Source organism: Strix uralensis, chromosome 2 (genome assembly GCF_047716275.1).
Source record: "Strix uralensis isolate ZFMK-TIS-50842 chromosome 2, bStrUra1, whole genome shotgun sequence".
Taxonomy (NCBI): Eukaryota; Metazoa; Chordata; class Aves; order Strigiformes; family Strigidae; genus Strix; species Strix uralensis.
This window is the reverse complement of record NC_133973.1, coordinates 134,800,515-134,937,489: the sequence shown is the minus strand read 5'-3', so window position 1 is coordinate 134,937,489 and position 136,975 is coordinate 134,800,515. Positions and strand designations below refer to the sequence as shown.

Here is a 136,975-nt window from a genome sequence, read left to right as displayed (position 1 = left end):
CTTGTTTGACAAGATATTTCACCAAATACATTCATTCAACCACTCGCAGAATGGCTGCGTAAGGTAATTGCAGTGGTTGATCTAAGGCCTGGTCTGTACTCAGCAGGTGTATTGCTCTAACAGCCCCTGCTATAGCTCTATTTGTATCCGTATAAAGGTACTTAAAGCAGCATGAAACAACCAGGGCTTTAATTATAGGTGCTTTTAAAGCCACTTGAAGCTGAGAAAAGACTATCTATATATAGAGGGGTTAACTCAGTTCAGAAATTGTTTCAATTAAATCCTTGCATATTCACTGCCAAGGGATCTCACCCAAACATTCAGAACTGTATTCTTACTTTTGGTTATTATCCTACTCTGTAGTAATGCGGAATCCTAAAGAGATACCCTGAAGGGATATCCTGGTATTACAATACTTAGAGTTTTCTAAATTTACCCAAATTTCAAGACTCCTTTGTCTGAAACAATTCCTGGATATTTGAGAGGAGGTTCCCAAACAAAAGGAGGGGGAGGCATTTCAGTTGTCCATGAACATCATCAGAATGGGATATAGAGCTACTGCTGCAAACCAGAATTTGGTACTTGAGAAGGGAATCGGTGAAATGTAGATCATTTTACTTATGTTCTAAGCACTCAGAGCAGACAAAGTGCTCAGGGGGTTTTCAGGGAAAGGATCCATCTTGCCTTGTAGTTAGGATAAAGTCAGATGGCCCCTTCCCAGTATGGGGGGAGAGGAGGATTTCTTACACCTCAGAAGGGTCTCTTTTGTTCTGTGGGAAGAAGCCTGGCACCAGGCCCCAGCCTCAACGACCAACTCTGTTGAACAATTGATTTTACAGTGAGCAGGTAAGAACCGCATTTTCCTCCCCCTCAGCTGTACAGCAGAAGGAGCAGTCCAGTTGCCGTAGGGCATAGCCTGATGATTTCTTTTTTGTCAGCAGTACCAGTATCAATAGTTCTTACCCTGCTGTGCAACTCTGCTCCTGAGCTACTCCCTGCACTGTGCCAGCACAGCTATTTGTGTGGCTACGTAACAGATCAAAGAACTGGCCCACCTAAGATTTTTCATGGGTGTTTTTCAGCCAGATCAAACCCCCAACTACCTTGGCTGACACAATGCAGGGGGAACACAAGAGCATGTGAAATCACAGACGTTAAAGCTCAGCTGAGGGACAGTAACTTGTTATGATGTACCAACTTAGTCACCTGCAATCATCTGTCCACTCCTTTAATCTGCTCTAGCAATTAGAGACAAATTGGCCTCAGCCTACAAGGAAGAAACCAGAGTTCATGAATGACTTGAAAACTAATTACAAGTCTCTAAGTCTTAGTAGTCAGGCAAGGATTGAAAAAAGACAAAAAGAAAAAAGGAGTCCTGTAGTCATACAATACACAATTGCAAAATTCCTCAGCCAAAGATCTCACTGCGAAGATGCAGAAACAGCAAGCGCTGGCAAGCAAAACTGAAGGTGATGGTGGGTCAGCATATTACTGCCTGGAGGTTTCTCACCCAGTAAATCAGAAGTCAATCCAGCAAAATAATGTCGTTACACTGGTGTGAAGCGATGAAGAAGACAGACTATGATTCATCACTGCCCTACATATCACATAAGCTTGTACAGTGCTGCAAAATGTACGTAAAACACTTCCAAATCCGAACTATCTCCTTTTCATTCTACTTCGTCCAGATAACACAACAGACTAAAGCAGTGAGGAATGTTTCTGGACATAAATCTGTGATGCACAAGAGTAAATGTTTTCTTTAAACAAACACAAAAACACATCAGCAACAATCTTTCATTTCCTCAGTAAGTTTGGGGTGTTCTAGTGCCAGAAGAGCGAAGTGGCAAAATAACAAAAGGGCCAGAACACCTGACTGGTGATGAGCAGCACCTGGTTCCTATCTTACACATCCTGATGTTAGATGGCGTGTAATACCCATCACACAGGAAGCTGGAATCAGTTCCAAAAATGTATGCAAGTAGCACGTTACATCTGGTGCTTATTTAACATGGACATTTCCTACCATCCTGGATAAAGGTTTGCTAAGATTTCTCTGCCTAGAATGAGTTCAAATACAGGGGTAAGAACCAGGGCTGCCATTTTAGCAAAGCTGGCTCTGCATTACCCTTGTTTGATCTTAGCACTGTCTACAGTTTTATCAACTGAAGTCAAAAATCCAGCTTATGCACTACCATTTCTCAGTATTTAGCTATGTCCAGTCATTTCATTCTGGATAAATGGTTGCAGCACCATACTGGACGTGTTCCCACTTGCCTGCTACTTGGGCCCTCCATTCCTGTATCGTGAGGCTCACAGTAAAGAGTCAGGATCTGTCTGGTATAGGTATAACAGTAACTACAACCTGGTACATTGTTTTGATGCTTAAATCCCAAATCATTCAGGTTCTCCTTAAGGGTTACTTTCTTGTTGGTTAAGTTACCCTATAGTTGATTGAAAACTCAAGGGAATCTTCATGCTATTCCAATTTTAAATCATCTCTTACCGCTTCACTGAAGTCCTGGAATCTGGCTAAACCTCTGGTGATGAATACACTTTTACATTCCAGATCTCCTTTCGCCAGGAAATTGCACCGAGACAGCTAAGAGCACTCAGTGCTTTGGTGAGCAGTCAGCAAGTCAGGGAAGCCACAAGTGACTATTTGATTCTGGAAGCCTTGTGCATCTCTGGAAGTCATAAAATACAGATGGGTAATGGCTTAACAACGAGTTCAGTCTTTGATCCATTAGCTAACAGCTGAATCTAAGCACATATATCCCAGTTTTGAGGCATGCTGCTAATTCAAGCTTAAAAAGATGGGGGGAGTTTTACCTTGCACTGTAAGTTTCTGTGGAGCAGTACTGGATCCTGGTTTTGACCTAGATTTTGTATGTTTTCTCAAAGATCTGAAGAGTTTTGTTGCTTGAAAAAAGATGACTAGCCACTGGTAATCTCAGGTAAAAAACATATTCAAATGCCATAAGCTTTTCTTTTGGGGTGGGGTGGGGCATAAGCTTCAAATACATTGGGTCAGCCACTGAAGCTATGCAAATTCATGCCAGGATCTGAATGCTTGCATTTTAATCCTACATTGTGCAAGAATCTGTGGAGATGGGTGCCATAACAGAAGAGCCCGCTTTTGGGTATTAAAACCAGTATTGATGTGCTCCAAAAGCAGGCATGAAACTAGATCAGAATTTCCTCTTTTAATTTCCCAACCACAGCTGTAGCTGTACTTCCCTGCATCAGCACTCCCCTCTGCCTGCAGTCCAAAAAGCCCCTATCCATCCCTGCCCCTATTCTTCCCCAACTGATTCTTGAAACCTCTAGTCCTACTTCCTCCCATTTCCCCTTCCCTCCATCCCCCCAGCCTTACTGAATCATTCACCTCATTTCCAAAAGTCCCTTCCCTGCCTGATCCACCAGCCAACCTAAGGTGAGGATAGGGATACAGTCTAGACGCTCCTTTAGTGATCAGTGTTCCATCTTGACTGGAAATCAGGACAGCAACTCTGCTTTGTAAAATACAGGCAGTATTTTATGGCAGTGCTGCAGACAAGGAACAAGGCACCCAGGGAGAGCTCGAGGGGCACAAGTGAGAGGTGAAGGGGGGAAAGGGGGAGGTTGTAAATACTGCTTATTCACTTGGGCCTTTGGAGCATGAAGGAACTTGCTGACAGTGCAGGAAGTGTGGAAAGTAGCGTGGTAAAGGCAGACAAACATCTGAAGCACATGAGAGCATGTCTCCAGACTGGCAAAATACCTGCAGAAATCACAGAATGAGGTATAGTTGCTGGCTCTTGCTCAGCTGCCAGTACAAGCAAGGGGTCCTGGCCTGGGACGTTGCATGGCAGAGCCTTCTCAGAACCGTTTGGGGGACTGTCCTGGCCTCAGGTGTGAACAGGTTCTCTGGACTGTAACTCTAATCTCTCCTCAATACAAAGAATTCAGAAAAAAACTCCTCAGTGTTGCCCAAAATGTAAACTTGCTGCCCAGAACAGACAAGTCTGTGACAGGTTTTCCCTCCAGGATCCAGATTACAGAGTTGTAATGGTTTTATAACACACACTTAGAATCACTTTTCATTTTTTTCTATTTTACTACAGACCTATGATGAGATAAATCCTTGTCTGTGAGCATGTGGAAGAACACAGCAGAAATGGATTTACACACAACTTGAGCTCAACAACTGCTGAACCAGTAAGAACTGCAGAATAACACTTCTGAAAGTGAAATTAATCCAAATTATCCTGAACTATGTTATTTTTTAAAATGTCCTTTAACCTATAGGTGGGGGAGAAATAAAAAAGAAAGCGGTAACATCAAGGCAACAAGGGAAATGATTCTGAAAGTGTGGTAAACCAGACTGCAGTAAACTTACCTTTCATTAGGGACTGCCCAAGTTTAATGGGCTATCTTATAAAGAAAATAATAATAAAAATAATTTAAAAATCAATTAGCTTTTCCTCTCTTTATTGATTATTTAAAGTATGCCTCTGGAGAGCTTCCACTTCCAGTATCAGGGTTTAAAAAACACTAGGTAATGCAAGAGACAGTCTGAATGAGACATCAGACAGGGACTACTAATCCAGGGCTATTTATTACTCAAAACCTAACAAAAGCAGCTCATTTTTCTACACAGAAAGTCTTGGCTGCATTGGAGGACACTGTAAACAGAGGAGGATGAACCCAAAAAAGATTGTAACAGAGTTAACGGTACAACAAAATTAGATTCTTTGGCTGCTTTTGCTGAGCTTATTCAAACTGAATGACTCCGAAGACCCAGTCCTGTTCTGACTGAAGCCAGTGAGAGATTTGCCACACATTTCAGAGAGAACAAAACCAGCTCTTCAGTCATAGCACCTCTGCCAGATTTTGTTTCACACCCTGCCAAAATGTCATAGCTTGAATCACTTCAGTAGCTTGAGCCATTTAAAACTGGACTGAACAAAACCCTGGAGAATAAACTGCAGAGAGAAATCTTCCCCTGTTCTTTTCCCTTACCTCTGCTCTTCTGCCTCACTGGGTTACATGAATAGCAACCAAAAACTGCAGAGCACTGACAGACATGGAGTCTCGGGGTGTTTCAGATGTTTCACAAGCAAGCTGTGAAAATATGAAACCACCATCCTTCATGTCTGCCCATTTGCGTTGTGTCCAAGATGGACTAAGTGGATCATAACACAAAGATTATAGAGCAGCTAACTTCAAATGTTTTGGAAAAACCACACTGAATTTGAGATATTTCATGGCAGCTTCAAACATCAGTGCAGTTAAATTCTATTAAAGTGCAAAGTAAAGGTCTTCAGCAACATGATCTGTACTGACCTGGAGCACGCAAAGTATCATAAAAACAGCAAGATAATGCAAATTATTAACTCATCAAAAAGCTGGAGAGATGGAGCACCCATTTTGCCAGGTAAAGAGCAGCTTTGATAGTCAATCCAATAGAGGGACCTATAAAAGGTCAGAGGCAATTTGGCTGAGGACAGTGTCACTGGTAATTTAATTATACTGGTTGGTCACACTAAAACCAAAGTTACACTGGAGATATAGATCACGTCAAGCCTGCCAAGAGAGCTGGCCCTGCAGAATTCCTTTGATATGATGTACATCTCGGTGCTGTCCAAATCGCTGATGAGTCACAGATTGTTCTGCAGGACACAGGAAATCTTAATAAATTAATTTTATTGCATAATCCCTTCCGATTGCTTCCTTGTATATACCTGCAGGAACTGCAAAATAACAACGTACAACCCCCTGGACTTTTTCAGTGGCTGCCTTAGCATACTGCATAGATCTTCCAAAACTGCCAGGATAAAACTGAGATTTCAGGAACATGCCATCCTCTAACTCTGTATTCCTGTCACGTTGCCTCTGGCATCAGAGGAACGTCAAGTTGCACTGGTTGTAACTGGCAATTATATCTGATGAGGTTTTGATCCTGAACCTCACCATCTTGTCTGCATTTGTAATTAACAGTTTTAGGGCTGGCTATATTGAGTTTGGTTTTGCCACATTTTCTGGGATATGTAGAGATTCTTATCAAATTATTCAATTCTTACCAAATAATTAACTTCATCCTATGAGCAGTATTGCAGATGGGGAAAATGAGGTAAGAGCTCAACCAGTAGCCTCAGGCCGTGAAGCAAAACTACTGCAATTACACTTCTTGAATTCAGACGTTCCTGTCTCCCAGTTCTGTTCTCAGACTAGATCAGTCATTTAAACTGCCTCTGAATGCTTCCAGTCACCGTAAATATAAACCTAGTGGAGCAGACCTGACTCAGTGCAGTCATACAGAGAACTAATCTTCAGCAGGCAAGCAAACTATAGGGAAGAAACATTTAATATTGCTGTTTGCATCAGACTGGCAGCCTCCTTCCAAAGGCTGTGTGTTAGCAGACAGCAGCCTTGCAGAAAAACATGATACTGAAACTTATTTTCTGTTGACGGTGGCCTTTATCCCACCCAGACAGGAAGATGTAAATGGTTGTATAGAGAAAAAGGGCCTAGAGGCGCAAGGTAAATAATTTTCAAAGAACAGTGCAGCAAGTGAGCCAAGTGCTGATGTATGCGGACTGTGTTTGAAACAGTGTGGGAAAGCTACTTGCTCACGGGGATCCAGGGTTGGGAACATTTAAGTTCCATGATGGACAATGCTCTGTTGTGAAATGTGTGACGGCAGATTTCTTATTTTTTGCACGTATGCCTAGATTTCTGGGAAGAGCACATTTAATAAAACTATAGTCAAGAGGACCATGCTGAAGTAGTTGTTTTTCCCCTTTAATTTTTTAAGTGGTTACAAAACAATGAAGCTCTCAGTTCTTTACACTTCACAGGGGAGAATGTACAAAGAGCTGCTTAATCTCTTTCAGTTCAGCTCTTTTATTCTCATGGGTATCCAGTTGCAAGGTATCCGTATCAGTCTCTGAATTCTCAGCCGAACCCCAAAGCAAAGTGTATCCAACTGTAAGCTCTTGTTTTAACATGCTGTTCAGGAGCGACGAGGTTTCAGCATGAGCACGTGAGGGTTGCTATGCCTAAATCCATTTGACATTGGCAGAGGAGCAGTATCACAAAATCCAGCAGTACTCATGCTGCTGATGAAATGCCGAGTAAGCACTTTCACAATGCTAGGCTAATCTTAACACTGATGTTTGCGATCTAGAAGGAAGCAAGCTATACAGCTAAAGTAGGCATGTCACCAAGGAAGACTTGAATGCTTCCTGATTGCTTTTCCAAATAATTATTTCATTTGCTTCTAACAGAAACTGGCTTACAATTCAAGTATTATATGGTTTTCTTCATTGCAAACTGCAATTGAGGAATCAGATGGCAAGATATAAATCATAGCACAGATTCAGCTAGGAAAGAATGGTGAAACCAGACAATATTAGAGATTTAGATTAATTTTCTCCCATTATTGCCAGGTAGTCTCAAATGTAAAGAGGAAAAGAGGAACATAAATATATTTATAGTTAAGGTAATAAATTAGCACCTGCATGCTAAATTAATTTGTTAAATTTGCTAAATTAAAATGCTAAATTTGGCTCAGTCACTTAGCAACAGCTGCATCAGTTTAAGACGTTTCCAATCTGCAGCTGTTAGTTGTCACCTCAGGCTGGAGCTCCCATCCCTCTGGCAAAGCCAGCAGAAGGAACTGTGTGCCTACATTTTGCCTGCTCCTCACCAAAATCCAGTGGCTCAACTCAGATGCATTTTGATCAACTATCTACAAGCTTGGCTTTGTCATTGGGTAGAAGCCCCAGCACACATTCATTCTGACCAGCTCCGATGTGAAGCAGTAACCCACACCAGAGGGACAGAACAAGCAGTCACATCTTAAACTGCCATAGCAATACTCACCAGAGTGTATCCATCAATGCCTGAAGTCAAGACGAAAGTAGAATTGCAAATAAGCATGAATGTCCAAGGAAATAAGGACAAGAAAACTTCTACTGGATTTTTGTCACAGTGCAACAAACAATTTAGGAATTACTAGGCCAAAAAGAAGGAGCCTAAGGGTTAGAGCACACCCCAGGGGAAAGGGAGATCTCATCTTGGTCCAAGCTCTCTTGACTACTTAACTGCAATGCTGCTGCACCCTTGGTTAGTTCCTTGTTTCCTGATGAGACTGTGTGTGCTGTGATGTGTGTTCAGTTCAGCGCGGGTGTGCTTGGAGCACAGCTTCCAGACCACGACCCTCGGTGGATGCAGACAAAGGACTGCCTGCTCTGTAGGGTTAAGAGCAATGCAGGGGCTGAACTGCCTGCCAAGGCAGCATCCAGCCCCATGCGCAGAAGAAAAATTCAGAGTGTGACAAACTTTGCCAGCCAGAAAGAAATCACTTTGGCTGGTGATTTTGGAGGACTATGCTTACGAACCTACACACCTAAACTCCAACAGGACAATGCTCAAAATTTAATATTTTAAATATATATCCTTAGATATTCCTGACAGAGAACACCACTGGAACAAACAAATGACAGAAGTTACAGTCGCAGGAAGAGAATCTCTGTGGGCCGGCACTCACATTTTCTTGTTCAAGTGGATCAAAGAAATTGCTCTCTAGGAGCTGCAGCATCTTCACCTTCACTGAATGCCCTTGGGCAGGGCATAACGTATATCTAGCAGGAGAAGCAGGGGAAGACAGTCTGCCAGGTATCACCCACCGTTCACTATTCATCAGGCTGGAACTGCCTCCAACACCGTGATGTTTTCTCCCATGCTGTCCTTCAACAGGAAGAACTTAACAAAACCTGTAAGAATAAAACTGCAGCCTCCTTTCCAGCATAATAAAATTTAGGCTAAGGATGATGTCTTCATACTGTTCAGCCACAAGGAAGTAGTTGGTGTGCTGGAAATTCTGCTTATTTTACTAATCATCCTCATTTTTCATTTTGTTGTCTCTCTTCATGAACAGAAAGAGAGAGGAATCAGCCTTTCTGCTCTTACCCTGTGTATGTATACACTGCATAGTCACAAGGGATGCCACCACCTCTGGCTGATGCATTTCAAAACTTTAAATTTAAATTTAAAAACTAAGCAAACCATGCACCTAGCCTGTTAAATGCACATACATGAAACCCATACCTGAACCACATGTATTATACAGACCAAGATCAAGGTTCCTGTCTGATGTTTTTATCAGCAGCTCCAATGGCACAGCCATGGCTTGTAGGCATCATCATATCACTAATTATGAGCAATAATTTCCAACCTAAATGATTCCGTAATAGTTTGCCAAGCCCAAACACACAGCTCCAGCATCACACATCCACTTCCCAACTGCCCACTAGTACTGAAGAGAGCAGGAGTTATTTTGGCTTTATTTCCACTGGGAGCAGCACATCCTTGTGTACAAATGGAGGAAAACCAACACTGCAAATATATGACTAATCTCTGTAACAAACAGGCATCATAAATATACCCAGGAAAAAGACCTAATAAGCTAAGTGGGCCTGTTTCTCCTCTGCTTTGTATCCTTCATAGTCATTTATGTTATGACAGGAAGTAAGATACCAAAAGTTCATCACCTCTTTTTCTAACCTCTATTTTGTTCTGCGCCTTATGTACATATATAAATTAGAGCTATTAAAAAAATCACCTTCAAGAGTATATGCTACTATATTCACACCACTAGTAAATCCACTTAAGCTTCCGTTAGCCATGTAGGAACTGCATGTGGCTCCTTCCTACTACAAGAGCTAAGTTTCCTTCAGCAGACAGTGCTCATGCATAATAAGTAAATGTGGAACAAAGTATTCGTGGGGAAACATGAAGCAGAAATAAACAGGATGCTATTATTAAACAAATTCAAATCAGAAATTGCCAGTGGCTATATCTTTTCCTTGTTTTCTTCCCAAAACCCTGTAAGATAATGTGATGACTAAGATCACAAAAACAGCAGCAGATTATAAGGCCCACTTAGTAAGGGAGAAGAAATTTAAACACATAAACTTAAGCCCTTAGAAAAACAAATCAGCTCAGCAAGCAACCCCAGTCCTCAAAAACTGTATAGGAAGTTCTCTGTTTCCAAAGTGTTCCTCCCACTTTAGCCTTCCAGGTGTTTGGTTTGTTGGGGGTTTTTTTGGGTTTTTTTTGTTTTTTTTTTTTTTACACACAGTTATTTGCAGGTGTTCAGGGCGAGTAGAAATGCAGCTGAAATTACTGCTTTGGGTGGTGTGAGGAATGCTTCTGGCAGATTCCAACTACAGAACAAGTCTCTTGTCTGGCCAGTCACTGTCAAATGAAAGGCTCTGCTGTTTTGTCTGACAAACCGTGTTGGACTCCTGCCAAAACTTACTTCTTTCCAGACTGACCCTTTCCCTTCTGACCGTCCCAGCCTACCTTCACCCACTCCAAAGGCTGGGAGGGTGCCCAGACAGTCCAAACAAGGAACTCGGATTTTCTGCCGCCTTCTCAGAGCATGTTTTCGAGCACATCTAGATACTGGTATACAAATCAGAGAGATAAAACCAAGACTCAAGAGAGATTTCCCTTTTAGGTCCACTCTGCAAACCAGTTCCCAAACAGGCTAATTAAGTCTTGGTCTACTTCATGTAATAATAGAAAATTGCCCTTTTGTAGACTTACAGACACTACATACAGTAGAATTTGCACTCGCCCAGGACTTACCAGCACTACATCCAATCATTGACGATTTAGCACATCCAAATCACACAGGCCTCAAAAAATGTGCACAACCTGCACAAACACGGTGACCCCGACATCTGCTAGTTGTCAACCCAGATGGAGCTTGGCAAACCCAGGATATGGTTTTCCCCCTTTGCTGTTTACCTTCATTTTTTCCATGAGTCTTTCCTTCACAACCTGTTAGTTTGATGTAGATAAATTGGCAGAAAACAACCAGTTTAATGGGCTCACAAGACACAATCATGAAAAATCCCGAATAAGTAGGGAATTTTGAACTCACCTGTTTATGTCACCATTCTTGCCATCATCCTCACTTTTGCCTGTTGGATTCAGTTTTCTTTGTGGCAACACACCGACTACTTCACTGAAGTTCCCAGAGATCCCATTTTCCTTCTAAAAAAATCAGTTTACAAAATAAATGTATACTCTTGTTTTGATACTATCTATTTTGGTTAACTCCTTTTACTTTTTACCTGATCTCCACTTGCCTCTAAGTTCTCCAGACTTCTTGTAAAGCCTCCAGTTCCATTAAGGCCAGATTAGTGGGTCTGAGAGGCTTACTGGCTAAGCTGCAGTTTGCTGGTTGCTCTGCAGGATGGCCAACAAAAAACTAGCACGCTTGAGACCTCTGCTCCACAGAGATTTGGGTTTTCTTTAAAGTAATTTGCCTTTTTGCTTGCAATGCAACCCCAAAGAAAGCATTATATAGCAGCAAAGTCGCAATGTCAAAGTGTTACTTACACTTTGATTGCAAGGGAACAGTTTTGCTAGCTGTGCCCACTATTTTTGTTCGCTGTGGTGTCACCTTCTGTGGCGGGGGGAACGTCATTAGGAACATCTACACTGGCACTTTTCCCTTATATAACAAAGTAATGATTTGAAGTGTGATCACTGGTACTTACTGCAGATCAAAAGAAAGCAGCTGATGAAACCAAAGTTTGTCTGAGCATGTGAGATGACTTTTCTTGCTATTTCAATTGGAACGGGAAGTTTTGATCCTGCAGTTCATCCACACATCTGCAAACTGAGCCAAATTCTCCTGTCAGTCATAAGTTGGCCACACATATTAGACCAGTCATTCCAGGTGTGACTCTACAGGTTTTCACGTAATTAGACCACAACAAATTTAGCCTACTGTTACCTTTTTTTTTTTTCTTTTAACTAAATCTTTTATCCAGGCTTCTAGGATGCGGTAGAAACTTAAATGGCTATCACAATCTCCCTGTATTAAACAAGCAAATAAGTTTAAAGAAGAAGGGGGAGACAGCTGCCAAAAAACGAACTGACTTTGAAGAGCTGCACCCGGAGACCTGAAGACAGCTGGAGCAGAACGATGGCTGGCATCCGCAGGGAGCGAGCTCCTCAGACAAGCTTCCTGACCTGAGAAAGCCCTATTCTCCCAGCTCAGTCAGAGGGGACTGCAGGATGAAGAACAAGACAGCCAGACTGTCCTTGACCGCCTGCCTGCCTGAGGAGATGAGAGATGGTCACTGAAGCGTTTTCAGGGAACACATTCTAGCTGTTTCATGTGTTACAAAACCAAGCAGCTTATCTAATACTACAAGAAATGTATAGAAGCCAGAAACTTTCATGGTCACTATTGCACGCCCAAATCACTCTGAGCAATGTGGGAAGGAGAAGAATGGATGTCTCCGAACCCACAGGCATTTACAACAACAAAAAAATTACAATCTCTATTGTCTGTTAACAGCATTCAGCCTGCAACATCCAGCTAGGGAGTTCTGACATGCACCAGCAATGCTTAAGGATTTTAAAAGGTTTTATATTACAAATTATTACTAACCATCGTTATCACCACAGGAGTTAAAGTCCTAAGGTGGTAACAAAGGATAGTAGAAATGATACAAAGATAACATGTCTCCTGTTCTAAAAAGCACACAGTCTAAATAGACAAGTCAGGGACTACACACTGCTATTCATGTTCCCAAAACAAAGTTCAGGCAACTCATTTTTTTTTCCAAATGTAGTCCAAGTCGGTAGTAAGTGAAAATCTGGGCTTCTGACAGCTATTCTGTGTTGTGACTGCAAAGCCTTACAATGCTTGCCTAGGGCATCCAGGATCTACCTCTATACAAACAATACACAACATTAATTAAACACACAAAAAGGATGCTAAAAGAACACTAACGAAATTTGCAAATCTAAGCATTTGAAGGCCTCGAAATGCCAAAGCGAATGTCAGCTGCACCACCTTAATAATGCCCTTTGCATATATATCTTATAATGGATTTTAATTATCTGAGCTGGTGCTGGTTTTCCATAGATCCCTGTGTCCTCATTTGGTTCACAAAAAGAACAACAGTCACCCATGGGGAGACCGGTGTCATTTGTCTTTATGCACCAAATTTAGGTAGTCTGAGTCTTAGGTAAACTGAATCTCCTTTCAAAATACAGATCTTACCATGATGAATGTACAAACCCCATAATTTAGGTATCTCAGGGATGTGGCAGTAATCCACCTTTTAAAGCAGCAGCAGCTCAATTCCTTTTTTCCTCCTTATTTCATGCATGTTCCAGTGTAAGCTGGCCAAACCTGAGGAGAGAAAACAGTAGTTTATTCTACAGTTTTCTATGATTTTCATCATAATAGAGGCTCAGCATGTCTTTCTTATTTTTATAATACCCTAGAAGGGGGAGAAGTAATCTCCTCCAGTCCTATAGGGAACTGCTCTTGCTCAATCTTAGTTTCTCAATTCCCATACATCCTGTCATTTCTGTTTTGTTTGTCCAATATATTTATCCCCAAACACACCAGGCTGTTTAGGTAAATCTGTCTCTACTCCCCTTCAGCCAATCCAACACCTTCACACAGCCAGTCCTAGTTTCCTGGTCATGTCCCCTCTCTCCCACCATCTTCTATCCAGTGTCTGTCAGACATTCTCCCACCTACTGTTTTATTTTACCGTTGAAGTTCAGCACATCTCCTCAGAACATGAGAAGTGAGATTTTTTTTTTTCAAAGGCTTCTGACTTGGCCAAATTTAGGTCGATTTTCACAGGCACAAGAGGCACAGTCCTGACGCACAGTCCATCCTCTTGCCAAACTGAAAAAAAACACAAAAGCATCCAAGATTCTAAAATGTTTTAAAACTGAAAACCAACCTCTTCTTCTCTTTTCATACTGGGAAACAACAGCTCTGGCTGAAATTTCAGGAGGAAGTGGGGAGGAGTCAGCCCAAGACAGACCCTTGGCTGAAAAACATTAGAGTTAATTAAAACTAAATAGGTAGGCTCAAACAGAGGCCCCATTACAACTGGTTACAGGAAATAATTATTTTTATTGCAAATTATGTTTTTGCATTGTCTCCATATGAGTTCTGATAATGCTGATAAGATGTCGGTCACATTTCTGAAGAAATTTTCAAAGTTATGGTCTACTGACTCTTGACATCAGTTCATTAGACTCATTTCAGATTGTAAATGCTGAGAGAGGGAATTAGGTTTTCACGTGCACTTGCTGAATACCTCACCCAAGGGGATCCATGCAGCTAATTATTATGTTTTGAATATGTTTTAAATATGTTTTGAATACATTGCATCCCTAGCATACAAAAACTACCTTTTTTTATTTTTTTTTTTCTCCACACTCTCTTTTCATCAGAACCAGCAGGATTCAATTTCCATGTAAGTATTACCAAGTCGAGTTCCTTGGTTCATTATAAGTCTGTGTCTTGGAATCTTAAGCATTTATTATCCTTGTTATTGGTGGTTTACCAGTTTGAGATTGTGGAATTGGACTGGAGCAAGCACTTTCGTAAACACTGACACAGAATCCTACACAATCAAGATTTAAGTCCTAGCTCATAAAAAAAAAACCCAACCCCAAAAAAACAAAACACCTCAGCCTGTCTGTTTAAGGTATATTTAATTATGAAGGAAAACATGCATCTTCCTCCCTTTGCTGACCTTCAGTTTCAGGTTTGCTCTAACGTGCAGGACAGTTTTCCTGTATCCTAGCTGGGTCTGATTTACTTCTGGGGGGTTGGGCTGAAGATTCTGCGAAGTGCAGACTAGGACAGACATTGCATTTCTGAGATCCTGTTTGATCCTCAGCTTAATTAAAATCCACTCTTTCCATTTATATTTATTATTTAGACAAATTATGCAGGGTCAGTTTGCTCTGGCACAGCCTAATGAACCCTGATAAAATTGGTAACTTGACTTCGGCTTTTTTTGAAGATTGCTTCCCAGGTTTCTTGGAGGTTGTTACATTTTAGCAGGGAAAAGTATTACTGACAGTAAATGAGCCCGCACATGTTTTAGCTGTGATTCTAGGAACGTAAGTGATAACATGACTGGAAAGGAAGTCTTGAATCATGAATTCGTGTTCTCTGCTACTAGAAGCATGGGAATCAAAGCTTAAAATAAATGTGTTTGGGTTTTGCTTAGAAATCTTCTCCTACTTTGCATTTTACACTTACGTCTTTCCATTTGTCCTTGTGTCAACATTGTCTTTTATTAAACAGGTCGTCTCTCTGAGCATTAGCTTGTTCCATGTATTCTGAAACAGCAACAAGAGACATTTTAAGGTTTCATTTGCCTTCATCTGGGCACATCTTACTGCTGGTCCACAATACACTAGCAGCTGGCAACTGCATCCACGTGTTTTACCCCTAACTCTTTTTGCAAATCTTCTATCAGGATTTTTTTCCTTAGTCCCTAGTACATGACTTTATGAGTCGTACTATCAAACTTCCCTTGATTTCTATTACTCCAGTCCTCATGGTTATGCGGTGCTTCCTATATGATGTTCCAGTTCTCCTTTGTTTTCATATTGTCTTCCAATTTTATGTCATCAGTAAATTTAATTAGCAGGTTCTGTCTTGCCTGAAAATTAGCCCTGAAAATACGGTTCATTTATTTTTTCATGTTTTGTTTGTACTGTATTACTGCTCTCTGACTTCATCATAAACACTTGAGGAGCTTATAACCACATAGATTTAATAAAAAAAAGTGTTTATCTAAGCAGCCCAGCTGTTATTGCTCCTGTCACTTTTTCCATCAAAGATTTTCTATCAACTTTAAAACTGTCATTGTTCAGACTTACTTGGCCACTAGGCAGACCAGGAAATTGTGATTGCACTTTAGTCCAATTCGTGAATGATATTCCAACTAAAATGAAATGATCTCATTTGTTAAGTTCAGAAATGTTACCCACTGAGAAGAAAGGCATCTGTTCATGTTTCTCAGAACTATTTTTCCCCAAGATTTCTGAAAAATCATTTCAGTCACATACTGAATTGTTTTCTGAAATCCTGAGGGCTAGAAATCGGAGAAGGTGGGAGAAAATGGGTGTTTATAACAAGAGCTTCAATTCTGAGAAACTAATGGCATCACAGAAAATTAGCAATTGTCTGTAGCTATGCACCAGCTGAATCTGACCCCAAACTAATTTTTGTTTAAAAGTGACATGGAAGTTCAGGCTTCAGAGACTTTAACATGGCACCTCTCAACAGGCTAAAACTCATACAAAGGTAGAAACAGAATAATTGAGAAGTGGCAGGCTTGACACAGTTGTTTCAAAGACCTGGTGTCTCAAAGTTGTCCTTCAAGTTACCTCTTATTATCTGTCTTGAAGGATTAAGCCTAACATCTTACTGAGGAAAGAAAGTCTCTTGATGCTCAGTGCCCTCATTTTACCCTCATGAAAACTTTCAAAGCTCCAGTTGATGCAACTTGGGCCCAGCATGTCCATGGCAAATAGCAAAGCCATTGCTCACTTTTCAGGCCAAGAATACCCAACCAGCAGCAGCTGAAGGTAAAAACCAACCAACCAACTCATACCCAGTCACCTGAGCACAGACTGTGTTCTCTCCGTACATGAGCTGGGTTACGCCTTCTGATCTCACATTTCTCAGGTTTACCAATAACTTGAAGTGGCTGGAGGGAGCATCTAGGGGGGTGTCCCATACTGTCCTTGGATCATGGTACAAACTTGGGAGTCAAGAGGCCTAGATGCTGCTTAATTCCTCCACATAATCCACAGCCTTCCTGTCAACAAGGCATTTAACTATCTGTTGCTTTACTACACAGTAAAAGGAGTAATTTTCTACTGTATCTTGTAACAGTGCTCTGAAACATACTTTTAATGTTCATGTAATATTCTGAGATCATTGTTATTACTAATTCTTTGTATTACATTAGGGTTGGAGATCCCATCTGAGATCTGATTGCATGCCACACTGCAACGATGATCCATACACCCAAGTGTTTATGCTGTAAATTGACAAGTAGAAGGATGCAGACAAGCAGAACAGGAATCAAATCAAGACCATAACACAAATTATTATGCAAAAAGGATTAGACTGCACCTCTCTTGACTAACATACTGATGCTTTGCTACCAGATTACCTCATCTCTCGCCACTGAATTATGACTACTTCTATATAAGTAGTCCACTCAACACCTCTTCTTACACTGCAAAAATAAAATACATTAAAGTATAAAATATAAGCAAACAAAAAATGTGGTAATCTCCCATAGAAAAGATTACTGCATCTGCTTGAGTGAAATGGAAGAAACATGGTTGTCTTAATAAAGCTTTAATCTTATTAAACTTTCAAAGCAATTATGTGAATGCAAAGATAAACAGGCATGAGATGTCTCCTGGCGCTAGAAGCAACAACTTCACTAACATAAACTTCTGCCACAGGGAGCCACTCACTCAAATTGATCCTCCTGTCTAACGCTGAAGTTTTACTTCGCTTCAGCTTCACAGCAGCAGAAGCCGACAATGAACAAATGCACCTTATCAACAGGGACTCCAGCAAAGATGAGCTTACAAAATGCTCTCTCTGAAGGAAACCACAAAAGACACAGGCATGGTACCGCTCAAAGGGAACATGTAAATGTAAAACCAGGCATAAAATCAGTTGTGTTCCTTTTCCTCAGTTCCACAATTTTTCCTTTGGCATCAGAATCAGACAACACCAGAGCCAACTACAAGTTGGGATCGTTCCCTTTGTATCTGTTTCTTCACTCACCTTTGGTCAAGCTTGCTGCTGCAGCTGTCTGATTCAAACCCTTCTAAGATGGGTTGCCTCCTTTTTTTCTCTCACAGTCTTTCATCACCTGTTCATAAAGAAAAGCAGAGTTCCTATTTGCTTTCTGAACTACTGCTATGTGTTTCTGAGGCTATAAGCAACACATGAGTCATTATCACTAACAATTGAGAGAGAGAGAACAAAAGAACTCACTCCTTTCCCACAAAGAAATTTCTGGCACACTTGCTAACATACATTTTTGATAAATGCTTTCATACTTGTCAAGTGAACGTGATGTCTGATAGCAGGTTCAGAAGGGCACTTGGCAGGTGTATGCCGACATCAATGAGATTATTTATACACGAATATACAGTTTACCTACAGTGAAACTTTAATTCAAGGACTGCTTTGCCTGGGCCAAAACACTGCTTTGGTAGCAAGCATGAAAGGAAACGCTGCTAGCACAAGCCCTCCTGCTCACACAGTACGGCAAATACCACTCACAACCCAGATCTGCGAAGGGCAAAGTCAAAAATGGGTATGGACCAGGTTAAAAAGTTTTCACAGAGTTTAAATGTTTTGCTAAAAGCAAGACAGTGTGCTAAAAGACTGCTGAACTGCAAGACTCTATCTCAGCCCAGCAAAAGACAAATGTATATTTAAATATACTTTAGTGCTACATGAGACAATACAGTCCCTCTTAACCTTCTTTCTGGCTTGGAAACCAGATTTATAAAAAACAAAATAATTTGAGCTGCTGTAAATTGCAGTGGCACTTTATCTGTTGGTTTTGTTCCATGGTACTTGACAAAGTCAGAGAAAGCTAATTATCAGTGACAGCAACTGCAATTCAGTGCTCTATCTTTCTTTACAAGTTCAGCAAATATTTTGTTTTGCTCTTACATAATTATTTTTCTCAGAAACACCCACAAGTAAAAAGATAACACAACAATGATAATTTTTGTTGATCTATGGCACTATGCATAATAAACAGAAGCAGAGAACTCTGTTGTTTTGGGGACTGTTGTTCTAAATACACTTGAAAACTAGTCATTTCACCTCAGAGTCTTCTACTGTTTTTTCAGCATTTACAATTCTTAGTTATTTTACATAATTAAGTAAGGTATGTTTATAAGCAACTAAAAAAAAATTGCACACCAATCTCCTTCAGGACATCTTTACACTTCTGTCAGGTATAACTTATTGTTTAATATTAAAATTATTTTATTTTCATTCAAACATTCAAAGTGATGGTGCCCTTGCAGGAGTAGCAAGCTATTCACAAGGAAAGAGAAGAGGGGATGCACAAAGCACTGTAGAATTACTACAAACATGCCTGAAGAAATATCATTAGCAAATAGACTTTTGAGGCCACGTGAGTAGGCATGCTACCTACTTTTAAATGCACATATAGCTTAATATAGGTATAAAATAGCAATCGCAAGAGCATGATGAGTTAGGGCAGATGATCCTGAAGAAAGCAGTTGGGCTTTAGGAGGTGTATCACCCGTGAGGAGACACACTACCCTAAAGGCCTGGCTCATTTTTGGAGACCTGGAATTTGGAAAAATATTTTGCAAGTTGGGTGCAACAGATACACTGAGATCATTAAACATGCACTTCATGGGTTCTCTGTTCAACATAGGACCACGTTTTAAAACAAGCAGTTTGATTCTGGAACAAGCTTCAAACAGATGGAAAGCAACATGATGGGAACAAAAGATGAAGGACTGCACACTGTGCAATTTTTGTTAGCAAGTGTCACTTTACTGTCATGAATGGGGCTGTGGCAGCTAACAGCAACACTTGAGAAAGGCAAAGCTAAGGATGATTTTGTATTACATAACCCAGGGAGGGGGAAACCCACCCAGAAATGGGCTTAAAAACCAAGAGTCCTTAAAAAACGGGAAGCTTTTTTCTCTGCCTTCAGCTTTTTGTTTCAGTTTTTAGCCTTTTGGATTATGTGAGCTTGTCTTCAAAACGAGGAAAGTTAGATCCTTCTGGTTTTAAATCAAAACTGACAGATATAATCACCTGAATCCAGGATCTTGGTCTTTAGGGGGAAAAGAGAAATACTGTAAGAAAATCGAGAGCTTTGGTAGCATCAGTTAATGCAAGGGTCTTTGCCAACAGGGTGTGCCTTCAAATCATTATATACTTAAAACTAATCTATTTTTGCTCCAGTCGTATTAAAATTTTTCTTCAAAATCCTAAGTCTACGCACACTAATGCAGTAATAACAGGCAAGTTCCTACAGCAAAATACCTGGTTTTGTATAATGTTGAAAGATGTGTCTATTACTATGGAATAGTGATTTTATGTATATTAATTTGTATACGTCCTGTTGCATCAAAGATTACGAACACCAGGTGGTTTAGAGGCTTCCTTTCTCCATGTTTCACCTCATCAATTAAGATTGCTTGTTATATTTTTTGGAAAAAATTGCTTCCCATCAAAGCTAACAGCAAGATCAGAAAACAAAAATCAGTGGTAGAACTCATTTACTGTGCAGGGTGGCCAGTCATGCCTCAAGAGCAAATAAACCTTCTGGTCCTTTTGCACTTTGGTAGCAGAGCGGGGGAACAGATGGGGGTAACCCCGCTTCAGTTCCTGCTGCCTAAACACAACAGGGCTTGCAAATCCAAATTTTCAGTCTAGTGGCTGGTCCTGGTCACTGTGATTACATCCACATTAGTAAATTAAACAAGTCTGGGACCAGTCTCTGCCCCTGAGGCCAACTGGCACAGGACATCCAACATCCCTTCTATTAAAGCCTCAAGAAGACAGTGAAAGCACAAAATCTGCCGATTGGGAATGGCAGGATGTATCCCCTAAACCATACCCTGGAGTATTTTGTGAAACTGCTCATTGGCCCAGGCTAAAACCGTGGAAGGATTAACGAGAATCAGTAGAAACAACCGAGCTCCAGTGCTCAGGAACATCCCTGATGCTGTTTAATTTGCTGGTATCGGCAGAGCTTTTTTAAAGAACCTGGCCATTTTTTGCACTTTGATCAGTGCTAATACGTTCACCAGGTCCTTACAGCAATAGCCTGCATGCACAGCAGCATTTCTTGCCCTGATAGCCAGCACTCTTGGATATACTGGCTAAAAGTTCACACTCGTCTACTGAGCAATTCCCTGAACATCGTTCCAGGCTCTTTCCTATCGCCCATGCACCAGGATTGTTACTGTCTGCACAGCAGTGTAGGTACAGCAGAGCTTCTGAGTGCCCTCTGGTGCAAAGTCTGGCACTGGCCTTCAACTGCTGTGAAAAGCAGCCGGAAAGGGGTAAAGTCCTAAACCTCCACAGCCGCTTGTTAAAAGCTGTGCTGAAGCTGTGCTTGAGCTTGCCAGGGCCTGCGCTCAACAAGGTTTTTCTGTTTGGAGGCACTATGACTACTTATAGTTTCTGTATCTAATCCATTTCCAGTGAAGTTTTAAATGTCAGTGGAAAGCTACTGATTTGGGAGTAAACCAACTAAACCACAACAGAGAAAATAGAGGCACATGAATTCCCTGGTATATAGTTAGCTGAACTACAGATTCAACTCCTCTGCAATTGTTCATTAACATAAAAATGGTTGGAAGCATTTGCCAGCATCCTCCAGCATGATAATGCCCAATTTCACCCCGGCAAAACCCATCCAAGAATTTTTGGCATGTTGCTACCCTCCAAATGACTCAGCCTCCCATAGGAAAAGGAAGTAGATCAGGGAATTTTAGGAAGGAAGGGCGCTGAAACCATACACAGAGGTACGAACAGTTAACTGCAGAACTGCTACAGAAAAACCAGGAAATATGAAGGCTTGGGCAGAGAAAGAAAGTAGGAATACACACAAATAGGAAAGAAAATACAAGCACCAATATGCATGGAAGGGAAAATAGGAGTAAAGGATGTGGAAGGACTCTGAAACGAGGAGAAAAAGAAAGTGAGAAGTATCAGAGAAAAGGGAAACCATGTATATATCCTGGTATAGAGCAGGCAGGAGCATGAAGGAATCTGGTACACAGAGGAGAGGAGAGAGCAGACACCAGGACATCCTGGAATGAGACACTGAGCCAGCAGTGCCACAAGAAGCAGTTGATGAGCCCAACTCATGCAGTTTCAAGAAACGGTATGCTGTAAAATATTTTTTTAAATACATTCCGGGCTTGAACATTCGTTTTTGCAAATGACAAAATTAAGGGCTTGCGCTTGTATGTAGAAGATCTATATTCTCGCCTATCAGTGGCAAAACACAGAGCTGCTATAGGAGCACACCAAAAGCAATTGTTTGGAATGACACTACCCTCTGGTGGTCAAAAAATACAGTATATGCACACCAGGAAGGTAAAATATTTGGAGCTGGTCACACAGGTAACTACGGTTGGTTTGACCCCTTATTCATGTCATTGGCACCAACTATACTTAAAAATAAACGCAATCGATTCCAATCCACACTTCAGTAATCCACCTTGAGACCATGCTGTTAAATGACACATTCACCTTATTAGTCTGTTTTTAAATGACACATTCATGACTGGTTGTAAGCACAAGTAACCGTCTGAGGCTCAGAAACAGGCTGGCAATAATTTTTATGTTCTCTGGCAACCGGCAAGAATAGGAACAACACACATGGCTGTGCTTAGCTATGTAAGTAAAGGAAGTAACATAATACTAAATTCCCAAATTATTCCCAAATAAAACATAAAGCTATTACTGGCAATTTTCTGCTTTATCTCTTTGGAAAATAAGCTCTTCAGAACTGACGTTCACTTTTAGTGCATACAAGAGAGCTCCAAGACAAACAGACTCCAGTCTCTAGCTGTCACTTTAATACAAGTATTTAATAAAAACTACAAGACTGCTTGTAGGAAAGAAAAATGGAAGATAATTTTTCCAGTGCTGACCACATCCATAATGGTGTACATTGTCACCAGTGGATTCAAAACAGAGTGCATGAAGCTGTGGTCAGAGGAAAATGATAAAACAGAGGAACCTATATATATGTATTAAAAGCCACCTTTCTTATTCTGATTCTTACTTCTAACAGGACATTCCTTAATTTCATCCAAAATCTTAACTACGTAAAGGGTATAACTGCTTGCTTTCTTCCATATTACAGTTACAGAACATCATTGCTGAGAAAAGCAATTGCTTCAATTCAGGGTTTTCATAAAGGTGCTTTGGGGCTTAGGGAATGACTTAACACAGTCATGCCTCCTGCCTTGCCCCACTCATATTTCTTGACATCTAATCTTGTACAAACAATAAAAGCCAAATATTAACCACTCTGCCATTTTCTCCTTTCCTCTCTTTACATTATCACTGTTGAATTGCTGGTTTTTTCCCCTGCTGTTACAAACATCCCCGTTTCTCATAGCCAAATGATCCCCTTGGAAGCTGAGCCTTCTAAACACTCTTTTATCTCCAAACTGATTCAGACCAGATATCTCGATGATCCTACATTTCTGGAAATGAGGAAGAGCTTGTCACATCACTCCCACCTGGAGAAACAATTCTGTGTTTTGCAACTTCAATCTTTATGGTAGGCTGACCTTCAACTAAAAGTAAGGGTTTGCTTTTGTTGCTTGGAAGCAATGTCTTTGTGTATTGCCTCCTTGCAAGAAACACACTGTGCAGACCTTGATCGGGCAAAAGTCCTTCCTGCAAAGTCTGATAAACTGTCATCTTTGATGCCACCTTGTGGCAAAAATACTGGATCCTAGAAATATTCAGCATTTTTTCCTCCTTGCAGGTGCATTTAACTGCAGCACAGTGGTAACCGCTGCCAGCAACGCTTCAGTTTTACAGTTCATAAACCCAGGATTTTGGCACTCCTAAAAATGCGGCACCAGTCAGCGATGGAAGAGGATGAAAAGCAGGAAAAAGCACCACAGAACACATTTATTCCTTCCACGGAGTGAAAACTGGAGCAGTACATCAAAGGACGCATGGCACAACCATTTCCACGCACAGAGCCCACGCATTTATTTCTCGCCCCACCAGAAAAACACTCATAGCAAGAGGTGCAACTTGTTACGAACAGGTTAACTGCAAAACAGCACTGCAGGTAGAAACTGGAGAAAAACTCAGCCCCAACTTAATAGGGCAGGAAGCATTTATGTCAGTTACCTCACACTGGACTCACCCTTCTCGGTTACTAGGCTCAAAAAATTATCCTAAGGGAGGCCATGCTAATTTTTCAGGGCCGTCCCGAGGCTATTTGGGGCCTGCTATAAAAGCCATCCTTCTGCACCATGAGGACGATGCCTATTTTTAGCGTTACTTCCACTAGAGAAGCCCAAGAATCACCACCTGCCTCCTCCTGGCGCTCCGTCAAACGCCTTTCTCCCAGCAAGCGAGTGGGAGGAAAAGACTGAATTAACCCACACACCGGCGAGGTGCCCGACAACGAGGGAAACGGCTCTAAAAGCCTTCAGCCAGGCTGGGGCTGGGGGCAGCGGCCGGCACCACCGCGGTTCTGCCTCACGGCTGGCGGGCAGGGACCGCCCGCCCGCCCCTTCACCTCAGCACCAGGGGTCGCCGCCCGCGCGCGGGAAGCGCCCCGCGCCACCTCGCGCCCCAGCCCGCCGGGCTCGCGCACCCCCCCCGCACCCTTCCCGCGGGGAGCCGGGCGCATGCGCGGTCCCGCAGCCCCTCGCGCGCGCTGCCGGCGGAGGAGGAGGAGGCGTCACCTCGCCTCGCCTCACCCTGCCGAGAGGACGGAGCTTATTCTTGAACTGCTTTCGCCAGCCCGCGGAGAGGTCCCGCTACCGACCCCACCGAGAATTGGCTCGTCTCCTGTTACCCCGTGGGCGGGAGCGGGGGACGGCGCCCTGCCCGCCCCCCCCCCCCCCCCCCGTGGTCTGAGGGGAGCTCTGTCCGCCCCACCGCGGAGAGGCTGAGGGAAAGCAGAGCCCCCTTCTCCCCCCACCCCCCGTGCCTTCCTTCTCCTAACCCCTTCCCGGACGGGGAGAGAGGGATCCCCCTGCCCTCACCCCTCTCACGCCGGGCTTCCCCGCCCTTTGCTCCCCGCAAAGCGAAGGGTGAGTCAGACAACTCGCAGGCTGCAAGCAGGTGGGGACAGAAGCTGGCTCCTACCTCGAAGGGAAAGGGTGGTCATTTTCCCTCCCTTTCCCGCTCTCTTTGTCCCCGTAGGTGGTGAGGCTGGACCAGGGCGAACCCCTCCTTCGAGTCCTTCGGCCTGTGAAACTCCGGCCATGGCTGTCGGTGGGGTCGGGACCTCGCTCCTGCTGATGGCCGGCATCATGGTAACGGTGGGGCTGTGCAGGAGGTTGACCCGCCGCCGGCTGCGCGCCCACCAGCGCCTTTGCACTTTCCTTTTGGAGATGTTCAGCACCTTCCAGATTTGCGCCTGCACTAACGAGCTCTGCCTGCTCGGCAACGTGGAGCCGAAGCCGCATACTGCCCTCACACTCACCTACGGCTTCACCGTCCTGCACGGCTTGACTCTGACCGGCAGCACCTGCAACCCCTGTGGTACCTTGCAGCCGATGTGGGGCGGTGGGATATCGGTCAAGATGGGTGGACTCAAGATCACCGCTCAGTTCGTGGCTGCAGTGCTTGCCCGGGGTTTTATGCACTTTATCTGGAGCCTGGAGATGGCAGAGCCACATTTTGGAGCGCTCTCGCAGGGCTGCAGCAACCCCATGCAGACTACAGAGACGCAGGCGTTCTGCATAGAACTGCTCTTTTCTGTCGTTTTCCAGCTGACCATCCTGCGAGTGGAAAGTGTTAATCCCAAATACAGAGTCCATTTGATTGCTCTTCTCATCACCATGCTCGTGTATGCAGGTTAGTTGGGTTTTTTTCTCTGTTCCTGAAATAAAATTGTAACGGGAGGATTTTATTTATTTTCTGAAAAGTGTTAAGGTGCAAAATTATTTTTCTTAGATTACAAAAAATGCATCAAGGAAAATCTTTGGTCATGCATATGCGAAGTTCATTTGGAGTTTATGTAAAGTTTGCCTGGTTAGAGTCCAGGCAGGTGTGGGATTAAGAACGAAATGAGTTATGAGTTTCAAATTGTGTCAAATCTACAAGTAAATATGGTTAAGAGTTTCATAGAACACTGATAAAATCTTGCAGTGAAGGATTGTTTCATAATCTGACTTTATATAGTGTGAGAGATTTCATACAATGTGCTCTGATTTCTAAGTGGCATTGCAAGAGCACCACTGCATCAGGAAAAAAATGCAGATTGTGCAACGGCAGGCTACAGACCGGTAATACAAAGTTCTGCATTTAAATAATGCATAATTCCTATCAGTGCAGTTTATTTAACAGCGTTAAATCCTTAAATCAGAAGCAGGAATGGTTATTGATAGAATGCATGCAAAAATGATAAAATAATACCTCAGGAAACCAAGTGTTAAAGAAAAATGTTAGGTGCCTGTTGTATCATGGCATTCAGAAGAGTCTCATGTCTCTGTAAAGCCCTGTGTGCCCGTGTCCTTGCCCCTGACTGTCACCTCATGCTTCCCAGAGCCGGGACACTGTCACCTGCGCAGCCTCTCTGGGCTGGCGGGGAGGAAGAGGTGAGGGGAGTAAGCGTGAACTTCTTTCTGCTGACTGTTGATGCTCCCTCTTCTCCACGGTGAAGTGCCAGAGTTAGGTCACTTGTGACTTGAGGGCTGCCCTGCAGGGAGTAGGTTGTACTGGGGAGGAGATTCTGTAGTTTGAGGTACTGGGAGGTGAGAGAGAGATGGTTACGGAGTTCCTTGCTTGTGCTACAGCCCCCACCACGGAGGAAGTCATCCAGGAAATTATCAAATCTGTTTATGAGAGAGGGAGATCGCTCTCTTATCTGCAAATATCTGGAATGTCATTAGCATCTTGTCCAAAAGATTTAACTGTATTATGCTATCTGACATAATGGCATGTAGTACAATAAAGTACAGTCAAATTCTCAGATGTATTAATGAAAAAAACTTTACTCATTATGTTTAGCTGAAATTAACCAACACCTGAAAGATTGAAAGAAGTCCATGGAGAATTTTGAGAATTAACTTAGCAATTTGAACTGCTTTCTAAAATTAATTTTTGAAGGCAGAGGCAAGGTGTCATTGCATTTTAGCACATTAAATGCATTTCTGAATTGCTCAGTAGAAGTGCAGCCACAGATCATCCTCCCTCTTCTACAAGCATACAAAGATGGATTCCTGATTCTTAACATTCTTTTCCTGCTTAGCAAATAGACATGTAAAATAATACGTCTCACGTTGCCTTTGTCTTCGCTAGTTCATACAGAAAATTCATGCTCAGTGTCTTGGCCAGGCTGGCCTTATATCTTCTTCTAGCAGGAGAAGGCTGTGTACCAAGTCCCCTTCCTTGTCGTAAACTTGGACTTGGTACAACTATCCAGTGCAATCGATCTGCACGTACTTCTAGGAAACATCAGACCTACTGCACCTCTCTCACATGCAGTTTGTCTGTATTGTGTGCAGAACACCCTGTGCTACCTGGACATTTTTCTTTCCATTTCTTTTAATCTAGAATCAAGCAGATGTTATTTTTACAGCAGACATTCTGGGGAGCAGATCCTGAACCTAGTTTTACCTCCTACTTAGTGGAAGTTCTAATTCTTTCTTGTTCGCTCTGCTCCAAGCTTCCTAAGGTTTGCACTTTGCTGTACGCTCAGTTTCGAAACGAAAGGTGAGGAGTGCTGTCCTCCCCCTGCAGTAGTCATGAGCCGGGTGTTTACTGTGCACTCCTGAGAAGTGGATTGAAGCCTTTTGAAGCAGAAGGTGGCGTAAAACCCAAGATTCCTATCTCTGAGCTGTTATACAACAAGTGTGGGAGCAGGCTGCTGCTATTAATTTCTTTCTGTGATGATGTCACAGGCTTGTGCTGTAACAGATCTCTTTTTCAGCAGAAGGTAGGTAGGTACATGTAGGACACCTCAGAGGTTCTCAGACCTTTGCTGCCTCCTTCCCTTTGCCCACATCTACACACAAGCCGTTCCCCGGGATATCCTCCATCCTCCTGCCCCCTCCATTTTGAGGGGTGCTGCTCAGGACCCCCTTCCCACAGCCACTCAGCACAGCCTCCTGTCAGTGTGCCAAGTCACCGTAGCAATAGCGAAGGGCCTGGTAGGCAGCCACGACCTTTGTCTGGTCCATGTATACGACCCACAGTTCATCCTGTGGGTCTCGTGGTGTAGCCTTAGCCATGTCTGTTCCACCTCCAGTTTGAGAAACGGTACTTCGTACACGCAGTAGGAAGAGTGACTTCCAAACTGGGTCTTAGAGATACTGGCCTCCAGCAGACTAAGTTCTCGTCTACCAGCTTTGAAGACAGGCAGATGCTTAACTTAGCTGGATCATTCTCAGGAAATCTTCTGCGCCTCTTCGTTAACTGTTTATTAAGGAACTTGAACGCTTCTTTAAGAGGAGAGGATCTTTCTTCCTCACCTAGCACTGAAGGGCTAGGAGACCAGCACAAATTTAGGCAAAGCAATGCTAATTGAGGCAAACTGGTAACATTCTTCCTTTTTCCTACAAAAATATAAAATAGTTGAGAATATTGTATGATCAACGATTTTTCAAATTTTAATTTGGCAGATACAGTGTTCTAGCTAGGAAATCAGAAAAGTGCATTAAATTTACAAAATTCAAGCTAAATGATTCCTTTTTACACCCTGATTTTAAAAAACAAATCAATTGTGCCTTCAGGACCTCTGTTTATCAATAGTTATGAATGAATCAGAGATGTTAGAAAATACATCTCATACACAGTGTATCGTATTTCAAGCAATGAATTATGTTCTACTATGAGTTTGAAAGCTGTATCCTGTGAGAGGAATGATGGCTGTCTAAAGAGGGACTGTAAGAAGGAGTATCTCTTATTCCAGTTTGGTAAAATTTTGAAGGATAGCCATATCCCTATGACTTACACCTGCCTAAATGTATTGATACACATACAGGGCTCAAACTGTTATATTTATACAATGGACTAAGGGAAGTTGTTGGAAAAAATAAATGTTGATAGGTCACTGTTGTGTGTACCCCTTAAAAGGAATTTGCTCCAACTTGCTCTGATTTACTCCAACAAATAACATGAGATTATATAGTATTTTCAAAATTACAAGCTGTTCATTTAGTTTTTCTCCTACTCTTTCATAATTAAAAATATTTGGATATTCTTTTTACATTTAGTCTTACATAGACCAAATTTTTATAGTAGTACATACTGTACACAAAAGCTTCAATACTACGTTCACTCTGTTTCTTCTACTAAATAGAAGGAAAAAAAAATGTGTATTAAGGGAATGATTCAGAAGCTAAGGATGCAGACCATATACATGTAGGTAAAGAGTATTTCTGGGTATTTCCTTTGGGAAAATACTTAATTAGGGGAAGAAGAAAATACATCTTTTGAAAGCTTTTTCATTTAAAGACAATATTACAATGAAGTCAGAATTGTATGAAATTGGTTAGAACTTTCTGAGCCTATCGTATCAAGGTAAAAATGACATACATATTTTTAATTCTGAGTTTCTTCCTAATTTTGGTTTTGCCTTTAGTAATTTAAAAAGTTAAAATTATTTTCTCACACATTGTGTGAAGCACACATTTCTTCAACTGTTTACGTTTTTATGTGTACGACAGCAAAGATGTTACACTTCTTTTGCCATAAAATCATTTATTTTTTCTGGTACACAGACTGAGATGTTTAATAAATATTTTTGAATAATTATAATAGTGGCTCTGGCCTATGGTTGATATTCCAGTAGTTATTAGTAATGAATATTGAAGAAATACAGCACTTAAAACTCTGTCTAATGTTTAATGTTCAGAAACAGCAACTGCAGCTTGAGAGTTAAATTCTATTCTTAAATGTATGTTTGTGGATATAAAAGCAGAAGCAGTGAATTCATAAACAGATTAAAGCAAAGTAAATTATTGTAGATGGCCTTCCTGGCAACAGTGGAAGCTGTTAATGTGTCAGCGTGCATAATAACAGACTGCACAGGAAATCAGAGTTGCTCTTGAGAACAAGTGTAAAACCAGAGTAAACTGAGTAGGTCAACAAAGATTAAAACCTTCCTGAACTGTAATAACGGTAAAAGAAATAATACAGAGAATATAGGAGAAATACAGAGAAGAATGACAAAGGCGTTACTAAAATTTTGGGTAAATGATTGCATGTTCGTAACAGATGAGGATTACAGCAGCATGGTATTTGTACAAAGGGTGAGAAAATCAAGAATAATCTTTTAGCAGCTAAATAGACACAACTATATGATAGTTTATAACAATAGTTTAATAGATAAACAGATGTGAGACAATTAGTAACTAATAGTACAGAAATACAGATAATTTTGCTGAGTAATGCTTTTTCTGCAGGATTGCAATGAGAAGAGCAACATGGGTCAGAATTAAAAACACTTACCTTCAGATTCATCCGCGGGTGCAATTACGGTTTAGTCCCCATGATGCAATATGTTTGGATCTAGTTTTTTAGAGAATGTTTAAGCAACTTCATTTACATCTAAAGTCAGAGGCAAGGAAAGATGCTTGGCTTCTTTAAGCTTCCTTTTTCAAGTGGGGCGAGTGGGGTTTGCTTTTATTTTCTTCAAATAACATATAGAATAACTATGAAGGCTTTTCCCCAGGTTATTACCATATGATAATCTTAGTGTTCTTAAATTGATATGGTAATATTAGTGCCCAAATAAGAAAGTATAGAGGCCAGTTTAGTAAGAGTAGTGCTTGACAGTTTTTACCATTATTTTGCATATGTGTTACACGTGACATGGAGATGTAATGAAGGCTCAGTATTTGTTTACTAATATTTGTGTAATTTCTGGCATGATACAGACTATTAGCAAAGCAGCTTATAGTTTTATCGACAGACACATTCAACATTAGCCAAACCCATCTCTTCAAACAGTACTTGCTAGAAAGAGATAAAGGAAGTTATGGCCTATGCTTTGGATATTTTAAAACGTTTTAGAAAACAGTTAAACATGTATCATCTGGTAAATAACTTCAGAAGAGGTTGCCTGTTCAAACAGTTTCTGCTAATGCATTTTATTGCAGAGTGCATGTTTCTTGTAGTATCGTGTACCTGCATTTCAATATTCATTTAAAATAAACATTAAGAAAGATGGTTTGATTTTATACTGTTTACATTTTATTGCAGGTGGAAATCTCACAGGAGCAGTATTTAACCCAGCACTGGCTTTTTCATTACATGCAAATTGTTTCTATGACAAATTTTTGAGTTACTCGCTAGTATATTGGATAGCACCATCCTTAGGTAAGTTCTTAATACTTTATGTATTTGAGAAAGTGTTATTTAGTACATAGTTCAAAAATCAGGAAATAGGTATTCCTTATTTTATACTCTGCTTGTTTTCTGCTTTAAATAAGATCCAGAAAATAGTCAATTGTAATGTATGCGTAGAAGTTATTCAGAATCATGGTTTTGTTTTGCAAATGTAGGCTGTGTGGTTTAAACTTGTTTAATGCTCTGTGTAGAGCACCTGTAGCATTCTGGTTTGTGAATCGAGCATCTAATACTGAGTTTTAAACACCAGTTTTATTCACAAAATAGTATCTACTGTTTCGATCAGTTTCTTTTAAGAAACAACCATATTAGGTTATGTAATTGTTTAGTTTACATGTCATGTTCAAAGGCTAAGTACTTTTGGGATGCTTTGAGCAAGATAATGTACCTACCAAAAAAACCACAACAGCACAATTCTAAATGGAAAAAGGTTAGTGTTTAGGTTAGGGTTAACTAGTTAGTTATAAACCAACACCTGTTTACTCTGGAGTGTGATCCTTTTGAAGCTGCCTGTTTTTGGGACTTTATGCCTTAATATTAAAATCCAGCCTGTTTGAGCTCTGCTGCATATTCTCACACTGACCAAAGGCCCACTTGTAGAGTCTAGCAGAATATTAAAAAGGAGAAGAGGCTACCTGAAAGTGAACATCAGCCCGATTAAGTTCAAAAAGAGAAACATACTGGCTAGCATGCAGCTCCTGACTTGCTTTATGACAGTATGCAAGAACATGGGGATGATAAAAAACCCAAACCACAAGTATTAGGACAAGTGCTTAAAATATGTTTTCTCAATTATTACTATTATAATCTAAAATCTTTATCTCCATAGTGTGTAAACTTTGCAGTTCCTATTCTAAGTTTTTGCCCCAATCACTGTTGGAAACAATCTGTTCTTAGTTTAAGAATAGGGAATTTTTGTAATGTAAATGATGGTTTTAATTTGGAAGCTATTGATTTTTAACTTCTAGTTGTGTGCAGATGAAAATGCTCCATGTGATACTTCATGCTGTTTATTGTTTACAGTTAGTCCCTACAAATCTTGAGCTTTCTGCTGAGAGGGTATATAAAGAAACAGTCAATTAATCCCGAGTTCTTTCATGTCTGTTAATCCTATTAGAAGGTACAACAGTGGCATGGGAAAGGTGAGCAGTGAAACACACTGAGGAAACATCTCAAAAATCTACAGTTGTAACAAATTACTTCTTTTTCTTTACATCCATGTCTGTGCATGTTCTATTTAGGTCAGTTAGTCAAAAATGGAGACAGAATTTTTAATCAAACTAAAATTCATTTTAGTATAATTTTGTTAAATTAAATGTCCAAACAGGGTGACTGAACAGTAGAATAAAACCCCATGTACTGCTCCAGTTAGTAGCTAATAAAATGTCTTCAGCAAAGCTGGGTCCTAGCAGAACATAGGATATTCCTTAGATTTCATGTTTAGCTTTCTAGTATATTAACTGATTTCATCCTTATATCCACGTTGAGATTGTCTGGGTTGTAAGTACTTGGGCTTGTTGTTAATTTTGACGAGTGATCTGAAGAAACAGGAGGCAGAACATGTTTTAGAAGAAACACCACATTCTACTTATTTAGCAAGATGCATCCTGCAGAACTGCTCTGCAGAAAAAGCCTTCAGGTGATTTTGTATTGAGTAAGAAAATCAACAGGTGTTAACACGGGTGGAACCATGACTTGAGGAATTTAGAATGCAGTTAGGGAGTAATGTTACCTTTCTGTGAAAATTCATAACCAGCAGTTTATTGTTAGTTAGCATCTAGAAAATACATACAGAATGTATTGAATGCTGTCTCTTAATTTATGAGGGAAAGGAACTCCAGACCAAGCAGTTGTAAAGATGTGAAAATCAGGACACATCACTTTTTGTGCTACTGTAGCAAAACACTTCCTTACAGATCTGGGGTTTATGGATCACCTGAAGGGTGAACAGTATTGATTATATAAATATCTCATTGCAAAACAGGGGAGCTTCATGGATACGTATAGACTTTGTCTGATAAACAAGGAGTTGTAAATAAATGTAAGGTGTCTGAGGTGGAAGTATAGAGGAGATAGTTATATTTGGAAACTGAATTGATGAATACAAGAGCGCAGATCTACAAACCTAACAGGAAATTAAATTTTTCTGACACTTTTTGAAAATAAGAAAATAATAGGAATAGAATTTTTTCTTTCAAAATTGAACCAAAGGATGAGGCGTCTAGGAAAATGACCTGTTATGATGGTGATAAAATGATTGTGAAAAGAACCTCTAAGCAGAATCATAAAATTAGATGATGAGGGAAGGGATATTTTAGATTTAGTTGTAAAAATTACTTTCAGAATCCAGGTGTCAGCAGAAATACTGTTTCAGACTTCCTAGAAACTGGCAGACTCATAGTGATATGCTGATTTGATGTCTTCACTTTTCCCAGCATCAGCATCTTAGATGCTTAAATTACTTTATTCTTATTTTGGGGAATTCTTTTAGGAGTCTGTTAGGGTTTTTTGTGATTTGCTGTAATAACTACCATATGCAGAACCATGGACTGGCATACCATGACACTTCAAATTGCCTGTGCAAAGTGCGATATGATCACATTTATGGCCATAGCAAATACCCCTGAGGACAAGGAGACAGACCATTCAATATATAAGATACCCTGGTAAGACACAAGCAAGTTCTTAAGCATCAACTTTAAAACAATTTTCTTAGAAAGGACACTTAGAACAAGAGGAAGATTGATTATCACTCTCAGAAGAGGAGGAGGAAGTGGAAATTTTCTTTCAGGATAAACAAATCTACTAGTGGTTTATGGTCTTTCATGAATATAATCTTGGAACTGTAGTTAAGAACTTGTTTTTCAAAATGGCTTCACTGATGTTTTGGTGAAGGTGATTCTCCAGCAGCATTAAAACAGCTAATTCCTGTAGTAAATATAGAAGTCAGCAAGTGTTTATGGCTTAGCAGAGGCAGGCCTAAATTCTGCACTGTGAATATGGAAACAGTAAGTACCAGTGGAACAAAGATAGTTTCTGTTTTACTGCCAGAGGAATTCATGTTAGTTGTCCAGGCATGATTAAACCATTAGTAATGATGGGGAGCAAGCTAATGCTGCTCTTTCAGTACCAGGGAGATGGCAGCTGTGAATGGAAGAGTTGGTGACAAGATAGTGAGAGCAATAAAATCAGATGCTCTTTCCTGGACAGGTGCCAGCTTAGCACCCTGCTAGCTTTCTAACACTATAAATAGAATCAATGCCCACTTCTTTCGATCAGTTTTACCAGAAAGATTAATAATGTTCCTTAGAAGAAAAAGGTTTTTCACCATCAGGATAGAAAATAAATGCCACAAAAGTTGCTTAGCAGTAGACAGAAACAGAGGAGGTAAGCAAGGAAGAAGGCTATAGGTGAAACTTTCACCTTTCTGCTCAGAGGAGGGTATTCAGAGGTTTCCATCAAGTTTAGTACATGCAGCTTAGCAAAGAAACAAGAATTGCAAGTCCATTTGCAGTGAAGTGATCAGCATCTCAGGGACTTGGTAGCAAAGGAGGGTTTCGACAAACAGCTAGCAGAAGTCTCGTACTCCCAGACCCTGGTCCTCCTAGGGGTTTTCAACTATGCAGACATCACCTGACAGAGCAAAACTCTTATGCAGTGAGTGAATGCCATCCAAGAAGTTCCTAGAAAGCTGTCACTGATCAAGTCTAATTCAAATTCTAAAGGGCCAGTGAGTGGTAATCCTGTACTTGAGCTGCTTACAAACAGAGAAGAACAGGTGGTAAATGTGGCCACTTGTAGTCCTCACGAGAGTTCAGGGTTCAGAGGAAGACTGGGAAGGTAAATAGCAGAGCTGTTCAGCCTTTGGACTTCAAGAGAACAAAATTCTGCTTACTTAGGGAATTGCTAGGTCAGTAGTAATTCCCTTGGACACTGCCAGAAATGGGAGAAGTATCCCATGGAAAGATTTTTCAAAAAAGCTTACTGAGAGCTCAGTAACACATTTTGATGTGCAGGAACATCTGTCGTGTAGTTAGACTGGGAATTTTGACACAGAGCCTTTCCCTGCTGGCTAGATAAGCTTCCCTATGAACAAAGGAGAGCACGTAAGAAGTAGAAACAGAGACAGGCAGCAGAGGAGGAGGATAAAAGCTCTGCACATGTACTTAGGAACAAAATCAGGAATGGCAGAGCTCATCTGGAACTAAGACTAGGGACATACACAAAATCACCAAAAAAGTCCAGAGAAAATGCAGATCCACTGGTGGATGGGGGAGACAACCTAGTGATTGGTGACATGGAAAAGGCTGAGGTACTCTTCCCCCCGACCCTTCCCAGTGTTCCCAAGCAAAACTTTCTCCCAAACCTGTGTAAAACAGTAAGGTTTTGGAAAAGAGGCAATAGTGAGGGAGAAACAGGGTAGGAATGAGAGAGAAACTGGATGAATACAAATCCATTGGCTAATGCAATGGATGAATGCAAATCCATCACCTCAAAATGCAGGTAGAGTTGGCCAGTGTTCTTGTTATCCATCATTTACAGGAAGTTACAGCAGTTGGAGGAGCTTCCCGACACTTGGAAAGGTGCTAATACTATGCCTGCTTTTAAAGAGGAGGAGGAGAAAGGGAAGTGAGGGAACTGTAAATTAGTTGGTCTCACCTCAGGCCCTGGGAATATGGTGGAGTATCTAGTCTTGGAATCCATCTCCAACCATGTGAAAATCACGGAGGTAATCAGGAGCAGTCAGCACAGATTCAGCGAGAGCAATCCACGCTCAGCCAGCTTGACCTTCTGTGATGAAATTAATGTCTATGGGAACGAGCAGGGAGCAGTGGATGTAGATACCTTCACTTTAGTAAGGCTTTTGACTCCATCTCCCACAGCATTCTTGGTCCAAAGAAGTAGGGGTCACACAAAGAGACTGTGAGATGGAATAGAAATTGGCCAAATCACTGACCTCAAAATGTAATAATCAATGGGTTGATGCAGAGTATGCTGGTGTCGGTATTGGAGTTGATATTCCTCAATATGTGTGTTCAACAGCGACCTGAATGTGGGTTTGTTCTCTCTGCAAGTAAGACAAACCACATGATTCAAATAATTGTGGCCAGCAGACTATGGGACATTATTGGCCCCCTCTACTCAATGCTCGTGAGGTGGTATCTGGAACATGTCCTGGAGTCCCTCAGTCCAAGAGCAATGTGGAGAAAACAGAATCCAGTCAGTGGAGGACTACCAAGATAGTGAAGGCCCTGGAGTACTTGATCTGCGAGGGGAGGTTGAGGGAACTGGACTTATTTAGGCTGACAAAAATGAGGTGAAAGGGTGTTTTACGAGCAGTCAGCTGTTATTTGAAGAGTAGTTACAGGGGTGACAAAACTGTTCTCATTGTCAGACAATGTAACAGCAAGGCCACAAGTTGTGGGGTGGGAGGTTCAGATTAAACTCCAGGAAAACCTTTGGGAGAAAGGTGCAGCAACAGTGGGATAAGTTACCTGTAGAAGTGCTACAGTCTGTCCATGGAGGTTTTTGGGGCTCAGCTAGACAAAGCCACACTGACCACGGGCAGTAGTCCTGCACTGAGTGGGAGACTGCACTAGGGAGAATCCCTTCTAATAAGCATTTTTTTGTGATCTAGATTTCATAAAATATAAGCTATGGGTGAGGAACACTATCAACCTCTGCATTTCTGAAGCAGAATATACTGATTTTTTTCCCAGAAGAAAATAAAGTGGTCTTAATAAGCTGTGTTTAGGTGCCCTTTGGACTTGATGATCCTTATGGGTCCCTTCCAACTTGAGATATTCTGTAATTGTCATGAAGAACCTACAACCTCTAACTTTACCATTTATCAGCTTCAGAATAAATCCTAAACTAGAATGATCTTAAAAAAAAAAAAACCAAACCCGCACTATCCTATACCCATTTGCAGCACCTAAAACTGATGTGGTTATCAAAACAGGCACTGCTAGCAAACTCTGCCTTATCCTCTTGGCTGAGGAATGGAGGTTTTAGCTGCTGGTTCAGTCATTTATAGGTCCTGCTACAAAGAAGGGAGGCCTGATGCAGCGACAGGAAAGTGCACGTGTTGGACTTCCCTGGTCAAACTGCTCTGCCTTTGCCTTGGCTCATACAGATCAGAATTAAAACATTAAATATACAAGGAGACAAAAGATTAGTAACTTGTAAGGATCACTTGCATGGTCTGGTGAAGCTTTCTTTGTGAAAAAGATTGTGTTTGCAAAAAGTACTGGCTGCCTCTAGCCCTTTCAAAAGAAAATTTCATTTTTCTGCAATCCCTGCTGGATCACATATTGGACACTCAAATACTTGAACATAATGTTTATTTTCAATACCAGTACTGTGTCCTTCTCAAATACCTTAAAATAAAGGTCCTTTCTGTAATTTCTCTTTTCAGGTACACTACTTGTGGCTTTTATATGGGATGAAATCCTTCCTCGGATATCCTGAGACATCAAATTCTGAAATCTAGCAGTAATACATTAGAAAATACAACATCTGCAGACATGAAGCTTTCAGAAGACTGTTGATATCGACTTCCATGGCACCTTTCAGTTGTATTTTCAGATTTCATGTTTGAAATATTTGACTTAAAATTTTGTATTCAAATACTTATTTTGTAATAGCATATTGGGATTTTGAGAATATCTGCCAACATTTTCAGTTAAGCCATACAAAGGACTGTTAAAACATTGAAACTGTCACTTTAGCCATAAGTGCCATTTGCTGACCTTTATTACAACAGCATGCAAAACTAATTTTAGATAAATACCCAGTCCTTTCAAGGTTTGATTTTTATTGGATTTCTTCCCATAGAAGGCACCTGCAAAAAAGGAGCTGAAGATTTCATTCTTACATTGACCTCATCATATTCCTACTTGCAATATACATACTTCAGAGGAAGAAAGGCTACACTACTCCCTAGAAGAGTCTCCACAGCTCTATTCTAGAGGTACCCTACACCAAAATTAAAAGTCTGTAGGACCAGCATTGTTTTAATAAAACCTGAGTGCAGGTAAGTAACCCCTCGCTTCCTTTCCAGAAGGCTCTGCCCCATCCTGTCCCACTATAGTCTGTTGAATGTTAATTTTGGTTGGAAAGAGCGGTAATAAAGTACCATAAAATTCTGTAGCCACACACATAAAGGGCATTTTAGGCAAAAAAGCCCTGCTACTTTATCTGAGATTACTGCTGCCTCTTCACGTAGTAAAATAGACACAGGGATGAATCCTGTGGAGCTTGATTTGTCCTTGATTTTGTGTAACACTTATCAGTATTTTACTTGAAATAAATTTAAATAAATGTATTTCACAGAATCATCTTGGTTGGAAAAGCCCTTGAAGCTCCTCCAGTCCAACCATGAACCTCACCCTGACTGTTCCCAACTCCACCAGATCCCTCAGCGCTGGGTCAGCCCGACTCTTCAACCCCTCCAGGGATGGGGACTCCCCCCCTGCCCTGGGCAGCCCATTCCAACGCCCAACAACCCCTTCTGCAAAGAAATACTTCCTGAGAGCCAGTCTGACCCTGCCCTGGTGCAACTTGAGGCCATTCCCTCTTGTCCTATCACTTATTACTTGGTTAAAGAGACTCATCCCCAGCTCTCTGCAACCTCCTTTCAGGAAGCTGTAGAGGGCGATGAGGTCTCCCCTCAGCCTCCTCTTCTCCAGACTAACCCCCCCACCAGTTCCCTCAGCTGCTCCTCACAAGACCTGTGCTCCAGACCCTGCACCAGCTTCGTTGCCCTTCTCTGAAATTTGTAATATAGGAGAATAAATAAAAGAGCTAAAACCGCAGGAAAGCTGCATACACAAACTGGTACAAACATGCCCTTTATAGCCTCTGCTGAGGAGAGCACCACTGATAGGTACCATCTTCTGAAGTTCTGTTTCTAGCATAAGGTTTCTTCTGGATGCATCCTAATTTTTATTTATGCCAAAATACATTTTTCAATTTTAAGACTAAATTCAGTTTTTCACTTTACAGTTACTAGGTTTGAAAGGAGAGATGGTTAACAAGTTCTACAAAGATCTCACTAGTATGCCCCCCGACTCATTACCAAAGTCACTTTGCAGACTGTATTCTAAGAGAAAGGAAGGGAATCAGATGGGTTTTTTCCACAGTAAAATGATGAACCAAGTCTTAAACAGCTACTGTTGTCAGCTATCTTTTTTGCAAGAGTTCGGGAAGGAAATATTTTCATGTAATTTCTTACTTGTTGCAATAAAATCTTTTCTCATTTTAATTTTCCAAGGTACTTTCAAGACTATATTGCAAAATGAAATCAGCTGAACATGATTTTTGTAGAAAAGAGTCTTATCCAAGACCCTGTATTCAGTCATTAAAATAAAAAAAGAAGTAGCCTGCTCATATGCTGAAGAGAACTAGAACTGCTGGGTTATCATTCAGCAGCATTTGATACTAGTGTGAGGCCTGCTAAAGCAAACTTCTCCTGGGTGAAACTCTTCACAAGCAAGGACTACACACCACCACGCTGTGAGCCCCACAGGATGGGATCCTTTAGCTGGTTTTACAATTCAACCGCTTACTTATAACTCAGCCACGGAAGGCTGCTAGAACAGAAACCCTCTGAAAAACATGTACTGTTATGCCATGTGCTGCTGCTAAAAAAGATGCTTTGGGAGTCTTCTACCTGTCACCTTCTTGCTTTACTGCTTTGTATCCCTTTTACCTATTTTTACAGTGATCCGTATCTTTGAGATTTTTTTTTTTTTTTCTCCATGGGACTTTGCCTTTACTGGTGTACTCACACCCAGTTTTTCGCCACATTTCTTACAGAAATAAGCCTTACATGATGAACTGATTTGCATGTCTCCTTTGAGCCCATGAGGCTCACAGGGTAAAGGTCTCAAAAATAAACTTCAAAGAGCATAAAAAGAGGTGGCCAGGGAAAAGAGAAAGCAGAGATACAAACCAACAGGCAGCCAAGATTTATTGGCTCAGAGGCCCTACTTCCACCTCATTTCTGACAGCCTGCAAAAGCAAAGTCCATAAAGCAAAAAGGTCAGATCTGACTTCTGTATGTCGACATTGTTTATTTTGGCATAATGTAGTTTAAAAAAAAATGGTACAAATCTGGCTGATTAACAAGTAGTTGCTCTATTTATAGGCATTAGAATATAAAATAAAGATCACTAAAAAATAGACAAGCCTTAAATTGACTAAATTAAGGCAAAACAAAAGCAAAAAACAAGAAGTATTAGAATGGAATTCTAAGTTAGGAACTGAAGAATTTAACTGGTTTTGGTAGTACAAAAATTAATATTTTACATTCCAAGTAATGAAATTGAATTATGTGTGTTCCCAGAACACTTGCACATAGCTTCAATACAAAGTTTTATTAAAAATAAAACTTGTTGATCCACACAAGACACTTCCCAAAGTTATTAAACATAAAACAATTACTAAAAACCAAAGTTTTATTAAAAATAAAACTTGTCAATCCACATAAGACACTGCCTGTGGGGCTCATCCAGGTTTATTTCTGCCTGACCAAAATTAATCTTCCTCCAATGATTTGACTGGAAGCATCATAAGATGTCTGCTCCCGGAGCTCTGCACCAACACAACACAAATTCTCCTTTCTGGAGCTTCCTACTGCTCAGACTGAGCATGAGAGTACTGAGATTTGCTGTGTATAGGCCAGCTGCCCTGGAGGTTAACTGTGCCCATCTCCCAGGATATTTAACCAGTAGTTTGCGGTTTAATATGAAAAACAATAGAAAAACCAGACTCCAACAACTAAGATATACAACAGAAAAAAAAAAAAAATCCAAAGGCTGTTTTAACTATGAACAGTGATTTGGAATTGTATGTGCTTTCTTTCCTAAACTATGATACAGCGTTTCAGTACTCCTTAGCTGTCCCGAAATCTCACCATGCAAAGATTCTCCAAACCCCAGTGCAAAAATTAGAGCATCACTCTGTACCCTCCTTTGTTACTCTCTATCCCTAACAAAAACATGCATACATTTACATAAATATTTATACATATGTACATAAAGGGGCTAGGAAGGACATCCTTGTAGAATGCCTTGTTGCGTATCATGCTAAATTCCTAGTTTATTCAGCAGCGTCAATAGTTCACAACACTATTAAATCATCACTAATTAGACAGGCATTCCTAATGAATATTCAACGAAGAGGGGTTATAATTTTTGCGTACCTTGAAACCAAACCATATCCCAGTGTGCTAAGCAGGGCAGGACCACTCAAAACCATTCCAAGAGTATAGGGCTGGTAAAGAAAACTGTTCATATACACAATTATATATTAAAAAAAAAAAATAAATCACAAGTCAACTTCAAATCAAATGAAAGTGGAAAAAGTTTAGTACTAGACTTTCATTTTAATATTGGGGCAGGGGAACCCAAATGTAATTTGTTGCTGTTGCCTCATGGCAAAACCACGACCACGCAGAGAGATGAAACGGAAAAGCCGCAGCAGGACTAAGCTCTTGGCAATCTAAAGCTGGGTTCCTAAATTTAGGATGTGTCAGACTAATTCTGTCTTACACACACACTCTGCAAATATTCTGCCTTTTTATTCTTAGATCCAGGTAAATGATGAAAATGGCTTCACTGGACTTTTTTTTTTGTTATAGAAGAGAGTGCTAAAAACTCAAGGGATGTCTGCTGAGAGTTGCCAGCCGCTTGCTGAAGTAAAGGACTGAGAACTGCAACACAGACTTGGATGTGAGATACAAAAATCTTAAGTTTATTTAACAATGTTGTTAACATTTAATACAAAGACACAAAACAGTCCTCTTTTTCAGGACTTTACAAACTGTATTCCATCTCTTCTACCACCCAAACTCTGCTCTCAGAGAAATGAAAGAGAGAACACTGAACTGATAAAGCCAGTTACTTGAGGGGCATTAAATTTAGCTTTGCTTTTAATCCTTGGCCAATCCTATTTCCTTTTAGTTGAGCTTTGCAACATTTCTGTTTCCACTCTACTCCACCCACTCAATGAACAGGTACAAAAATATGAAAAATTCTAGGACAATCTAAAATTCTGTTCTACTTACAGTTTTATTTCTGAAGTCCTAGAATTCCTACAAAGGCTTCTTTGAGATGACCTCTGATCAGCCCCATTCAAGTGTTAGATGCAAGAGGTTTTATTGTTTTTTGTTTGTTTTGTTTTTTTAAATAACTCCATAGTGGTCACAAATGTCAAACCCTGTTTTAAACATCTATAAAAGCATTTTATAGACCTAGATGTCTAAGCTTAGGTCATTAAAAGAAAGGTTAACTCCCGATAGTCACTGCAATGCCTTCAGTTTTACAGCTTATTCTGGAAGTGCCACAAGAGGAATCTGAAAAATACAAAGACACCAAGTTTAACTGATTGGCATTAAAATAAGAGCTTATTAATCTTTACAGAGTAGTAGCTATCCACTGTTTGCAGTGACAGAGGACAGCACTCTACTGCAAGCCCACGAATTTTCAGAAGGGCTGAGCATCTTTGCCTTTGGCAGCAGCTCTAAACTCAGGTCAGCTAAGGACAGCACGCGCTTACAATCGGCAGTTGTGATCCTGGAAGACCCCGCTGCACCCTCCACACACAGACACACCAGTTGCTTCAGAACAATTACTGCAACTTTGTGAAACAACAGACAAAACACCGCTTATGACGTGACCAGTGGAAATGTCCCACAATCAACTGTTGGCAAGTCTTCCAGGAGCTTCAGCAGGCAACTGTCGCATCTCGTTTGGGTAACGAGCAGTAACATGCAACACAAGGGCATCGCTTTAGAGGCAGGGCAGCGCGTTGCTCTCTAAAGGATCACCAACAAGATGTTCTCGTAGATTGTGCTTGCAGTTCAGAAGGTTAAAAGGGCCGAGCTGCTCCACAGAGTACCAAGATCACAGCGTGCTCCCTCCTCTGCCCCTATTTTCAGTGTAGAACCAAGCCACCCTTGTGCTTAAAATTGTTAGCAGGGTGATTAGCACAGACCTGCAAGAGCTGTTGGTGCCACTTCACGCCTTTGGTTGTTTCTTGCTGCCCTACATCCTGTATTTTGAACTTACTTAAATTACATCACTGCAGTCAGGCTGGTGGTTACTCTAAAAAGACTCATCGCACCCACAGCTCCCAAACTACTACCTGGAGCAACGTCATTGCAACACTTGATGCTGCACGTGCAGATCACGTGATCTGCCCTGACGGGTCAGCTCCTCAGCTCTGATCAGCACAAGCAGAAGGACAGGAGGACTCCCTACTCAGTCGCCTCTCGCAGCATTCATCTCCCACTGCCACTTGCCACACCATGGAAGGCACGGAGTAAGCAGCAGGAAGAATTTCACTGACCAAAACTACTTCTTACAGGGTGTATTTTGCGCTTTGCTAGAAGATCCATCAACACTACTTCCACCAGCACTTCCAGGCTCCTTAGAGATCTGCTACCAGCCACTAACTCTCCTTAATCCAGCTCAAGTTTAAACCAGGACAATAACCATTCAATTTTCAATAGCATGATTTTTATTTTAAACCACGGACTGAAATAATCTTGGAGATGGAGTCATCAGAGCCAAGCTTTCCATTCACAAAGAGGCACTTCATCTACAGCTGAAGAGTTTTCCCTAATTTTAAAATGTATCCTTTATCAAATAAGATAACCATCCACTGGTGGGGCAACCAGTATCTTGTCTTTTTTTGGAAGAACTTCTCTCCGTACTGCACAGTCTTTCCCAGGGTAGGAAGAGCAACTGAAGAAAAGTTTGAGCTCTTACACCAAACAATAAATATTCATTCAGGATCAGTTGAGATCAGAAATCTCAGAAAAACAGAACTGCAGAAATTCAGAAACAATGAAAAATGACAGACGAGGAAAGCAGATGCACATCACCCCTCTGCAACAGCCTTTCTCGGGGACTGCAGCCTCTTTCTCAGTGACACTGTAATCCCCAACCAACTGCTTCTGACCCATTTCCATCAACTTTTTTCAGCCTGTCATCTTATTTGTGGCCCTTTCCTCCCCTGCCCCTTTTCCTTTTTTCTCCCACAGCTTTTGGCTGTCTGTCCCATAACAGTTTTCTCTGGCATTTTGAGCGGGATACTTCTGTGCTCACTTTAAGGCAAAAGCTGGCAGTCTCACTTGTGAGAGAGGCAGAAAAACTGGGATAACTGGCACATCTTGTAATGCCACTAACATGAAAAAAGCAGTACAGGTGATGTAGGCAAGAGGGCACACTGGCACAACCACCTAAGCAGGGTGTTGTCGTGAAGCTGTGCACTTCTGACAACAATCCCATCCAGACAGCTCAGTAACTTTACCAGGAACTGTTCCTGCTCCACTTACAGCGAAGGAAGAGATGAACTTGCAGCGCTATGAAATGTTCTGCCCCCTTGAAAGGCCTAGGAAATCTTGCACGCTAAGGGTGAAATAACAGATACTAAGGACAGTAGCTTCCCAGTTCATGTATCAGCATCTACAAGCCTTTGAGATTGCACAATTCTTAAATCTACTAAAGGGCTGACCTGTCTTCCAGACTGGCACATCCACACAGGTTACCCACACAGCGGGGTGGTTTACACCGACAGAAAATTTTGGACAGATCATTAAACATCTTTCCATACTTGTGCTAACTACAGCTACCTTCCCCTTCTCTAAATCACCACCATCCTGACATGACACGATACTTCCTGTAGGAGATCTGGGATCGTTTGCGTTCACAAATTACAGAGACAAAAGGCTCTGCAGGACTGAAAAGCATTGGTGTTGGGAGACAAGAACTTACAGCAGCATACGTCCTCCTCAGTGATCGACTTCTGCGTCTTCAAACTGCCCCGCAACCACTGGTGCTATGTCCACCTCCATCCCATCTGAAAAAAAACAGCCAACGATGCTGTCACATGAAAGACAGCGAGTGCCCTCTGTTGACAAGAGATGGCCAGGACAGAAAACTCCTTTGCTGAACTTGGGAAAGTGGCTGAGAAAACTGATGTGCTCACAAGTTTGTGGTTTTGTTCCAGCTCTCAGTTGGACTTAACAACGTCACCGCTTCCTATAACCTCATCTCACCCTATCTTATTAAAAGACTTAAATACTGGATTTAGAACGTTTAATTTTTTTAATGATGTTTCAGTGTAACAAATGGTGTGATTCCTTTTAATAGCTTTAATTATGCTCTAACAGAAAGAGGCTGGATCCTGTTCTGAAACCGCTCCCAGCAATCATCAAGTTGAGAAAAGGAACAATCGCTCTGTACTATAATGTCAAAAATTAACAAAATGCTGTAACTGAGCAGCCCTGGGGATATTAATAATTGTAGCAAACCAAGAAGCAGTACCGTAGCAAATCAGATTAGGAAGGCAAATAAAACTGACGAAGATGGCTTTAAGACATGTGACATACTTGCTGCTCAATTAACTTCAACCTTCAAAATTTTGAGGTTCAGAAACCTGACAAAAATTTCAAACGAAGGGCACCACTAACACACAAGTATATCACCTAAGGTTATCTTTATAGAATTTTATTCAAAGTTGCGGAATAAATAGAACCTGTAAACAACTGACAAAATAAATACATTAAAAAATCATCCATGTGGATGAGAACAATTTATTATTATTCTACTGACTATTCTAGGCAAGCTGATAGCTAGAAATTCACAACAGCTCTATCATTTTTCATCCTTCAAAAACATCAGGCCTTACCAAAACCCTGCAATTTATGTCAAACAAAGAAGCAATACTACTAAACTACTTTCCTGTTCTCCCAGGTAATATATTGCTCCAATGAAAACAGCATGCAGAAAAGGCAAAATTTGAGAGACTGAGCTTTTTTCTGACAAAAAGAAACCCTACTCGTTAAATATATGTTTGAACAATGAGTAGCCTTAAGAGACAGCATCCTTCAGAAAAGCAAATTATTTTGTGTGTTCCAGTGTATTTCAATGTTTCTGAATTCACACAGAGAGGATTATTAACTTATTAACTTAGAGTGTTGGGTAATTAAAACAAACAAAAAAACCCCTATTACCTGTTTAGAGTGGAAATTGCTTCCTAGTCCCAGTGTAGACTGACAATTTTTTTTAATCCTCAGTCAACTTCACCCTACCACTATTCCCGGAAATCATACCAGTTAAGAATCAAGAATTCTTAACACAGTGGTCCTCGTTCTTTCACGCAGCAGCCCTCAATCCACAGCAGGCAACATGCTGTCAGTAGGGCACCACAGACATTTTTATACCCTGAGGTTGTGAACAAAGATAAAATCGCTGTTGATGCACACAGCGTGGTAAGGCATCACCCGCAGCATGACACTTGCTCAGTCCTGGTGTCTGGGGATTAGCCAGGCTGGAGAACCACTGCTTTCATATATTCCTCAGTAAAAGAAAAGCGTTTCTTACCTTCAAACTCCCTTATCGAGTCTTCTGTTCTCACTCCAGCCATGTTGTACTGGCTGCTGACAGACTGGGCTAACATGCCCTCTAGCCTCTCCAGAGTGGCCTGACCTTCTGCAGTTAAATGCGACAATCCTTCTTCGTAAGTGTAAAAGGTCGGGATGTCACCTTGTTCTAGCTCTGCAAAACCAAGTTCATGTTTATCAGACCCAAGTTTAAGAGCCTGTATCAAGCAGGGGTGGAGGAATAGGACAACAGCTAGGCAAATTATGCTCAGATTAACTGACTGAGATTAAAAGGCTGCTTACATCGGTCACAGAATATACACAGTGATGTGAATTGAGTGCTGAACTTGTGTGAGCTCTTCCACTGGGAACAGAAAAAGGCTGACATTTGTGTCTTGGGGCTTCTGACAATGAGAACAACGTTTTTGCTGAATTCTAGTGATTAGTGACAGCTAAACTACAGATTTTCTGCAGATTTCCGAGTATTTATACTGTGCCTGTGGCAAGAAGAATGTTTCGATGAGTAATAAACAAGGAACTTCTAAACAGACCAAACCATTTTTATGACAGATACTGCAGGAGAAGTTCCAGATACCCAAGTGCTGGCAGATATTTCAAAAGAAACGACTGTTACAAACCGTGGGCCTCAACATCGTACTCCTCCCCTTCGTAATCGTTGTCCGAGTCTTCATCGTCTGGGTCTGGGTGCAGAGCTTGGCATTCACACATGGCTGTAAACATGGCTTCCACTGCAGGAGCACAAACGAACACAAACCTCCCTCGTTTCTCCACCAATACCCCACAACAACAGGCAAGAAATCCTGGACTAGGTGACGAACGAGACTGAGAATATTCCTTTATCAGACCCACCACCGAATTCGTACTTGAAAGCATCATCCCACAAGCCAGCAGCCATGCAAGAAACAAACCAGGTTTCTTAGATCCAGCCTGGTGCTTTATCCTCTTACAACACTTTTCCATTATTTCACTGATGATAAAGGCTTATCTCTGGACAGTTCAGTCTGTGGTTTCCCACTACAGGATTCCTTACAGCATCTAACACATAAGATTCTTGGATCCAACTGTAAGCTCCACACCGGACAGGATTTCCAGTGGTGGTGTCTGGGCATTAGCATGTCCCTAATGAAACTGTCACTGACTCAGACATCACCGAATTTGGAATTAAAAGATGTTTCTCATACAAGCTCTCTGCAAATATATATAGATGAGATTATCTGTGTCATATATTTAAAGTCTCTATTCCAAAGCACTGGAATTCTCCTTGCGAAGCAGCTGCTTGAAACATTCCAGCTTCAAGCAAGATAATTTCTGTGTGCTTTGTTCTTTTCAGCACACAGAAATCAAGTAATTAGAGGAGGACACTAAAGGATTGCATCGTTTACATCTCTATACCCCAGTGTCTTCCACATTTAGCCAGGACTTTAAGCTAAAACGCCATTTCCCTCTTCACTTACAGGCTGATTTGTCGCTAGGTACAAATCTGAATTCCGCAATTGGTTCAACATCATCGTCGCTGTCTTCCTCCTCCTCCCCTTCAGTCATGGGAGCCTCTTTTGTCTCCTCTTGTTTAGGAAATTGAAAGATTTAAGAGAAACATGTTTATTTTGTCCAAAAAAAAAAAAAAAAAGTAACATTTGTTTATTCTTTCAGGAACACACCTAATCAAACCAGAAGCCTGGACACAACCTGAGAGAGGCACAAAGCAACCCTTTCCCATCCACATTACAGATACACGAGATCCTCTCACAGCACCGCAACACTTGCGACACACACAAAAACTTCCCTATTTGTGATTTTAGGATTTTAGATTTCTGTAATAGTCACCTGACGTATTTACATACTTCAGGAAAACTGCCCGATTCTTATTAAAAAGAACTGTATTCAGAAGAGCCCCACAGTTCACAGACATTATCATTTACGTGCACAACGCTATATATGTATTTTTTAAATCACATTAATTTTACAGATCCTTAACATTACTGTCATGAAATCAATTCGCTTCCAGTGTAGCCTCTTACAGAGGACTCTGAGATTTACAGAAGATCTCTACTCGATTTCTGACATTCTTGGCCAGCCAGCAAATGGCAGAGGTAGAAAGTGCACCCAGAGCCAATGACAACTGTGAGCAAAACCATCCTTCCCAACTTCTGTGCACTACAGACATGAATAAGTAAGCAACAACGTGACGTTTTTCTTTCCATAAATATAAAAACCCCAAAGAAGATGGTTACAGGTCATCACGTTGTGGCTGGGGACACCGCACTGACAGCCTCAAAAGTGCATAATTATTTTCTTCAGAAAAAGAAGAATACGCTCCACTGAGAGTGGCTTTTATCACATACAAAACTGGCACCACCAAGAATATGAAGAAGCCAAGAAGCTGCCAGCCAGCGGCCCCAAAAAATGAAGTGTCCAAGGAAGCTACCCAATCCTTTTCCAACTGACACCCGCAGGCACAGCTTGTTACTGCTGAGCCCAGCTCTTTGTTTTCAATGAAGTCAACCTCTCACTGGCTTCTAAAAAAGGGGTGAGGATAAGGCACAAACACACAGAGAGCCCGACAAAAACTTTCAGAGGAAGAACAAAATGTACCCTGCCCAACTAAGAATGAAGACTCCAGCAGCCAAAAAAGTGGAGAGGTTTGGGTTTAACACTACGGAGTAGTTAAGTGTGCAGGCCAGGGCTAGACTTGAAAACTAAACAAATCTACTTGCTGTAGAAGATTTACTGTAGCCAGCGTTCATATATGAAAAAAAAACCAAACACAAAAATCAGTCTATTAAGGATTTACAGATAAAAACTATCACAGCATATCTGTATTTTCAAACACAAAATGAATTAAAAGCTAGAAACAGTGTCTTTCTTCAGAATAGGCTCAGTTTACTTCAGAGTAAACACCGTTAAAAGAAAATGAGGGAAAAGAACCAAGAGGTGTACGTACACGTCCTCTTATTATTTGTAGTGATAGACTGTCAGAGAACATTAGTAACATGAGAGAAGGAAATAACGAAGAGTGTTAATAGCTTAAAAATGCCTCTGCCTCCTCAGAGTCTTGTCAGTACTTTCAGTATATCGACTATTTAAAGAAAAATTAGATGCCAGATTTTAACCTTTAACTACAACAGCTAGTAGGCATGAAGAGGAAGGGAGATCTGCTCAAGGCTTAACACCCGTTACTCTTCAATTGAGAGCAGTTTATGACATGCTTAAAATATTAAAAGCTCTGCCAGCAGAAAAAACTGATACATCAAAAACATAGAAAATCTGCATATAAACAATGAAACAGAAAGCTTTTCTCTAGGTCAAAGCAAAAATGGGCAAATGTTGGTTTTGTGGGAAAACTACAAAGATCCATTAAGCCTGGTAACATGAGCTATTGTCTTTTTTTTTTTTTTTTTTAAGCAAGCTGTGGGAGAAAATGAATGAAAGCTTGCAGGCTAATGTGAAACAGCAGGAATTCATAAAGCCTGGAGAGGGTAGCAACATTAACATAAATTCAATAAAGCAAAAACGATACCTAAGATGGCATCACACAGAGACTGCAGAGGAGCGAAATTGTTTAAAGTGAGTATAAGAGCAGAGAACCAATTTTCAGTGGTTCCAGCTGTACATAGTCACATGCTGAGAGCAGAACAGTATAGAAATGACTCTAAACAAGGGCAAAGCTATACTTCTAAGATAACTATCCTCAGGGAAATGAGAATACAAGCTATTACGTGGATGAAGCACATAATCTTTAAAACCAAAATTTTTCTTCTTTTTGAAGAAGAAATCGTGCCGCTCAGGACTGTGTGGGAACACTAAGCAACACTCCAGGCATACCTTCGAATTTGGCATTCACCATGACATACAAGTGCTCCCACGGGTAGGCATTCAGGTCCCTGGAGACGGCGTGTAAACTTATAGTGGGATAATCCAGGGAGAAGCCAACTCCGGAGTTTTCCAGCCAAGACAGGCGGCTAACAAGGAGGGGGAAAAACAAAAAAAATAGAGACAAGTTAGGTACCATAGATTCCTCTGTTCGTTTCTGACTCACACCTGCAGAAAAAGCAAACCAACCCCAAAAAAGTGAGTAACACTGGACAGGGCACTTACCCCACTCTCAGGTAATACACGGTCCTGGACCTGCCCTAACAGGACCTTGCAGTAGCATTAACTGATGGCTGATGTAAAAGAAACCTTTTATTAAAGAACGTGAAGATGAGCGCCCTAAACACATTTCAGCTTTAGCACATTTGCACTAAACACTGAATTTCCCTCCCTACCTCTTCATTTTCTCCTCCCTGTAGATATCTGTAATCCTAAAGATAACTAGAGAGGTTCCAGAGTGTGATTTATAACTCAAACTATTAAATGTTCTGTGGTTTTTCAAGATAAAGAGAACAGTGAAAGGAAAATCACTCGTAATTTCTGGAATATTACAGATCTGATGCGGGTATAGTCTGTATGTAGAAAAGCACCCAATTCTGTGATCAGCAAAGGTAACAAAGTCAGGTTATTTTTCTTCCCTCCCTCACAACTTATGTGCTATAACCTCTGCTTCCCCTCATTTTCACTCTCGTCCCTAACCACAGAGACAGCACAGGTTGTCACCACTGGGCTGCTACTTCCTTCGTAGCAGAAGGATCAAGTGTCTTTCTAGCAGCCAAGAAATCAAACTCAAGCTAGTTTTGGGTGTCTGTGATCAATGAGGTCACACAGCGGACAGAAATGCTGAGGGGCAGAAAGCCAGACCTCCACCACACGCAACACTCGGCGTTCAGAAGTTTTTGTGGAGGGACAAAACCAACAAAAAGGTCACAGGAGGCTCCTCGCCTTGGGAAATCAAGCTGAGAGCAAGAGCTAGTGAAGTGGGAGTGAGGAATTTCTTTCCTAGCCTCGATCGGCCAGTTCTGAATGTTTACAGCGGTTGACGTGGGGTCAGCACACAGATCCAAAGCCACATTGTGCTCCCGGGTGCCCGGTTCTCCCACAGCACGGCACTCCTGCAAACTCTGGCGTTTTCTATTCATTACCAGCAAGTGACTCTGGTAAAAGCTCTGCGACGCACTGGAAACGTGTGGGGAGGAAGCTGGCAGGCTTGTGTGTGCCTCTCACAAAAATCTATTGAAAGCAAGTTACAAGGAAACTCAATGTCATACGTGTTGAGAGCAGATGCTGCGCGAACAGAAACCCTTGTATCTGCAATGAAACAACTTCAGAAAACAGTAACTGAAATTCCAGAGAGATTCCTCTCCAAGAGGAAGACAACACCACTAACACGTTCAGGTAGGACTAAAACCCTTCAAATAATATCACCCATTTTATAAACGCTTCATAGTCTAAAGGTTTTAAAAGACAATTCACTCCTCAGTGCATGTTTCAGATGGCACTTTTGTTCTAACAACAGTGTTCTGCTGCAGAAACACACCGTATTTAGAGTACTTCTCCACAGTTAAAGAAAATTACATTGCCTTAATCAACAAGCTGTCTTCCTGAACTGTACAATAGAGAGAGGATTTAAAGGAAACTATAAAGAGTTCAGATAACATCTTGCAGAATAACCAAACCGATTGCTGCCTAGTAAGAACACACAGTACCCACGTGATTAATGCCACATGAGAGACTTCGCAGGACCACAGTAGTTAATAACAACAGAAAACCACAGCTCCGTCCTCCCCCGTCTGTCAATGGAAGAGAGGTGCCGCGTTTTTAATGCACCGGCCAGCTGGGCTCCCTTGTTGTGCTGTTCTCTCTTGCATTGCTTAAAACACCATTTAGAGCAGGAATAGCGGGGACTCCCCTCAGAGCTTGCCTCTCACAGCCCTCTTTGACGGCCTCCCCCACATGACGGCCCCCTTCATCCAAGTCCCCCACATCCCCCTTCGGGCAGGTCCCCTCAAGGGACACCCCCACAATCACCTCAGGGGCAGAGCCCCTCAGGTGAGGCCCCACACTCCCCCCCCAGGCAAAAGGACCCCTCGGGAGTGAGGCCCACACCCACGCTCCCAGCCTGGTCTCCACCAGAGAAGGTTCCCCCCCAGGTTCACCCTCACCGGGTAACCCACAAAGTCCCCTTAGGGAGGGCCCTCAAGGCAGTCCCTCACACGACGGTCCCCGAGCCCCCTCAGGGCAGCCCCCGCACCCCGAGGCCTACGGGGGTGGTGCCCCGAGAACCGTAACACACATCCCACACCCCCCCCTCACCTCTCGGCAATGTAGAGGGTGCCGGCGCCCAGGCTGCGCCCCGCCAGCACCGCCTCCGTGTCAGGCTGCTGGTGGCGAACGCCCTCGGCCGGCGGCGGGAACCGCTTGAGGAAACTCATGGCGCCGCCGCCGCTTCCCCCCTCCTCCACCATCGCCGCCGCCGCCTCCTCCTCCTCCTCCGCGGCCGCCGGAAGCGGAACCGCCGCAGCAGCCACCGGAAGCGGAAGTCCTCGCACTGCCGGGCCTCTCTAGGCGCGTCTCGATGGTGCGGGCGGGTGGCGCGGGCGCGCGCCGCCGCCATGTTGGAGCCGTTCCCGCCTTTGGGGGTGGACGACGGCCGCCCCTGATACAGAAAAAGGACCCCTGTCCTTGCAAATTATTTACTTATAGCAACATATGATGATTTCTGAACGTTGCCTAAGAATCCTGCTTGCCCAGACTGTTTTGTGGATTCAGTGTAGCTCACCAGTTTGGGGATTGGCTATGATAAGAAAGTAGCAGGTAGCCCTGGGGTGTGAATTAAAAAAATAACTCACTGATAGCAGACTCAAAGCCCTCAGTGGGCACTTAGGCAAACTTAATCTTGAACAAGACTCAGAGATGCTATCTAGGGAGGATGATCTCGCCGATTTAGGAAGAAGACACCTGGTCTTTGCTTCACAGCGCGTGCCCTGGAAAGAGCAGGCACCATGAAGAAGACCTCGTGCTTCTCCCCTTGACCACCAAAGACCCTCACCCTATTTCTACTACGCATGCTCAGACTATGCAAATGAGTTCTGAGAAATGATTATAATAATCATGCCTATTCCCTGAACTAATTGTAATAACCTGGCCTTTCCTAATGAATTTAGTCTGGAGAAGAGGAGGCTGAGGGGAGACCTCATCGCCCTCTACAACTCCCTGAAAGGAGGGTGCAGAGAGCTGGGGATGAGCCTCTTTAACCAAGTAACAAGCGATAGGACAAGAGGGAATGGCCTCAAGTTGCGCCAGGGAAGATTTAGACTAGATATTAGGAAGTATTTCTTTACATTACGGGTAGTTAGGTGTTGGAATGGGCTGCCCAGGGAGGTGGCGGAGTCCCCATCCCTGGAGGTGTTTAAGAGGCGGGTTGACATAGCGCTGAGGGATATGGTGTAGTTGGGAACCATCAGTGCTAGGTTAACGGTTGGACTAGATGATCTTCAAGGTCCTTTCCAACCAAGATGATTCTGTGATTCTGTGAATATGTATGCTTTGGTGTAATAAATACTTGGCTACTTGCCAGAGACGGTGTGCAAGCTTTGTGGAGAAATCCCCTTGCACCCCAGCCGGAATAAACATACCTGCTTTATAACTCTCTCCGAGTTGTAGAGTTTGTTTCTGCTGGTCACCCCGCACGGCCTGAGGAACGTTGGACAGGTGTCAAAAAGAACCAACCTGTTGGACAGGTGACAAAAAGAAAAAAAAACCAAACCAGCAGCTTTTCGGTAACTGTTATCAGATGGTGGAAAGGGAATTTTAGGTGGATGACCAGCACCCAGTGCCTAACAGATACACATGGAGAAGAAACTGAAAGTCGCAAGTACCTGAATTGCTTAAAGAATATCCAGTGGATTTCCCTCAGCAGTGATGAATTTGGGATTAGGAGCCTGATGCTACTGCAGCGTGTACCTGGTGAGCTGCCATCAGGGAGCTTTTGGGACAGTGGATTGCAGCGGCGGGAAGGCTGCCATTCCCCTCACGAACCCTGGCCCTGCTGCCTCACCTGGATTTATACCATTTCTGGAAGTTTCTTTTGTGACAGATACTAAAGCAGTGAGAAACAGTGATTATACCAGAACAGAGTGAGTAAATAAATGGTAGCATTCAGTCTGCACCAGTGAAGTACACCTCTGCCAGGGGATGCTCCTGTTAACTCCATCAGGGAGGCAGCATCGCTGCAAACATCTCTTCTCCATGACTTTCCAGGCTGGCAAATGCTTCTGCCATAGCAACATACTCACCAAGAGCCCATGCAGCGGTTAATTTGTTACCATGGTTTTTAATCTTCCCTTTCATCAGTGAGAGTTTACTTTTAAGCAGTCATTTACCTACCTGTGTGCAAACCCGGGTTCTCACAAACACGAACTGATTATTAACAGAATTAGGTCTCCATCTTTCCCTTCTCTGGACTTTTCTAGGTCTTGGATAGCGAAGAGTCAAGGCAGCACAAACCAGAAAAAAACATGAAGAAACCAGAGGGAACAAGAACATAATGGGGTTCTTTTAAGCTGAGCTTTCTAAAATGCTTTGGAAAGCTCCTCAACCACACCTACCCATTTTGGATTCTAATTACGCAAATAATTATTGTTTATACAAATAAGCACCTTGACTGAAATCAAAGCAACTTCCACAATGAAGTGATATTTAAACACTGCTGGAATAGCTAGGAAAAAATGACAGGCAATAGGAGATGAGGAAAAGGAAATTTCTCGACCACCTTCAAGTTTTTCACGCCAAGACAAGTGCTCATCTGGAAACAAAAATTTACGATTCATCCATGAATACAGATCAGACTGCAGCAGCTGGTGGGAAGAGATGCAAATATATGGAAACACCCGTTCACCACACTTAGCAGTTCTAAATCAATATTCCTGCTCGTGTCCCCAGTTATCTAACGTGGCTGTCTGTATCAGCCGTGGAGAGCCCTCACCACCTCTGTGGTTAACTGGAAATCACACAACAACTCTTTTAGATTGTTTTAAATTAAAATTTCTGAGTGACAAGTTGAATTAGGCCACTGCAGCGAAGCAATATAGAGCTTATTTCTGCTCCTGCACGCAAATGTGAGTCTTTCTTGTGTCACATACCGCTTTTCCAAAAGAAGACGGGAAAAAGGATGGTTTAAGCCCAAGCTGAGAGGTTGGTTTTGAGGCTGAGGCGTTAGGGAGGAGGAGAAATCTGCGTCTTCCTCATTTACAAGATCCGGATACTTCATGCCCCAGCACTGAGTGTTGCCTCTAACGCAAGTTTAGAGTGGGTAGGCAGACATTTCCTTTATGTTCAATGAACAAACCAGAATGGCACTATTTGAAAGCTCCCTTCCAGAGCTGTAAGAGCTTTAAGAAGTGAGTTAGGATCCACCCCCACACCGATGCCTGAACATTGGATGTCCAAGAGCGATTTAGTCAACCAGAGCTGTGTTTAGAGGCAACAGATACCTTCACAGGGTTAAGAGTCACCTTAGGACCGAAGGTAGGACTCCCCACCCAAGGGAGCTTGTTTCTCTCCACTGACTGCACAGCACTGCCTTGCTGTAATGTGGCCAGTTCAGACATAAACACCCAGAATCCGTTAAAAATGCAAATGCAGAATTTTGGCATTGCATTTGGAGCAAGAGGGTGGATTTCACAGCAATTTCTCATCACTACAGGAACACACAGTAGCTTGATTATAACCACAGACACATTCAAAGAAAAAAAAAAGATTGACATGCTTCAGCAATTCACACGGAGAGAAACCACCCTTTTTTTTTTTTCTTTGATTCACTTCTTTCCTCCTGACTTTTTCCTGTTAAAGTCCTAAAACGTCATCGATGTCCATTGCCATGGCCACGTGTCAGAACGTCTACATCTTCAGTGCTTCTCTGCAGGCTTCCATTTAGTGGTTTTACAGGTCTCAGCCTAAATAAATGAACTTAGCTCCTCTCCGACTGGCACCAAGAGGAAACCTCACGGATCTATGGCTGGAACAGCCTAGCTGGGTACAGTGCCGGCTGCAAGTATGACCCTTGAGAACAAATACTGGTAACAACCAGGCAGATTTTCTCCCAATCTGTCAGAATTCACCACTAATTCAGCAATTACACAATTCCACAGCAAACGAAATGGATGTCATAGCGTAAGGCAAGCACGGAACCCCGTTCAAGCTTTGTCAAGTGACTGCAACATCACTATGAAAGTAGATATAAAAATTACATAGAAGATGGAACACGCGCAGAAAATCATCACAACTGCAAAAATCAATCCATCAGGTCTTCCCCACTGTCAGCCAGAGCTGGTCAAAGAAAGAAATACCCTGTCAGTTGAGCTGTCATAACAAAAGCAACATAAAAGAGGAGTTCTCCATTCCCATGGCAGGCAGCGGCACCGTCACGGGCTGGAAGGAGGCGCAGCTCGTTTTAAAAGTAAAAAAGAAACATATGTGCACGTGTGATGACCATTAAAAAGCACTTGTTGCTTCAATACACATTATACTTTGTACATCAAGTTATTTCAATTTTTTTTTATTATGACAATTTACATGTCATATTTATATGAAAGAAATGACAGTAGATATTATAACAAAAACATTATGAAAGAAAAGTTACACAATTAGGCCTACAAGCTATAAAATGGCTTCAGGCCCAGCTTATACACAAAGAGTTCTGACCAGACTGTAGTGAGAGACAACGCTGAACAATTCATTAACAAAAATATTGGCACCAGCCTTAACATTTTTTTTTTTTACTTCATTTACAAGGAATACAGTATTTAAACAGTTGTGTACTGCAAATCTAAAAACATTAGCTGTTAATAAACTGCAGTTAACCCTCTGAGCACTGAGGCCACCATGACTTCCATTTAAAAAAGTTGTAATGCATCATGTTTTACATGCACGTGATATTACTGGTGTGTGGGGGGGAAAGACAGTGAAAGCACCACCCAGTTTATGTGCAACAAGAATAACACTTCCAGTTTTTTCAACATATGCCCCCCCCCTCCACACACACACAGTGTGTGTCCCCTCAGTCCTTTCCCTTTGATATTGTAGCAAGTCATGACTGAAGAGAGACTGAAAACCCGAGGTTCAGGACTCAAGAAACGCAAGGGTTAAACTCTCCATAAAGAGCTCAGCTTGTGGAACTTTGCCATGTTAACTCTTTAGAGAAAGAAAACAAAAAAAAAAAAAAAAATGAGGCCAACTGTGAATGAGACCACTTTTAAGGAACTCAAGGTTTCTTTGCAAACATATAAACAGCACACAGGAGTAAGACAAAACTGTATTTCATGTAAGCGTATTTTAAATTTTAAGAGACCTATCTGGCAGGTTTGATCTAATCCTTACAGAATATTGGAGGATAACCATTCTGCTAGCAAGTAACCCATTCTTTGTTACCTGGGACACTGAATATACCCCATGTTTGTCTAACGTACAGGACCTGTGCCTAGGTGAGAACCGTCGTGCTTACCGAGAACGGCTACGTTATGCTTTTATCTCCTGGCTGCTGCAGGAGGGCTGTGAGACACCGGTAGGAACCAGCAACTGCATTGGCATTACAACAAATCATTTCAATGCGAGTTAGGGGCAGGAGTACCATTTTAATGAATATAGTATAGGAGTAAGATACTGTACAAGATTTTAGAGTCCATATAGCAAGTATGAAATGGAAAACTAAACAAGGCTTATAGCTTTATGATTTGATTTCCTTTTCTACCACTAACTCGAGTAGCAGATTAGTATCTATTAAGGACTTTTAACTGCTCTAACTAACAAATGGTGCACTGGTAACTAGGCCTATCATATGTTTTAGTAGAAGGATTTTATCCCCATAGAATCATTTAAGTCAAGTTCTGACAGACTAATCTAAGTTTACTTGTGTGGGACACAGGAACAAACAACAAAGCGAACTGTGCGGACTCCGATCAACATCCCCAGAGGCAAACACTGTCATAACACTCTATGGACTGATCCTAATTTTCTCCACATCCACATTGCGCTGCTGGAACATTACCGATTCCCTCGAGGAAGGAGACCTCACGTAGATTTTCCTGTTACTTTGGGGGTCAGGATGAGAAAAGGAGGGTATTGGGATGATTCTCGTAAATGGAGACCTTCCATCGGAAATACAGTCTTCAAAGGGCGAGTCAGAAGTCGTTTTTAGGCCTGTCCAAGACCTGTCTTGCAAATGGCATGGGTTTGCATACACATTTTTCCATTCCACTTCCCTCCATCCATTCCCCATCCCCTGCTGTTCTTTGAACGAGCATTCAAACAGCAGGAGAAAGCGACTCTGTCTGCACCTGGGGAACCAGTGAGACTGACTATACACAAAGTGCTGCAAAGTGCACGAAGTAAACCAACCGAACGGACAGAGCGACTCTATCCTTCAGTTCTCGTTAGTAACCTTTGGGGTTATACGTAGCAATAGTAGATATATTCACAGACGCACGTGCCTTCATTAAGCACGTGTCCCCTCTAACTGCTATATCGTCCCCTCTCCTGCTCCTCAGCTCAGGTGTGGGGTGCCAGCATTTACAAAATGATAGTCAAAAACCCAAGTTGGAGGACTTCCTTTTAATTGCAGTTAAATCTGGAGCCTTTACACCACATATTCAATTACAAAAACTTATCTACTTTAGAGTGTTCTATTCTTTCCCCCGGAAGCTGTACACAATCTTTTAAGTGTCATACTAAGCAATATACATCTTTTGCAATATACAAAATAAGTTAAGTTACTCTGCAGCGTTGGGACAATCAATTCCCAAGCACGTGTTTTTGCTGTTTGGAACTATCTCAGTTAGTTACACCTAATCTAAAATAAGAGCTTGGTAAGTGATGCACGTTTGCAGACGTGACTAATAATCTTCGATACCCCAACTGCTGGGCGTCCAGCTTCAGAAATAATTTTCAATTGATAAATATTTCTGAAGCCAGAGCTCTCCGCTAGGTCTCAGATTGGGTACTCAACTATAAAGCACCGAAGATTAGTCATACAGGATTTTTCTTACATCAGTATATACTGGAAAAAAAATAAGGATCATTTCTGTTGGATTTTTTTTTCTGCCTTCCAACATTTTAAGTGAGATGTAGTCCCCACCCCACCTGTTAGGGAAGGGGAGGAAGAAAAGTCTACCAGGAAGTGTGGGCTTGATCCTGCAAATCCTTACTTCAGACAATATCCTAAATGCCTCTGTGGAAGTTTTAAACACTTCAGGAATTGCAGAATTGTGCTCCTTCATGGGAATTGCTGGAGTTTCCCCCACCATATTCAACACAGATTTTTCAGAAAGTTACTGTTTTGAAGATATTTGATCTTTTATACATATATATTTATATATTTAAGGATTTTATATACCCAGTGAATCAGAAGCATACGTCAAATGTAAATACATATCTAGGGTGCGCGCTGCACAGTCTATCTGTAACACAAGCCTGTGAATAGTAGTCACTGCACATGTACCAAAACCAATTTTCAAGGCCTATATATTGCCATTTTGAACTAGATACAAATGTCTTCATCAGACCAGTTCTGGGGGCTAGCATTACTGCCATAATTTATTTAAATTACTGTGTGCAAAGTAAATTAAAAAAGCAGGTGCCATAAAAATTTGTTTACTTCTCATAAAAGTCTGTGAAAATAAGTAATTTGAAAGTTTAGACCAGGCCTTCCTATTGAAGAGCATTGAAAACCAAGTTCTAAGCACCTGAAAAGAGAGGTATAAAATGGACACCCTGACAATGAACTATTAAAATTATTAAACAGTTGCAGCATCTGGATACCAACGTAGTTCAAATGATAGATGTGAAGACAAATCCGAGCAAGGGTAGCACTACCATACACTTTTTCTTCTGTGAACATACAGTTTTTTCCCCTTGAGGTTCTTTGAGTAAGGCCTCTTGCCAAGAGTTCAGACACAGCAATTAGAAGACAGCAGCGAACAGAAACCAAGTCCAACTAAGTCATTAGCTCCTGATATATGAAGACTGAGACACTTTAATGCAGAGAAATCTTGAAGGTGACACACCTCATAAATGAACAATTTAGAAAAAAGCGTCTCTGCTTCTCAAGTCATGTTAGAGCAAGCCTTTCATTACAAAAAATCAGGAAGATGCAGTGATTTTATAATGTAATTCAACATGTACAAAGTCAGACTATCAAAGAGTTGATTGTTCAGCACTGATATTCCTACAAGATTCCAACACTAAGGGATTTTTTGGTAGTTTGGTGACGTCGTTTCCCATTTTTAAATCAAGAATACGCTCAGGTTTAGAAGACTCGATAACTAGAAGACAGCAACTGCAGTGAAACTCCCAAGTTCTTAATTCTACCACCCTTCTGGTTAGGTTAACACAGCACATTTGTTAATTACAAAGCAGACCTACTGTGCACTTGTGTCGCCGACAGTCACAAAAGCTGCATGCAAGAAAGGAAATAGCCATCCTTTATCTTGGCAACACAAAAAAAGTCCGTTCCTCCACTTGGATCTATAGGTTTTCCCTCACTAATGCTACTTAAACTGCACATGGAAATCAATTCACCTTCTTCCCAATCAGTTATACTCTGAAGAGTTCGCAGTTAAAAAAGACAAAGCTTTTAGTGACAACCTACGTGGAATAAACAAGTTTGTTGAATAAATGCTTTGTATGTTCAGCCAATAGCTGCTTGTTCTTGTACTTTTAAATTCGTTATATTAAAAAAAATATCCCTGGCCAGTTTTCACTCTGTTTCTCATATGGTTTGAGCTGTGAGTCCAAAGCCACACCTGAAGATCACTATTGAAAGACATTTAACTTCTGATCTCACGATGAGTACAGAAGAGCACAAGATTGGAAGGACACCAGGAGGACGCTTCCACTCCAGAATCACACACACACACACTGTAACAGCATCAACTGTGCGGCAGTCAGCTGGCCTAGTGTCAGAAAATGTCATCTTTCCAAAGAGGAGACTGTACATTTTCTACCAAGCAGGAAGCCTTAGAAATGAGAGAAATACGAGTTTGAAATTAAGGCTTTCTAGGGCATTTTTTGCAGTTTTTACTTGCACAACATCCGCACTGGTCTAAGAGGGAACCCTGGATGCTGGGGGATGAAGCTGTCTCAGGTACCACAGGTGACTTCTTAGAAGACAGAGAAGTTGTTTTTAAAAACAAGTGACCTATAGAAAGTAAAACTTGGTAACAACTTCTCATTCCGCATTTTTAAAACGTGACGCTCCTGATGTCAGCTTCAACGCTCCAGTTCTGCTTCCTGGTCTTTCCTGGTCTTCCATCACTCCTCAACTCAGTACTCAAGTTTTTTCCTGGTTGGTATATTTGGTATTGTAACTTTTTAGTATTTTCCTACAATCACAATTACTTGCCCCCTAAGTACTTAACATTTGGGGTTGACTCTACAAGCAAGAATGTTTGCTACAGCACTGATCAAATACTAAAAGGCTCCATCAGGCAGCAAAAAAAGATTATGGCACTGCCAAAACAAATGAGAAACCATCGGCTGCACGGTGCTGCTGCACACGAATCAGTTTGCACTGCAAGCATTAAAAATGCTCAGCAATTATTAACATTGAAAAGTGGAAGCCATATGTTCTTGCTTGTTTTAAAACACAAGTATATTAGAAATGTAGAAACACTACATTTATGCATCACTTAAGCAAAGAAAAACACTAGAGTAGCTTAAAATGCTACATACGCTTTTAAGAACTCATTCTAAACTTGTGTGGCTTTTCACTACCCTGTTTTAATATCTGCTCATGAAAACTGTTAATAGTTAACATCAGTAAGGTGGAACAATATTTAATCTTTAATGGAATTAAGTTCTCTTTTAGAGAGTGATTTCTCATTTTTAAATCACAAGCTTGCTTAGCACAGCAGATAATGAGCGAGTTCCATCTTTTTGTGTCTCTGCTGATTCTAGTTTTATAGCAGGATATGAGCACTGCTAGAACCCCAATGAGTAAGAGTCATGGAGCGGTTCTGATAGAACTCGTGGAGAAAGAGGTGGGGAAACAAAAACAAGATTTTCAAGGCCAGAAGGTAGGTAATTTTTGGATCTAGGTTTTCTAGAGAGGTATTTAGTAAAGGCCTAATGCCGATTTTATTACAAGAAAACAGAAGTGCTTAATGACTGACTAGTAAATACAATATAATGGAAGGGAATCGGGTGGGGCAGGAAAGGAGAACTCACTCCTCGATGGCAGCAGCAGTTTTGGTGCATCCATTGCCGGCAATGGACATAAACACCAGTCAAAAATCCAAATCTCAGAGCAAAAGGATTAATAGATGTGACCTTTTTGGATTTCAATGTTTGGCAGATCTGTTTGAGCTGTCTGGGTGCTACAACACATACAAATGCTACAGCCTGCATCTTAATTCAGAGTAAAGAGAAAACGGAATGCTACCCAAAACAAATTTCAGCTCTGCTCTTTATGTGCCCCATGCTGTTGGGTTTTTTCTTTTTTTTTTTTTTCCCCTTGAATAAAAGCACATACCACTTCATGCTTACTCAAAAGTTGATGAAATGTCTTGGAGTCAAGCGTTTTCTCTCAGAAATACTGCCTTCTTGAAATCAGTTGGTCACATGACAATTATTAAAATGTATTTTAAGAAAATTCTAATGGCCAAAGGCCAACACTACATTCAAAACCTGCTAATACATCCAGGCAGATAAGTAAAATCAAAACAAAAACACACACAAACCCCAAACAGAAAACCTCCAAAAGGAAAACTGTTCCATTTGTTTACTTCAATTTGAAGTAGATATTAAGGACATGAATGGACCAGTCACGGTTTATTTGAAAAATCCCTCAATCCTCTGATGCACTGTCATTCTGTGGTCAATGCCGTTTGTACACACATTTTTCATTCAGAATACTCCAACAGATGGTGAAACTCGAGTGGCCGGGCAGCTACCGCAGGGTTCTCGTGTCTGTACAAGTTTGCAGCACGTCAAGATGCCATCCAACTTACAGACAACTTCACACCGATACGTCCTCCCACTAGACACTGTGCATCGAAGACCATCTGATGAACTATGCATGAGAGAGCTTTATAAATTCATGGCTAGCGTGTTTCGACTGTCAAAAACTTCATTACAGTACACTTTACTGTACAAACACTTTAAAGGATGTTTATTAGGAAAGTCTGCAAGTCATAATGGATAGTAGAGTTCTTGCTTATGGTACCTTCTTGGCCTCTAATAATTCTGTTTGCCTCCAGTATTAAAATCAAACTGCTTCCATGAAGGTGATTACTAAAATGAGCTATGGTATGTTAACCTACAACTCACAAAATGCGACAGTACAGACATTAATTTCTTTTTAACTGTCTGTTAAGTTGTAATCTAAGTCGTGAACATTTAAATATAATATATATCTCATATGAAAAAGCTAAAGCACAAGTGCTTCTGCACCACCCCCCCCACCCCACCCCTTGAGCCAAAACCACCCCAGTTCCGGTTTGGGCCCTGACCGATTTGGAATGCTTTCTTAGGCCACCCATTTCCACAAATTTGTATGCACTCAGGAAATATAAAGTCAAAAATATACAAATCTCTTGTTGTTATAAGGTTTTTGTGAGTGAAATTACCCAGGACCATGGACTTGGAAGGAGAAGGGGGGGGGGGTAAGAGAGGGAATTTACAGCAATTAATCTTCAAAGTTCAAAACTGGTCACTTCACAGAAAGACTGCAGGACTGGTGAAATTCTTGCTTCTAAAAAGTGATACTGTAGTGGAGAATTTTCTAGGAAAAATAAAACAGCTTTTAATAACTGGCCCGCTGGTATGAGCTACCGTGGAATAAATTAGCACAAAAATGGAAGTCTTATAACTGTTCACTGTTACAGACGTAATCAACAAGGTCAGTCACTCTCAAAAGTTCGTCTTCATCTTCCTCCGGCCCTACTGCTTCCTGCCCGCTCCCTGTCCCGTTGGGCGCCAGGCTGGCGCTGGCTGTGCTGTCCTTGGGGGCCTGGGTCTTCTCGCTTGGCTTCCCAATCAAGTTCTCAATGGTTTTACCTGGGCTCTGTCCGTTGGTGGAAGGCAAGTCCACCAGGCTGTAGTCCAAAGGGCTCTCTACTTTCCCTACGTTATCAAAGTCATCTTCGTCATCGCTTTCTATCCGGTAGCAGTGCTTCTTGGTGTTGTCTTGAGGAGCCTGTGGTGCTGGCAGCTTATCTGCAGGAGCGGGGTTTTCTGCGTCGTCGTTAGCATTTTCGCAGTTATCTTCGTCGTCTGTTTCGATTCGATTCAGCCGTTTGCGGACAGGCCTCCCTTCATCTTCCTCATCCTCTCCTTCTTCCTCAGAGTAGTCATCTGTACTTCGCCGACGTTTTCGAATCAATCGCTTTGACTCCTTTGTGGATTCCTCATCTTCAGAGTTCTTAGATGTGTAGCTCTCTGGAATAAGCAGCAGACTTAAAGCCATTAGCAAATCTGAGTGCAACCGAAACAATTACACTTTTATTTTTCATCTTTCACACTCATTAAAAAGCCATCTCTCTCTCTCACCACACCCATTTCCGTCTCCTTCCCCAGGTTCCCCAACCACGTCAAAACGCTTGCATTCTTTTTACTTTTTAAATAAACTGCTCAAGTAGCAAAGACCAACAATTTGTTGATATTCTGTTTTCAATCTGAGGAGTACCAGAGGCTTTGGAGGCAGGTTGTGGTGGTGCAATTCTTACCCCTCCCCGCCCCTCCTTGCTGGGCTGCTTGGTGCCAGGTGTGATTCCACCCACCTCCCCCGAGCTATACACCAATCTGTGGAGAGAAGGACTGATAACGTTAAGGCGCCCCCTAAACAAGCCTGGCTCCTGCCCCTCCCGATTGCTCGGAAATGGTTATAACAGCCCATCATCTCACAGAATCATTATAAGACCCTTGGGATCATCGAGTCCAACCATCAGCCCTACTCTACAAAGTTCTCCCCTACACCACATCCCCCAACAGCTCATCCAAACGACCCTTAAACACACCCAGGGATGGTGACTTCACCCCCTCCCTGGGCAGCCTATTCCACTCTCTGACCACTCTTGCTGGGAAACATTTGTTCCTAATGTCCAGTCTGAACCTCCCCTGTTGCAGTTTAAAGCCATTCCCTCTTGTTCTGTCACTGTGAGAAGAGACCAGCACCAACCTCTCTACAATGTCCTTTCAGGTAGTTGTAGAGAGTGATGAGGTCTCCCCTCAGCCTTCTCTTCCTCAAACTAAACAGTCCCAGCTCCTTCAATCGCTCCTCACAGGATTTATTCTCCAGGCCCTTCCCCAGCTTCGTTGCCCTCCTCTGCACTCGCTCCAGCACCTCTAGATCCCTCTCGTATTGAGGTGCCCAAAACTGGACACAACACTCCAGGTGTGGCCTCACCAGTGCAGAGCACAGGGGGACTATCACCTCCCTACTTCTGCTGGTCACACTTCTCTCCTAAAGGCCTGGCACACCTGTGCCTGGGATGGGGTCAAATGGGAACAATAACAGAGTTGCACATTCATCAAGTTCTTGTGCAACTGCTGGAAGGCACCAGAATACTTTGTTGTTCAAGCTGGGTGTGAGCAAAAGGTATCTGACAAAAGCCAGTTATCTTGGACCCTATAAATTGCAACCCCAAGGGAGACCCTTTGAGCTCTCCTGGATCGCAGCAGGCCTGTGACCAGCATCTCCCCTGAGCTGGGAGCCTCTCAGGTACCAAACCCCTTAAGGTGTTGTCCGCTGCCAGAGCTGCCAGAAGGCCAGGGCCAAGTCCACCTGCTCGAGTCTCAATTATCTCCCATTGAGGAATGCCAAGGCATTGGGAGTATTTACTCTAAACTCGAGAGGAGGGAAATTTTACTTTGAGCTAGCTTCTCTTTCACCCCCTCTTTCTCTGCTTACTGGTGTGTGGGTACACCCTTCATTCTACTGGATCTGAGTACTTTTGTCTCTGTGTGTGTTTGTACGTTTTGTGTTTGCGTATGCGTATGTACATATGTATAAATTAAGATACCATAAAGTAAGTTAGTATGAATCTTGTCATCTTAGAATCTGAAAGTAAGTCGCTATTTTTATAACATTTTCTGAATTATTTTGTAAATGATCAATTGCTGTTATTTATTAATAAATCTAAATTTCCTGTTAAATCATTACTGTGTTAATACCTTTATCCGCGACACAGGTATTCCCCCCTGAAAGGGATAACTGCATGCTGGGAATAACGCAGAACTGTATCCCTGATCTCACAGCACCTGCTTTACACCCTTCCAGAAACTGAGCCCAAATAACAGCTGCACTATCATAAAAAGATATATATACACACACACATGACTGTGGTATACCCCTGCCACCCCCAAATTATACACACCTTCTTCCAAAGCATATGAACACTGCCTAACTGTCACCTGAAGTTTGCTGCCCTTCAATGAAAGGCCCCTTTTTGGTTTTTTTTTTCTTTGCAAACTGGAATATTGCCTACACACTGACAGCCTTTACACTGACCTTCGATGGCTTAGGTGAGAAAAGACACAGACTGAAACATCAAATGGCAAACACCGTTTGATGTCTGCTTGTGATTTCCACTAGAAACGTGTATGAACTGTCATTTTAAAGGGTGTTATTTAACGTAGGTTCAAGTTGATAGAGACTCTGTCAGAGTTCCTGTATTTTCACTATAATTACATTTCCAGTAACGCTGTTACGTATTTTATAACACATTGTGGGAACTTTGGGAGTACTGGAATTATACTAAATGGTGTTGATTTTAATATGCAAAAAGACAGTACCAAAAATAGCTGAAGAAATGGGATGTCATGGAGAAAAGACACCGTCAGTCAGCACTGTTTAAAGGCACCAGTGCAGGCAGCAAAAACCTTCAGCCACCACAGAGCAGATTCTTAGCAGAGCACCTGTACATCCTACTTGTGAGAACAGACTGTATTCAAGTATAAGATTAACTTTTTGAGATACTATACAGTTGCATTACATACTTGTTTCCCTTCATCTAAGAGGACCCTCTAACGCTCTGTAAACTCGGGCCAGCACTTCCAAAACTTACCTACAAATCAGAGGTGCTCGGCCTGTCAAGCCCGGCTGATTTTCTGAGGAAGCCTGGCATCCACTGCCACCAGTACCGCTCAGCGTCTCTGAAAGCCGGACCTAAGGTCTCATAAGCTCCGCGCCCAGAATGCAAAGCACCCAAAGTCAGTGGTCTGCTTTTGTAGAAGCTAATTTTACAGCAAAATGCACACCAGTCGCCTGTGGTGTGAGTGACATTACTGAGAGCAGGCTTCCTCTGTACTTATCACAGCGCCTTCAAAACAGGACACTGAATGAGTCCTAACCACCAGCACAAATACAATCAGGGCACCAGAAGTAACACCCTTTCTCTTACAAAAGAGAATCTTTAAAGACTCGTGGGATGAAGCTCTGTGACCTCTTAACAGAAAAGCAGTGAAACAGTAACATTCGTGCCAATTTGGGAATGCCAGCACTCTGTGCCAGACACAGTCAATTCAGACCTGGAAGTCAGGATTAGGGACAACGATGACTTTGAGAAGTGACTGTAACAGCGCACCATGAAGTACCAGTGGACTGTTTCGGAAGGAAACAGTTTCCAAGAAACATCAAGGAACTCTAGAAAAAAGATTCTCTGAAATCTCTGAATTACATACATTTTTCTCTTCATGCTAATGCTGACACATACCAGCTCCTGCAAACGGTGGACTGTTTATTTTACCTTCACTATCTGAAGTGGAGAGCCTGCGTTTATGAACTCTTCTTAACTCCTTCCCATATCGGACGCTTTTCTGTGAGCCATCACTTTCTGAATCTTCCTTATAATTAACTTGTCTCTTCTGATTCCGTCTTGATCTCCTCCTCCTAGTTTCCAGGTAATCGTCATCACTGTAATCTGTGTAATCACCACTCTCTGTACAGAAGAAAACAGTGACGTGAATTATTCCATTAAAGCAAAACTGCACAATTTAGATAAGCTTTAGACCAGCACCAATAAAACCACATGCTCTTCCAGCACAGGAGTCCCAATCATCATGCCTCATCACCCTGACCCGTTCCAGGCTCATGCATCAGCTCCCCCATTCATTGCCAGTGTAGAGTTGGTTGATTTTATAATCTTCTCACAAATTCTTTTTCCGTCTCCCTCAGAATCCTCCAGAAGATGTTTTCATTCCAGTGTTTTTATTCCCTCATCTCTACTGGTGCCAAAGACACCTCGTTTACAATTCCTGACAGTTGAAACAACCTTAATGAATTGGAGTTGATGATGAACATTACCACTGACACTGGAAAGTCTTTTCTGGTTTTAAAATTTAAATAAATCGTACGCTACTTGAACCCTTTTAAGATTAGGTAGATGAAAAACCACTGACGAGATGAAACTCCAGGTTAAGAGCTGAGTTATACAATTTAAATTAACAACAAAAATCCATCTCACTCAACTGTAAGTTTGCTTAAAACAGAAACTGTATAGAAGAAACTTACCGTCATTCACAGTTCTTCCTGCACCAGTCTACAGCAGCTAGTGTCTTTAAGAATTAAATTTATTTACATCAGCTGAAAATAGCCTTGAATCAACTTTAGGTGCTTTTTCACTGAGCTGTGCCAGAACAATTATCCCAAGATACATTTCTATACATGTCACATACTGTTCCTAAGTTAGCGATTGACATGAGTCACAGATCAAAGTGGCATCCTCTTTACTTCCTAAAATATTAGAGAAAGAATCAGAGCAAGTCAACAAGAACCACCACCTTCAGAAAGAAACTCCATCTCTGGAGACTGAAAACAAAGCCACTTGCAGGGCACCTTATCTCCTTACCTCAAAATAGGCTTAAAGCAGGATCCTGAGGGACAATAACCAGGGTAAAAGAAACACATAGTTAAGACTATACTCTTAGATATATATGGCACAATGCTGGAATCAGCTGACTTTATCACAGATGTGTTGTGGTGGTGCATCTCCTCCCGGGCCACATAGCAACCTGGGGAGGTAAATGCTGCTCATGGCAGTAAACGGAGCGTTAAGGTGCCCTTTGACAGCCTGGCTCTGCCCTCCCTGTCCCTTGGGAATGGTTATAACAGCCCATCATCTCCTACAGAATCACACACCCATCAAGTTGAGAAGACACCAGAATACTTCATTGTTGGAGCTGGGCTGGAGTGAAAAGCACCTGACAAAAGTCCGTTATCTTGGACCCTATAACAGCGACCCCAAGCGAGACCCTTTGAGCAATCCTGGATGAAGTGGCTGTGACCAGCATCTCCCCTGGGTTGGGACGCCTCTCAGGTACCCAAAACCTTAAGGTATCGTCCGCCGTTAGAGCCAACGGGAGGCCAGGGCGAAGTCAACCCTCTCAATTATCTCCCACCAAGGAATGCCGATGCAGCCTCAGTATTTACTCTAAACTTGAGAGCAGGGAAATTTTAACTCTGAGCGAGCTTCTCTCACCCACTCTCTCTGCTTACCGATGTGTTTAGGTATACACAGTCATTTTCATGAGTGTGGGGACATACATATTTTACTGGATCCAAATACTTCTGTCTGTGTGTTTGTACGTTTTGTATTTGTGAATGCACATGTATAGATTTAAGGTACCGCACAGTAAGTTAGTGTGAATCTTGTCATCTTCGAATCTGTAGCTAAATCACTATTGAAATCATAACATACGTTACTGAATTATTTTGTAAATCTTTAAATTGGTTAATGATTCAGTGCTGCTAGTCATTAATAATCTTCATTTGCTGCTACATCGTTACAGTCTTAATACTTTCATCCACAACATGTGTGTCCACCAGTGAACGAATAGCTGCTCCTGTGCATTATCAAATAGATGAGCAATGTCTTTAGACTTCTGCCAGTATCTTCATCAGTAACAGCTCACAATTAGTGCAGTAACGCATTCAGGACAGGAAGACAGCAACTATTTTAAGTGCATTTAGCTATCTTCATGTCCATATATGAACCCTCCTTTTGGAAACCAGTACTTCAAAGCAACTTACTCCAACATGTTCATCATCCATATTCTAGAGAGACAGATAAAACACTGGGAAGGTAACACACACAGCAGTAAGTTAACGCTCCAGTGTACTTGGTACCTTAAATTCACAATAAAAATAAATAAAAATAAGTGATTATATATCTGGCACTTTCTAGGACTGGGTCTCAAATGAAACAGAAACAAGGAGGACAGTCTTCAGAGAAAGATGCCAATCATGAAAAGGTTTAAGTATTGCACAGGTATTATTCTCACACTCCAAACTGTGCAACCAGCAAATGAACTGGTTGAAGAACAAGCAGAATAAAGTGAATTATTAGGTTCTGTGATGTGAGAGTCTTCAGTTACTAAAGTTCAAAAAGGATAATTGTAGAAGAGAGAGATTCAAAGTATTATCATTTGATTTCAAGCCTGCCAGAGAACACAGAATGCCACACAACTGAAGGAATTTTCTTCCATTCAAAGCGAGGGAAAATGTTTCTTTCAGAAGCTTTTTCAAAGGTATTCAGAAGGTCTTCAAGTAGCTATATAAAGAAGTACATTTTTGCCTCGATCCTTTCTCTTCCCTGCAATCATGTGCCCGCCAGGAAGGTATGGCATAGCTGAAACTATCCACAAAGGGGGCCTTCTGAATCACAGCGCAAGCATTCATTTAAATATGTAATTACTTAAAATGCCAAGAACCTAGTACTCAATACCAGTTTCCAAGGCAAGCAAACAAGGTAGTGTCAGTTCATGACAGGAAACTGAGACTTCCACTCTTCCTGTCTCCAGTACAGAGTGTTTCATATATCTTAAGACTTCTTATACTCACCAGATTCTCTGCTTGAATTTTCCTCAGAATCCTCATCTTCATCATCTTCAGAGTATTTTTTCTTGACTGTTTTCCTTCGTAACCTCCTGCTTTGCCTCATGGGCCTGGAGAGGTGACGCCTGGATATGCGGGCACAGAACTCTGAATCACTGTCTTCATTTGATGGTGGGTCATCTTCACTTTCATCCAGATTTTCCTCTGATATAACAAACTCGTCCTGAGATCTGTTCAAACAGAGACAACAGAGATATCAGGTGCTGGAGCGAGTGCAGAGGAGGGCAACGAAGCTGGTGAAGGGCCTGGAGAACAAATCCTATGAGGAGAGATTGAAGGAGCTGGGACTGTTTAGTTTGAGGAAGAGAAGGCTGAGGGGAGACCTCATCACTCTCTACAGCTCCCTGAAAGGACATTGTAGAGAGGTTGGTGCTGGTCTCTTCTCACAGGTGATTAGTGACAGAACAAGAGGGAATGGCTTTAAACTGCAACAGGGGAGGTTCAGACTGGACATTAGGAAAAAAAGTTTCTCAGAAAGAGTGGTCAGACAGTGGAATAGGCTGCCCAGGGAGGGGGTGGAGTCACCATCCCTGGATATGTTTAAGGGTCGTTTAGATGAGATGCTGGGGGATATGGTGTAGGGGAGAACTTTGTAGAGTCGGGCTGATGGTTGGACTCGATGATCCCAAGGGTCTTTTCCAACCTGAATGATTTTGTGATTCTGAAACAAAGGACTGAAACAGTACTTGTACTTTACAAGCAAGTGATATATTCAAAATAAGTATTGTCTTACACAAAAAAATGCATAAATCTTTTATAGTAATAATGCAGAGTAAAGATCCAGAGAGCAAGCTGCCGTTGCTGATACTAGGTTTCAGCTGTCTGCCTGGGATACAGCTTTACAGTGCATTACACAGCAGGTTAGAACAGCAGGTGAATATAAACAGGCTGTCAAACTGAGGCTGCAGGTGCCATTTCCATAGGACAGATTCTAGTGTTCATGTAGTACACTGCAGCGTAACATCTGCACAGCAATAACTACGGATGAGCATCACCTGTGGAGGTTGAAAACCACCCCCCATGTTCTAGCAGAGACGACCTCCCCTTCACAAGCCAAGCCCTGTCCTACACAATGTCTGAGAATTAGAATATCCTGTCCTAACACAAAACTACTGCTCTAATGCAAAACGTGCATCTCGCAAAGTCATCAGCTCCCATCATTTCAAAAGTGAGCCAACGCTTTTTTTAAAAACCATTGAGCACTGGAGGTACAGAGTCACTTGCATGTGGCCGCCAGCCGAATGTAAATTCCAGTAGAACATCCAGAAGGCATTGAGCAGAGGATGGAGTTGAAAATGCATGAGCACACTTTAACAGATCAATGCGCTATTAATTCTGTGAGATTTCCACAAGCTACGCTCATCGATTGGAAATTTCCAGCACATTTAGCTCAACTATTCAGGGTGCACTGAAATGTCCTCACCATGGTCACAGGTGAAAAACAAAGCTCAAAATTTGCATTTATGTTGTATAGATTATCCATACACTTTGTAAATTGACTCAGTGACTGGTGTAAAGCTTTAAATGTTGATGGTAAAGAGCCCAGACCTCATGTTCCATTATGTTTCTTCACTGAGGCATACAGGACATCTAAAATTATTATTAGATTTTTTAATGTTAGGAATTCCCCAGACGGAAGGATGAGAAATCCCATGGAAAGAGTTTCAGTTAGCCAGAGAAATACTCATTTAGCATTTAAACCTTCACATGACACATATTTGTTTTCTACAGTATAAACCACTTCTTTGGCTGTTTTCAAACTCTTATCTCCCAGAGAGCAGAAGTCAGAATTTGTTTCAGAACCTGCATGTTAGGTTCTATATGCTCTAAAGGGGGACGTTTTACTCTTCCAATTTCTAAATAACAATCAGGCCCAATAAAAGCCCCAGAAATTAGGACATATTTTCAAAAGGAAACAACCAGCCTCATTTTAGCTACATCTTTGTTAAGGATTTCTGCTAGACACGTACATCAATCAGAGAACTGAGCCCGCCTGGCTCCTTTGCTAACGTAACCGTGTACAGAACCCCACAGTGTGGCCTCAAAAATACCAGTAACATTTCCAGAACATGTTTTGCTTAAAATACAGACTGGATGATTTCAGCAGACGGATCTGGAGTGCAGTTTTTCCAGCACAGTGACATTCCCCTAGGCCAGCAGGACTTCTGCTGGCACCGTGCAGTGCTGTTCCAGCACTGGGCACATGCTCCTAATGATCGTTTCAGCCTAGCGCGCTGTGCCTTGTGGTGGAAGTTAAGTTGCAGACCTACCCGTCACTGATCTTGAATTCATCCTCACTCTCTTCTTCGTCCAGATTACTGTCGCTATCCAAGTCATTTAGTCGCCGTCGTTTCTTGCGCCGTGCTGCCGCAGCCCTTTGTGGTCGCTTGTTTTCTTTCCTTTCTTCCTCTAGGATTGTGGAAATGTCTTTTCCACGGTGACCCGTGATGTTAGACATGTCCTTGCCTCTGCCAATGCCTGAATTCAGTTACAGAAAGGGGAAAAAAGAGCAAGTTTGGGTTTTGTTTAACTTTATACATATCTTTCTACCATGCCTCTAGCTTTATTTTCTGTAAAGCAGAATGTTTTTTTGTCATGCAAGACTTGGTCTGGAGTCTTGTTCCTGACACACACAGAGCCCCAGCTGTGGTCACTTGGAAATACTGAGGTCCACGCAGAAGACAGCAGGTAAGTGTTGGCATTCTGACACTCAACCCCAACCCACGTTATTACCAACGCTAGTGCCTTCTGAGTAGAACAGACACCAGAAAATACATTTTCTTCACAATGCTGAATAATCTTCTTGGGAGATGAAGTGTTTAAGTTGCTGTCTGGCCAGGGAGTGGAGTTTCTGAAAAGCTGGTTTTACCGTGGAGACTTAGTTATGTTTATTCTATGGGTCTTGTGTTACATACCCACAGACACCCAACTCTCAGATTGTCTGTAAACATCCACCAAGCTTCTGAAAACTCATGTCTTGATGGAGATGCCACAAGCCAAACACCTGAGGGATAACATTTCATGGCAGCCATCTGCATCTCCATCTTTTGGACCCCTATGTTGCCTTAACAGGCAACAAAGAACACAATTTCACTTTATTCATGTTCAACTGAGAAGTGTTTATAGATCTGAATTAACATTTTTAAGATGATGTTGTAGACCCAGTCTTTAGGGGGTCCAACTGCAGACCAATTATAAGCCCAGTTTTTACAGGGGGCAAACGTCAACAGCACTAGCTGCTATGCCAATCTCAAATCTAAAACTGAGCAAATTAATTTTAAAGAGTTTTCTTGCCATGCTTACTCCCTACATTCATATATCAAAACATGCACAAGCTGAATTTAACTATCAAGACCAAATACTTTTTGGCATCTTATGGCAGGCTGAGATGGCCATTCCCAAGGGAAATTACGTAGTTTGATTCCAAAAATACAGCAGTAAAAACTGTAAACTACAAAGTTGAAGGGAGAGAATTCTATTTGTTGCTTTTCGTATCAAAATAAATTTGGTCTCGATCTTCTTATCACCATTGCAATGAATAACAAATAACGTCAGAAACATACCTCCTCCATCAGCCTCCTTGATATCATCTTCAATTGCCTCATCGATTGCCTCATCAAATTCATCAAACCTAAAAGTAACAGCTTTCATTTACTACTCTGAAGAGAACCCTAATTAATTTATATTACAAAAACATACCTCAAAATCTAAAACTGCTCTAGGAAATCACACTGCACGGGCAATGGGCTGGATATATAATAAAATAACAAAGATAATGGGCAGGATTGATGATAAAATAGCCATTTTTTAAAAGGTGTGTTTCTTATTTCTACTTGCTAGCACATTATTTATCATTGCCTGGCTGTCTTACTGTTGATTCATGTGAACAGAAAACCACTTTCATTTTACATGACATACCACTGAATTTAACAATATATAATGAAAGTTCTTTAAGATGGTATCAGTGGCATTTTTCAGATGAAGTATTAGTCATTTTTTCCACACCTTTTATTTCCTGACATACACACTACCAATCTGCAAAACAGACTCTCTGAAAAGCACCCATTAAAGTCAAATTACTCATCCTGTCTAAATTTTCTTGAAAACTTCCTTCAAATAGCTTCTTTCTCCTCTTAAAGCTCACAGTAATTATGGATCTGCAACATCCTAAACTGAACAAATAAGCTATAATGTTACAGAACTAAATAGGGCAAACAAAAACAAAATATTTGAAGACATTTGTGCTGCAGCAGCTTTTATAAAGGTGTGTAAACCTTTGCACACTGAGTAACTCGTTTGGAGGGAATAGCAAATGAAGGAAAAAGGATCCAGGCCTTTTACACAGATGACTTCAGTCTGTTTCTTCAGTTATGAATTCAAATCCCGTAAAAAAGGATTGTTACCTGTATCACCAAATAGGTGCCTTGAGATATAACATGCAAAAGTACAAATTTTATTTAACTATATAGGAAAGACATTTTATTTAGATGCGAGTTTTTCTTCTTCTCATTTTTTAAAAAATATTTTAACTTTTTTTAGATACAAACAACTAACAATTGGACAATACTTCATTAAAGATTTGGTTTCTCAGTCACGAAAGAAAGATTACAGCTATTTTTATCTTGGTCCTCCATAGTAACCCCCAGCAGAACAAGAAAGAATAGATTTAATATTACTCTCTATTCCAATAGTAAGTATAAAACACTTTCTCCTTTAAAAATAAGGTAACAGATTTCTGCTTTCCTTATACTCCTAAGAACAACTGCATGTCACGTTCAAGGCAGCTTTACCCAGCAAGGAAGTAACTCTGAAATTATTCCATCAATAAGATTAGCTCCACATTACTCAAACACTATTTTCCCTCCACGCTGCTAAAAAACCTCACCTCTTTAAAATGTGAGAGATCACTTAACACTTTCAAATCAATGCTAACAAATAACCTGAGCTCAAACATGAGCTGACAGCTGCTCGTCCATTAGGTGTAATGGAACATAATTTCTGCTGCTGCTGCTTTATTCATCACGCAGATTTTTGCTAACCTGCTCAAGAGAGGACTCAACAGATGACCCGGGTGATACAAAGGGATTTCGTATCTTTATAGAACCAGAATGCTACACAATACAGATTTGTCTGTAAGTGAAATAAGACATTTAGCATTTATTTTCCCCCGCTGAAGGAAAGCAGACACAATTCTCAGTGACACTAGCAGGACTTCACTGTGGACACGTAAATCTGAAGTGATACAGACACGTGTCAGCTCAAACTTACGTGTATGATGGAGTCTGTAAGACTCTATCATTCTGTATCAGAAGACTGATTTTTCCAGAACATTATATGAAACATTATTTCCAATAAAAATGATTGTCTTTGCACAACATGTGTCCTGCTGAAGTCACGCCAGATACCCTACAGGCAAGGGGTTTTTTCTTCCTCCTGCTCAGACGCTGCCTGATCTGTCATGAACATAACAGCAAATCTATATAATCTTGCCTGTGGCGTAATGTTCCTCACAGAAATACTTAATTTCCCAAAGCAGCAATGGTATTTTCATTACTGTTGGTTTCTGCTGTTAATTTTAAAAGTTACTGAAAAGCAACAGCTAAGCAAGGTCAGACTGAGTTTTCTGAGCAGGCTGGAAAACTCCGTGTACGCAAACGCTGTGCCTCTCCTCAACAGCAAACCCAGACTGACTGTGAGTTTAGTCACGGTTATTGTTGGAAGGTTTGGAAAGTTGTAGTGTTCTAATTTTTGATGATAAAAGTCTACATAGAGCAAGTACAGGAAAGAGAATAATTTTTTTTTTTTTTAAATATTCCTAACGTAGCGGAGACAAAAAGCTCTCAGGCAACTGCATTCTTCTCTAATGCCAAAAGGCAGCCTGCTTGCCTGGCGGACTGAAGAGGATATGGAGCATCTCAAGGTATCACTTAGAAAATAGTTTATAAAACACCTTGGTAATACACTGAGGACAAAAGGTAATATTAAGATCATGCTGAATTTTGGACACTTTAGTGACCTATTCTACTTTCAGAACGCAGAGAGTCTAAATATCTTGGAATTTTAATTCACTAATGGCATTTTTATCACAATTTCTCTAAAGAGTTACAGACCATTTTTAGATGTACTGTCTTCTAACTGCATTTTAAGTTTCACGCCCCTTTCATGTAAAGAAGCTGTAAGGGCAGATAAAAAGAGAGATGAATTTAAGGCCTTCAGATGCTAGCATGTCACCCTTTCAACAGAAACGAGAGGCATGATTCACCTGCTTTTTAACTTACTCCAGAAACTGCAGTAACACCAAAACCTTCTCCAGTATTCTTGAACAAAGTACCATATACATTTTACTTTTTTTATGCATTAGCCCTTCACTGTACCACCCCATATGCTTTTACAACCACCAAGCCTAGCCAGTATTCATAGGAAAAAGCAAAGACACTTTAGTTGGGCCTCTCTTTAAAATGTAAACATGTGCATGAGAAGTGGTGGGTTGCTTGAGAAAGAAAACAACAGCGTGACTTTTCTTTGTTTTACAAGCTATTTAAACAAGCTGCTGACCTGTAGCTTATGCACTTTCGGGTTCTGGTAGACCTCCTTTCAAGCAGCTTTGATTTTGGCTTTTTGGAATCTTTCTTCTTTTCTTCCTGACCTTCAGGTATTTCTGGCTCCTGTTCACGCAAGACAGAAGTGTCAAAAAGCTTCATCTCCCCCCTCCCTCCACACTCACTATGACTGAACTCATATGATCTAGAAAGCTCATAGGCCCAACACAACACATTCTGATTTCAAATATAATGACTTGTTACAGCAGAGTTCACGTGAACGCTTGCACATACCGGCTACGGAATTTCACGAGATTTCAAAGTTCAAGGGTATCATTGTGTTTATACCACAACACTGACATCGTGCCTTAGGTGATATTCCCAGGACTAGTAAATGCAGCAGCTGAACAAACTGTTGCTAGCATCTCTACCTACTGAGCACACGGACACTTCTACACGGTGCAGTTTCAGTAAAGTTCCACACATGTTAATTTTATGATATTGTTTCCAAGTTATTAATTTAAACAAACAAAAAAAAATCTGCCCCCAGGCTGAATTTTTCAAATATTTGCTCCCAGCCATAGACTCTTTTGCAAGTTTGTAAAATGTTATCATTTTCCTGTTATCCAGAGAGAGGGGGAGAAAGCTGGCTTTATTACAGTCAGAGTGGAAAGCCTGTGTTTAAAACAAACAAAAGTTTCATTTTAAGCTCTCATACAAAGAACATGATATAATTTCGGACGATGGCATTTGGCTGACTTCAAGAGAATCACTTTAAAACATATTTAAGAAGTGAAAAGAGGCTGTTCTCCACATGAATAAAAACATTCTTCCTCCTTTGTAAAGGGAAACCATATAAAAGAATCTATTAATAAAGCATTAAATGTTTAATAGTTTTTAACCACATGTGACTTTAATAAACATTTGTTGGAGGCAAATGTTATGCTTCTAATAGATAGTACATATTCCCTCTGAATCATAAGCCAGAAATATGTTTCCATCAGTTCCAAAGGAAAGCTATGACAATTACCTCAGACCTAATAACTACACAGAAGACACCAGAGTTAAATAAACTGACTCCCACCTTTATAAGCTACAGAATGGTAGAGCACTCAAAACCCAACTGTAATGGGTAGGGGGGTGATCCCACGATCCTTCACTGACAGAGGACTCTGTGTGGCACCAGTTGGCTCTAACAAACATAAAATTCCCTTGGTTTCTCTGCTAAATTCAATCTCAGTCTAAAACGAGGAGTCCAGAATTATTTCTGACCTGTAGATAGATTGATTTTTCTTTCCAAGATGCTACTAGCACTTCTAACACACCACCGAGAAACTTCTTCCCTGAGAAGTTTGGAAAATAAAACAATAATACAACATAGAAACGGTAACTTACCTGAGGTGGAATGATGTTCTCAATACTGATACCCACATACACCAATCGCTCTTTTCTTTAGGAGAGAAAAAATGAAAATAAGCTTATAAAAAGACTGCAGATATCTAAAATAATGCTGTAATTAGCACCCTTTGAAGCTGTTACTATCACTAGGCAGAAGCATCCCAAGAGGACGTTCCAATGGAAAACAATTATTTTAGTTGGAATTACGTGCTACATCTCATATGATTACATTTTCCTGCATGCATAATGTAAGAGATTTCCAAAGAGTTCTGACAAACAACAGTACTTGAAGATTGTGGGCACCACAGAAATGATTGTATTGGAGTGTAAAAAGCAATTAAAAAACAACTAAAAAACAACAACGTTGTGATGAAGATTATGCTGTCAGATCCGTAACTACCACCAACCTTGGAGACACTGAAAGATAAAATGGGAATTCAAAATCACACTGAACTGGCAAAACTACATAAAGATGGGATGCAATCTAAGACGGAGAAGTGCCAGATTTTAGACCTAGGCAGGAACAATCAACTCTAGAAACACGAGGGAACAAATAACTGCCTAAGTAGCAATTCTTTGCCAGAGGAGAAGAGCCTTAACAAGGATCAACACAGTCAAGCTGCTGCAGAAACATGACGACAACAGATGGACGTGTGACCAGAACAGCCTACAGGACAACTGAAGGAAACCTGCCATGGTGGTCAGCCCTGTTCACACCTAACTGGAGTAGTTGGTGCCATCTGGGCACCACACATACTTCAAGAAAGAGGTGATCTAGCTGTAGAGTTCAGAGCTAGAGTAGAGTTACCGCGCTGTTGAGAAAGGCTGAAAAAATATGATAGACTGGTCTAGAGAACACTAGGCGGAGGGTGGGAGAGAGAGCAGTGCTCAGATACAGGGAAGACTTATAAGGAGAAGTAGGCAGTCCTCCTTGTCCACAGTACGTTACAGGATTAAATCAAAGTAAGTAAAGTTCAGTTTAGACTTAGCTTGCCTCAACACTATCATCTCAACCATATCATCTGAATTACCCTGGGCACGACTCTGGCTCCTGGCCTCTACTTGCAGCTCCTGACCGACACAAGCCTCCCATAGGTCTTGTCATATCTGTCAGTCCCAACTAGAGATGTCTTGGATATCCCAGCCCCTCGCAAACAGGGCTGGGTGCTGATCTTCAGGGGACTGAACTGAGCTTTCAAAAAAGCAGTCCGTCAGGAAGAACAGCCAGGTACTAAAAAAGACTGGGGTGGGTAACCAAACTACCATCACCACAGGTCCTTACTAGCCCTTTCCTAGAAAACAAGGGATAATTTAAACAAATTAAGATATCAAAGAAAGTTGGTGGCATTTATTGGGCTCTGCAAGGGCTCTAAAACCAAGCCACATCTCTACAGATTTTAAAATTATTTTGAGTAACAGCATTTTAGACCATACGCTCTGAAGAACAATCCTAAGGAGGGGCAAGGTATGAATTAGACCCTTGTCAGCAGATCTCCAACTTTCAGGATCCAGCGAAACATTGTTAGAGTTGGAACGAAATCATTCAAGAACCGATGCGAACCTCTTCTGGGTTTCTGAGCTAAAGAGCCTCAATTAACCAGAATCAGACTTCTGAAGTTACAGTGAGTGGTTGTATGTGCACATATCACGCTACGCTTCAGTCACAACAGGAGGCATCACGTACACAAGTCATCTAGACCTGTGCACAAACGTCTGAGATGCGTATTAATTTTAGATACACGTGCATCATATGTGTGTTATTTTTTGCAAATAAAGGCATCTATGTGTAAAAATACTGTTTCCAAAACTTTCATTAACTTCTAAAGAACCTAAGTATATTTTAAAAGTCTGACTACTCTTCTGCACTATTCAAATCACCTCCTGAAGAACTCTTTACTGAAAGAATCTACCATAATGTTCTTTTCTTAAATAACATGAACAAACATGGCTCCTAAAGTATTACTGAAAGTGTAAAAAAGGATTTTAGGTTGTTTTACAGCCAAAAAGACCATGAACTTTGACAATAGGTATCATTATATCTAAATTGAAAATTCTGGCTGCGTATGAACGTCATTGGTTTCGTCTCCTAATGTCAGTTCTCCAAACTGATAGATGAAAAGAAATCGTCATCCATCTGAGCACCATGAGATTGGTTGGATGAGGAAGAAGTTTGTCATTCACCATGCAAAATCACTATGCTCTTGAAAATGAATTAAGCAACATCTTAAGGCAAGGAATACAACTGCTAAAATGAGAAAGGAACTAGGAATGTAAACATTTAAGTATTCAGCAAGTTATCTTGGATAGCTTCCTCCACTTCTCATTTCTTGCAATGCAAAACATCAAGAGATGGGAGAGATGACAAAAATTCAGCTGTTTTTAAACATGATCAGTGGGGCTTTCAAGATCTGCTTTTCTTCTCCCTGGCTTGAGTATACACTGCTTAAGAAATTACCAAATGAAACAAGCCCATCCCGCTCAGGTAAAGGTCTTAAAACGAAATGCAAAATGAAGTATCAAATGCATTCCTTATTAGTGTGTAGCACACAGAAGCTCAACACTTTCAGGTCTGAAATGGTAGGTGCAGATAAGCACTGACTGGTTATAAACTCTTCCTAGATGAATCCAGAAAACATTTTCTCTCATGTAAACAGCTGCAAAAGCTGCTACAGGGAAGTCATGAAAGTGTGCATGAAAGGAAGCACTCCACCTGATTTGGCCTGGGAGAAGTAGACACGTAATCCCTAGAGGGATTTTCTCCCAAGAAGTCTGAGAGTCTCTAACATGAACTAAAAGGGGCACCCATAAAAGCTTTGATGTCCTCTCCCTCTAGCTGGTGGTAGGACATGATTATAGAAGTTAGTGTGTACATGGGAAACCTGAAATTCAGCCAGGTAGCACCTTAAATTCATGAAGAGAAAACAAAACAAAAAAGGTGTGACTTTGATCTACGTATTTGTAAGTCAACGTGAAACTTAACGTTTTCATTAAAAAAATCTGTCACATAATGCTTTGGGGATGGGTACAAATATAGCTGAGCAGCTGGATCAATTTTCATCAGATTCCTGAAAGCTAAAGAATAATTGAAAGAGCACAACAGTATCACTAGTTCAAAAATCACGATCATAACATCAGTTCAAAGAATCTATCAAGTGTGTGTGCCCATGAGGAGACAGCTGGTTTTCATCTCTTTGCCAAAAAGACAGACAACTTGTACTGTGATTTTACAGAAACATTACATTAAAATATTTCTGTGCCCAAAACAACAAACCTGCTTTAACTTTTACACTGAGCTGTAATAAGGACTGTAATTTCTTCTAGTATTATAATTCTTCAGCCTTTTTACCTTACCATTTGCTAAAATATATCATTAAGTTAAAAGACTTAAATATTCAACTAGTGTATCATGAAATCTTTTATAACCCAAGCTCATTTATCTTTAAGAGACTTTAAAAAATATTAAAAAAAATAAATTAGTCTTATGATATACAATAGAAAACATTTTTGGCATGAGGATCAGATTGCAAAATGGTTGTTAAACATCCGTTTCAGACACTGAAAAGTGCTATAATATCAATTGTATGCTCTCCTGTAACTGTTAAAAGACCATATTTTTACACAACACTAGGGATTTCAAGAAAGCAAGACAGACTGGAAATAGCTCGCATTCCCTGTAATGTTTGCCAGCAGAATATTTACCAAAGTAGGCCCAAAAATATTGTTCACTAGTACTGACTCGTCCCGCCATAAAGCGGAGCAGCAGACACAGTTCCTTTGTGTCCCATACTCCTGCACAGATGGAGGCTGTGTGTAAGCTGAGCTCGCTCATAAAAATAACTAATAGTTGGGTCCCCAAAGCTACAAATTCACTAGAACTGGCGAATCGTGGATAATTTTACCAGAGTGTGATCTAGACCACTCTGAGAAGTAGCAGCAATGTTAGGAACAGTCGGTACCTGCTGTCACTGTCGTTGTTGCTGCTGCAACAGCAGTAACAAACGGGAGATTTGAAGGAAGCTGAAAACCAGACACGGATTGTGCTCCCTCTTCCCAGCACCAAATCAGTACATCCCATGTGATATTACAGTGCCTGCTACAAATATAAGCCTGCTTTGTTTAATAATGCATACACATGTTATTAAATTTTGCAAACTACTCAATATATGTCCTAAAAGGTATAAATTATGCAGACTGTGTTTCATGTCCCTCATTTTCAGGTCTGAAAACTGCAGATAGAATGTTCCAAATATTAAGGATGTTGTTCATAAATGCAGTAAAACCGGTTGCATTTAGCCTTTGGTAATGGCAGGGGTGGACACCAAATTTCATTCAAAGTTGTAATTTAGCTGACCCACTGCACTCCAGCAATTGCATAACCTTGTAAATTCAGCAAAGTTTAACAGAATCTAAAGCAACAAGACTCAAAACCCACATTAATCTGGATGACCTTTGTAACAAAGTTAGGACTTAACCTTGCTTACAGCAGGACCTCTACACACGGTTGACAGCATTACTAACACATGCAGCTGAACTGAAAACTATTAAGCTACTGGTATAGGAAAGCCAAATTTGTGTTCAGGCACCTTAACCAAAGTTTAATACAAATGTATTTGCTTATCTTTTCCAATTATCGGACTTTTTCTCCCTTCTTGCTCTCCCAGTACTGCACCACCAGTGATCAGTGGGAAGTCAAAACCGGTCTTACCAATTCCCAGTCTTGTCGCTACTTTCCTCCCCAGTTATTTTAATGTTTGTTCAGTTATTACTACCCCTCTGCATAGCAGCTTGCTGTGAACGCAACCAAACAGTAGTACCTGCGTTCTGCACGCTCCTTCTTTTTTAAGACAACATCCAGATCTTGTAATTGTTCTTCTAATTTCTCACAGAGTAATTTCTAAGGGAATGAAACACAATATTAGTTTCTTTCACAACCAACTATTTTCATGTTGAACTAAAGTTGAGACACTTCATTCACTATTTCTATATTTGTCTGGAAGAAGGGCAAGTGCCGTGCTACACTGGAGGCTCCTCTTCGATGAACCAGGCTTTACAACAAAGACTGTCTTCCTAAAACACACGTGCTTCACCAGGAACTGCTACAGAGATGCATCCTCCCAGTAACTGGCATTTACTGTAGGAAGCAATGTGCCAAAAGTATTAAAGATGTTTAGAATAAACATACTTCTAAATTAGTACCACATTCTTGTTGGTATTTACAGCTTTGTCTCAGAGAAACCTGAGGATTTCATAGACATACATAATATACATACATAAAGCTGAGTGTGTACACACACTGTGATACTTGTTTGTCCCTTATCTTAATCTTTGGAGAACAGATGAGTCTGTGGACACCACAGTAAAAAGTAGAGATAGACTTCAGGACCATTTTCTTACCAAATGTTCCACCTCTTAGAACACCACTTAATACTCAAGGAGCCACACGTAAAAATGACTTTTTACCGACAAATGATGCCTTATTCCATGTTAATGCCCTCATCGTACTATTCCCAAGGATGATCTTCACACTTTTATAAATCTGTCATTTTTCATATTAAAAATTACTAAGCAGCCACAGAGCAAGGAGATGCTCTAACTACAAGCTGCAATCCCAAACTGTGTAAGGAAAACATTCTTACATATTCAGGATGATCACTACTTAAAAATACTCCTCAGAAGACAACTAAAAATCAATGCTCAATACAGCCATATCATGTCATGTCCAGTGTGGCTAGCTTTTCACAGGGCAACAGCTCTTTTGGCAAGGAATTTTTCTAAAAGCAAGGAAGGGGTTTGGGATCAGGCAGATTATTCTGCAAATGTGCATAAATGGTTCCCTGTTAACAAGAACAGCATCACACACTCTCTGTCTTATCCTCCCAAATACCATCCCTGCAAATCTTGCTATTTTAGATGTACATTAAATGCAACTGGACTCACGCACTAATATAGTGGGGGTTTTTTGGCAGAAGCACCTTCTAACCCTCAAAAAAGTGTTCATACTTGTCTATTACTTGACAAGGACAACTCTGGCTTTCCCAGCAGAGGCAAACTGTACCGTGAGACTCATGAGAAGGAGCAGCTTTCTCTAACCAGCTTCTAAGCAAATGTCTCTGAAGGAACAGCACTTCAGAAACAGCTGCTTGCTTTGGCCACTGACCCATCCCTCATTGCCTACTGTTTCCCCCTCCAGGATGATAAAATGATGTTTCTTTTTTGAAAAATTAAGACATTATATTTTTAATACTATGTTAGTCTTGAGGTAAGTTGACAAAAGATGGGAGAAGACCAGTGTGATTGGAGATTCCCATCGACATCTCAGCAACACACAGTCATTTATCACTAGCAGAAAAAGGAAAGGGAAAGGAAAACCACCTCACAAAACTCAGTTCTCCTAACAGGCAGGAGGGATGACCAGCATCCTTACGATTCAACACAGTCTATTTTGTAACAAAAAAATTATAGAAGAACTCATTAAATTCCCAACAAATCTCCACAACCACAAGCAAAGCTGCAAAGGAGAACAGTGAAGTCGAAGAGGAGCCATACATGCTGGCACGGCGGGCAGAACCACTCTCCATCAGGGATTATCATCAAAGGAGGGCGAAGGCAGGCTGTGTGGTACCCACTGTCACAAGAGTCGCACAATAAAATCTGTGGAAACAAAATGAATCAGGAGTATCTTCTGGCATTCACATGTTATAAGCTCCAGAACTATTTCCCCAGCCAAAACAGAAGCACTTTATAAATACTTCAGACTGTGCCAAAACCCAGAAAAATCTTGTATCGCTTATTATTAGATGTTACCAGGACTGGGGTGGTTTGTATGGGGATGTTTATGTATCACAGCTTTCCATTTTAACACCAGATTTCCCCTTTTTCTGCTTTCTCAGGCACTTAGCACTACTGGACTACACAGCCTGCGTGCCCATAGTGTGGAATCTGGTAATGCTTTCCAGATCCTGGACTAAGCGGGAAACTCCATCTGGACAAGATGTGGTGTGAGCTGTTTTGCCTGAGCACTCACGCCCACACGAAGGAAACCTGGCCATTTCCTCAATCAGGATGATTTTATGTCCCAGACAGCAGTAACAAAGCCCTGCAGACTCTCAGGGCTTTACAGAACTAGGCAAGTATTCGAGTTCATACTTACCTAGGTAAAGATTGAGATATCCCTTTCCATTAAAACTGAGGAACAAAGTTGTGCGAGTATCTACTGGAATATTTATCTCTAACATCATAAAGGTCAAACTTTGTCTCAGCTGTGCTGGGATATCTGTCACACACCTGAGAGTACGTTCATCTTGTGGATTCATAGTAGGACTGCACATCATGATTTCCCAAATAAACGGAGGAATTCATGACAACATCTACCACTGATGAACGAGAATCATAAACATCAGAAATAGTGCAAGCTCAGTGTTCTTTCTGTATAGGATTCTGCTGTACCCACCCCCCAGGATGCTGGGCAGCTGTATCCAATGAGGATGACTATGTAGCTGTGACCATGTCACAAGATACTGGAAAGCATACATTACACTGCCTTTTTTTTTTTTTTTTTTGTTTAATGTTGTCTCCTGTATTCACTGAGATTGCAGGCACACCCTCAAAGCCTCACCCAGATTAATTCTCAATGGGCTAAATTGTGCTATACCTCATAAAAGACAACATTTCAGAGGTGGTAAACAGAAGAACTAACTTCCTTCCCTCCTTATTAAAGGTAAACTCATCTACTGTCATGAGTTTACCACCTAAAACCTAGAAAGTATTCTCCTATGTAGAGCCACCCCAAAGGATGATGTGCCTTCAAGATACCACCAAAGCCAAACCACCAAATCTGACACAACAGCCAACAGGAGCTTCCCCCAAAAGCCTACCAGCTCAGGGTGATTGGGAAGGCCACACTTCTTGCACGGCTCATCGTCATCAGCAGGTGCAGCTTCTTCTTCCTCCTCTTCTTCCTCTTCCTCCTCCTCCTCAGAGTTTTTTTCACTCTCCGAGTCCTCACTTTCTTCATTACTTGAGTATTTCCACCTGCCACGTGTTCGTGTACCCGTCCACCGAACTTTGCTTCTCTATGAGACACACCATTTCAAAGAGAAAACACAAAGGAAGCTCATGGAGTTTCTTCCCAGATGTTAAAAAATATTTCCTCTACACTGAAGTGATTCGTTTCAATCAGAACGGCTGCAGTAAACGTACAAGAGAGCACTTCAACAAACAGATCATCTTTCAATGAGATTTAAAATGCAACAGAATAATAAACAGAGAAAAAATCCTATCTACCTGCAGAAAGAAATTTTCAAATAAAACTTAAAAGATGACAAATTTGTCACTCAGCCCCTTTCTTCTAATTCGACAAGGTAAACTTGCTTGCGAACATGGTAAATTCTACATTTAAACTTTTTGATGATAGCTTTCCTCAATCCAAAGAGAATCTTTTTTTTCTTTTTCCCCTCCATGCACAGTTTATGTCTTTTATTTCACTTTAGGAAACATGCTTCCACTCTAACAAGTATATCAGCTTAAGTATTTCTGGTGCTTTCCTTTAAGTTGGTCATCCTCTTCTGAAATCAAATCACTGCACCTTTTAAGTGCATAACTTATACCTAGGTGGTCTTTCACATGTATACATTTCCATTATTTTCTTAAGTGAAAACTGATTCAGTTGATGCTTCTTTTTTGCTAATCAAAAAGGTATCTACCCCTTTCTATCATATTTACTATTATATTTTGAATGAAAACCAGATTTTGATTAAAATTCAGAATATTATTTTGAATTAGTTAAAGCTGCTTTCTGCAACTAGGATATTTTATATTAAAGCAACATACCAAACAGAAGAAACTTTTATTCCCATTAACTGACTTGTTTCTCATAGACTCCATTCTCTCCCAACCCTTCCTGCTCCCCCACCAGACATTGAAAAAGGAGAATAACTTTTCTAGCTTTTTCAATTCAAAACATTCTTTTCAATTTTGACTATACCTAGTCATTGACCTGAACAAGCTGAATAAACTAAAATGTACAAAATATTCTATTTCTCCTGCAGGATGGACTCATACCACAGCAGTATTTGTCATATTGGTAAAATTTTGTTTCATGTTCTTAACATCAATTTCTACCTCTTTACAGATTTTACCGTTCACTAAACTTTAGTAGCAAATGTATTTGAAATACATGATAGCATTAGTTAAACTTTAGTCTTCATCATATGTCATCATCATTTCAAATATATTTTTTAAAGACCCTTCTTTAAAAGAAAACAAATACAAAATAACCTATTATAAAGATTTGGGTATTTTTCATCTTGATGAAATGACAGAAGTTTACTCGTGTCAACCTTCTTCCTCCACCGTATTTATTTTAAAATCTCTCTAGAAAAGTAAGCATCTTTAGATCTCCTTATCTTTCAAAAAAGAGATCAAGTTAAAATGCCCATAGCAACAGCACTTCAAAATAAAACTACTTGTAGGACTCTACAATCACTATTACTCTCATTTATTTTTTTAATGAAAATCTTTAAATAAAAATTGTAAATATTTATTTTTCATTACTTTATGTAGATGACAGAATTTTTCAGTATAGAAGTTATCATTCACTGAAAAAAATCATCCAGTTGTTAATTTTCAGAAGGTTATTCAACATGGCGTATGAAAAAAACTTGCTAAATATGTGAACGTCTTGGGAAAGCTACAAAATCAGTAAGAAAATGTGTAGCAGTGGAAAAATTAATAGGATTTCAAGTCGATATAAAAAGAGTGCACTTAAAAATACAGACCCTCCATTCCTTGTTTCTCTTTTGTACTCCATATGCAGAAAAAAATGGAAGGTAAATTAATAAAAGGTGTTTATAATTACACACACTTAGAAGCACACTATACATGTGTAACTTTTTGTGTTATATCTACCTGACATACTTTTAAGATCTATGCTGCATAAGCAGAAGTTTGTAATGAGAAAAAGATACCTCCACACAAAGTAAAATGTATATCCCACATACAAGAAAAGCTAAATTATATTATGAACTCACCACAACAATAACTTTAGCTACACCTAGAAACAGAAGTCATAATATTTTTATTCTTCACCATTTGTTGGTTCGTTTTTGGCTTACGATCATCCTGACCAACCAGACACCAACAAGTGTCCATCTAGTAAATCCACAGGAGCTAGAAGTCTCCGTTCAGCCACTCAGCCAGACTGACTGAGGTCTGATTGTTTCAGTGTTTAGAAGAATTCACTCCGGTTGACTTGGTCTACTTAGTTTAGGTTAAGTGACAGATTTTAAAAACTGGTAAGTCAACAGATATTAGCACTCTCTTAGGGGGTGTTTTTAAACTGGTGGAGTCCACTAACTGGATTGTAAAGCTAGTTTCTTGCAAAAGCTGACCAAAGGAATGTAATCCTCAATATTCCTACGTAAGTGTATATTCTCCTTATAGATAAGACCGTGGGTATTCTTTATTCCCAGGTAATAAAACTGTATTACCTTGTTAACCTTAGAATTTGACTCCTTCTCTTGTTTTTTTGCATCTTCTTTTCGTTCTGGTTTTTGTGCTGCTGCAGGTTTCTCCTCTTCCTCTTCAGGTCGTTTTTTGTCAGGTTTCTGATCCCGAGTCTCCACAACTTTTGGAGTAGGCTTGGATATTCTTGGAGATCGCCTTAACGTGCGGCCAATGCTGACCTCTTCTGGTGGTGTTTCTGTCTTTCTCTTCCGACTGGAGATCCTGATTGTTAATTTAATTCCTTCTTTCTGTCTTTCAGAAGTTATTTCTTTATTATCTGTTCCACCGCCTTCTTCTTCAGAAACTAGCTTATATTTAAATTTGCTTTTAGGTACTGGAGATTCCTTTTTACTCTCTGAGTTGTCCTCTAGATTAGAGGCATGGGCATCATCTAATCTATCTGGCTCTGTCTTGGTAGCTTCGGGCTCTTCCTCTTGTTTTTCAGGGCTGGATTTTTCTTCTGCTTTGCTCTCCTCAGGCAGAGCCGTTTTACTATCAGAGGCCTCCTTTTCCAAAACAGGTTTCTCTAAAGTAACGGGGGAAGTAGATGCAGGGGGTACCTCAGCAGCTTTTGGAGAATCGGGTTTCTCCTCAGACTCACCTTTACTTTTCAAAGTTTCTTCATCAGACAGTGCAAGCTTGGGCAGTTCTGCAGGAGCAGATGCATTTGTGGACTTCTCTAGCTTCTCTGAACATTCTTTGGATGGCGGCAGTCTGTCCTTTTTGATTTTCGTGGCTAGATTCTCTTCAGTTGTTTTGGCACAGTCTTCAGAGTTTGAAGACTCTTCCACTACCATTTCAGTAGTTGTGCTGTCAAGGGACTCTTTTTCCACAGGACTAGATTCCTCCTTTAAAGGCACTTTCTGATTAGAAACCTCAGAGACCACAGTCCCTATTTCTTTCACCACAGTTACTGCATTTTTCTCAACCTCGCACGCTTTTATAATTTTACTAACAGAGTCTGATACCTTTAGGGAGTCCGATACCTTTTCCCCACTTTTTCCATTTCTCTCTTTTAATGAGCTGCTGTCTTCCTTTGTGCTAGCAGAGTGTTCTGACTTATTATTCTGTATGACACTTGGGGTTATTTTTTCACAGCTAACCTCTCCATTTACTAGCACTTTCCCATCAGGACATAAAGCAGTAATTGTAGGGACTCTCTTAAAAGCTTCTTCTTCTGGTTTCCCTTCTTCCTTCAAGACATCCTTTGTGGGAGTAACACATTTACATAGGGGCCCCTTTATCGGACTGTCATAGTCATCCGTCAGCTTGATCTCTCGCTTTTTAAGTGGTATTTTTGCCTGCTGGTCATTTTTAAGTTTCTCACTTTCTTCCACAGATTTTTCCACAATTTCTTGGGGAGTTTTGACATTAACACAAAATTCCAACCTCTCCGGCTCATGAACTGCTATTTTGTCTGAACAACTTTTTACTTCTTTTAAGTCTTTTGGTTCTGTTTTGTTTTCCTTCACCTCTACTTTAACAGGCTTGACATTTTCTTTAAAGGAGTCACTTTCTTCTTTGACAGTTTGCTTTTCTTCACTGTATTCTGAAGGTTTCTCTAATTTTACTATTACTGGCAATTTTATAATTTCTTTTTCTTCCACTTTCTCAATTTTCAGTGTATTTTCATCTTCTTTGACCACAGGAAGAGGAAGGCTTTCCAATTCCATTGATTGTTCCTCCACCTCCTCTTTTTCTTCTTTGATTTTTAATTGATTTTCTGTTGACAGAGAAAAACAACTATGAAACAACCAGGGGACCTACAGGATTACAAAGAACATCCATCAAAACAAAGGCATATCTCAAAAACCCAACAACCCAAAGTCCCCCGCAAATTAATCTCTTCCCATGGAATTATCAGGAGTCTGGCTTATCTAATACTGTCAGTAAATGAGTGGGTTGCCAACTTTTAGCTAAAGAATCACCGTTCAGTTTAATTATATACCAAGATAAACCTACATTTCAGAAGCTAGCAGCAGAATTCTAGATTTATCCTTCTTTATACAGACATCTCAGCCCCCTTCTTGAGTAGTACCACAATACTTTCAGAGGATACATAAAACCTAAGCAGAGAGCGCACAAAGCATCAACTTGAAGTCTCACTTGTGATTCTGAATTATTTCACAAACCAGAACATGGTATAAGATTCTATGGTCTTCAAGTGAAATTCCACATAGAAATCAGTACCCTGTTTGTACACGTTTTTATTTCAATAAATACTTAACTATTGTATTTTAACAGTTCAGAGAAAAGAGAAGACATTCAACATTATAGCTTATGGCAAAATTCATCTAGATTCTCTGGGCAACAGCTACAACTCCTACATACTATCAAAACACAAACAACAGACAATATTCTACATTCACTTCATCTGCCATTTCTAAAATAAGAACAATGAATAGTAGCATATCTCAGAAAAACCTGCAGAGCTTGAAGTACAGTTCCAGCATTCAGAAGGAACCATACATTTATTTTGTTATTATGTACTTAAGCCTATTATTTATCATTACTACAGCCTCTTAATGTCCTTTTTTTTTTTTACCATATTTTTTAAGTCAGCTAGGGATAGAACTAATTAGAAAAAGCAAATATAATAGCACTACATATACCATAACAGCATCCTCCACCATCTGGAAAATGTTACTGCAAATGTGCCATAACTCCAAGCAAAAAGATGATTTTTTTTCTTCTACCTAATCCCTCTCCCTCCACACTAGTGCAATTTTTTTCCAAGATGAGAGCTTCCCAAAGTGGTTCAAAATATACAGAGGAAAGTACATGACAGCTAACTTTGCTACATTAAAGAAAAGAAGCATTTTAGAAAAGAGTGGTGAGGAAGAATTAATAGATTTTATAATATTTTCAAATACAAAGCATGTATCCAAGTAAGTATCTGCAATTAGTACAGCAGTGAGATGCATCTAAGGCACTGGAAGTGATAACATTTTGAAGGCTCAAGGCTGGTTTTTTCCCTTTCATAGAAGTGGTCCCCACTCTGAGCCCTTGCAGCATAAAAGCCACCTCTTTAAAGACATTTGTCTGTAACACTAGGAACGAGGTATTTTTTCCTGTGTCTGAACACTTCCACCACCCTCTCTTCACCCTCTTTCTGCCTCAACTTTGTTCAGCCATTTCTTCCTTTCACCGACTGCTTTCTCCCAGACTTCATCAAGGATCACCAGAGTCCCAAAACTTCTCTATACTCAAAATAAACAGTTATTCTATAGTTTTAACTCCTTGAACTGCTCGTAAAGCATCTCATATATACAAAATGACTCACTCAATGCACAAGTTGTCTTAACACTATTCGAGTCAATCAATCAGGCTAGTAAAAAACATGTAAGCATTGGTTCAGTTTACTTTATTTTTGTATGAACTAATTTAATGGTATTTGGGAAATGGCCAAAGCAAACAGGCATCAGGTCTTCCAATATGTTTTCACTGTACCTTAGAAGGGCTGTGAGTGCAGTCCTGGGACTAATAGGAAGAAATACTAAAGCTTCTCAACTGAGAGGCTCTGAAGTAGTGCTCTGTGAATACACCGACTGCACTTAAATCACTGCATGTGTAACCACTTTCATTATTCTTTACATACATGGGACTAGTGCCTAGGAGTGATTCTGCATCCATACACAGCATCAATAATGCAAGTACTGACCCACGTGAGTGTGCCATCGGATCTGGGGAATTACCTACAGCGCGGACATTCGTTAAAATTTTTTCAAATGGCTCCTCCTGAATTCAACGTAAATTAAAATTGTATCTGAAGCAGAGATCTCGATTAGATGATTTAAGCTGGCCTGATCAATTTTTAGTGAGACACAGGCAAGATCGGTACTTGGAATTAAATCTGCAGCGTCCGTAACCACGCAGGTTATGTTGTCACTTATACACACAGTTAGATATTGGAAATGCCTTAGACTGAAGGAAAGTTCTGCTGATGTTCATCACAAATAGTCTTTTAATGCTTCCACAAGAACTCGAATTTTATCTAAACGTTTTATTTATTTATTCTGTTCTACACTTTTTGCTTCAAAGAATGAGAATAAAATGGCAAGTCTTTCTCTCTGATACTCGGAACCAAGACAGGCCTTGGCTAATTCCATATATCAACTTAACTTACACAGATTTGAAGGAACACACACTAACACAGTGGAATCCTTAAGTCTTGTTTCTGCTTGTGAAAATATTTCCCTGTATTTTAACAAAATCATAATACCAGGTAGTAACTGGGGTAAAATTACTTGGAATAACAAGCTTCTATTTTTTCATAACCTAAAAAAAGATGAGATTCTTAAAACACAAAATACTTCAGGCTGATACTGACACGTAGTAAAACCAATGCACAAACCAACAAGTCAGGTAAGTTGTTAAATACGTGCAATGACATGATAAGGAAGGAAAAAAGGTTCTTTGTTAAGAAGAACAGCAGAGGCACCTAAGGACCACTTCACTTCTAAAATATTTTAGTATTTTAAATTATTTTAATTTAAGCTCAGGTCTTCTTGAAAAATCACATAATTATGATATATTTGAGGAAGCAACCTATATTTTTTTGATTCAATCTCAAAAGCAAAAACGAACACACCCCATACTGTATTGATTTCAGTCATGGCATTGCACAAACAGATTTTTTTTCTTTTTAAAATTTTAATGTTGCTAGAACAGGAAAAGTTTGGCAACAGTTCAATGCTCCACAAAAACATACAATGATGAGTATTTACAATATTATACAAGATGTACAGCAAAAATAAAATTACTTAGAAAACAATTTATACACATCTCATAAATAAAGCTCTTGAGCCGAAATATGCACTAAAAAACCTCCAATAATATTTATAATTTCAAAGTATTCAATATTTACTTGATTTTACTTTGAACATAAACATTTTTTGTGGGTTTTTGTTTCGTTTTTTAAAGAGTCCTAATCTAACACAGTAATTTTTCATTAAGTTGAAAATTCTAACATTGCCACAGCACAACATTTAAAATTTGAGAAAAGGCAGAAAACCTTGTGTGGATGCTTCTTCACCCTTTTTGGTGTCTTCATCTTCTATGCTTGGGCTTTCACGTGATGAATTCTCCTGCTGAGAATTGTTGTTTTTCAACAGGGCAGGATCAATTTGTGCTTTCAAGAGCTCAAGGGTCTCAGCAAGCTCATTGCGGTTTCTAGATGACAGAAAAAATAACATAGTGTCTGATAAGCCACTTACTCACCCCAAAGGGATTAATAAAAAATAAACAAACACCATCTGCTTAAATGAATGCTGCCCTGAAAACCTTATATCCAAGCATAGTGGAACGCCTGTGCCACCAGAGCGGCTGCGACTTTGCAGTCAGAAACCTTCCAGGTTATCCATACTAAAATAAAATCATTTTTCTGGAAGGACTTTATCTATCCCAACTCAAGTCCTGTTGGCTCTGGATCCAAGCTGTTACTATTATTCTTTTATTTATTATCCTGATTTTTCTCTGCAATTTCTTTTTTCTCTCAGCAGAGAGGAAGTTGTAGTTTTCTGCTCATGCACCAAAGGATCAACCACATCATTCAAGTGAAATGTTCAAAAGCAATTAAGTCATTCTGATACTCTTTTGCAAGTACCCATCCTAAGCACACATAGCAAACAACACAAAGTTGTCTAGAAAATTCCAGCTACTTGAGTTATGATAGCGAGAAAACGTTTGTGCATCTCTCTGGCATGTGAATCTCAGTGCGCTGTAACTCCTTATTGAAACTGGACATCTAACTACAAAAAAAAATACCTTAATCTATAATGAATTTGAGCAACAATTAAACTGAGTCATTGTTTTCCTAACAGACTAGAATAACGAGACTCTCAATTCTTTTTTCGAAGTCAACATTCAGCAATTTGTTTTGCCCAGGTTTACAGAAAAAAACCAAGGAAGCCTGGAAATGCAACAACCTTGAGATGTGGAATCTCACAGGTTTAAAACCTCTTCTGGTTTTACAATGCATTACTGTGTTTTTCTGCTGCGGAGTGTCAGAACTTTCCCAGCAGAACCCTGGCTTCTTCCATTTTTGACACTGATCTCTGGAGTCTATAATGCATGAAGAGAGATAAACACTGCTCTGCTCTTGATGGGTTTGTTTAGATACATTTACTTTATTCCCCCACAACAGCTGTCTAAATTTCACTGGTAGTAATGTTTATCATTTTATGGCCTGTTGACAGTTAAACAGTTTTGTATGACTCCCTTGGTTACTAAAGTTATGGATATGCTGCAGATATAAAAATTAAAATTTATAAACAGAAAAAAAATGTCATTTGACTTTTTCTAGATCTCTTTTTAAAATCTCCGTGTATTTTTTATCTGATGAGTCCAGTTTAAAAATCCACTTGCCAGTAACCACATTAAAAAACAAGAATTTTACACAGAGATAAACTAAAAATGAGTGACTGATAGGTATGAAACAAATTTCAAGCTAAAGGTATGAAACAAATTTCAAGATAATTCTCTTTCCAGTAAGAAAGATCCCATATAACTTACAGTAGGAAAGCAAAAAACAAAATATGTAACAGGAATCACAAAAAAACCATAAATCTGAAGCTAAAAATATAATTAAAATATTAACAGACCAATCTGCAGCAACTGAGACCCAGAGACAGTCATGTACACATGTCAGTCTGCATCAACATCACACAACTCATCTTTAATGATCTATCAGCTGAATTCTCCTCCAGAGGAATTTTTTGCGCCTATTTGTATTGTCAGTGGTTTTGTATTCCATGAAGTTAAAATTGCCATGTAATTCCCCCAGGAATAAAAATGTCCACTTGTAATTTTCTTAATAGAGCAGAAGTTAAAGAAGGAGGAGACCTCCTCCAGTTCTTAAGGCATTTTGCTGGCCAGTGAGCAATATGGAACCATCATCCTCAAGAGAGGCTTCTCTTGGTACCCTTTCCATATATCCGCTGGAGCTTGATTAAGCAGAAAACAAGTTACAGGTTGGCTATTACCAACAAATCAGCAAGTTATTTCTGTACATGGTTGTTCATTAAAACATACACGTAAAGGCAGAAAATCCCACTGTCATGAATCCTACTCTGTGAGAAATGGAGATTTATTGCAATACATTTCTGAGCCTCAATCACAAATAGCTAGAAACCCCTATGAAAAAAAAAAAAAAAAAAGAAAGGAATACCTAACAATGCACTTCCATGTGGATCCATCCTGGTCATCCTGCTCTTCTATGTACATCCTGACATTATGCTCTTGATCCAGCTGGTACCAATACATCAGGCCATCCTTGTCTCGACCAATGGGCTGAAGACGCATGGCGTCGGCATCCTCCTCGTTAATTATATTCTTAAACTTTAGATTGTCATCAAACTGACATTCACAGAGATACTGAAAAAGTGAGAAAGAAGGAAGACTGTTAAAATATCAAAAATAAACAGAAATTAAAAAATCAGCTCATTTCCTTTCAGTGTAATTTGGAACTTTTTAGGCCTCTCTCTATTGGATCTGTGAGTTCACTTTAGCTACCATTTTTTTTCCCCAGAACATGTTGTTTTTAAGTGACAGACAAGTTTTATTAGTTGTTTCTTTTTCCTGGCCAGCTTATAAAGTTGTAGTGGGGTTTTTTTTTGTTTTTTTACATACTACGCATGATCTCATTCTACACAAAAACCACATACACAGCTTGGAACCAACCCTGACAGCTTTCTCAAGACTTGAAAAGATGAACTCCCATCTTTCCCTCTGGAATTCAGCAAGCTAATAAACATTTTTAAAAGTGTACTGCACAGGCAAATAGCTACTGATAAAACAGTATGTACAAACCAATTTTCATACAAAGTTTCATACAAAGTGTGAAAAATATGCAAAGTGTTACGTTCAGTTTGGGCCAATGAGTATCATGTCTGTTAAAAAATGAGCTCTACATCTAATATATCTTACTTATGGTTCAGTCAAGCTAAATTTGTAAGATGTTTAAATTAGTGAGAAGGCCAAATCTCCAAGATATTTAAGTGAGTGAGGAAAACATAATTTAAAAACACAGTTGATGAATGTGTACCTTCAGAATCCCCAGTTTGCACTCAACACTCATTTCTAGGTATCCTTTTTTTTCCATCTCCCAAGCCCAAGTGCTGTTGAATTCTTGGCATATCTGTCACAAATAAAAAAATAAGATTGCTAGGGTGAGTGGATAAAAGCAACTTTAAACTTTTATATTAATAGTACCTTACTGCAGTAACAATTATACATGATCTCTTCAGGACTGCAGGTCAGAAAGCCTCACACAAAAATAAAAAGTAAAACTGGGGTAGGCTGGCAAACCTCCATGGAAGAGTAGATCATCAAGGTCCTGATCACCACCAGCTTCTCTAAACCTCTTAAATTAGGCAGCACAACTCTCAACTGGGAAGGTATTCTTGTCTTTGCTATTTTCCTATTTCTGACCTGTCTATTTAGAATATAAATTCTCTCGAGTAGATGTGATTTCTTATTACATGTCCTTACAACACTTCACCCGTAAGCTGCCAAACTCTCTTGGGGCCCCCTAAATCCTACAACTGTACTGCAGATTACAAATGCAACTGATACTTCAGTCAACGCTGTGGAATTATCATTCCTTAGAAAAGTATCCTGGGCTTCAAGCTGCTTGATAAATATTTTAAAATATTGTAAATACAGCCAATTTCAATTTGCTTAAAGCAAATAAATTCAATATGGGGGAAAGAAACCCAATAAACACACACAAAAAAAGTGGCAGGAGAGGATAAATAGATTGAATCAGCGGGAGCTCCAATAGTAATGATGGAGAAGGAATTCCCTCTCCTCTTAAACAATTCAGACATGCTCATGAACAGAGAAGAGCTGCTTATCAATTGAGGACACATGGTGGGATCTCCAATCGCTGAGGCTATTCTAGTGGAAATACCCATTAGAAGGAGGGGAAAGCTAATCACAGCTACGTCTCCAGTCGGGATTATTTTTAAGAATCACGACTGACCAAGTTAGTACATGAGGTACTGCTGCCCTTCCATCTGCAGGGAAGCAAAGCCCTGCTGAATGGACTCAATCTAAACAGTGCAGTCTCCCAACCACCAGATTACTTTTAAACACAAGACAGAGTCACTAAGAAACCTATAAATGGCATCTGAAAGCAGCTTTCTCTGAAAATAGCAACAAAAATAACCCTAAATTTCACCCACCAGAAGTACAGATCAGCTGATTCATGTTGTAAAACTCCACGTGGGCTACAACCAAGAAAGGGGCCACTACCCCTCCTCTGTCCCCACGGCCGTGCTACCTACCCTCTGCTACCCCTAGTACTGACACCAGTTCTTAAGTGACCCAAGGGTAAGCCTGCAATTAGATCAGCTCAGCCACACCATCAATCATACTCTGACTTTAAGTGATGACCTGCAGAGAACGGTGAAGAGAGTGCTCTCTGGTCACAACGAATCCCACTGGAGAGCACTTTTTCCTGCTCCGAGGTTACGGAACGTTACGTGAGTACTTCTCTGACACAAAGCCAAAGCTCACAGCGAGAGACAATCGCTGCTCGCTCACAAAACAAGGCTACTCTGCTGTCTCGCTCGTTTTCAACCCTGTAACATGAAGAACGCTGGGAAACTATATCAAAACCCTTGCTAGGGGCATGTGCCAGTCACTGTTCATTACTTAATGAGTAAGTATGAAAGCAATAATGGCAAGTTTCATGTGCTGCAGAAGTGTATGATTGTCAAAGCAAAAGCTCAGAGACATCAGAGCTGATGAAGCATCTGTTCAAACTGAAATGACTACATTTTGACAATTAAAAACCAGATGATTGTGCTTTATCCTGACAAGTACTGTCACAACCCTGAACTACAGATCTCATTGATTCAGGCTCCACTGAAATGTTAGTCTCTGCCTTCACAGAGGGGACGTTTCACACCGATCAAAAACCCGCTGCCTGCGGGAGGCAGCTGGCTTCTGCATGCTAAAGAGTGGTCAGCACTTTCCCACCCTGCAAAAGAGAGGCTGAAATATCTTCTCTCTCAATTATTTCCAAAGCAGCCTCGATGGCATCTGACACTTCTATTACCATGCTCCAAATGTTCACTTTAAACAACAAAACCAGGAAAGACACAACAGAGGAGTCTGCTTGGGTGGGACCATAGACACCTGAACTCTAACAATCAGAAAAGAGAGTGTGTTCAGAACGTGCTGATTTTGGGGTTGAAGGTTCCAGATGAACCAGCCCAGAGAAATCTTATCTGTATAAAAATGCAAAATATGTCTGACAATAGTCAAGCAAAGCATTTTGCCAGGACACAGTGCAGCATGAATTAACTCAGCTACATGTTTCTCAAAAAACAGCCAAGCTGGACAGTTCCTTAGTTGCTAAAACATTTGGGACAAGCCATTCCTTTACCTCGTACATGACCACATACATTCCTTGCACAGAGGAGAAAAGTCAGATTCCTGGAGCCCTACAGCCATTTTCTTCCCCAAAAGACTAGTGTGTATGTTGGTGAGCCAGCTTGGGTGGATCACCATCAGTAAAGGGAAGGGAAAGAACTCTCAACTGCCACATTCACTTCCAAGCCCAAAATATATTCATCTGTCCAAATACCAGCCGCAGCTTAGAGACAATCTTTTATGATGCTCTTTATAAGCATGGCAGTCCAATAAAGCATATCTTATAAACAAAACGTTAATAATATATACAGGCATAAATACTAAGAGCATGTAAGTTTGAATGTCCTCCACCTAAGAGTTTCCTCCTAAATAATAAAAGAAAATGGTAACATCTAGAATGTCTCAAACCCAGCTTTATCAAAGCAACACATTAGTAGTTTCTAACAAAGGAAAAACAGGTCAACATTGCCTCTTAGAGTATGTCAGTAATATGTCGAACAATACTGCGGGCATCTAGGAAGAATGGTCTCGATGGTCCCCCAGCTTTTCAGTTTCTGCTGGCTTTTGTGGCATTTCTCAATACTCTTCGTTGTTTTTCTAAATTAAATATACCCCTCTGAAATGGGGACAATATTAGCATACCTCTCTAATTAGTTATATTCAAATTCCTTTGTTCTTCAAGGTTCCTTTGAACCATGGCTAGAATAAGCTTCAAGTTAGCTCTGGAGACTGTTAAATGAAGCAGAATTTATTACTGCTTACTTGATCTTAACAGGGGTGTGTGGGAGGGTTTCCTTACCACTTTCCCATCCTTTCAATGCCTGCTGAAGGAATATTTTCCAAGCTATTCCCTCATAAACTTGTTTTCTCCCTCTCCTTTCTGCTTACCACACAAGTGCTAAGTGGCTTCAGTGCGGTACCTAAGTTCACATACGTCAGAGTTGGGTGTTCTCAGCTTGCTGCAATGGCTTTTCAGTATATTAAGGAATTTGACACAATTCAGTAACCACAGTACTTGGTAATGTATGACGTACACAAATTAAAATAAATTATTACATTATTATTTTAAATCATCATCATAAATACAACTGGTTGAGAGGTTAGATTTAACTTAAGGGCCTTCAGCAGGTTATTTCCTGATATATTCCCAGGCCTAAAAACATCATCCTCTTAAGACTACACAAACCTCAAGACAAATCCCTGTCTCGGTAAAGCTTATAGACACCACTTTACAGGGGCAAACTGCAACTGGTTTTGCCAAGTGCCACTACTCGTATCGTTGCTATTACCATAGTGCTGTATTTCTAAGATGCGATCACGGCTGTACACACAATACCAAGACAATGTTTTTGTGGATTAAAAGACACATGGAACATATCCAGAGGTGAAATGGTAACCTCTTAACTGTGAATATCTGTTATTTTTATTTTCTGAATCAGTGTAAACTTCTTAAACTGAAAACTATTTGCATGTAAGTGTAGCATTGGCATAGCCACAATTAAAATACCAATACAGAATTATGTACAACAATGGGATGCTATATTTTTACTGATGCATAACTACATTTTCATCTTATCTGTGCCATTCTGAGCACGTAGATATAAATCACTGCAATACTTTATTATTAACACATGCTACAAGAACTCAGTAGGGCTAGTGCTGTCTGAATACCAACCAAATCATAATAATTAAATCATATCCAGACACCTGATATACAAATGTATTGTTGTGTCTAAATCTGCTCAATTTGGCCCATTCTAAATCTCGTTATTTACTAAATAAATAAACTAAATCTCGTTCTTTATTTAGGGTCTTAATGCTCAAAAAAGTATTTTACTACCAGGTATGAAAGGGTATACTCTCTTACATGCAGAAGATGTTGTCTATTTTTAGAGGTTTTTTTTACAGAAGCCTAGGCAGACTGGAAGTTAAGCTAGGATCTTATGCAACTGCAATCTGGGCACGCACATTGGCGTTGGCCACAACACAGCCCAAGGCTCACTATAACTCATACCAGGGATTGCTGACACAACAGCTCATCATAACCGTATTCCAGAATTGCAGAATAATATAACGCGCATATTGTACCTTGATCAAATATTTTTCCCATCTGTCTGCTGTGACAGACTTCCCAATCTTTCTCATCAGTTTCAAGTGAAGCTCCACCAATTCTTTTGGAACTGCAGTATTGAGAGAGAGAGAAAAAAAGAAGTTATGATGACTGGTGCAAATATACTTCAATGTTAAAAACTGATAACACTGAAACACTGTGACAAATTGAAAAATTTGAATAAAACACAGTAACTTATAAGTCTACTGAAGAGCAGCCCTGCAACTGAGAGATGGAGGAAGGTTAATTTAATCGCATGGGTCTTTTCGTTTGCATTTTCATTTACGATGATCATTGACCTTCCTGCGCCCTTCCTTAAACTCAAGGAAACTCAGTGATGAAGATGTAATAATTTTGGCAGCATTAAAACAACAACTGGACAGGAACTACACCGGTCAGACACCTACAAAAATACTGCTGCGAGCAGCACACCTGCAGCTGCCTCCAGAAACGCCAAAGCCATCTTCTGCACCGCGCCTGGAATGTTGCTGAATCCAAACTATTTTTGGCTGGGCGCGTGGTATGGGAGAAATGTTCCAGAAACTTTGTCCTCACAGATGTAGCTTTGCTATATACTTACTCTCTTTTGTACTGAAGGGACAGCGAGGGACTCGAGATCTGGGGCTTGAGGGATGGAGGCCAGAACTGCTGCTGAGTACAGCTGCACCAGTGCCACTGTAGCATCAGTTTTCCAACTAAATTTTACTTATCTCTTAGTGTACACTCCTCAGATACAACTTCAACATACTGTCTTAGCTCACATCTGTGATTTATAAATCAATCTGGCACCACCAAGTGGCAAATTTGCAGAACATCAATTTTATAAGCCAGTGAGCAGCATAACTTTTTAAAAATATGTAACTATTAATTTTTAAAGCAACTCTGCATGCCCAATGATGTGAACTTTCTCATTTGTAATTTATTGAGAAAAACTTCAAGAAATGAACTTTTCAAGCATTTTTACTTCTCTTTGCATACAATTTTATTTTCTGAAGGCATTTTCATCACTTGATACAGACACACTTTAAAAGTTTAAAACCCAAGAACTTCTGTATCATAATTTATGACTACAGTTTTTCTGGTGGTCCAGTAGCATTACTTGACACGGTATAAACACCAAATGAGTTTGTCCTAAACTAGACACTACTGAGAAGTTATTTCTTTTACCGATCAATACATTTGACTATCTGTGTGAATCTTCTCAATATTTAACTTGAATTCACCTAACTGGTATTTGTCTTTCAATCAAATGCCTCTATAAGAACATATGAGTTGGTAAAATATCAGCTTGATGAAAATGTTTGTGTCATTTCACAAGTAAATCATCACTGCTCATTTGCAGCCAGAAATTTAATACACAAACTCCATCAATAAATACACAAAGTACCAGCCTGGTACCCAAAAAGAGATCTCCCTCTCAATGTAGATAATTCATAAGCAACTCTAAACTAGCCCTGACTTTTTCTCTTTTACTCCATTTATATTATTTCCATTACCATTACATCCTGAAGAAACCTAGCACATCTCCTCCTTGGTCTTCCTAAAAATTAATGCATTTTGTAATTTTAAACTGCCACATATTTTAAAAGGAACAAGATCAAAGGTTTTAACCCTGATAGGTGCCAAGCACTTGGCACTAATAAAATTAAGCACAAAGCACTTTATACACATGAGCAATTCTATCGAAGTCAACTCATACAATTAAACCTCAGCTTGTGTTTGTGTGACATGGAACTGAGCCAGAGTATTCAAAATCTTGCTGGATCAAAGCTTTTGTTCTGCATCTTTTGTTTGTTTGTTTGTTTTTAATCAGATCTCTTTTTAATGGGTACATACTGATTGGAATCCCAGTTTAAAGAAGCATGGGGATTTGTTTCGAATAATCAAATCGCCAGTCACCACAAAAATCTCTGCACGAGTGTTAGTCTTAGAAGAAATGGAGAACGTTAACAGTTCAAAAACTGGAAAGTAATTTTGCACACCCTTGGTCAGCACTTACTGTGATTTGTGTTAGTACCTACAGAAACCTCACTACTTTTCTCAGATTTCAGCATTTCAGCTCTTGTGTTTCTAGGATCTTGATGATGTATCGATGTGGTTATTTTCACAACTTCACAAGACATTTCAAACCCATTCACTGTTTATTTATTACCTTTTCAAGATGTTTTTCATGTATCATAACAATATTAATGACCAGATCTCTAGGCTGGCTTTTCGCCAGTTCCCTAGTAAGCACTTAGGAGGAATCACACACTGTCCTCCTTGTTCTGAGGAACGAGGTGGGAGTGTCAGAGAAGAAAACTGATGTCCAGTTTGCAGGCAGAAACTAGGGAGTGTGTGAAGTGCAGCCTGAGCAGCCCAGGCGCCTGAACTACAGCAAGAGCAGAAGCCTATGGGGGCACTGAGAAACAAAGTAACTGTACTGAAACCAAAGTAACTGTAAATAATATATGGATCACATGCAACAGTGTACACCTGACATGCATAGAAATACCAGCTCAGGAAGGGGTGGTAGGAAGGCTAAAGGGTGGGAGAAAACCCATCCTTTCCCAGAATACTTATTTGGCAAGGAGTGCACTAGTAAACGCAACTGATGTTTTAGTTGTCTCCGAAATGCATTGAACCTACATAATTTTAAATTACCTTTGCTCAGAATATAGAGACAATCCTTGACAAGAGTTCACTGAAGTGGGACATGAATAAGGAGCATTTTTACAACACTCTTCTAATCCTACTTGCAACATACCAAAGATAACGAACATGAGATGCTTTTGGGTTGTGGTGGTGCTTGGCTTTTTTAAATAACAACAGTAGACTATCATCTCCTTTGTAAAATATCATCTCCATTCAAGTGGGACCTGCATCACCCATTTCAGGAACTCGCATAATAACCTAACAATGTTTTGCATTTTTTAAAATTTCACATAAGGGAAGGAAAAATACATAGCATCTTTCTTGCATTAACAGCCATTCTGCGTAAGGTTTTGGCCAAAAAAGTGTGATGTAACATGTACAAAAAAACCTACATCTGAATGATATTCTCAAACTTCTATGAAAATTTGATCTCTCTGTAAAGTAATATAGTAGCTCTCTAAAACCTTCATAGAATACACTTAAGTGGTTGAGAAAACACCAGGACGCTGTGCACACAGCTAAAAAAAAAATTGTACAGCACTATTTTAAAAGAAAAACTGTTTTACAGAATCAAGTATAATTAAACCATGGTGCCATCTGCTAGATATTCTAAAATATAGACTTTTCATAGGAAGAAGCCATGTGTCAGAAGGAATGAGTCACTGTATATACAATTATAAGGCTTCTGGTGGAGTTTAGCCAATTTGTTAAGTCCTGCACTTTCCTGGAGGGCAGACTCTTGTCTGGGCCTCATACAGTAATAGCCTTTGAACACTATTCTATCTACTCCAGCGTTTCAGGGAACAGCCCATACATCAGTCACACATTTCTAATAAATTTGGGAAAGCCAGAAAACTGAAATGGAAGAGAAAAAGTACCAACACGTGGAAAACCCATCATCTGGTTAGCAAAGTTATAACTTTCAAACACCCGCACAACCGCAGATTAAAGACCTGGCTGTGGGTACCCATTAACACCTTCCCATATAACCATAACCCCATTTCACCTCTACTTATTTTCCCTGCCAAAATGAATATGCTCACAGCTGAACGCTCACCTAAACAAAAGTGAAAGAAAGGAGGAAAACAGAAAATGTAGATGACAGACAAAGCCGTGGGTCTGGAGGGAGCATAGAGGGACCTTGATATTCAGAAAATTATTTCAAATACAAAACTTTTGTATCAGAGCAGATCTGGAGGGCTGGACACAGAGGGGGAGATCAGAGCCACGGTGTACGCAGCATCCCTGGTACTGATATGGATTGCAAAGCCTCCTCTCTTACCTTTTTACCCCTGCACTCGGCACTGGTGAGGCCACACCTCAATTACTGTGTTCAGTTTCGGGCCCCTCACTACAAAAACGACATTGAAGTACTTGAGCGTGTCCAAAGAAGGGCAGCGAAGCTGGTGAAGAGTCTGGAGGACATGTTGTATGAGGAGCGGCTGAGGGAACTGGGGTTGTTTAGTCTGGAGAAGAGGAGGCTGAGGGGAGACCTCATCGCCCTCTACAACTCCCTGAAAGGAGGTTGCAGAGAGCTGGGGATGAGCCTCTTTAACCAAGTAACAAGCGATAGGACAACAGGGAATGGCCTCAAGTTGTGCCAAGGAAGGTTTAGACTAGATGTCAGGAAGCATTTCTTTACAGAACGGGTAGTTAGGCGTTGGAATGGGCTGCCCAGGGCAGGGGTGGAGTCCCCATCCCTGGAGGGGTTTAAGAGTCGGGTGGACATAGCACTGAGGGATATGGTGTAGTCAGGAGTTGTCAATGTTAGGTTAATGGTTGGACTGGATGATCTTCAAGGTCTTTTCCAACCTAGACAATTCTGTGATTCTCTCCTCCTTCAGAGATAAGGGAAAAGCACACTGAACCCCTTGTGCTGTGGGGACGATTTAGGGGGAAGGGAACAAGGAGTAACATTTTGGGATGCAACGGCTGCTGGCAGTTTTCATGCTTCACGAACACAAACAGGTCTTCCCAGTTATACTAGTAAAACCTTTTTCCATGATAACTTGTTTTGGCAAGTGGAAGAAAAAAAGTGACTCATTAGATATACAGGGCAAATATTTCCGTTAACAGTTTGCTCTTTTTTATCTTTCTCTCTTGACCAAAATTATCTCTGCATGCTATGACTTCACTGTCAAATAAACCCATGCTAAGCAGGTGGACAGCTGAGATCAACGGGATCATTAATAATCCCCCACCCCCCCTTCTCTTCTACTAAGGGAAGCTAACTCACAGTAACCTGTACAAAATTGATGTGCATTAGCTACTGGTACCCTGTGCAAAGAGTTTAATAGCAAGCAAATACAAGATACCTTCCACCATGTTCAGCTCCCTCTGCTGTCAGTGCCGGAGGGAGTTGAACTAGAGGCAATGCAAAGGCAAGAGCATCCACTCAGGCCCTTGATGATGAAGAGCTACGAACTACACAGCAAATTTACCACTTAGCCCACCACACACTAACCATATACTTAATTCCCTTTACAGCAAAGCCCTTACACATAAATTTGTTTAAAACCAGTTGGGCGCAGCCCTTACGAAAGGCACAAGAGTACCCAACAGACAAGTGACCACATTTCTAACATCTTTAATATTCTCCTCCATTTTTCTGTGCAAGTCTGAAGTCCCATGAGCAGTCTGAGGCAGCAACACTTTGTCTTCTAGATTAGTTTCAACCAAAGGTAGAGTTCCTCATCTGGTTCACTAAACAGCTAGTAAAACACTTGGGAAAAGCAAGGAAATAGGATCTCCAGCAGCAGCGCTGGTTTGTGCCAACATAAATATTCTTCTCTTGGAACTATCTAATTTGTTCCTTAACTCTTAGTATAAGGAAAACTGGAAAACCCTATAGTTGGGATGTGTTATTCAGAAGTTTATAGACCACAGATAAAAATGATGGCCTTGGTATGAACTTGGTGTAATAAACAAGTGGAAGGACAAAACTCCTAGTATGAGCCAGACAAGAACCTCTGACAGTGAACTTCTGACAAATAACTGTGGTAATAAGGAGCCCCATGTTCATGCAGCAAGCTTGGCATAAAGAAAAATTTGAAGCATTTGACCTCTATAGTGTTTCCCCACATGAAAAAACAGTAGTTCCTGTTCCAGAGGAGGATCTAAAGATCTCATTTTCTAGCTGAGTCACTTGATGAGTATTATCATCCTACCAAGTTGTGTGCCCATAAAAAAAACAAGACGCTCAGGAAAGGGGAAAAAAAAAAAAAAAAGGTAACCGCTCTGCCTCCTGAGTGAATGAAAAGAGCAATCAAACATGCTGTAATTAAACCGAAGATCAAAACAGAAAGAACAACTCACCAAGTAGCAGTTTTACATCCTGTTCCTAGAAAGATTTTGGCAGGCATTAAAAACAAACAAACCACACTCACATTTAAATGACATTGTTATCCTAGGAAAGTACTTTGAAATCTGGATGCTCAGCAGCTATATCATTTTCCTACAAATATCTGAGTACCTTTATATCTCTTATCTGTACAAATACTTACTAGAAGACTCGCCCTTGGCTGGTCTACTCAGAGCAGATGCCACTCTAACATTATCCAGCAAAGTTAAGCTCTTCATCTTGCTGATAAATGCCCTCCCACCCATCCCCATGCAAGGATCCCAGCACACCACCTCTCTCACTGCTGCCTGCAGCTGAATTGTGACCAACGTGGATAGTGCTTTGAACTGGGACCAAAAACACCTTTTCCACCTCCAGTTCTTCTAGTAAATTCTGTCACCAGCCTAACAGACCTGTCAAGAGTTGCATACTGACTTCACTGCATTAGTCCTCACTGCAAATGGGAGGTGACCTTAAAATTCAGCTCTAATTTTAGCTATGAGATTATTTTCCAATATTTAGAATTTATCACCTATCTGTCAAAATTGTTACTGAGCACCCTTCCCTCCCATTTTTTTATTCTACCCTCTTCCACTGTCCACAAATCATTGTGATTATGCTTGTGCTCTCTAATGCCCACACTATTATCAGTCACCTTCTCACTATACGTGAAACTGAGATTATAAAAAAACCCATATGCATTGTCATCTGCATAACTCTTGAAGCTAAAGACCACAGCAATCTAAGCAAAATCCCCACACAGAAATTCGGCTGGTTTCCAGCAGTTATAAGATGAATCAGTTATAAGGTACCCTTTAGCAGTTATAAGATGGTTTAATTTTTCACCTAAATGACAAGTCCTCTCTGTTTCATTCTCTGGCTATTAAGATCCTAGCAATGTTGGGGTTTTTTAAGCTAATACATTAAGCAACAGCAGAAAGGTTAACAAAAGCAAGACTGATGTCAGAATAAAGCATAACATTTCAGAAGAAAAGCATGCTGTACTGTGCAGTCAAAAAGAAATGGAGGTAGAAAAGGAAAAAAGGAAAATTACTTTGAAAATAATGCAGGAAAAAATAGCACATGATTTATTTTAGAAACTGGAAATAGCCCAGGAAAGGAAAGACAGCAAGTAAAAGCCCAGTTTACTGCCTCAAAAAATGTACTGAATAAAAAATGGGCTCAAGTCCACAAACTCTGGACATGTGAACAGCCAGTGAGAAAAATCAGGCTGCGGCAACAAGCAGACTGCACTGAAACACAGGTACTGAAAACATCTGAAATTGTAACAAATTGCCATTGTTCACAGTTAAATCATTTGCAGTGACCACACCATGCATTTCACCTATCTAAAATCAAGAGCATTTGACTTGCTGATCCTTAATTCATGCCTATGCAAGCACTTGACTCTGAAACTGCTGGGAACACAGCCTGTAAAAGCAAAGACACAGCAACACAAGTATCTTTCATTCTGACTAGTAAAAATCAGGAAATAAGATCTTCTAAAATGACTCTGGGATTCTCTTGCCTGCTGAGGCATCTCCAATATTTTACATTTAGACTATGAGCAGAAAATCCTCCTGTGTCTTTATAATTCTCAAATAAAGAGTAGGTGTGACAAAGGTGTAAAGTAACCACGAAGATGACACTTTAGTAGTGGACTCTGGAATGCTTCAGAGCTCCTCAGTGCAAGTATGCACTCCCATGGCTTCCCCATACACTGGGATAAGTCCACTTCAGAGAGATTTTAGTAGTTTGTCTTCCCCCCCCCCCCCCCCCCCCCCACTGGAAGACGACCCAGGCGGGGAAGAACTGCAGGGGATGGCACCAGCATGCCCAGTTTGGGCACTGGGAGCCAGCCTCTGGAGCAGAACACACTTACCCACACCACAGAGATGTAAGATGTAAAGGTGCCCTGTTTTGCCTGGGTCAGGCATCAAGGTGTCTTACAGAAAGCACAAGCAGAGTTAGGAGCCCTAGTAAAAAAAACTGGGTTGATCAGATGGGGTTCTTCAACTCCACAATAGGAAATGGCTAAAGAGGCATGTATTCAGAAAGATCAGTAGCAAAATGCAAATTTACATCCAGATCTCAGTCTGGACGAAGGCATCTGCTGGCCATGACAGTAACAGAAGTTCATGCTTACTGGGAAGGATGTAAGTTGAGATGGCAACATTTACCTTTTGATCTAACACCAAGTAGTTTCATAGCCATTCAAGAAATGGCAGAACAGAATTCAATGCCTTTGTTCACTCTCAGAAGGTTCAAAATTACAACTCCCACTCCTTGGAGGGTGGCCCAGCCAGAAAGCAAGCAGCTAGAAAAGAAATGCAAGATTCAAGGCCCCAAAGAAAGGAGAAGAAAAGGAAGCGTGAGTCTAGTTCCTGTGAAAAAGAAGCCTGAGTTTTAGCCCCTACTCTTAGCTCCCAGAATTTTTTCGATATTTTGCCATTAAAAACTAGGAAAGGGCAGCAGCATAGCAGTAGGATTCATCATTGACACTTGAGCTAGCTCCATATAATCCATTTATGGCCTACAGTAAGACAGACACTTTTAGAAGAGTCAGCTCATCCTAAATATTGAGCTCTGCTAAATACATTTGGTGAGATTAATTCTGTTGTAGAGTGGCTGGCAAGTTTTTCCAGTGAAAACCAATGTAGGCAAGGTCTTGGGGATACAGGAGTATTACCAGTTACTGAGGGGTACATCTCGTTCTTAAACTGTTACCTAAGCTCTTGTGCTCCGGGTTAGACACAGAATTACCATTGTGGTTCTGAACTTCTCTAAATATGGCAGCATTTAACTTCAAGTGAAAAAGCACATATCCTGTTATATTAAACTAAAGTATCCTCAGTGGAGTGAAATAAGTGAAAAATCGAGATTAAACATACAAACACACAATTCTGTACATCAGCAGTCAAGGCTTCAGCTTCATCTAGCTTTATTCATGTAACAAATATAACAAGCTTCTTTTAACGTGTTCTGTTAGTGGACAAGCTGAATGCAACTCCTTTTTTACTTCATTATATGAAATCAAATATAAATGCTTAATTCCTTACTTTGTTTAGTTACTAGAAACACCACTTGGGTGTCAATTTTGCTAAATTTCTCAGGTACAGTCTGAAAGTTTTCTTCAACACTAACAGAAGGAAGATGTTGAATATACTATAAAAATCCCTTTCTCCCACATCTCTCACTTGAATAAAAAGACAATATTAAAAAAAATCTGGGCAGGTTGAATAAAAATCACTTTTCTAAAACAAGTTTCGTTACCAAGGTTAGAGGTTATCATTCCTCAGCCTTCAGTGGGAGGAAAAAAAAAAAACACAGAACAGAGAGATTTATCTTTTTTCATATATCAGATGAGATCTGCTACAAAGATATTTCTGCCCTTTTTCGGTTCAACTTTAAAAACAGTGTGTTTTTTCTCTAGTCACTGGTGATCCAACCTGCACTTCAAGTAAGTCTCGTTTATACTCTGGGATTCACCACTTCATCTTTCATTTACACGACTACTTTACTGAATGATATCAACAGGTGAATGTTTCTTGGCAGTTTCTCTGTAACTGCCAAATATCAGACACCTTTTCTTGAAAACCTAACCTTGCAAACTTAGGTCTCCCCATAAAAACCATATTTTTAGTTTACTGGAACCTAAAGAAGTACAAGAATGTAACCATACTACAAAGATGTATATTTTATATTTTGCAAAACATTCAGCAGTGACTAACTTGTGTAGAAAAATTGAGTACTACTCAGTAAGCATTCAGCATTTTATAAACAGCAGCATTATGTGAGCACAAGTTTTCTTTAAGGATCAGCATATAGAAACTTTGAAGGTGAAGCCAACACAAATCATTCTGCAATGCAGAACTCACTTCCTCATCAGTTGGAAATAAGTAACTGCAGGTTTGTTCTGCTATAAGGTAGTATCAGTTCATTAATTTATCAGCAGTGCAAGTGAAAATTTGAAATATTTTTTAAAAATACCAGATATCCAGAAAGAGACACACCACATTTCAGACACTTGGGCAAAACAGTTGTAATAAAGCAACATTTCTAGCAGCTGACAAAGATTTCCATGAAAGGCAGCAGTCACACAGCTGGATGAAAGTCATTCTACAGATGAATTCATGATCACAAACGAAAAATTGTACAAGTGTAATCCAATTAGCACAGAATTTGAGATTTCTTTTAAATGGTTTCACAGCTAGTAGTTTCTCCATTATTTCTTAAGAAACCCAGGAAGCAAGTGAGAATAGAAATTTAAGAAGCAAAACTGTCCAAGACAGTTGCCTGACAAAGTGCTAGTTGTACATAAAAACACCGTGGAGTTTTTGACCAACTTTCTTAAGCTTAGGTCTAAAGTAAAGACTTACTTAGACTTAAAGAAAAAGCAAACGACTTATGTCCTCCTGTGAGCTGACAATTGAATCTCATACAAAGCGGGGATTCACAGAAGTTTAATTCCTTGAAACACCCAACTCTTAAGTATAAACTTCTATGAGCAAACTCATGTTTCGACCTGCTAACGCTATTAAAATATCTACCCCCGTTAACATAATTCTTTTAATTGCAAGAAACGGTTATAACTTTGGGGCTGTTGCAGCTTCACAGGGGTAGCCAAGACTGTTAGCTTTGGGGTCAACGGTATCTACTGTCTGTCTAGGCAGACTCAAAGCCACAGACCAGTTTGCCAGACTGGCAGCACCATTACCTCTCTGTAACTCAGGCTCAGTTGCCGCCAGCCACCTTTTACACAACTTTTAATCTGAGCTAGAAAGAAGGATGAGGGTAACAGCCTGAAGGGACACTGAGTTTCTAGCTACCATTTGCATACTGCCATCACTCAAAACTCACGTTTGAGATAGAAACCCTCCAACCTAAACAACCATGTGCAGATGTTATCAGGGTCGGGGAAGAGCCTGGCAGCTCGCGTTGCAGGCAGAAGGGAAGTGCCACAATTTAATGCGCACCTGAATCTTCCCACTGAACAGGCTTCCCAAAAATTCAACAGTATCTGAAAATAGAAAACCTGTGATATCAGAAGATCCTTCCCTTCCTGTACGGCATAGGTAGAAAGAAAGGAGAACAAATCTTGGCAGCACAAAACGTGTTTGTGCACAGCATTTGGAAAAGAAAATCACGAGCCACGGTGCGATTCATCCCTTTGACAGTGACCACCATCTGCTGCTTCAGAACATGGGTAACAAAAACCCACAGCACACGTATGAAATTACCTGCCCTTAGGTTATCTTTAAATCCTCTTTTTGGTTAGAACCTGGCTTAACTTAGAAGCAAGAAACTTCATGTTCTTAGTTTTATTTTTAAATATTTTCACTACAACTCAATATTCATTAGTGTCTAAATCTTTTTGAGCTCTTGCCTCAGTTATAATTTGCAGCAATCAATTGTAATTACAGAACACGTGAAAGGCATTTAAATCTGAATTACTTTTAAATTTCATTCAATACACCATTTTTCTGGTTTTACAATATAAAAGGAATGCAAATCTCTAGGACCTTTGCTTTGTATACTTCTAAAAATCTCCTCTGAAGTTAATAGTACCCCTTTTTAAAACTTTTTTTTCAGAAACTTTCATACAGTCCTCCTTAGTCTACTGATCTGTCTGCACTGTCTTTCAGATGGAGCTGCCATAGCTGAGCACTAAAATCAAGATGAAGGCCATCAAGCCACTGACAGAACTAGAGGTACACTCACATACTCAAAATAAAATATTCCCCAAGTTTACATACGATTCTCAGCCCATTCTTCATGATATCTGGTATTTTGTTAATTTTTAAACTCCAGCTCCACATTAATAGGGGTGCTTTCCTCTGATGTATCATGATACTACCTAGAATATTTTGTAAAGATAACAGCTAATTTTAAATATTCTGGGATATATTCATCATAAACATTTTCCCTTCTACTGCATACCTATAACTCTGTTTCATTTGCAGTTTCGTTGCCCATTTGCAATACTATTTTATCCACCGCAGTGTTTACCCTTAGGCTGAACTAGCCATCTTCCACCTTGATCTTTTTGAAAACTACTCATCTCCTTCCTGTTTTCTTGGCAAATAAGATTTATTACCCATGCTGTAAAAAAGAAAAGAATAAATCTAGGAATTCTACTTTATTTATACCACAGTGACCCCAAACTATTTCTCTTTTTCTAACCAACTTCCTGTTGCTTAATCAGTTGAAGGTTTCTGATGATGCTTTCCCTCTCAACTGATGCTGACTCAGGTTCAGTGGTTGACTTAGCTGGAATGGTTGACTGATGCATTCCTCAATGTCCCTCTAACCCTCTGCCAGGGAGGGTTATCAGGGATAAACAGAAAGCAAATCCACTCCTCAGCTAGTCCTAACTTAAAATCGACAGCATGAACAGAGACCACTGGCAACATCAGTTTGCATTAGCATGGGCTGTAGACTGCAATGGCTAAAAACATACTCCATGGCTCACCTGATTCCTCCTGCCACAAAGAATAATGTCAAAGAAAGGGCAGGGCATGAGAGTTACTATTTTGGTCATATCAGGTAAGGTTGCTGTGGAACAGAAGTCAGCTACTTTAATCAGTAACCTCCTTGAAACACTTTGCATCTGTATGCAATGACCGTCAAGCATATTCCATTTATCCATGCTTCAAAAGAACTACCCGTGCTTTCAAAAAAAAAAAAAACAACAAAAAAACAAACCACAACCAAACACCAGGATATTTTTCTTTGGAGAATAACTAATACAACTATCAGAACTATGAAATTACAATTTCATAAAGTTTATCAATAACAGATGTAAAAGCTCCTTGCTTTTGATTCCCTTAATCTTTGTGAGACTCTTTAAAAAAATGTGCTAGTCACTCTGTTTTCCACTTCTGTACTCTAGTATGAGTTTGTATATTTTTACCAGCTGTATTTATAACTTTTTCAGAAACCTGAATGAGTATCTAAGCCTAGCAACTCGGCATGCTTTCACATTATCAGTGTGTTCCAGTACATCATTTCCTAACACGTCACTTTTATCATATTTCATCTTTATTGCCAGAAAAGCAGCATAACTGGAATAAGATATCACAAATTAGCCTAATAATGACACCTTATGCAAAGAGTTATTTAAGTTCTCAGCAATGTACTTATTTTAATCATTGTTTTGTGGCTGATGATTTTAGACACCCATGTTTTATAGATTTTTTTTCTTTTTATGTAAGAGACTTCTCTGTCCACACACTTTCCAAATCCACCTTGGACTTTTTAGCTTCCTTCTTTCTACTGCCAGCTACAAGTACATTCTCCTCCCAGACTTCACCAGGGTTAGATTTCCACCTTTCAGACAATTTCAACTCGGCATAAAAACTTGGGATATTTAGCCCTTATGCTTATCTTCCCCATCCTGCTCCCGTTGTCAGACAAACACGCATACAGAGACCTCTACTAGCTTTGCAAGCACGCTGCACCTAGGACACAGAGGTTTTATTCCTTGACTTAGGACTGGTGCTTCTGGTCTCCCTTCTTATAAAGGTTAGGTCTTCCAGAAGCTCCCTTGTTATCATATCAATTTTTCTTACCTGCTGCTAACCTTCATACAGATTGCTAAGGTGTTATTTAGGAGGCCAGCTAATACTGTCTGCTACAGAACTTGTCTAAGCTTCCATATACATTTCACGGGTTAGTTTTGCCACTCACTGGAAATATCTTTTGCAAAGCAGGGCATTCAGATGGCCGCTTTAGGCCAACTTAAGCTATTTCCCTTTCATCTACCACCTCCAGGCAATACTGGGTGGTTTTGGGTGGGTTTTTTTGTTGTTGCATCCTGCCACGCAGCTCTCCACCTTGGAGACTTTCTTGCAACATATTGTTGATAACTACAAGAACACCACACCGAAGACTCTGGGATCCAACTAAAATTTCCACACTTCTATCATCCAGTAATTAATATGGCTTTTGTGAACCACTGCAGTTTGTTCTCAGAGGAAACCATTATAATCCTGGTAGTCATTAATACTAAAAGGCAATGAACGTGCCCTGGCACTTGTGCTACTAGATAGCTGTAGATGAGTTGGAAAACAGCCAGGGCAGTACCAGAGGGACACTGAGTGGAGTAGGAAATCAAGTGATTACTCACACACAAACTTAAACAACCAACCTAATTCAGCATACTACTCGTTCAGGACTTTGCCAACCAGAACTGACCGTTAGGATAGAAAAATGGTATAGCCTAAGACAACCAAAAAAGCTGCAGAGCTTCACGCTGATAAACACCATTTTCTTGGAAGAGGGGATTTTCAAGGCTGGGACTGGTGAGGTAGGACTTGCTTGTTATCCATTCTTCAATATCAATCAAGCCTGCAAGTTCAAGGGTAAGCAGTGCTTTTCTCTAAGGTACTACAAGATCTAAATGATCATAATGGAAAGAAATCTAATACTAAAGCACAGCTGCTGAAACACAGGAATCTTTAGAAATAGGCCTCTCCTCACTTTTGAGAAATTGTTTGTTTTCCCCAGACCATTACAGACATCAGCAGGGTCACAATTTCTACTGCAGTTCTGAGAAATTCTCTGCTGCTCGAGCTTTAAGAGCTTTGTTTGGCTCTTGGGGAAGAGAAATAACTGTATCAGGCTGACGGCAACTGCATATATGAGAGACTGACAAATGCTAGAGGCTACTAGGAAATACTTGTTAATGCTAAAATGTTTGTCGAGGTTTGTAGAACAACTGAAGCAAAGGAGAGTTCATTGATTTGGGGAGAAGCAGGGAGAGGAGAAAAGCTAACGAAAGAGGGTGGAAAGACCATCTTAGTGTTATGAACAGACACGGACCTTGCTATTCCACAGCTGGAATAAACTATGCTCTTACTGGCAGGCTGGAGTAAACAAAAAAATATACACACCTTTGTATGAGTTTTATTATTTCACAATTATTTTAACATTTGGAAGCAGATGATTTGATTGAAACCCCCAGCCAAAGCTATCGATGTGTTATTCTGCCCCAGCACTGGTGCCCAAGAGGGAATGATGAAGAGAGCCTGCAGCACACCGCTGCAGTCCCTGCAGGCAGCCTGGCAGCTTCCCTGCCACGGGACAGGCCAACCCTGCCACACACACTGCAGTCCCAGCGCAGGCTGTTTGCATCAGGAGACACTCCCGGAACGCAACCTCAGCTCTCTCGCCAGCCGTACACCTGCATTTCCTCCCAGAGGAGCACAGAGGTTGTCCTGTGAGGATACCAGAGGACACTTGTCCCAACTATGGCAGATATACGTGAAGTCCTGAATAGCTCCATCAACTCCAACTGCCGTAAACCTGGGGGAAGGCAGCTGTACTGCTAAGAAGTGTTGTGTGGACCAGAGACAGATCTTGATGTTAAAATGGATACTTTCAAAGAACTGCAAAACAACTGGCTTTGAGGCAGCAGCGAGCCACGATATTCTTCAGCAGAATATTTATTCATCATCTTCCCATCACAGAATCATCTAGGTTGGAAAGGACCTTGAAGATCATCTAGTCCAGTTAACCTAGCACTGACAGATCCCAACTACACCATATACCTAAGTGCTATGTCGACCCGCCTCTTGAACACCTCCAGGGATGGGAACTCCACCACCTCCCTGGGCAGCCCATCATCTGCCCCTTCTTGCCAGTTCAGTCCTTCAGTAGCTCCTGTCCTCTCCTTCACATCACACAAAGGAGGTCATTCTGCCTCCAGTAGGATAATACCAAGTCACTAAGGAGGTTCTCTTTCCCCCCAAATCTACCAGGTTTCTGCCTGAGGGATGCAGTCTATCAGCTACTGAGGAGCACAGAAACTCCACAAATAGTTACTCTGTTTTAATCTTCCTATCAACAATACGTTTCCATGAGCTTCTCAGTTTAGTACAGGCCATAAACAAGCTAATCTAAATGTCAGCTTTGGGAGGGGCTCAGAGTGCGTGTACCAGGCAGTGAGCACTAATAATCACACACATGTATCCGCTAAGTCTTCTTATACTACACAATACTAGCTTGAACTAATCCCAAACATGAGAAAAAGTGGCATTCACGGTAGGTGTAGAAAACTCAGGAAGGCCCTGAGCTACAAACATGGATGCTAGGAGTGTATTTTGAGAAATTCTTACAGCTTCTGCAGACCTCTGAAGCTGACCAGTGCCAAGGACAAGGTAGAGCGCTGATGGATTGCTGGACAAAACATAACTTCCAGTTTACACGTGATGATGGTGTCACACACAACTCACTTTGATGTCTATAAAGTTCTCTGATACAGCCATACCACAATACAGCTTCTTTCAGCGAACATCATCTTGCACTGGCCAGAAAAATTTCCACTGGCATTCCCAGTTCTTACACACTTATCCTGAAATAAGCCTTAAGACTGTGACTTGGAAGTAATATCAGAAGTTTTTCCTCCAGTTCTGTACCATCCAAATCGGGCTGGAATTCAACAAAGCCACCTACCAAAAGCGTACCGCCCTTCCTTGATGGATGCACATGGTCCAACAGAACCTGCATAACCCTTGGGAGGGCTGAGCTTTGGCAAAAGGCCTGGGATGTCCTGTCACACCTCATCTGTGCCTGGAGAGCAGCATCCCAAGCTCCTTTTTTTCCATGCCACATGGCATTCTGTCATCTCTTTCAGGTGGGCAGTGTTACTGGAAAGAGACCAAACTGCTTGTCTCCCCAGAAGTACAGTGTTTTCCTGCCTTCTACATAGGACAATGTGGAGTCTAGTTAAAACTGGCATTGCCAGCCTAAATATCAGAGCACACTCAGGTGAGCCCACAGGCCAGCTCAACACACATAAAGATAGGAAGTCTCACCATGGAAAAACTACTGAAATAGGAATAGTTAGAAAGAAGGATATGCATCCATACTCTATTATGAGATAATTAATTCCAAGGTAAACTTAAGTCACTTCTTAAATGAGTAACTGAAAAGCACATGTGGATAAGGCATGCTGACCTTAAAGTCATATTAATCTAAAGTGACTGAAGTGTAGACAAGAGGAATTTATTCTGCATTAGAGACTTGTTGGCCATGAAGTCGGTACAAGAATGATGACCCCTGCCACTTACTTTCTCAGAATTTAACCCTGTTATGCTGTTTGAGAACTTCAGCTTCGAGCCACAGGAGTCTACCTTGAACAAATCAGGTAATTTGATAGCTAGAAACATTAGAGGGGTAGAACTCCCATCATACTCAAAAATGAAACAAGCACAGAAGTTAATGTACCATGTTCTAAAGTTTACTAGATATGCCTTTATTCTCCAATAGTCTATTGCTAAGTTAAAAACACTTCATTTTACTAACAGGTGGTAGGTTAATGGCTTTGACACAAATGTTTTGGTTCAGTCCCTAGGTGCAGCAGGAAAGCAATGATCTACTTATATTTCACATATACACCATAAGTTTAGCCTGCATTCAGGTGGTAACTACTTGACTGATTCAGAACAGCAGTTAAATTTCTTATTCATACAAGGAAAGGATGTGAAAAGATACGAACACTCAGTCCTGCAGAGCAGACGAAAAGTGCTACCTCTGACTAGCTGATACAGCTTCATGTCAGAAGCCAGCTTATAATATTGATGTATTCACACACTTAATATGCTTAATGAAGGTTCAGCAATACATAGTGTGGGAATAAACTCCACCCATCCAACATTACAGACACTACCAACATTAAATGTCAGAACTTGTTCGTTTACATAAGAGGACACAACATGAATTAGTCTCCCTGCATTGAAACCAGTTAATAAAACTTGAGTATCAATTATTAAATTTTAAGTGAATTAGTGTTTGACAGCCCTTCCATATCACATTTATCGCCTACTTTTAATACTAACCAATCTACTGTGGATATTACATGTTACTGCTACATATTATGACTTTACCTAAGAGTCACAGCAAATCCCACAGCTTCTGATCAATAGTAAACAAACATGCTTGATATCAAACATTAAATACAAGAAAAATCAATCACAGTAACAGAACACTCTGCTTCACCACAGAACACTCTTCATTAAGAACATACCTAATCTTGAGCTTGAAAGTCTGTCAAACTCCTTGTCATTAGATATTGTTGGCTTTTCTTGCTATATCAAACAGCTACAAAGCTTTGAGTATGTTTCTCCCATATACAGATATTCAACAGCAGTTTAAGTCAATGTTAATTGTTAATTTCTTCAGAGAATGGTAAGAACCCTTAAGCTTAATGCTGTAAAGCTTTCCAGAGGTATCGGAATGACAATTAAAAAACCTGAGATAACCCACTGAAACAAATTACTTCAGCATCCAAATTAATTTGAAAACAGAAAAGATGTTAGGTGTCTAGAAGAATTAAAAAAAAATACAGCAGCTTGTAAAACATAACTTACTGCTTTGAAGCATGATATCTCCAAGACTATATATTTTTTTCAGTTCTACAATGTAGTATTGAGTATTCTCTACTGAAAAAATTAAAGAAACTATAAATGGCTTGCACAGATTTTCCACAAGCTACCTGCCGTTAACCTCAGTTCTCATTATAAAGACAGAAAAGGAGAAGGGGAGAAAAGATTTACAAAAATGGACTACCAGGCACCTGCACCTCATCACGTCTGTCTTTATACCACTTAAACCCGAGGCAGCACATGAAGAGTGTTTTTATTCTCAAACTCCAAACAAACGCAACCCATTTATGCTGTAATTAAGCAATAAACTTCTAGGCTGGGTCAGTCTGTCAGGGTGATTGTCAAGAGTCAAAGCAGATAAAGACGACTGAGCTGGGGTGAGGATACAAGAGAGTGCCTCAGACTGGAGATCCACACACCAAAACACACTCGCTGTTTTCAAGACCACCTTTGGCACGATTACCAGCAAGATTTTGATGCAAGTTCGCCATTTTGCTGAAAGGATATGCAAAGCACGCATACTTGTTACCCTTCCAATCAAGAGCAAATCAAACCCCATACTGCTAAGAAAAGCCTGCAAAAATTGATGAGCTAACACAGCCCAACACACTTGGAAGATGCCATTCACCTCCGCGAGAGGTTCCCCCATTCACACACTAGGGAACCTGGCAAACCAGCAAGCATTTTGCGTAGTCATGTGTAAAATTAGATCTCTGTTGTGCAAGCTAACATTCTACTAATATTTTCATTCACAAGAGACCAAGTGCTTAATTAACATTTATACCGATTCTCAAGCTATTTACTGACACAAAGGAGGTGGTGATGTGATATCATGGTTCCTTAAACACAGCCCTAAACACAGATATAGTTCTTGCTCCCCTCTATCACATATATTTACTATTTAAATTTGCAACTGCTCTTCTGTTGCGAGTAAAACTCTTTGCAAAAAAAAGACAGCGTATGTTTTTTAGAACAAGGAGAACAAGTATTGGTTTCCTGTGATGATTTGTTCCAGTTTGCACAGTTTTGCCTTCGGAAGCAAGCAGAGGCAAAAGACATATAGTACTGTGGCACACTGTGGGATGATCTGTATTGTTACATTCATTTTGTGTCTAAAAGTACAGTAATACAGGGGTAATGACATCTCCCAGCCCTCAGAAGTTCCAGTTAAAAATCATATATTGGGATGCTTTTGAGTAAATCCTACAAGAAACAATTTACTTTTTGAGGTGTATCAAAAAGTTTGTGCGTTAACACTGTCACCATCTTGGCAGACACTCAACTTTATTCTTTCCAAAGCAGTTTAAGATTGTCATAATTGCAACCCAGGTCACTACATTGTACGTAAAGCAAGGATAAGCATTCTTAAAGGCAAGATAATTATTTTTCATAAAATAAAATCTTCACTGGATAACAACAGGTCTCCTTACTTTGTTTGAATAGTTGCAACTTTCAGCTGGAAAAGTTAAGCTACTTTATCATACAGCTTTCGTAAGAAGCAGACTATTTCCACAGATACCAGTTTATCCCACCATTCAACAGCGACAGGTGAAATCAACACCACACATTCTTATTTTCCTATTCAAGCATGATTTACATTACCCATCAAATCCCAAAGAACATTTTAAATTGGTTTGTGCATTTCAAGACAAGACCAGACCTGTGTACACACAGTTAAAACATCTAATCCGCTGCTAATACAGGTTAATTTGATATCTAAACTAGTCAGACTACTATGGAAAACTATTCATACTCGAGCACTGCTGTCGTTACTATCTGTTTTGAAGATAGGAGAGGTAATATTGCAAAGTTCAAGTGCTGTCTGCACATTAACAAAAATCTAAAATCCCTCTAAGTAATATTTGATAGCTTCCTAGCTGTCAACATCTGCTCAGCATCCACACAGCATCCCTTCCTGTAAGGGAAGGTTATACCTTGTTTCCTTAGTAATGAACAAGCTCTTTGTTCTAATTATTAACAGGAAAGAAAATATGACTGTTATACAACTACTGAACAACATTCAAACTTGAGGTCCTAGTTCTCCTTGAAGCACCTACTATAAAGAAAATTATTTCTACTGGCATCTTCCAAGAGTAACTCTTCAGAAAAGACAATATAGGCCATGTTTAAAATATGAAAACAAACAAAACGCTTTTGAAACTGCTGAGCATCAAAACAGTGTTACAGGTAATCAACAAAAACCCTAACTACTGATTCTCTTTCCTAATTGCAAAATGAATATGGAGAGGAGTTCCAAATAATCTCAACTGCCAGGTAACAGCTTAAAACTTGGCCCAGATTCTAAGAAGTTCAGAAAAAAAAACACTTTGAGGTTTTGTAGCTATTTGCTTAAATTTTGTCATGTATCACTGTCAATGCAAATCCACTGTCAAGCAATGCTGGTATCAAAAGTGAAACTAACTGTATATAACTGAAATCAAAATCCCTTTTGCTATCCAAGGAAAACTACATACAGTTGGTAAATAACAGATGTTCAGAAAAAAAGGACCACTTCAGTTTTCAATCAGTGTTTAGCAACTTCATGACTTGTACCCTTAAAAACACCACTTTGGGGACTAATTGAAGTAAAAATCATGTACAGAAATCTAGTCACTGCAACCTTTTATCCAAAAGCATAAAATATACCAGGTAACAGCTACCGGCACCACAAAACAGGAACAAGGAGTTGGTTGTATCAAAGGAAAAGAAAACCCCTGTCACACAAGTTATCACACAAAGCATCAAGAATCACCCAAGTTTGTTTTTCACATCTCCACACTTTCTTTCTTAGGGATGAGAAAATGCAAGCAAATACATCATCTACACCAGACACAAGCAAACAACCCAAGTAATTTAGAGGATTTTCAGAATCTACAACTGCTCCCATTTGGGGGAACTGTTCTAAAGCAGTGAGAATAACCCATCCCCTGCCAAACAGGAAAGGCAATGCAGAGAAAAGTTTAAAAATTTGACAAGTATCAAATCAACCCATAACACAAACTTCATAATGCAAGTCATTCGAAAGCTTTTTAGAAAAGGGTTATGCAGTTATGGTGCTATTGATAACACCCCCCCCCATCATGCAATTAAAGTAATCAGGATTTTTTTTTTTTTTAAATCAAATGCATATACTTAAAACACAGGTCACTATTTCATCCTTTCATGTTAATTTATCCTGCAGTTCATGCAAGAAAAATTACTCTTACACACGCTCTTACATTGTGTCACATAGTAAAAGTACTCGTTTTCTTTACAGACATCACTTTAAAAGGAGTATTTTCATTAAAAATTCAAACTTTTAAGTGTGTTGGTGGTTTCTATGAATAAGTTTTGCAACAGTTTCACAAAACAACGCTTTTTCTAATGAGTCCTTTATACAACGTAAAAGGTACAGGAGTGTTGGGAACTGAATATAAATACTTATTTTTCATATTGATTAGGCACCGGACAACATGAGGAGACAGTACATTAATCTTATTTCATTATACTTCAGCAGTGGCTGCCGTGAATTCACTGATAGGACGTCTGCACTTTGCAAAAAGCAACTTCCTTCATATGAGGAAGTATCTACACGCCGATTCAATCAACCCCCCCCCCACATACAGCGTGGGTTTGGTGGGGAAGGAGGCGAGAGCGAGTGCCTTTTGGGGGAAAAGCAGGGGCTGTTGGACCAAAAGCAGCCCTGAGCTGGGCTTCTCCAGCAGCAGGAAGTTTCTATGGGGCCTTGCCGAGCATGCGCCGTGAGCTCCACGGTCTCCCTATGTGGCAAGAGTGCAGAGGCAACAACCAAACCAGTAACAGAGACAAGAGACCAAAAGCAACAAGCACCTTCCCCTCTATATTCCTACCGCCACCTCCACACAGCCCTCCCCAGGCTGCTCTCTTGGCCCGGGCGCTCCCACATCCATCGCACGGAGCAGGAATTAGAGAGTCAGGCAACCAAATCTGCTACTGGAGAGAGAGGAGAGGAGCGGAGGAGCAGCTTGAAAGAAAACAGTGGAGTGCATAACCCATCCCTCCACCTCGCACAGCTCAGGTGGCAGAGGGGAAGGAGCAAGTAGCGAGCTTGTGTCGTGTGTGTCCGTCCCCCCCCAACTACAAGAGGGGACGAGGGGGAGGAGAAGAGAGAGATGGAGATGGCACACAATGGCTGTCTGTGTTTGTGGGGAGGAGATGGCCTACAAAAGCAGCCGTGGGGAGGGCGCAGGGCTTCTCTGTGCCCCCCCCACTCCTCACCCCACATACACAGATAGGAAAGGAGGGGGGGTGAAAGAAGATCAGGGCATTGCCTTGTGTGTATCCCCTTGTTTCAGGGGAGAAGTAAAAACGGGCACATACATGGCGAGGGGGGGGGGGGGGGGGTGGAGGGCGGCGAAGTGACCCCCCAAACTGGGGGGAGGGGAGGAGATGGAAGAGACCCGGTGCCAGCGCCAGGCTGAACAAAAATAGTTATTTCAGCTTATCCTCCTTTCTGCAGGAGTCCCACCCGTACAGATCTCGGGAACAAACCCAGAGAAACGGGGGGGGTGGCGGGGGAGAACGGGAGGGGGGTCAGAGCCGGCACTGAGAGAGGGGAAGAAGGGGGGGAGGTCTCCCACCTCCTTCCCGTGCTCCACTATGGGGGGAAAGCAGCTCACAGACACACTCACACAAACAGCTGCTCCCCCCCTAAAAAAAGAAGGGCCGTGCTGAGGGGGGAGAGGGCTCCCCTCCCCCCGGAGCGCCGCTCCGGGAATCCCAGGCCCCTCCTCTCCCTCAGCGCGCTCCACCCCCGGGGCCGGGAGGAGGCGGGGGGGGAATAGCCCCGGCCCCCCCTCCGCCCCCCGCACCGCGGCCCCCCTCAGCCGGCCGTACGGAAGGGGGTGGGGGTGGGGGGGGAGGTATCCGGGCCGCTCACCCTGGTCTCCGGGCTCCTGCGGCGGCTGCAGGACGCGCTCCAGCTCGGGGAAGGGCAGCTCGGGCAGGTCCAGCAAGGCTCCGTAGCGCTCGAGGAAGGAGCAGACGACAGCGAAGTTAGGCCATGAGCCCGGGCAGCACGGGCCTGCCGGAGGAGGGGGAGGCGGAGATGGAGCCGGAGGAGCCGCCGCCGCCGCCGCCATCTTGGACCTGAGGATGGAGAAGGAGCTGGGGAGGGGGGAGGGAGGGGGCGCTGCCGAGCCGCGCCGCCACTATCCCACAATGCAACGGCGGGACGGGGAGGGGAGGGGGCGGCAGCTAGAGCGGCGCCAGGCGACTGCCCCCCGCCTCGTGCGGCAAGGGGAATGAAAACAAGGCGGAGCGGCCGCGGGGCGGGGCGGGGCTATCGGGGATGGGGCGGGGATAGGCGGCCGGCTTGGCCAATCGGAACGGGGGAAGGGCGGGGCCGGCAGGTAGAGCTGGCCAATGAGAGGGCAGAGGGCGGTCCCTCCCCCCTCCGCGGGCTAGGCGGAGGTTGCGCCCGGCGGGGCAGGGGTCGCGCGCGCGGCGGTGAGTGCGGGCGCGTTAACTGTCGTAACGACTCCCCTCAGTCGGGGGGGGGCGGAGCGGGGAGGGGGGGACGCTCCGCTCCCGCGGAAGAGGTGCTCGGTGGAGCGAGCCGCTTCCCGCCCGGCGGGGGAGGGAGAGGAGGGAGGCGGGAGGTGGTGGGGCCTTGGGCCGCCTCACGCACGGCCTGGATTCGAGGGGGGGGGGGGGGGGGGGGCGGTTCAAGAGCTGTGCCGCCCGCTCCTGCGTCCAGGCTCCTGCCTCCCCCTCCGTGCTTGCGGTTGTACACCCCCTCCCCGATGTCTTTCACGGTTCTCTGTCCTTTTCTCTCTCCTTCCCCCCTACCTTGTTCTCAAAATGCTGTCCTCCCCCGTCTCCTCTTACCAGCACCGCACCCTCCGTGACCTCCCCCAGTAACTCGCCTTCATCAGCCTCCCCAGCAAAATCAGATTACCGAGTGCCCGAAAAATATTCTCCTAGTTCTTAAGCTTGATATCTGCCCCCTCCCTACCCAGTTCATTTAAACTTAGACTATCCTTTCTACTTGCCTTTCTGCTCTCAGTTTTTTAAATCCTGAGCTGCTTTTCCAGCTGCTGTATCACTTCTGAAATTGCATCGGCTGCAGGGAAGTCGCCCACCTTCACCTGTTGACCCTGTTCCCAGACAGCGCTGGAGAGCTCTGTTGTCCTTTGACGCCTTACAGGAGTTCTGCCCCACGCTTGACATAATGCTGATTTACTCTTTCACCTTTATCCTCTTTGATCTCAGGTTGCGCCTTGGATTTTATGAAACATTCTTCTGCAGTCTCTCAATAAAACATTTTCTGGTGCACTGCTCTCATTCACCTTTTTTATTCTTTTTGTTGCTGGTGGGTGCTATTCTGAAACATTTATTTTCACAGAAGACAGGTGTGCCGGCAATTTTTAAATCCTCTTGCTTGCCCAACTGCACTTCAACCTCGAGTTTCTTCCATTTCATTCTCAGCTATTTTTAGTTCTGCCATCCTTAGCCACTGCTTCATTTCTTTCAGTATAGTCTCCTTGTATAAACTTGTATTTTGCCTCCTCTTTAAGCTCTTCTGCTTCCTTTATTTCCTATGTTTTTAAACTCTCACAACTTTGCTTATGGATTTCTGAACCATTTCTTCTCCTCATCTCTTTGTGTTTGGACTACTGCGATATACAGAAATTGCTATTTGAGATTATACTTAGGAGTTGTATAGTTCATTGTCTCTTTTGATCTTAAGTGGTACTGTATATTTTGGTACTGTACATTTGTCATAGTGAATAATTAAAAACCCAACTAATTTGTTGGAGAAATACTTTCCTACTCCTTGCCAGTTGGTGATTGGACCATGCCCTGCATCAAGAATGTCCAAAGTTCCTGTTAAAAAGTTCATTCTTACTCCATTATAAGATACTCTTTTGTTAATTCAAATAACCTGACCTTCCTGATACTCTCTGGCAGTATTACGGGAAATAGTTTTAGATTAGAAATTTTTATTTATAGCTTTTAAGTTTTCTTTCTTCGTTTCTACTATTTACTTACTTTTGTGCTGTTTGGAAAAGACAGCATGGAACCCTTGCTCTCCCATTTGCAGTTTGTGCCTGTTTGATTGCACAGTCTCAACCTTGTAATACTATTTGAATTGGGAAATCTGATATTTCTAATCATTTTATTGTTCATTCACCCCTGTGTAACCTCTAGGTCTATTTCTGCCATTTCCTCTTGCAACTAGCACAGACAAAAATAATTTTTATTCTTCAGAGCCAGGTTCTGGGTGGCTTGTTCAGCCTTTACTCTTTGGTTGATGGGTGATGTCATTCTGTTGGGACTACAGGTTATTTCTTCAACTGTAATCTCCCTTCAAGCAGATTTTCAGGAAAATAGTCTTACAGATCTTTGTTTGAATCCATTGCATTGCAGATGTGTAATGAGAGAATCTAGAATATATGAATCCAAGTAAGTTTGCTCCTCTAGCTGCTTGCCTGGCTTCCTGTTTGGCAGGGCACATGTGCCACTAACTTCACAAAGGGGCAAGAAAGAAAAGAATTGCCCCGCTATCCTGTGGAGGAAGCACCTCTGGCAGACTCAGTCCTCTGCTGAATCCAGAGTAATGCAGTTTTTACTTCATGCGATGTATGAAGTGGGATACTGAGATCTGCTCCTGGCAATCCGAGAAGAGCGAGTGCTGTCTGGCTGTAGCACGTGCAAGACAGGAAGGGAGGCTTCCAAAAGGACTGGAAGCATGGTTAATCCAAAGATTTCTCTTCTGCAAGGTCTCTTTCTTTATTCTGTGCCACCGGGGCTCCTATGGTTGATTTTTTTTTTTTTTTTTAATTTTTTTTTTCCTGGTGAATTTAAACAATTAAAAAGTAAAGGATGAGAAACCGTATCTGGAAGGATCTGCTACTGAGGTTTTCTGGATCGGCCAGGAGCTCTTTTTGCCACAGAAGCAACCAGTTTTCTTCATTATGAGGATTTTAGACCACCTTCCTTCTGAACTGGAAGAGCAGAAGGGTGACTCTGCCCTAGAGACATGTCGGTTAATGCTAGTCTAACGCATTTCCAGGGTGTCACCCTGCGATTCCTCTCTTGTCGTCTACTGCCAGAATCACACCAGCAATCAGACCGTATAACGTGCAGGACTGTGAAGAGGGTGTAAGCTTTCGTGGTGCGGTGAGGCGGTACTTTGAGGCAGAGTCGCTGCCCTGCTGACACCCAGCTGTGATAGTGGATCTAAAAATTACTGCGGTTAATACCAAAAAGCAGTTGGTCTATAGCAGCGCTGATAAGGCCTCGGCTGGAGCACTCTGTCTAGTTCTAGGCAAGAGACATCAAAGAAAGGTGCATACCAATTGTTGGCTGCTGGGGAAAAAAAGGAGAAAATAAGCAGAGATTTAGAAAACATGACTTGAAGGGAAGTGAAGTTCATCTAAAAGAAAGGAAAAAAGACTAAGAGTTAGATCCTCAGAAAAACAAAGGATGGTGGAAAAGACAAAGATTAAGCTGTTTTCCTTGTCCACCACAGAAAAAATTAGAAATAACGGGTTTAAGTTGAAACAGTGAAGATTGAGATCAAACATTAAAAAATATATTTGTGCATTTAACTGTCCTGAGACATTACGTAGGGAGACTTGGCCTCTGTAAGGAGTGACTAAGGAAAAAAGCCTTGACTCCTTTAGGTCTCTAAAAGTCTTGTTTGCTATAGCAATATGGCAGTGCCATTGTTTTGTTCATGGCTTTTCTATTAGGTTGGTTTGGGATTTTTTTTAACGTCATTTACTCTAATAAAATGGCCAAAGAAACAGTGTATCTCTCAGATATTTTAGGAAATTATTATCGTCTTCATTGTACAATTTAGGGAGAAGATTAAAACCCAGATATGGGAGGATATTCTGGGACCTGATCCCTGTTGATACTTTTAAAAGTTGAACACACAGTACTTGCATAGATTTAGCATGTAAAATGATTTCCCCCAAATCTTTCACAAAATCCCCAAGAGAACTGGTAATTCAACAAATCTGCCGATCCTCAGTTCAGTTCTGTTGTCACAAAATTACATGGATAAAGTCTGTAATAGTGTTTCCTTCCTAGCTCCTTGGGCCAGGGACAGAATTTTCTGTTTTTATTAACATGCTGCATATGTTAGCCTGATGTTATGTATTAAATATCCCTTTTCCAGACTTTGCTTCAACTTTGTGATGTCTTCCCCTGAAATTGCTTCCCTTTCTTGGGGTCAGATGAAGGTGAAAGGCTGCTCTACAACATATAAGGACTGCAAGGTATGGCCGGGAGGAAGCCGAACCTGGGATTGGCGAGAAACTGGGACTAATGTAAGTTTGCTGTTTACTATCCATCCCGCATTTTAAACTGGACTCAGGATGGTCCAGACAAGAGTTGTTAAGGTTCCTGCCAGAAATTGAGTAGGCTGCCTTTTGCTGTCATCCAGCCGTTAGACTTTTCCTGGGAAGGACTGGGTGTGTGTTTCAGAAGTGACTGTGTGGAGAGGTCAGAGGACGGCAGCCACACAACGTCCTACAGCTGCCGGGTGTAGCAGCTATTGCCACCAGTCCTCACAGCTACCCTGACCAGACTGCTCTCGCACACCTTGGAGCTCTCAAACAGCATTCTGTGCTTGATTAAGAGTGCAGTTGTCGTAAGATGCTGGTAACAGCCTCTTCTCAGACTGCATAAGCAAAAGTTGTCTTGAGCGAAATAAGAAAAAAATTTATGGGAAGTTAAATCGACAGTAACTGACCCTATGTGCTTGGAAGACAACAGTGCATGTGGTTTAGTTTATATCCTTTTCCTTGGGGTCCCTTATACTTATTTCAGAGGAAAAATATGCAGATACAGTGTCATATGCACTAGTTTCTCTGTGAAAAGCTCACAGTCTGGCTAACCACCCAATGACTTCTCTTGGTAGCCCTATACTAAGTGCTTGCCCTTGCAATTTTTACACTTTATCTGTAAACACTATCAGAATTGTATGAAAGTACATGGAACAGTATTGACGTTCCAGATTTAGAAGCAGTATAATGTCTACCACATTAGGAACCTGATGTTGATAATTCTCCCCATATTAGGGCTTGCACTAGGATAGCTGTATTGACTAGAAAAAAAAATCCATACTTTCTAAGCAAATGTTAAAGCACAAAAAACCTACATACTGATCAGGTCTTATCCATGCAGAGGATAGAGCTTTGTTGAATTCATTTTGACACAACTGAAGGGCAAAACCCTTTGGTTTTGGAACTTCATCTGTAATCTTTGGGGGAACAGAACCTGTCAGAGTTCAGTTTATAGAGAGTGTATAGGTCTAAGAGAAAGCTAGTGCTGTCATGCAAAGATATCTGTACCTTGCAGAGAGAAAGATGGCTCTGTGTGTAACCTTTTAAAATATATTTAATTTATGGCCTGATTATAAAAAATGAAGTTTTCACTGGCTGTTTGGAGGGAGGGTGTTGTGTGGTGAGAGTTGCTTTTTGTTTGTTTGACAGTATTGTTCTCCTGGTTTATGTGCACATATGACCGGAGAAGCAGAACGGATATGGTAGCTGAAAAATTCCCAACTAGTTCCCAGCTCAATCACGTTTTGATACTTATTCAGACCACTTGAAAACTTTGATTTCAAATTATAACCACCTCCTATCATTTAGGAGGTCATGCTTTCCTTTTAAAGTTTCGAACAAGGGGTATCTTCAGGTGACAGGTAAAAAAAGCTTTAAGTCCATAAAAGTCCTTAGAGGAGTCCTCCAACTGAAACAAGAAAATGTGAATTTAAAATTCGAGTAGAAAAAAAAATAGTTGGATTATTTGGGTTTTCTGGCATCCTTTTTATATAATCAGGAAATAAAAAATACCTATTTAGGTTTTGCCTTCTATAGGTCACTTCTAAAGCTCCTGCTTTAGGTCAGTTTTGTCTCCTTTGCAGATATGAGGAGTTAGGTCACTTGCTTGAAAATTGCAAGCGACTAATGTGAAAATAGAACTAAGCTTTTCTAGACTGCATCTCCCAACTCTAGAAGAACTGTAAAAAAGTGAATCCAATCAGCACTGGAAGTAGTAGGATTCACCAGATGCATCTTCTGCATGTTTCTTTACAGTAGACTGCAGTGTGCCTATTTTCTCTGAGCATGTTTTTCCTGGGGGTAGGTGGAGCTGAAGTTTGGGAAGCAAGCAGTGCTGGTCATGTCCCACACTCTAGTTTGAAATAAATTGCTTCCTTTCCTTCTCTGCTATCAGACTGCTGCCTAGCGCTTAAGTCTTTCATCGGGAAAATTGTATAACTGGCTCTGCAAGGTTCTGTAACTAAGCACTAATAGTTGTATGACCTTAACCCTTGGGGATGAAAGGCAGACTCCATGGCTGGCTGCATTTCAGTGCCATCTGCTCATGGGGGAAGAGAAGTAGGAATCCTGAAAGGAAGACCAGAGAACAAAACAGGCAAGAAGTTCTGCTGCCCTTCCTCTTTCCCTCCAGCTGTCAAATCAGCAACAATACAGTTACTCTGTCATGTCACAGCTTTCAACATGTTTCCTACAAAACATGTGGAAGCCCCCACATTGGTGTGTCTTGTGTAACCAAAGAAAGTCTTTTTGTTCCATGGCTTTAATGTCCCAGGAGTACTTATCACATGACAGCAAACCTTCCCCAGCAATCTAATTATTGTAATTGCAGTAAAACATACACCAGTTCTTTTTGTCCAAGTCTAAAACACCCCAAAAGAAAAGCATTCCCTCTTTGGTCAGAAACATGCACTTGCAATGATTTGGTCTGAGAAAGCTCTGCATATTGAAGTGACCTCTGCGTTCTAGGTGGGGATATCAAATGTAAATGGATTAGGAGGAACACGGCTTTTCCCCTGGCAGCCAAAAGGGCCAGCTGTGTCCTGGGGCGCATCAAGCACAGGATCGCTAGCCGGTCAGGGAGGGTGATTGTCCCCCTCTACGCTGCCCTGGTGCAGCCCCACCTCGAGTACTGTGTGCAGTTTTGGGTGTCTCAGTACAAGAAGGACATCAGACTATTAGAGTGTGTCTGGAGGAGGGCGACCAAGATGGTGAAAGGTCTCGAGGGCAACACTTAAGAGGAGCAGCTGAGGTCACTTGGCTTGTTCAGCTTGGAGAAGGGAAGGCTGAGGGGTGACCTCATCGCAGTCTACAACTTCCTCAAGGCAGGGAGTGGAGAGGGATGTGCTCATCTCCTCTCTCTGGTGACCAGCGATAGGACATGAGGAAATAGAGAGAAGCTGCAGCAGGGGAAGTTCAGATTGGACATTAGGAAAAGGCTCTTCACTGACAGGGTCTTCGGTCCCTGGAACAGGTTCCCCAGGGAAGTGGTCATGGCTCTAAACCTGTCAGAGTTCAAGGAGCATCTGGACAATGCTCTTAGTCATATGGTTTAGTGTTAGGTGGTCCTGTGAGGAGCAGGCCTCAATGATCCTTATGGGTCCCTTCCAGCTTGAGATATTCTGTGAACCCGGAGAACCATAAAGGTGAACCACCTCTGTTGCTGAAACTTCAGATACCAGCCAGGCTAAAGACTTTCTTGTGGGAGAAGTTTAATCTGCTCATTGGAAGCGTCACTCTACCATGGAAGGTTTCCCTCACTTGCAATTTCTGCAGCTCATGTGTTTGTTTCGGCTTGTAAAGTCCTGCCTGCTCTGTTCTGCAGGCTGAGGCATTGACAGGGCTGAGAAGAGATCTCCGACACCTTGTGTGAGGCTGCAGCATCAGCTGCTGAAGACTTGGGCAGGGGAAAAAGAATAGGAGAGGACCCAAGGATGTCAAAGAACAGCTCACTGACTGATGGAACAACAGAAGCCAAGTGTCAAGCTGGTGCTTTGACCTTAATTCATTGAAAGAATGTAGTATTTTCTGGAGGTATAGGGGGTAAATCATAAAAATAACATTCTCCAGAGGTCCAGCATGGCATTACCTACTTCAGGTGAGAAACTCATCTCAGTCCTCTAAGAGGACTTAAGAATCCTACCAAAAAAAAAAAAAGGGAGGAAATAGTATTTGTGGTTTAAAAAAAATGCACACCAAAGAGGGGCCAAATTCTAGCCACAGGTTGTACAGTATCTTACTCTTGACCGTAGAGAGATACATAGAAATTGAATCCAAGAGGAGAATTAGTGTGACATAATAATGTTTTATATTAATATTACAGGTGTATTTGTGGAATTCATATGTTTAAAGCATACCAGTAGTAACCGGGTGTACTTCTTTAAAAACTCAGTCAATGTGCTGTTAAAACTTTTTTTCCTTGAGGAGTTTGGTTTCAAATATTCCTTTCTCAAAATTAAAAATAGTGCAGAAATTTAAACTGTTAACTGAAACGAAGCTAACCGGTATGTTTCAGTCCTCTTTGGTAAACGAGATTTGCAAAGTAAACAAGAAAAGAATTTAATAATTTTAATTATTTGAGGAGCTCTTTGTAATTAAAGTGAGTAAACTTTGGCTTGCCACAGTTTTTATTACAAAAAGATTCTGTTCCTTTGAAAACAAACAGCAATATGTTGCAATTTATTGATTTCACTTTAACTTTTCATATTTATAAAGTGCTAGTTGTTAGACATAAATGTCTTAGAAATGTGTCATGCATCTTTTTATTTTTAAATGTTTAATAAAGAGTGATAATATTGCTATCAATTGATTAACGAACATCCTTCGTATTCATACTGTGTGTCTGCAGAAGAGGGTTGTGTTACATTTTAGTACTGCTAATTTACCCTGCTACTCTGTGGACAGTTTCAAAACATATAAACGAAGCTTTCCTGGTTGATGCTGTCAGTACACAGACTTCTTTTCCTCCCCTGACACTTAGCATTCTCCAGGAGTGCAACCAGCTGACCTTGAAGAAGTTGTCAAGAAGGGTGTTAAAACTGTGGTGATTGGTCGTGGCATGAGTGAGGCTTTGCAGGTAGGTTTTTGTTCTGTGAGAAACTAGAACTGTTTGTTTTCCCTCTCCCTCTGATTAGGGGAAAAAAAATACATCTATGATGCTTTACTAAGAGGGGAAAAATTGAGGATGCTGAATTAGCATGACAGAGCTCCTGCCAGGAGTCCCTCTCTTCCTGAAAGAAACATCATTTGAGCTCCTCTGTATTAGTGTCAATGCCAAGCAGTAAACAGGTCTACGTTCTGCTACAGGAGCAATTTAAACCAGGAGAATTTTTTACAATGTCATTAGTCCCCCCTCTTAGAATATGTTATGAACTAGCTCTAGCCTGCTGTAAATACTTTGATAATTAGGCATTTTTGTTACTAATGTTGGCAGGGTGTCATTTCAGCAGATAAACTAGCTACAGAAAGCTCAGAAGTGCTGAGTTTTTCTTCATGAGAAGCAATTCTTTAGCTTTTTGGTGAGTAACACCTTATTTAGATTAATTACCTTTAGCTCCGGTTCTATTTTTGTAAAGAAAGGGCTGCATTTTAAACTGTCTTAAGGAGAGATAGGAGGTGTGTATGTACAAGTAGCTTTATTGAAGAGAAAAACATTTAAATCAATCTCAGAAATATCGGAGTGTATTGTCAGTTTGGCTCCTTAAGTGCATCTACTAACAAATGGCATCAGTACCTGTTCTTCAAGCCTTACAGTGTGAGGGGAAAAGACTCTAATACTTGCTCTTCCCATTGCCTTTTCTCTTCTGAGGTTCCACCATCTACCGTGGACTATCTGAAGAAAAACGGGATTGATGTGTTGGTCTTGCAAACAGAGAAGGCTGTGGCAGAGTACAATGCCCTGGCTGCTCGGGGCGTCAAAGTGGGGGGAGTCTTCCATTCAACCTGCTGAAGCGTGGCGGCTCGTTCCGCCTTCCTTGACCACAGCCAAATCACGGACACGCCTCTCCGCTGAGTCAAATTACAGTCAACAGAGCGTGGACTTCCGTGCCAAGGCATTTGTGTGCTGACAATCTAAAATGCAAGGACAGTTTATTAGTTCAGGATTTAAACAAACCGGGTGTTCGCAAAAGGGGGCTGTTAATGAAATAATTTAATTACAGAACCATTTCTATACATTCTTGAGACTGACCTAACCTTCCTCTGAAGACTGTCCATATCTGGTTACTTAACTTTTCACCTGTTGCCTAAATTAAGATGCTAGGTTTTGAATACTTTTATTAGGAAATGGCCCGAAATGACATTCTTGGCTATTGGAATGCAGCCATGAGATAGCTGAGTACACTCAAGTGGTAGATATGAAGCGATGGTAAAGAAGCACTTTACCACCACTGTATAAATAAATTAAAATAAATTGAAAAGCAAACCCTGAACATACAACTTTGCAGCTTCAGTCAGGATATTGGCTATGCAGATCTGTTTGTGATAATTCAAGAACATCACATTAATTTAGCACTTTTAAATTTTGCATTGAACCTGCAGAAAGAAAAAAAAAAATGTCTACAGGGAATAAACATAAAATCTGGGCCTTAAAGAATTTTGCTATTGTGAATTGTGAGGATTGAGTTGTGCAATATATATCTATTCAAAAGTCCCTACATGCTTAAAATCATCAGATTTGTCACGTAGATTTTGCAACATAAAATGTTGATCTTTAGGAAGTCAGTCTAAACTGCTGCTAGCAAGATGCTGCTAGCAAGCTGGGGATGGATGTGAGAATTCTCACTGCTCATCATTATCTGATGATTTAAACATGGTGCCAACAAGCATATTATTACACTGAAAATTTTAAAAGTTCTTGTAGTTGCTCTCTTCTTGGTGGGCTTCTATTAATATTGCCAGTTACAAGTTACCTACTGTAGAGTTCCTTCCCACCAGGCTCGCTAATTCTTGATCTGTGTGTGTGAAGTCTGTGTGTATTAATGAAAGTACAAAGATGACACTATAAAAGCCCTGAGGCACTCCAAGCTATCCAAGTAGCAGCAGAGAGGCTTAGATTGGTATGAGAACACGACTTTCCCAAGACCCAAGAGTAACCCTTCGCAAAATACTATGTTCTTTTTCTGTTTATTTGTGGTAGTAATCATTTAAAACCTTTTATCTGATAAAATACAATGTGGTGTGAAAGCAAAGGGAAAGTGAGTAGCTGAAAGTTTTATCTTGCAGTCTCCTAATTACAGCAATATTTTCTTTTAGTGTAGCTATATTTGAGGCAACATCTTATCTAAAGCAGCAAGAACTGCCTTTCCTGCTGCATCTCTGTTCTCTGACCCAGCAGCTGGTATAATGCTCCTCATAAGCACGATGACATTTTTCTGAATAACCTGCATGGTGTGAAGTGGAAGGTGAACCACTGACCCAGAAGACTCTGGTCATCCCACCGGAATGCCAGTAAAACCAGTTTCTACCAATCCACAGAGCGTGAAGACTTTTTGCATTAAATGTTGTCTTACAGCGAAGGTGGTTTGACTCTTTTGATCACCGTCATATATTTGCATTTTTTCATGAGATTTTGGGCCTTAAGGCAGCCTTCAATAGGAAGAGGCTTTGTAAGGCTTTTACTGAGAGGACAGTTCCAGTTTTTCCCCAATGTTGGACACTTCTAAGGTTCAGCTGGACAGGGTGCTGGGCCACTTGTCTAGATCATGCTTTTGCTAAGAAAAGTTGGACCTTGAGGTCCC

At 41.0% G+C, this 136,975-nt stretch overlaps 4 protein-coding genes and 1 long non-coding RNA gene across 8 annotated transcripts; 2 read left to right on the top strand and 3 right to left on the bottom strand.

Moving 5' to 3' along the window:
- Positions 1-9,762: 9,762 nt before the first annotated feature.
- On the bottom strand, positions 9,763-15,172 carry LOC141939859 (uncharacterized). The gene is made up of 6 exons (XR_012627773.1): positions 15,101-15,172; positions 13,584-13,723; positions 13,100-13,213; positions 11,562-11,683; positions 10,940-11,052; positions 9,763-10,836 (listed from the first exon to the last, which is right to left on the bottom strand). It is a non-coding gene; the product is annotated as an uncharacterized LOC141939859 (long non-coding RNA).
- A 9,393-nt stretch (positions 15,173-24,565) lies between these two features.
- Positions 24,566-41,691, top strand: AQP11 (aquaporin 11). Of its 3 annotated transcripts, XR_012627772.1 has the most exons (4): positions 24,568-25,462; positions 30,815-30,931; positions 37,380-37,997; positions 41,607-41,691. XR_012627772.1 is itself a non-coding variant. In XM_074860434.1 (3 exons), the coding sequence occupies exons 1-3, from the start codon at positions 24,868-24,870 to the stop codon at positions 37,430-37,432; spliced, it is 765 nt and encodes a 254-aa protein (XP_074716535.1). In that variant the 5' UTR covers positions 24,568-24,867; the 3' UTR covers positions 37,433-39,225. The 3 variants fall into 3 exon arrangements, 2 of the variants coding, with proteins under 2 accessions (XP_074716537.1, XP_074716535.1); XM_074860434.1 differs by lacking the exon at positions 41,607-41,691 and having other exon boundaries at positions 37,380-39,225; XM_074860436.1 differs by lacking the exons at positions 30,815-30,931; positions 41,607-41,691 and having other exon boundaries at positions 24,566-25,462; positions 37,380-39,225.
- A 7-nt stretch (positions 41,692-41,698) lies between these two features.
- CLNS1A (chloride nucleotide-sensitive channel 1A) lies at positions 41,699-52,761 on the bottom strand. Its single transcript, XM_074860437.1, has 7 exons — positions 52,563-52,761; positions 50,199-50,335; positions 47,831-47,938; positions 46,994-47,104; positions 46,357-46,530; positions 44,746-44,830; positions 41,699-42,320 (listed from the first exon to the last, which is right to left on the bottom strand). The coding sequence occupies exons 1-6, from the start codon at positions 52,712-52,714 to the stop codon at positions 44,763-44,765; spliced, it is 750 nt and encodes a 249-aa protein (XP_074716538.1). The 5' UTR covers positions 52,715-52,761; the 3' UTR covers positions 41,699-42,320; positions 44,746-44,762.
- Positions 52,762-56,789: 4,028 nt separating this feature from the next.
- RSF1 (remodeling and spacing factor 1) lies at positions 56,790-125,662 on the bottom strand. The gene is made up of 16 exons (XM_074860433.1): positions 125,321-125,662; positions 102,042-102,133; positions 97,618-97,710; positions 96,742-96,947; positions 94,588-94,745; positions 89,558-91,296; positions 86,945-87,142; positions 85,617-85,721; positions 83,885-83,964; positions 79,068-79,122; positions 77,689-77,798; positions 74,697-74,764; positions 73,404-73,611; positions 71,080-71,303; positions 67,988-68,179; positions 56,790-64,679 (listed from the first exon to the last, which is right to left on the bottom strand). The coding sequence occupies exons 1-16, from the start codon at positions 125,520-125,522 to the stop codon at positions 64,105-64,107; spliced, it is 4,305 nt and encodes a 1,434-aa protein (XP_074716534.1). The 5' UTR covers positions 125,523-125,662; the 3' UTR covers positions 56,790-64,104.
- A 165-nt stretch (positions 125,663-125,827) lies between these two features.
- Positions 125,828-136,753, top strand: AAMDC (adipogenesis associated Mth938 domain containing). Of its 2 annotated transcripts, XM_074860432.1 has the most exons (4): positions 125,828-125,889; positions 129,572-129,722; positions 134,218-134,313; positions 135,046-136,753. In XM_074860432.1, the coding sequence occupies exons 2-4, from the start codon at positions 129,591-129,593 to the stop codon at positions 135,184-135,186; spliced, it is 369 nt and encodes a 122-aa protein (XP_074716533.1). In that variant the 5' UTR covers positions 125,828-125,889; positions 129,572-129,590; the 3' UTR covers positions 135,187-136,753. The 2 variants fall into 2 exon arrangements, with proteins under 2 accessions (XP_074716533.1, XP_074716532.1); XM_074860431.1 differs by lacking the exon at positions 125,828-125,889 and having other exon boundaries at positions 126,125-129,722.
- Positions 136,754-136,975: the final 222 nt, after the last annotated feature.

Bases quoted from the DNA above. Each gene is read 5' to 3' on its own strand.
- AQP11 (XM_074860434.1), top strand. From the start codon at position 24,868: ATGGCTGTCGGTGGGGTCGGGACCTCGCTCCTGCTGATGGCCGGCATC. The intron at 25,463-30,814 runs GTTAGTTGGGTT...ATTTTATTGCAG, and splicing joins CACCATGCTCGTGTATGCAG to GTGGAAATCTCACAGGAGCA. The intron at 30,932-37,379 runs GTAAGTTCTTAA...TTCTCTTTTCAG, and splicing joins TTGGATAGCACCATCCTTAG to GTACACTACTTGTGGCTTTT.
- CLNS1A (XM_074860437.1), bottom strand. From the start codon at position 52,714: ATGGTGGAGGAGGGGGGAAGCGGCGGCGGCGCCATGAGTTTCCTCAAG. The intron at 50,336-52,562 runs GTGAGGGGGGGG...CCTCCTTGTTAG, and splicing joins ACCCTCTACATTGCCGAGAG to CCGCCTGTCTTGGCTGGAAA. The intron at 44,831-46,356 runs GTAAGAAACGCT...GTTTTTTTTCAG, and splicing joins CTCGATAAGGGAGTTTGAAG to ATGGGATGGAGGTGGACATA.
- RSF1 (XM_074860433.1), bottom strand. From the start codon at position 125,522: ATGGCGGCGGCGGCGGCGGCTCCTCCGGCTCCATCTCCGCCTCCCCCT. The intron at 102,134-125,320 runs GTGAGCGGCCCG...TCAATACTGCAG, and splicing joins GCAGGAGCCCGGAGACCAGG to TTCCAAAAGAATTGGTGGAG. The intron at 87,143-89,557 runs GTAATACAGTTT...TGTGTCTCATAG, and splicing joins CAAATTCTAAGGTTAACAAG to AGAAGCAAAGTTCGGTGGAC.
- AAMDC (XM_074860431.1), top strand. From the start codon at position 129,543: ATGTTATGTATTAAATATCCCTTTTCCAGACTTTGCTTCAACTTTGTG. The intron at 129,723-134,217 runs GTAAGTTTGCTG...CCTGACACTTAG, and splicing joins GGCGAGAAACTGGGACTAAT to CATTCTCCAGGAGTGCAACC. The intron at 134,314-135,045 runs GTAGGTTTTTGT...TTCTCTTCTGAG, and splicing joins GCATGAGTGAGGCTTTGCAG to GTTCCACCATCTACCGTGGA.